The sequence below is a fragment of the Triturus cristatus genome, chromosome 1_2 (genome assembly GCF_964204655.1).
Source record: "Triturus cristatus chromosome 1_2, aTriCri1.1, whole genome shotgun sequence".
NCBI lineage: Eukaryota > Metazoa > Chordata > Amphibia > Caudata > Salamandridae > Triturus > Triturus cristatus.
Window position 1 is genome coordinate 194,643,765 of NC_140580.1, and position 144,179 is coordinate 194,787,943.

A 144,179-nucleotide genomic window follows, 5' to 3' on the forward strand; every position below is an offset into this window, starting at 1 on the left:
TTCTTCCAGAAAAATTTGTGGGCGATACATAAAGACTTTTTCTTCTGTCTGCAACCGGGAGCCAGTGCAGGGTTTTTAGAGCGGGCCTTGCAGAGTGGCTGTTGGGAGTCAAAAAAAAAACCGTGCTGCACAATTCTGGATGACTTGTAGTTTATTTGTGGTAGCACTAGGAGCTCCTAAATACAGAGCATTTCCATAGTTGAGGCGAGAGACAATTAAAAACTGGTCCATGAGTCTTCTTGCTGAAGGAGCGGAAGGACTTTACGGAGCATCCGCAGGATGCCATAGCACGATGCTGCCAGTTTAGTTGCCTGATGATCAAAAGTGAGTGGCTGATCTAGCCACATGCCTTGACTTTTGATCTGATTTTTGGGTGTAGGTGGAGGGCTGAGAGAGCTTGGCCAAGCTAGGCCGATGCCAGAGATGGGTGAGTTGCCCAGCATCATCAGCTCTGTTTTATCTCCATTTAGTTTGAGGAAGGGGAGTTCTATCGATTTGGCGACTCTCTCCAGGCAGGGGTCTAGAGTGGACGAGGTGGTTCCTGGGTGGTTTAGGGCCACCACTAACTGGGTGTCATCGACGTATGTAACAGTGTCTATCCCGAAGGGGAGGACAATATGTGCCAGTGGGCTCATGTAGACTTTGAACAACGTCAAGCTCAGGGATGAGCCCTAAGGGATGCCGCTGCCAAGGTGGATTTGATCTGATGAGTTATCCACTTCAAATACTTGAAAGCTCCTGTCCTTGAGGATGGACTGTAGCCAGTTGATGACACTACCTGATAGACCAACATTCCTCATCTATGGATCAGGATGTCGTAGTTAACAGTGTCGAAGGCAGCACTAAGGTCCAAGAGGATGATGGCTGTCGATCCACCTTTGTCTAGGATCATTTTGGCCTTTTCAACCACTGATGACGGGTGTTACCTCAAAACCGGTCCCAAGATGCTTGTTTCCGGTCCAGGGATGACATGGTTTAGCAGTTCGGGCTGGACTGTTCCCATGAGGCACAGAGTAAAGACTGATTTGCATATGGCTTTGTCTGAACTGGGGTGGTGAAGTGAGCTAAAGAATGATATTGGATTCAACCCTGATCTGTGACTGGGGGTGAGTGTTTGAAAAGTTTCCGCACTCTGTCCATCATCTCCTCGTGTTTGCATCACCACATTGTCAACATATATTTATTCAGTGTATAACAGCATTTTATATGCATTTAATATCATTAGAATCTCATCTCCATGCTTCAAATTGGTCGAAGTCAGATGAGGTCGATTTTACAATTAAGTTGAACATTGCACATTTTGAAATCAAATTGAATGCCATGGCATTATTTGAATGCAACTGGACTGTTTTTGCCTTATAATGTGACACATATACAGAAAGTCAAAGCGAGGAAGGAATCGACATGCATGATGCTTAAAATAGAATGGTTAGAAACCTTGCCTTTTACTGTAGCTGAAATTCCATAAGCCATGTGGCTGATTCACAAGTTAGTTTTTTGTAAGTTACTTTATTGTCATTTCAAGGTGCAAAAACAAAATCAACCATGAGCATCATCAAAGGAACATTACACGACAGTGCCATTTTACATCTTGAAGACATACTGTGAAGCATTAACTGTTCACTCACTCATGCTCCCCCCTCGTACTGCAGGCTCAATATCCCTCTCACGGTGACAACATTTAGTCAAAAAACAAGAGTGTTAGAGGCCTAAAATCCCAGGAAAATGCAGAATCTTCTTATTTATAAAGAACCAGAGAAATCAAATGTTTATCCTTTAATACCCATCAACAAACATACCCCCTACCCTTCTCCACTCCCTCTTCTGTTCACCTACTAAACTGTATATATTGCGACATTCATGTTTCTCTGTATATCGTGAGAAGGTCACACTGGCTCTGTATGTCCATCCGGTTGTGCCTCTGAGCTGCTCTACTTGCCTGTCCCAACTATCTCCGCATTGTCTTGGTCTTTTGCCTGCAGCAGAGCCTCTCCAGCAGCCGCGGCCGATGGAGGGAGTTCCGTGGGGCGGTAAGGCGGGAGAGGGGCAGGGTGGGGGGTTCTAAAATCCGGAATATGGATAATTACAGGTAAGTAAACAATCAAATAAACAAAACGAATTTCGTAGCGTGCGCTGCATAGCAAAATGCGATGCAGCGCGCGCTACGAAAATAGGTTGGGTTAGCCTGATCCAGCTCTACTGGAGAGACTTTCTACATGTTGGATTTTGGGAGAATGGTGCTTTCCTGGACAAGAATATGCAACACTTTGGAGGAGTGGTCATACACCTGGTTGGCATCTTGCATCCCATTGCTCAGGTGTGCCGCTGTGACGCCTAGGAACACTGGATAAATATGGAAGAGATGCATAGCTCCTCAGAACTGCTGACTGAAACTACAAGGAGAAGAAGGACTGACCTGCTGAAATCTGGATCCGCACCAAGAGGACTACAGTCTCTAGGACTGCGCCTGCTGTACAATCTGGTACTACAGCCCTAAGGACTTTGCCTTGCTTTCATAAGGATTAAGGAGTGGACTCCCTGCAAGCTACGGGTTAACAGAGCCCACCTGCATCATCTCCACCAAGAGTCTCTGTCCTGCCAGCTACCAAGGGTTGAGCAAGGGAATAATTTATTGAGACCTTGATTGACCATTTAATTGTGCTTCTGGACTTATTATTAGTGGTACGGCACTAATTATCCCTACTAATAAACCACTCCACAACAATCATATTGTTTATGCATTATACAGAGCACATAGCCATATGTTAGCACTGAGTTTCAACAGGACTCAAATAGAGTACTACTCTGTGTGGAAGATGCTCGTCTGGGTGTGACATAATTCCCTCGGCTTCTAGATTTTTGATGCAAAAAAATGAGTACAGAATTCAATATGTGTGCATCCTCGTGCTCAAATTTTCATTCGAATTGTCACTCATATGAACATTGAAGTTAGAAAGGATACATGTATTCCTTCTCAGTAGCCTTCTCAGTAGTAAAAGAAAATGCATAATGTAATGCTAAATTATAATATTGCCAAATATAAACTTTTATCCTTAGTTTATGTTAATGATATTTATATATTTTTGTTCATTACATCTGTCTCTATTTTTCTAAATTGCCTTGGCTCTTTGAGTGTGTTGTGCTCTTTATTTGAAAATTGTTGGCACTGCATGAACTTAACGTACATTTCTCTGAGGATTGTCTGCTGCTTGTGCCATAACTATCAGATGCTGACCAGTGATTCTCTCAGAACTGTGTTCTGCCCCAACCTGAGAAGATGTATTGAGTAGTTAAGGATGCCCCCTTTAGGATTAATAACCTCATTCCAGACAATGGGCAATTCAAAATGACATCAACAACTCAATGAAAGATATTATTTCATCTATCTTATATTTTTGAACCTGTTCACAACATTATAGAAACATGGACTGCCAACTGTTTTACAACAGCCGTGGCAGTAGCAGCTGTTGCAGGTTGGAATAACAATTTGTTTCATTCATGTCTTTCTAGAAGATATAAACAGACATGTGACTTGAATATTCTTTATTTAACCCAACTGTGTTGAGATATGGTATCCCAAAGAATTACGAGCCAGATGCATCAACAAACCATTTTGTGATTTCCTAATTGCAAATCCTTGCGATTCGCAATTAGAAAAATGCAAAACGGAATGCATGAAAGTGTTTTTAACACTTTCTGCAATTCCTAGGGGATCGCAAATGACCTACCTCATGGATATTAATGAGGTAGGTCGCAATTTGCAACCCCAAGGAATCGCAAAAAACACAGGGTGATGGCCTGCTGGTCCGTGATTGCTTTTAAATAAAGTAATCTTTTTTTTTGTAAAGCATCCCGTTTTCCTTTAAGGAAAACAGGATGCTTTACAAAAGAGAAAATGAAAACTTTCCCTTTGGGACCACTGCCTTCTCTTAGAAAATGCATTTACAGACATTCACAAAGGGGAAGGGGTCCATATTTGTGAATTGGTTGCCACCTACTTGAAGTAGGTGGTAAAATGCAAATGTTTTGCGACTGTATTTCGGTCGCAAAACATTCATGCATACTGATGCGATTCGGTATTAGGAAAAGACACCCTGAACATGCCCCTTCCTAATAGGGAATCACAAACCCGTTTTGCGATTCCGTAATAATCGCAAAATAGGGTTTGCTGCATCAGAAGAGCATTTTTGTGTGTTCGCAAATGGCCGATTCTGCGAATCCGCCATTTGCGAAGGCAAGAAATGCTTGATGCATCTGGCCCTTAGTGCCTTATTATGACATTGGCAGTCTCAGAGCAGGGCCACCACAATGTAACCCCGCTCCGAGACCACGATAGCCAATAAAGACCGCCCGCCAGAGTACACTTTATTTTTACTCTGCCAGGTGGGTCTTTGGTGATCCTACTGTGGTGGCTTTGAAAAAGGCACCGCAATGGGGGCATCAAAGTCAGTTCTTGTAGGACATGGACTGTCAAGTCCATGCCCTGCAGGAACTGGGGGGTCCATGCACAAAGGGCACAGAGCCAACAGGGGTCCTGTAGGGCCCCCTTTGTTTCCTCACTGCCACACTTTTCATGTCGGTCACATTGCAGTGAGGAAATTTCAAATACGGATGGCTGTGCCGCAAAGACACTATCAGCATATTAGGGGCCACAGGCCACTGCACCACCACCAAGGATCGTTGATCCCTGGCAGCAGCAGCTGTCTTGTGGTAGTACAGCTACCGCAGTCCTAATGTGGTAGACGGACAGCTAAGGTAACAGTCCACGGACCACCACCAAGGGTTCAGCGGTCCATTCAGGGGCGTAACACAGGCCACCCCAACCCCAAGCTCCAGGGGGCCCCCTCGGCACTGCACTCTGGCCAGAGAGCTCCTGATTGAGCCTCTTCATACCGTGCAGGGAGGCCCTCTCAATTTTCGTTATGCCAGTGGGTCCATTGGACCACCAAACTCGCAATAAGGTCATATGCTATCTCTTTCAATTTTTAAGTGTAACTACACGCCTCAGAGGAAGAAGCGTTATTTGAGTATCTCGTTGTATCTTTCATTAGTCAACTTTTTTGATGGCCAGGCTTTATATTTATCAATACCAGAGATCCATGCAGGCTAATTTTTTTCACTGAGCTCATTGAAACCCAACCCTATAACTATGCCCCTGACAAAGAAAGAATGGTTCTAATTTGACCCAGAGATGTTAAGACAGATATTGTCTGCCTCCACTTAGAAAAAAACAAAACACTGCTCTCCATGCTCACTTTCCAAAAGCAGGATACCACTTACCATGTCAATCATAACGTCCAGGGTTGATTATTGGAACTGTTCTACTATGTTCTGATCTTTTGCCAAGATACAGTGGCTACACAACAGACAAGAGGGATGTCTTTAAACTACAGGAATATGACCATATCTCTTCTACTGCCTGTTAATGTTTGCCTTTAGTTCAAGGTACTTAAAGAAGGTGGCCGTTGGTATGGCACCAGTTTCCCACTGTCGGAATATTGTCTCACATAAATTGTGTGCCCTACATATTGTCAAAAAAACATTTCTCCCATTGGAAATAATACTAGAAAGTGCACATCTGATGAGATGATATTTTGCAAGTGCTTTTAGAGCACAATATTTATGTCACATGCCATTTCTACATGTGATACTGTGTCATAGAACCTCGGCTAGAGGTCCGAGGAAAGGGCACCATCTTTCTAAAATAGATCTGTGTCCTCAGTACGCCTTATATGAAGATATCTGTTCCCAGAGTGGTTGAAATTGTAGGTGAATACCAAGTGTGATAAATTTGCATCCCCCCAAAACATTTTGGCAGTTCAAAGCTGAAGGAAAATCACAGGGTACAATGTTCCGTAAATATCAAGACATTCAGATTTTTGGTACAGAAAGCGCCAATATCTGCCTGTTATTCCCTTTTAAAAGTGGAAGCTTGTAATAGCTCTTATTTATCACACCTGTTCAATCCCAAACCAGAATAAATATCACCAAGCCTTCCAGGGCACTTGTAATCAAGAAAGACCTTAGCGGGAACAATAGGTCAAAATTTGTTAAGCAACTGTCCATTTAAGTCCAAATACATAAAAGGAATAAGTTCGACTTGATCATGAGTATAAATCATCACCCCCATTACACTAATTCATTGATACGTTAATGGTGGACAAAAAAGTTAGTGAATTGTCGAACAAAAATGTACTTAATTGCCCACCTAATGAATAAATATTTACTTGAGTCAATAGGAACATGAACTGGAAAGTCAGGTATATTCGACAAATCACCTCTGTGTGTTGCAGAGATACAATGAAACACTGTACGTAAGAGAAGCATATATAAATGCCTCAGAATAACAACACATATTTTACAAAAGAAGCTAACAAAATGCAAAAGAGAAACTCACCTGGTTGAATAATTAACACAGCTATATCCTACTACTTTCGCTGTTGCCAGCTATTGGATTTCCCAAGCCTGAAAACAATAACATATTTAGAGATGAGAGTAATAGGAAATTTAATTACTGGAGGAAATGATAAATTCTGAAGATAATCTCATGCGCTATTTCGTCCACCATAGTGATAATGTTATGGAGTAAATACCCCTGGTGGATTTCACTAGATTTAGATGGATTTTCTGTTTCCAGGAAACTATAAAGCAGGCCCTAAGTTTGCATCTTTCTTTTTCTGTCTCTTCCCTTTTATCTTTTTCTTCTATGTTCACTATTGTTTTTTATATTTCTTTGATTCCGAAATGACCAAACTATTCCTCAGTGTCATAAATTAGATTAGCATCGTATCCTCTTTTATTTACTAAATAAAAAATGAGAGGTTCCTGGCCTGCTTTCCATGTCAACATGGAATATCATATTTTGCGTTAGAAAGAGAAAAACACATACAAACCTATTCTTTTTAGCCTAGTTAATAGTACAAGGCAACCCAAACTATTTCTTCCGAGATATATGCTTGTTCTATTAGACTAGAATTTAAAACTCTTTTTAAAATCGAAAGATCCCATTCATTCCCTTGAAATGTTAAGCTTCATCCATAGAAGCTAAAAATGTTCATCTTTTACTTGTTGAGCTCCTTGCAGCTGATGACTTGTGTCTAGATTTGAACATTTATGCATAGGGATTTAAAATTCCTTGCAGGGACCAAAATATATTCCTCTCTGTGAAGTACAATGGACACAAATGCATTATTTGGCACAAGGTGAAGCCCTGCTCTGTTTTATGAGAGATAAAACTATGTATTCCCTCCTTCATCCTGCGACTATGATGATAACCTACAACTGACATTGCCTCCTCTTTGATGATCCATTTAAAGCTACGCTTTTTATAGTTCAAAACGCATACTTTCGAATGGAGACCACCATCAGCTAATATATCTTTTTTAACACCTGTTTGTGACAGTAATATATCATGGTTCTGTTATGAAAATTGGATTTGACTGATTAATGTTTCTGCTTGCATAGTTAACAATTTTATGATAATTTTCAACTCTATCTTAGCTTCCCCATTTTTGTCAGCTATTTGGCACACAGTGCATATTGTTTTTCTCTATTGAAGGCAGTATGAACTACTGCCTCTTGTAATCATACATTTTCAGAGTTGTATTTGTTGTTTTAGCCAGGAAGTCTTTAATTGTTGTGTTCCATTTCCCCTGGCAGTATGCCAACACTTAATCTATTCATCCCATCTCTGTGGCTAAATGTATATTTATTTATTTAGTTTCATGAGTTGGGAGTTGTTCTCACCTCCAATTGGTGGATCCTATCTTGAAAAAATGAACTGCCAAGTCTTGCCTTCTCCATGTACTTTGTGTTATGCAAAAGAGCTTCATTTAGTAACAAAGAATCTGACAAAAATAAACAGTTGCCCTGTTTCTCAAATTGTCAGTTTCCTAACCCTAGTAGGAAGGAGGGGAATTGTGATGTTTTTATCGTCAGAAACGCCTTTTCTGACTTTGGAACACCAGTGACATGGTGTCAGAGGGCATATTGAGGGTAGGACTTTCTGAAACCACGTTTGACCTTTCTTTGCTTGCCCGCAACACCCATGCTATGTGGCGCTATTGGACAGAAAAAAGAAACAATATTTCCCTTCCTCCCACATGCACACACACTTCCCATTTGTGAACACATTACCGCCTCCTTTAAGATGTCGATAAAATGATAATGTTTGTGACTCCATTTTGGTTGCAAAACATTATTACATACCACTACAGTTTGGTTTTTGAAAGGACTCCCTAAAACCTCCACAGCCAAATACCAAATCCAAAATCCAAATTGGGATTCCTTGGAATTGCAGTTTAGTGTTTATTGTGTTAATTGAACAGAGCAGATTTTTCAAACTTTCCATGAGCTGCAAGATCCCATCAGTTTACAATACTTGGGTAGTTGTGAATAATGTAGATGTTTCTCAATGAAGGGGTCTAGGTGACATAAATAAAACAACAAGAGCAAAACTCAAATTGTCTATAATGACAAAAAGACCCTCAAGGTGAAAAATAAAGTTACACATCCACAGTTTTACATCATGTATGCACACTTTCTTGAACACATTTTACATATTTATTTTTATTACATTTAGTTTCTTTTGATAGGTTTTTCAGCCAGGCCTCTCCCACAAAAAAATCAACCAATGCATGGTCCATAAAGAGCCATTTCTTTTAATGTTCCCTCTCCAATATAGGTAGGTAGTGATGGGACAGTATTAAAGGACGTCTGTGCATCCCAATACCCCGTTCACTCTGGGTGGCATTAGGCTCTTCTTTGAGATAGGGGTCCTACTTCCTTGCCACAAAAAATAGAGTGAAAGTCAGTGAGGGAATACTCATTGGGAGGAACAGAAAGTGCTAAAGGACTGAGGGGAGCAATTCCACCTAAACCTGGGAACTAATCAGTGTTCACATCTTGCTTTTTTGCATAATTTATGCCACACACTACGCCTGAAAGGGTATTGTCTTGACTGATAATAGGGGCTCCCTTGTGTCTGAAAAAAAGCTATATGTCTCTGAGAAACTCTAACTAGAGCAAAACACATTTGTCAGGGATTGCTTTTATTCATTCCAGGTTCGCTTGGATGATATTTTACCACTCCAAAGCTAGCTGTAATACTGTGTCTGGAGTGGTAAAAAGAATGTGTCATTTTTTTCATCTTGGCTTGGATGGCACTTGCTAATGCTATGCTTAGAGGCTTTTCAATAAAAATGGCACAAAGCTTTTTCACTCTCTAGCTTGGTATAGATTGCACTATACTGACCCTGTGCTTAAAAAATCTACTAGAGAAACAGACATTTAAGGTGAGCAGATTCAGAGATTTTGTGATGTTGTAGAGTGCTCCATTTAAGTAGCTACTCTCCACCTAAACTTGGGACCTACCAAGAGTTCCCTGCTTCCTTTTTTGTATAATTTATATGACACTTTAGCACACTAAGCCTGAATAGGTATATATAGACATATACCTATATGTAAAAAAAAAAATATATATTACCTACTGGCGGTCGCCAGTAGGTAGTTATAGTTAGGACCACGTTTCCATAGGAAATCTGCAACATTCTATTTTGAATAACTTTGGCGCCGGTTGATGAATCCTCGCGAATTTTTCAAAATAGGTGGGGCGCTACGCTCCGCTCCCACCCTGAAAGTCTCGGGGGGATTCGTCAAGCGGGGGCTGAGATAAAAGGGGGGTCCCAAAACGCGTTTTTCCCATGCATTTTTCCATAGGACCTTTAGACACAGCTACAGCCCGAACGGCTGAACAGAATTACTTGAAATTTGGCAGAGAGGTAGTCCTCAGGTCAAGGAAGTGCCTTTTGTAGGTTTGGTGTAAATCTGTTCAGTAGATCCTGAGAAAATAGCATTTAAAAGCATATATATATGTGGGCGGAGCCTAACCACACATCTCATCCTGAGATCTGATTGGCTGTCAGCACTTCATCCAAGAAGTGTTGGCAGCCATCTTGGGACCAATATACATGATAGCACCTCATTAAAAAGCATTGCAGTTAATAAAAGGTTTTAAGACTTTAGTTACATTATAAATCATTTGTTGATGGTACCATACTCATTTTAGGAATTGTGGTATGTTCTAAGGTGATTTCACCATGTGAAAAAGCCTTCTGCTGGGATATCATGATTGAGAGAAAAATATTTTCTCATGCTTTTACCACAGAGGTTTGGAAGGTGATCTATAGGCTAAACTGAGAGCTTATTTTCTGTAAATTCACATTATCTTTCTCAGTCATGTGAGAATGAAGTCTGACATTCTCAGTAAAACATGTACATCCAACAAGGGCAGAGACTGTCAGTTGATTCCTTTGTGTTCTACTGCAGCTTCCCAGAGTGTTCCAAAGTACTACTAGAGCGCTAACAGTCCTACTTATGATAAACGTATGGCACACCTGAAGCCATCTTGCTTGGATTAAAGTGGTAACTCTTAAAACATTTAATTTAAAAAGGAACAAAATGAGGGGGTTCATTTTTCAATAAAAAGTATGATTAGTGCTGCAGAAAGAAAAATTAGGGCACATTTTGAGTGACTTCTCAAATCCTCTTCTATTTCATTAAAAAATTCTGACATGCAGACTGAAACATGCACTTTCAATACCAGCAGCAGTTTTCCCTGGTGAGCAGTAGCTTTACTACAGTGATCTAATGAGCAAAAAGAGTGCTAACATTCTGAATTTATGGCAAATGTGTGACACATCTGAATGCCTTCTTGATGGAATCAAAGTAAAAAACTGAAAGTATTTCCTACTGAGGAGACTGCAGTAAATGAGGAAATTAGGAAACTTCATAACAAATAAGTCTCCCAAGATGGCCACCAGAGACAAAAGAGCCCAAATGTAGCCCAAATATCACCCAGATGTAGCCCAAGTATAGCCCAATGACAGAATGTCCCAGAATGTTCTTAAAAACAACTAGAGCGCTTACTGTCTTCTTTATGACAAAAGTATGGCACACCTGAAGCCATCTTGATTGGAATAAACTGGTAACACTTAAAACATTTAATTTAAAAAGGAACTCAATGAGGAGGTTCATTTTGCCATAGAAATTATGATTAATGCTGAAGAAAGAAAATGAGGGCACATTTTGAGTGACTTCTCAAATCCTCTTCTATTTCATTAAAAAATTCTGACATGCAGACTGAAACATGCACTTTTAATACCAGGAGCAGACTTCCATGGTGCAGTAGTTTTACTACAGTGATCTAATGAGCAACTAGAGTGCTAACATTCAGAATTTATGGCAAATGTGTGACATATCTGAATACCTTCATGATGGAATCAAAGTAAAAAACTGAAAGCATTTCCTACTGAGGAGACTGCAGTACATGAGGAAATTAGGAAACTTCATAACAAATAAATCTCCCAAGATGGCCACCGGAGACAAAAGAGCCCAAATGTAGCCCAAAATCACCCAGATGTAGCCCAAATATAGCCCAATGACAGAAGTGTGCAAAACACTTATTATTTTGTGTTTTTGCAGTGTTATATAGTGCAGACTTGTCAGGTATTGGAGTGCTTTACATGAGCATTGGTTACATCACACAAGAACACATTCATTTTGGTTGTAGACATGGGGAGACTAAGTGAGTTGACCAGAATCACAGAATGTCGAGCTGAAGCAGAAACTTCAACCTGGTTCCCCAGTTGCAAAGTCTGCAGTTCTGGAAGTAACACCACATCATCTCCCCTAAGTGCAACATTTAATCAAGTGGTCAACTGGATAAAAAAACATAAAGATAACAAATAATTTAAAAGTGCTTTGTCGCTATTTGAAAACTCAGAAAATATGTCCTTATTTTAGCCTTTTAGAGCACTAACCATAATTTTGATGCCAATAAGACCCTCTCATATATGTAATTTCTAAAGGAAATGCTCTAGGTATTACAGTTTTGATTACATCAAGATGATGTCAGGCGTTCCACACTTTTGTAATAAATATAGAATGTTAGCAATCTAGTTGTTCATTAGGATACTGTTGAGAGGCAGAGGCCAGGGGCACGGACTCTGAAAATTAAAGGCAGGTAGGAGGGTGCAAAGGCAACAATTTAACCACACTGAGCAGGCAGGAAGGGCCGTGGAAGCACAACAGACTATGGAGGGCAGTGGAAAGGGGGGCAGGGGCAACAAACCAACAATACAGGACTTGCAAGAGAGGCTGTTGGAGGCAAGATCTATTACGGGTCAAGGAAGCTAGGGGCGGTCCCCAGATCCCCGGGAGCCACCACAGAACTGAGCAGGAGAGTGAGTCAGGGACAAAAGGGGCACCTTAATTTGAGCCGGGGTGCCTAGGAACGCTTGCTCCAAAAATGAAGAAAACAGACATATGAGACATGGAACTGGAGGCAGAATACAATGGCAGTTTAATGAGAAGATGCAACTTGAAAGAAACCGCAGAATAGAGACATAAAGTACAAAATACAGAATCCAGATAATCATACAGCTGTCATGATATTCTCTGTATCTCAATTAATGTACTGACAGAGAGAGAGAGAGAAAACACATCTATAAATGCATCATGAGAAACAAGTTACACCAAGGAAAATGTTACCTAGGAACACTCACGTTTACTCTTAGAGCAAGCATTCCTGCAATTACAATACAAAATCTTTTAAATGCAAAAGTAAAGAGAACAATGGTTAAACATAACATGACATTTCATATAGGTAAAATATAATAAGATACTTCAAGCAAAGCAGAGCAAGACATTTTAAGCAAAGGAAGACAAGAGCTCCCAGCTCTTGGGGAAAACCTGCACTGCCTGTTAACCTACATACAGACGGCGAGGTAGTCCGTCGATATCTGTGGGTGCTCCCTTTTTATATCATTTTGTGGGCTCCTTTGCACGCTACATCTACCTACGTATGCTACCCAAAAGCTTCGTCTGCAGATTTTACCAGACATTTCGTAATTTACCCACTTAATGCTGACAATGGACTGGGTGAAAAGGTCAGTCTCTCAGGCCAATCGCTTATCGTAAGTTCCATAGAGCAAGCAGAAAATAATGGGTATTGTACGGGAATTCAATATATTCATGTATAAAATCTCATCAGTTCTCCTAACTTGACGCTCTGCGGTTGCCACTTCCTTAAAAGCGGGAAACCTGCCCAGGAAGCAAGTACCAGTCCAGGATGCAGCCTACTGTATGTCGACAGCTTCAGGGGGATGTTGAACTTTGATACCGAGCACGGAGCACTCGGGTAGGGTGGGGGCTACTGGTTTGGAGCAGAAGGCCTCGCAGACCTGCCTTCAGACTGCTATACACTAAAATTGCAGAGCTATGGTCAATTTAACAAAGAGGCCTACATATTGAACAGAAGGGCCTACACAGGGGTTTTATACTGGCTGAGTGGTAAGGATGTCTCAGGATAATTATATAGCAACACAGGACCCGCTGGTCAATTTAATACGGCCTACAAATGCAGCTGGCAGGGCAAGGACAAGGGTCTCATACTTCAGGTGTGGACAGAACGGGCCAGGGGCCCCCTGTGATACAAAATCTACCCTCCTTCAAGCCTGTGGCAATGTAATAGACCATTGTGGGCAGAAGGAAGTGGCAATGGTAGTACAACCATACATGCCAACAGACCCGATTCAGCCAGGAAACGTCCAATGTTTTTAAGCTCAAATGGGCTTTATTTGATCTGTCTCCTGTCTACAATATCCTCTTTTTCAATGTAACTCAAAGAGGAAAATCAATACCCCAGTTTTTTTCAAAATCTCCCTCTTACCAAGTTCAAAATGTTCGCAAGTATGGTACATTGGATCATGGAAGGAAATGGGATAGGGACATGGACTTGGATAACAGAGGACAGGAGGGACATGGAGAGGTGCACCAAACTGACCCTGCAGGGCAGGCATCAGGGTTTGCAGCAGCACAATACACCACACAGGGCATGCAGGACGGGAGTGCAGCACAACAATCCATAGAAAGCAAGAGGGAGGGGACAGGACCATGCACATGGACAACAGAGAACAGAGGGGCAAGAGGCAATGGTAGCTAGCTGACCATAATGGACAGACAGGAGAGAAAGCTGCAGCATAACAGACCATAAAGGGCAGGAGGGACGGATCAGGGGCATTACAATGGAACAGACAAGCCAGGAGGGAGGGAGTAGGGTTGGGGGCAAGGGGGCAGGGCAGGAGCAGCAAGATAGCCATGGAGGTCAGGCAGGATGGGCACTAGAAGCAAGACACACCATGAAGAGCAACAGTGAGACTGTGATGGCATACACACAGACCATGGAGGGAAGGTGGGAGGGGGTCAGGGGCAGCTAACTGACCACACTGGGAAGGTGGGAGGGGCCATGGCAGCACAGAAGACCATGCATGGCAAGTGGGAGGGTTAGTGGCAGCACAATGGCTATGATGGGCAAGAAGGAGGGTGGAGGGGCATGCACAAAGGACGATGGAGGATAGAAGGGAGGGTCAGGACCTGTGCACAGACAAGAAAGTTCAGGGGAAGGGACCTCACAACAGACCACACGGGGCAGGCAGGAGGAGCAGCTGCAGCACAACAGACCAGGGAGGGCAGAAGGGTGTGGCAGTACAATGGACCATGTAGGACAGGAGGAAGAGGATAGGGGCATGGCATGTGGACAGGCAGGGTGGAGGTGGCAGGGACAGGTTACAGTCATCTGACAATGCTAGGCAGGTGGGAGGGGAGTGGCAGCTCAACAGAACACTCAGAGTAGATAGGAGTGGCAGGTCCATGGGACATGGTGGGCAAAAAGGATGGAGCAGGGGCATGCACAAAGACATCGGAGGGCAGGGGGAAGGAGAATAGGGGCAGCAAGCTAAGCACAGAGTTTAAGCAGGAGGTCAATGATGGGGCATAGAATTGGGCAATGGAGGGCAGGAGGAGTGGACTGGTACATCATACTGAGGGCAGTGGCAGCACATCAGACCATGCATGGCAGGAGGGAGGAGGCTAGTCCATGGATTCACACAACAGAGGATAGGGAGGAAGGGGATGGGGCAGCAAGCTAACTGTTCAGAGAAGGCGGGTATTAGGAACTTTATTGTTTTTAAAACATTGTGTCTGTGCGAACTACTTAAAATATGAACAAGTATGCAGCATAATCTCACTTTTATTCAGGAAGAAGAGGACGTTTGTGACCGTGACTCCGGGCTCACTTGGCAGAAACACCCCCTGACCCTCCACCCCCTATCGCAAAATGTAATGCCCGTGAAAAGGGTAGGTGAACACAGTGTTATATAGAACATAGTCCTGAGAGCAAGATTGAAAATGAAAACTAGATATAGTGTATGGTATATACTATGCACCAAAAAGTGTGATATAAGATGAACCGGGCGTGAAATATAATATGCAATACATTGTGCGCAATGACAGATTCATTGAGATAGCACAGGCACTAGCGCGTGCTATGCGATATGCGCCTTGGAGTGTAATATGCACAGGGCAGTGTTGTGTAACCTAACTAGTCTCTAAAGTTGTAATATAAAATATGTGCTGGGGAGTGTAAGGTTGCATATGCACTGTGACAAAGATATGGATCCCAGATTGTAATATGTATGGCATAGCACTGTGCGTTATAACATAGGCATCGAGAAAGGCACGTTAGATGGGGCAATATAACCCGTGCGAAGACAAGTGTGGCATGACATATTCACGGGGTGGTGTTACAGTGCACATGGGCTAGAGAGTGTCATAGCATATGCACTAGCTAGTGGAATACAACACAGAGGTGTGTGGCACACGGCAGGCAATGGTGGGTGTAACACAGCATTGGGCTCTGTCAGGAGCGCGCTGTGACTCTCAAGTGATGTTCGTCCCCTTTCCAGAGAGTAAAATAAAAAGTATTACACATCCGGCAGTGGATGTGTGTTTTATTAACCGTGAGGGGGGTTTCTTGCATAGTTTTGGTCGAATTTTTGTCGAATCCCCTTTGAATGGCTTGGTGTGCATGTGTATTAAATGTGCCCGTCAATAGCTACCCATGTTTGTATAAATAAACGACAAGGGTGTCTACCGGGATTAGGCACGGTAGGGCATCAGACATGTCAGAGCTTCACTAGTGGTGTAAATACATTCCACGTGGATTCATTGCATGCATAGTCGCCTTTTAATGAATATCACGCAAATCGTCATGGTGATAGGTACGTACGGTTTGTCCAGCATGTCCTAGGTGTGTCTATAAATATATATTTTTTAAAAATAATAAAAAACAGTGGCCGGCCCTGGGGATTGGGGTCAAAAAAATATAATTAGGAGACTGGCCCTGGGGGATGGGGTCATCAGGGCCAATAAATTAGAATAAGAAGGGGAACCAAACAGCCCCCCTTCTTAAAAAACTAAAATAAATAAAAGACTGGCATCGTGCCGGAGGCCATGCCCCCTCCGTGCAGCACTCTGCAAACGCGCCCCCAACAGGTATCTCCAGTATGCGCCAGGGAGCTGCGCTGCAGCCAGGTGTTCTGAGGCCAAGCCCCTTTTTACACCTCTCTGCAACGCAGCTCTGTGGCGCTTACTGGAGGTACCTAGTGGTCTAGTTTGACCCTAGGGACCCTTAGGATTCAAGGGGACTTAATCTCTCAACTTAGAACAGCCACAGGGCGCGTTTACACAGTGGTGAAGGGAGGGGACGGGGCCTGAGGTGACGTGTGCAAACACGCACTATGGCACGTTTTAAATTGGGGATATAATTTCCCTTCAATACTGAGGGCCCCTGGGGGCTAACTAGCCCACCAAGTGCTTCCAGTAAGCGCCACTGAGCTGCATTGTAGAGAGGAGGTCCAGGCCGTGCCACTTTTTACACCTCTCTGCAACGCAGCTCTGTGGCACTTACTGGAGGTACCTAGTGGGCTAGTTGGACCCCAGGGACCCTCAGGATTCAAATGAACTTAATCTCCCAACTAAAAATGGACACAGGGCGTGTTTACACAGTGGTGAAGGGAGGGGACGGGGCCTGAGTTAACGTGTGCAAAAACGCCCTGTGGCCTGTTTTAAGAGGTAGTTTTAATCCCCATGCCCTCTTATATACTAGGGGCTTACAGAGGAGGTCATGCTAATCACAGGGGGACCCCAACGCATAATGTTCCCTAGTGTATGTAGGTGTTTTCACTGTATTCTAAGTGTCTTTTAACATAGCACTGGCTCTAGGACTGGTTAGTCAGGCTCAGTTACCACCAGTATCCGTCTGAAAAAGTTGAGGGTACAGGATGATTTTGCAACAAGGCTTCTTTCTGCTCTTCTTTTTGTTCTTTCTGCAAGTTATCCTTCTTCCTGCACTTATCTTCGTATTTGAGGACTTCTGTTGCTTCTTTCTGCACTTCTTTTGTTTCTTTCTGTGCATTTTTTCTTCTTTCTTCACATGTCCTATCTCTGTAGGCATAGTTAGAAATTACGACATCATTATACGTGAAGCCGACAAGGGTGGGAACATGGTAATCATGCGAAGTATAGACTACAACAACGAGATATACTCACAATTAGCTGATATAGAATGTTACGAACCCATACAGACCAACCCTATTTGGAGCCTTACGGAACACATTAACACACATCTAAAACGCTGGCATGGACAGGGCCTACTTGATGAAAATGAATTGACATTTTTAAAGGTAGACAGGCCAAGATTCCCATGCCTGTACACACTACCAAAAATTCACAAGAATGCAGCATTCCCCCCAGGAAGACCCATTATATCGGGAATTGGGGGTCCAACTGAGCGTATGTCTGAGTACGTGGACACTTTTCTCAAACCCATGGTGGTGAACCTCCCATCTTATATAAGAGACACCAAGCACATCCTCAGCACCCTAGCCGATTTCAACTGGGAAGAGGGTATGACATTGGTGACCCTTGATGTCACAGCTTTGTACACCAGCATCAAGAGGGAGGCAGGGATGATGGCCGTCAGAAGAATGCTTAATAATAGGGCAGCAAACACCTGGGAACACACTGAAATGTTAATGGAGATGGTGGCAATACTTCTGGACAACAATGTATTTCTATTTCAAGACAGATGGTACAGACAAAAGCAGGGTGTGGCTATGGGTTCCAGATTTTCTCCCTCGTATGCCAATCTCTTCATGGGGTGGTTCGAGGCGACGAGGATCTGGGGCCCATCGGGTACACAATGGAATGACTCAATACTATACTGGGGAAGGTATATAGATGACTGTCTTATGATTTGGACAGGATCCCAGACCAAACTCAGTGATTTTATCAAACACCTCAACTCAAACGATCATAATATTCACTTCACAACCGAACAAAGCAAAGATAAGATCTCATTTTTAGACATAGAGTTCTACGTAGAAAACAAATGTTTACAAAGTAGACTGTTCAGAAAGCAGACAGCCTGCAACTCCCTATTACACGCATCCAGCTCACATCCACCCCATCAAATCAGGTCCATCCCTTATGGTGAACTGATAAGGGTGAGACGCAATTGCAGCACAGACACTGATTTTGAACAACACAAAAAGAAAACCATAAGCAGATTCAGGAGCAGAGGCTATGACCATGAAACCCTAAGGAGGGCAGAGAAGAGGATTGAGACAGTCAAAAGAATAGATACTTTGAAAGATCGATCTACACAAGAAAAAGATGAGGACAAGATACGTTTGGTCACAAGTTTTAATAGTTGGTCAGGGATCCTCAAGAAAAGCCTTAATAAACATTGGCATCTACTAAGGGCAGACAAAACCTTAGATGAAGTAATTGCCAACAGACCAGATATCACCTACAGACGAGGCTTTACACTTAGAAATATCCTGAGCCCCAGCTACCCAATACCGACACAAGTTGACAACTGGTTGTCACAACACACGATTGGTTTTTATGGCTGCGGCCGTTGCATGGCATGCAAATGGGCGCTTCCAAGGATCACTGAATTTCAAGGACCAGGTGGGAAGATATTCAAAATCAGACACAATATCACATGTCTGACCAAATTTGTGATCTATGCCATTGAATGTAAATGTGGGAAGAGATATATTGGAAGCACTATCAGACCTTTAAGAAACAGAATTGGGGAACATATACGAGCAGTAAAAAGTAGTGACATGAGATATCCCATAGCGGCACACACATCCATCTGCTCAGAACAAACATTGAATAAGAGCTTTGAATTTTATGGCATTGACCATATACCTAAACACCCGAGGGGTGGGAACCGAGAACTAACACTGAGACGCAAGGAAGCATTGTGGATTTTAAAATTGAGGAGCACAGAATGTGGCTTGAATATTGACCAGGAGCTTCATTACTTTTTGGGCAGGTAACATGCACACCCTCTCATGTGGATTTCCCTATGTTTCTTATGTAGACATGAAGTTTCAGCTACTAGGCCGAAATGATGACAACAACAATGTATATTGATGGACGTAATGATCACGATTTGGTTCAATATTATATGAAGCAAGCATAACAATCACTTTCAATCTGTCTTATAATGTCTATGTCTTAATGAATGTACAACCTTTCGAATTACAACTCGTTTCACTTTTTTGAAACAATTTACACCTTGTTGTAAGACCTTAACTAATGGAGAGAATGAGGGAGACACAAATGATATTGGAATCGAAACTTAACGGCTCAAATAGGAAGATTTCACCTTATTTACACAACTGACTCGGCAATTCATGCATGGCGCCGGTTTTCTGAACTATAGATACATGTAAGGACAAGTAGCATGCTGTCCTTCATACACCGAATATGACTTGGCAATGATACACTTGTAGATATACCGAATTGGGAGGCTTTGAATTGTGCTTGGTGATAAGTTAGATCGACATTGGCAATAGGAGATAGGGCGTTGAATTTAGAAGCTCTCTCTTAAATTCCAAATGAGATGGGATTATCCAGGCTCAATAATAATGAGTATAATCTAAAGAATTTTAATATTTGGGGAACGCATATATCCCGTTTTAAGTGGTAACGTAGGTGCAGTCACTTGGTCCGCTTTACTCGGCGAAGTCTTGTTTCTATCTTTACTGTTAAGACGCGAGACGTTTACGTGACCCGGAAATATATTGACCAGGGTTCACTCGCCATTTCGGAGAAATCGAAATCCACGGACAGCTGCACTCGGCTCGCCGGACACTTTGGATGGGAATTGAATAGACAACACGAAACCGACTTACTAGTTGGGTAAGATTATACTAAGTGAGAGGATGTGTTCATAGATAATGTTAGGAATTGGAGACCTTGAGTTTATTTGGCGAGTATCGTAACAGGGAAAACTTGATAGTTAGCAAAAATCCGGGCGGGATGTTTCCTTTGAACCAATACAATGGAATACGCTGAATCATGTCGGGACCGGGTGACTGCAGACATCATTTGAGGATAGATATCTGGGAGCCTAGTGTGATATATTTGATATTTAACTATAACATAACAATATTAGATGGTGAGATACATTTGAGCACATACTCATAGCCAAAACAGCACTAATCGGCGCATTAACTCTTTACAGCTCAGCGCAATATTGACGCTTTACTGACTAAGGAACCTAGAAATTTCGAATGTTCCAGTCGTGGATTTGACCCCTATGTGGTCTGGAATTTTAACCACATATTAAGTAGGTTCTATTTATAGACACTTACCTAAGATATTATTACTATATAGTTTACGTACTGGACCACTAACGTACTTGCGCTTCGATTATGTTTCCCTATAATAGAGATACCATTTGAATAGAAAATAGGTAACTATTCTTGACTTATGTCCTTGTTAGGAGTGGACTCACTATTATGGGCATGCGGTGTTGCTCAACACCTTGTCACTTTCACGGAAATCACAATTAGTACCCGAGCAACTGTATTTCTCACCAGGCGGGACCGGATCACGTTCTTGTCGACACATAGATAGCAATTCTACTCAGTCACTTTCACGTGAGACACGACCAACACCACAGTAATCGATTCTACTATTAGACGAAAGCTGCTCACGTCGTTTTCTGCACGCCCTTCCGTTTCTCTCCATTTTCTTTTGGTCGCAAGCTCTATTGGACACCTAATTTCAAATAATTTTTCCGATCACTTTACTGGAGTATACTTCTTTCAATGTGTTTACCTATATGTATCCAACTTTTGCGTCTATTAACTCCGGATTTTACAATAGATTCCTGTTCTTGTAATTCTGTAGAACTGGTTCACTGCATGGGAATCCTCTGTGTAACAACTTAAGAGGTAATGCACAATGCCACCTTATATGACCTATCTTACAGAAGTTGATAATACCTTATGGTATGTATTGTCTTTTAATTCACACAGCCTTGAGGAAGTCGTGGGTTAATGCCCCTATACGACGAAACACGTGTTGGCTGTGACTAAGATGTCCCATTGAAAAATAAAGAACAAGGAAGACTAAATCTCGCACAAGAATTTTATTGCTACTGTTGTTTCTGACTTACACGTCATAACTGTTTTGAAACTTTGAATAATACGAGTGCTGGGGATTTGTTGAATAGTTAGAAATTAGCATTTAAAAAACCTTTGAAATTCACAGAAAAAACCATAGGTTTCAGGCACGTTATAGTTAGGAATTAGCATTTAAAAAACCTCAGAAATTCACTGAAAAAACCATAGGTTTCAGGGGTGTTATAGTTAGCTGGACTTTTCACTTGTACAAAACCATTGAAATTCCCCCGTTATAGTTAGTTCAGCTAACTATAACTCGGGCGCCCGCAATGCACTGCTGATGACGTCACATATTACATCACTCATGACATGGTCAGTGACATCACTCATGACATCACTGATGACATCTCAAATGACATCACTGATGACATCACTGATGACATCATCCTTGTGATAGAGTGGCAGACCTCCTCTCACCCTAATATAACCTTTGATACACACATTCAAAAATAGAGACTAAAATTTTCAAAACAATGGACATACCAATACCAGTTACAACAACCTCTTCAGTAATTCTAAGATCCACATACACATCCACTCATTCACCAACAGTCCTATACAGTCACTCATACATGTACTCACTCATCATATGTACTCATACACCTATACATCCTGTTACACAATGCCACTCATCCATAGAGTTACTCACACACATAGTCACTCATGCTAATAAAGAATCAAACATACATTTACTTGCATATACAGTTATACACACACCACCATACTTACTTCTACGGAAACTTACACATACTTAGTCTTTTAAACAATCACTTATAGAAACACAGGAACTCTTTCAATCTCTCACTCTCACATATACTCACATATATACACCAATAGTCACATATACTAGTTTAAAACATATGTAGTTACTCATAAAGACACTATTGAGACAGTCATTCACTCACTAACACACCCATACACACACTCATCCACCCATACAGTCCTGCACACATGCTGTGTTCAACACATACAAACAGTGAGTCACTCATTCATGCACCTATGCACTACGTAATACCCCCACCGAACCATGCAGACACTCAGACTGATACTGAAAAAACCAACTAATAACCTATATAGACACCCATGTAGCTACTCACCAACCCATGCAGCCACTTATACACAAAGTGAGAGACTGATACAGATATTTACATATTTAAACATTACTCACTAAGCCATGTATTCACTATGATACACTTAATCAGTCAGTTACACAATCAATTTTTCAAAAACAAATCATCCATTTAGACACTTATATACCCATTTATTCTTCCATCGACCTTGAGATATACATATATAAAACATATTTAATTTTCAGAAAAACACACATTCACTGGATGATGTCATCAGTGATGTCATCAGTGATGTCATTTGAGATGTCATCAGTGATGTCATGAGTGATGTCACTGACCATGTCATGAGTGATGTAATATGTGACGTCATCAGCAGTGCATTGCGGGCGCCCGAGTTATAATTAGCTGAACTAACTATAACGGGGGAATTTCAATGGTTTTGTACAAGTGAAAAGTCCAGCTAACTATAACACCCCTGAAACCTATGGTTTTTTCAGTGAATTTCTGAGGTTTTTTAAATGCTAATTCCTAACTATAACGTGCCTGAAACCTATGGTTTTTTCTGTGAATATATATATACACACACACACACACACACACACTCTCTCATATATATATACACACACAGACACACAGATGCATATGTATACATATAATATATATATATATATTCACTGAAAAAACAAAGGTTACACGGATGTTATAGTTAGGAAATAGAATAAAAAAAACCTTAGAAATACACAAAAAAAAGGTTGTAGAGATGTTATAGTTAGGCTCAGATTTCACTCATACAAAACCATAGAAGCTCAGCTCTTATAGTTACGTGAGCTAGCTATAAATTAGGCCCCCGCAATACACAGCTTATGACCACACATATTACATCACTCATGACATGGTCAGTGACATCACTGATGACATCAATGATGACATATTCCTTTTTTCTTTCTCTCACACACATACTATGACTAATGTGTGAGACCTGATATGGCCCATACACCTTTAAAAGTCTCACCATATTTTGCACAGTGAATAGTAATTGTTACACCCCTTTGAGTTGCCCGCACCAGGTGACTCTAAGTATTGCAGATTTTTATCTTCTCATGAGATGTGACTGTTGCTATCATATCTCGGTTCTCCTGTCCAATTTTGCCACTACATGGCGGTTTGCCGCACCATAAGAGTACAGAGACACTGTGATATTGACATAGCCTCTGTAGCCATAACGTTTGCAGTGTATAAAAGAAATTATTTTCTCTTCTTGTTTTAATTTCTTTATATGACCACACTTGCCACTTAGACATATTACAACACCCATGTTATGGTTGTCTGTACACTGTCCTTGGAATGGTGTGTCCCTCCCCCTTTTTAATTTTAATTTAATTTCTTCTGTGTATACATACATATATGTTCTAAATGCTGGGAAATGTCTGATGGTGGCTGAGTGGAACCATGCCTAAACACTGATGGTAAGGTCAGGTTATATGCTCATTGGTATCACAGACATACTCAACATACGCTTTGCAGTGTTGGTGGTGGACACTGGTGTTGTACACTGAATATGAGGAACTGTGTCTGTTACTTTCTTTAAGTTTCTTTTTTATGTCTCTTACAGTGTCATTTGGACCATTTAAGATGATAGTGCCACGAGAACAGCTCTTGAGATGACTGTATGGCCTAATATTTATACTTTTTTATATATATATTCTACACAATACATATAGCAGAGTAACATTCATTCTCTGGTCCTTAGGAATGCCTTGAACTTTCCAGTCATACACGGCAGAAACATGTTGATGATAAAGTAAGGTAATATCTATATCCCTATTTCACTTCGCTTTTATATCCCTATCCACTGGGTCCACCAGAATAATGTTTTTTGCCAACCAGGAGATAGTTGTATTCGCTTTTTTCTTTGTACTCTGCCCCTCACTCCACCCATATAGGCAGTAGTACTTTAGGTGCTGTAGAACACCCCTACAGGAGAGTCGTAGCCCACACTGGGTGCCCTGCAGCCCCAGTGTGTGGAGGGGACCCTATGAAGAAGCTTGTCACCCTAGGGTGAGTGAGGGTTCTCGTGAAAACACATACAGTGTTCCTCATTTTCCTCTTTATGTCTTTACCCTGTACATGGTGTGTGTTTATTTCTCAATTATGACATCTCATGACATCACTGGTGACATCCCTGATGACATCATCCACTGATTGTAAGTGTTTTCTAAACGTTTCGGAGCGTTAAAGATATATATTAAGATACTACACACGTTAAATGAGTATAGGCTGTGTACTAATATTGAGTGATATTATTTATAACCCATATTATGTAAGTGGTTGTTGGACAGTGTACCAGGTATGAGTAGGTGTCTGAGTGGCTCTATGTGTGTGTGGTTGTGTGGGAGAGTGAGTGGGTGTATTAATGGTGTATGGTTGGGTGAGTGGGTATGTGAGAGGTTGTATAGGTGAGTGATGGGGTATGTGAGTGGCTGCATCAGTGGTGTATGGGTCATTGAGTGGATTTGTTAGTGACTGTATGGGTGGGAACATATATGTTAGAGTGGCTGTGTGGGTGAGTATTTGCTTGTGTCTGTGACTGTATAGGTGAGTGAGTACATGTGCTAGTATATGTTTCAGTAACTGTATGGGTTAGTGAGTGGTTGTATGAGTGAGCGTATGGGTGAGTAAGGTGTATGAGTAGCTGTATGGGTGACTAACTCAGTGTTTGAGTGGCTGTATGGATGTATGAGTGGGTTTATTAGTGTCTGTATGACTGAATGTTCAAGTAACTGGATTGATGAGTGAGTGGGTGCATGAGTGGCTGTATGAGTGAGTTAGTGGTGCACCTTCATTTAGAAACATCAGAACCAGAACCATCATTTTTGAAAAATGGGTACAGTTGCAAAGCATTTGAATTTGGAATTTGCTGCATTGCGTTTTGGCATTTGGTTAAAATAAAATCTAGGATTCTCCATGCTTTGCGAATCATTTGACCTGGAAGAACTGCCATCATTGGAACTTGTCTCTGCATGGGCACTTGCATTTGCTGTGTGGGCACATTTTGCATCTGTACTTTTCTTTACATATGCATATGCACATTTCCATTTGCATAATCAGCAGTATATCTGCATTCCCTCTTCCACTGACCAACCCTATGACAGACATGTCATGGAGCAATCTTTTTCATGGCAGCAACATATGTTCCTGAATCCAATTTAACTGGAACACCTCTTCCTCTACCCTGTGGCACACTACATCCTACTTGATTACCCTGCAAACCAACCTGTGAAACACCTTGCATATTTCCTTGATTTACTGTCAAAAAAGAATTCTGAAAACCTTTATGAGCCAACCTTGTCTGTGCCAGCGTATATTTCTCTTTGATATTTTTCTACTTCATTTCCATCTCATCACTGTAGTACTTTGCATATCTTAGAACATTGTCAAGCGATTTTTTTCAGCCAGCAGATCACGCTTTGAGTCATATGCAAACTGATCTCTGGTTTCAGCCCTAAAACAAACTGAGACACAAAAATCCCCATATCCTTTTCTTCAGGATATTCTCATCCACCATGCTACTGAAACACCTGTAACAACCTCTCATGGAACTCATGAACAGATTATTTTGGCTCCTGGGTCGTTTGATTAATCTTAACTCAATCCAAATCCTTTGGAGTCACTCTGCCCTTCAGAAACGTGATTACAGCTTTTTTATTTCTCCACAACCACTGGAGAGGGCGCTTTAGTCCTTGCATTACTTACTGGTTCATATTGCAGCCATTGTACAGCAGTCTTACAGTCACCCCACAAATCAGTTGGTACCACACTATCAAAGAATGTATACGAATCAGCCTGCAACACTTTCGAAATCTTTGTGAACCATTCTACCAGTGAATGCCACTGCACTGGTTCGTCTCTCAATTTTAAAAATTGTTCACAAATGCTGCTAGATCGCTTCTACACCAAGGCACATGTTTGGACATTCATCCTGTTATTTCCCCAAAGAGATAGGCTGTAGTCTCCCCCTCATTATCCTCATATGTCTTCCCTGTCACTTCAGCTTCTCTCTTTATCTTTTCATGCTTCTTTGCCCATTTAATTTCAAATTTTTCTCTCAATCTGTGAAAGTATTTCACTAATTTCATAATATGTAACTCCATTCCTGTTGGACGGATATTTTCAATTGCTACATCATCCAATTGTACCCTGTTACTTTTCTATAAATGCAAATGTTTAGATAGATCAAGCTTGTATTTACGGGCTAATTCTGTCAGCTTATCATGTATGACACCTGCTTATCTAGTATTTTCTATACACAGGCAAATTAATTATTTATTTTGACATTGCTCGAAACACCCTCTTAGTATCACCTCTAATTTCACTCTTAATTTGCAAATGTTCACAGGTCTTTCTCTTTCAGAATCTACATTCTCTCAAGACTGCACTTTCTGCCTTTCTAATCCCATTTGCTTTCTCCAAACAAGTTGAAACCTCCCTCTTCAATAGTATGTATGTCTCTGGTGGTCACAGAAGCTGTGAAAACCAGCGTCCCTCCATCTAAAAGTGATTGCACTGTTTGTGGTGGTCTCACAAAACAATGTGTGAATTCTGTGAAGTCAGAACAGATCTGGTCACAGGCATAATTCTTACTGCTCCTTGACCATCCAGCATCAAATTTACATTTTAAAGTCTGTACATTCACTGGTGGTACTGGTATTGCATTAGACACCACAGCTGTACTAGTCACTGTTAAAACTGCTACTTATGGTCGAGCCACAACTCATGGAACAATTTGTACTATTTGCATAAGTCTCTCAGTCTGTACTGTACTTATTTCTACAGCCCACTGTACTGTCGGTACTGGCACTTGATTCTCCCTGTTCAACTGATTTTGCATAAGGTGGAGGTCTTGTAGTCAAAATTTCTTCAGAAATGTCAATACCTGAATCGCTTTCCGTCTCCTCTTCTACCTCTTTCTTTTCTTCATCCTTCCCTATTGATTTCTTCTAATTTCCTTTTTCCGGAGCTTCTGTTGTAATGACTGGCTACAATCTAGTTCCCTCAACTACAGCTTTCCTCCATCTACGTTATCCTTACTCCCTTTGAGCATCTGCATAATTACGCACTGCTCCCTTTGTCCTTCTCTTATATTTTTCCTTCTCTCTATCTCGGGCAACTTTCTCCCATAAATTTAAAGCCTCATATTGTGCAGGTGTAGGAGGTGGCTTCATCTTGTATAACTTTCCTTTCAAATTGTCAAGAATTCGCATTTCAAAAGTTCCATAGCTCAGAATACTCAATGGACCTTCCCCCTCTGTGATTTTGCACCATTATTGAAGGCAAAAACAAGTGTATAACCCATGTTCTTTTGTCATTGTGTGTGCAGGCATTCCCTCAGGGGGTGCCTGTTCCCCCTTCCGTACTGAAATAGTAACAACCCTCTTACCAAACTCTTAGATTCTTTGAAACATTTAATGATTGCTAACATTTTGAACACAAACAGCTTCAATGCAATGTTTTGATTTTGTTCCGACTACGTCAAATTTCTTTTAGCCAATCCCGTGTCAGCTATTATTTTCCAAATCCAGTTAACAAATCTCAATGCAATATTCACTCAGCTTCCAACCAATCTCAGCATGGCACAGTTACACCAGCAACCAATCCCAGTGTGAAAGTACACCAACCAACCAATCACAGCAGGAACCCTATGATGTATGACTTTACTCCTCGCAGCAGTTCACCCTCCTTTACATTTTCTTTGTACTTACACAAACTTACAACTAATACAATAAACATCTAATTTCTAATAGAATTTCAATCCTTAAAAGAAACCACAAATTCAAATGAAATTTTGCCTGCGAAAAATGACTCTAATCAATGCTGCATCCCCTTTTTGCACAATCAGTTTCTGTGAACATCAATGAATGTTAATCAATCACAACAATATTTTTAGTATGCCTATCCTCTGTAGAAGTGATGATACCTCACACCCTACTTCCCAACCTGCAAACAAGAACATTCTCATTTTATGTCATTTATGTGTATCCCAGGATCTTAGACTACATTGAGTCTGAAACTCTGCAACTTCTTCACATTTAACAAAATACATAAAACCAAACCACAATTTATCACCACACTAATAACCAAAACACAATCATAATAAACAATACATCACCATATTAATACTCACACCTCCAAACAGCAACTGCCTTCGAATACTGCCTTGTCAGATATTCAGGTTCTGGGCATTCAATTTTCAGTTTCACTCATTTTTTTCTGACTTGGGAAAATATGTATGGTTCCACTCAAGGTGTGAACCATATTCTGCTACCAGAAAACTGATAACCCGGAAAGAGTCCAAATTTACTCTCCAATACAAGTTCAACCTTTTACTTACAAGAATGGACTTCAACTCCACTCTACAATTTCTTCTTCTTTGAGGCAACATATATTTGACACCGTATAAGAATGGAAACCAGCTCAAATCAAATCAATCATCAATATACTTTACAGTTTAAGGTAATTAAATGATGAGAGTTTTAAGAAATTAAAAAAAAACTTTATTTCTCATTATGAATTTTGTCAATTCTTTTTATTTGTCTTTTTATTCAAATGAGTAAATCAAATAATCTGTTTACAGAATTCATCAAGTACAAATATTGTTATAGTTAATCAATGATGCAAAATAATGACGTGTTCCATAAAAGAATTACGGCCTGATTACGAGTTTGATGCTGCGGGAGCGAGACAGCCACACCGCTGCCCTGCTCCTGCACCACCAAACCCAGGAGATTATGACTGTTTTAAAAACTGGTGGGCAATTTTTGGGCATTCCCGCAGTGCTGCCAATGAATAGACACCGCAATGGGAAATTCAAAGGCAGTATCTCCACAGCATGGACTGGTGCAGTCCATCCCGTGCAGGTACTGGGCTGCATGCACACAGTGGGGAACAACTTGTATGTTCCCCATGGCCCAGAGGCAACAGGGGGCCCTATAGTGCCCCCTTTATTTCCTCTCCACTACGGTTTTCATTGAGGAGGAACCACCATGAAAAAAGTGGCTGAGAGACAACTCGTAAAATACTGCAGCGGTCCCGCCAAACATAATTCACCCTCAAGAATGCCACGTCACCGCCAAGTATCTCTGATCCCTGGGGCTGTGGCAGTGCAACTGCGGTCCAACTGCCCAACTTGTAATGGGGTGGTCGGACCGCTGGTGCGGCCGTGGTGATCCGGTGTGACGGTGGCTGTATCACCACCACTGCGCCACCATGAGCCTGGCGGGCCGTGGACTGAAATACTCATAATCAGGCTCTTAGTCCCTATTCCATTTAAAAGGAACCTAACCTAACAGAACCCACAAACAGTTCCTGTAAAACATCAAGATCAAATGAGAGTCAATCAAATTCTAAATTAAGTCGAACTCCCCATAAAGAGTAGTTCTTGAATCTCAGCCAAGTGTCATCTCTCCATTAGCATTAATATACAGTCACAATAGCAACTGCACAAAGTAAATCTCAATCAGGTATAATAGGAAATCAGACACAGCAGTAGCTGCACCCATCAGGGCAAAAGGGTTAAAGAATGCTCACCTAAAAAGTGCTTGGCAACAGCAATCACCATCAGCAGTAGCTCACAGCAAGAGGGCAGGAGAATGCAAGTAAGAATGACGCCTGGGAGAATGGGTCAGGAATGGGTGCCAACTAGCTAGAAACATAAGAACATGTTATTACAAAGTTGCAGATCCTATTACTCCCACTCAATGAGAAGTCATCTTTGGACTGAAAGCAGCTTTGTTCTTCTTTTCCCACAAACATGTGAGACTCACAATCATTGAACTACACTATAGAGAGAAACATTTACTTGCAAATCTCCTGTTAGATAATGACATTCGCATTTCTTTTAAGCATATGTTTATTGTTTTCTGGATCATTTATTCAGTCTTACATGAATGTGATAAAAACAAAGTTTGATTTCAGTTCATCGTGAACATGTAGCTTAAGCCAGAAATGCATTTTATAAACTAGGCAGAATCTGTAGTAATACTAGGATCAAGCTATTGTATATGCTTTTGCATGGTTCAGCATATTCTAAAAGTATATATTTAATTGAAAGACGAGGCCTAACTAAGGCCTAGCAGTATAAATGAAAACCTGATGCTTTTCCGCACAATTTGTGGGTGTGTCTTTTCAAATGCATTTTCTGTGTTGAAGCTCAAGGCAAACCAACATCATTAACAGTTAGTTTTATATGCAAATCTTCTATTTGTACATGCGTATTTAGATTTTCATCATCACTCTGTACTCGTAGTGTGTCTTCATCAGGGCCGGACTGGGATCGCAAACCAGCCCTGGCAAGTACGTTGGGGGGGGAGAATGGGAGGGGTTGGTGTTAATACTGCTGCTGCGCTTTTGTTACAAGGGGCCGATTTTGCAGCACTGCTTCATAACGGGCCCCCAGTAACAAAACCAGACCCCACTGGTCCAAAACTGGCCCCCACCCCTCTGGCCCACCAGGGAAATGCCCGGTGCCCACTATGGCCAGTCTGGCCCTGGTCTTCAGATTACCGCATCAGCGAGTGATCATTAGTGCATGTTCAAATTTGAGCCATCAAAACTCATCCTCAATACATAGTTCAGTGATATTGCATGGTAACATTTGGTGCAATAGTTCCCATTCATCTGTTCTGCCTCTTTTCCAAATCTGATGCATGGGCACTAGGAGTGCACATGTCAGAGTGGGAGCAGAAGCAGGGTAGAGGGAAGACCTGCATGCCCCTCGTCCCCTTATTGCTGCTGATACTGGGCTTCTGTGTATGTCCATGAGCACAACAACCAGCCCTCACTCAGATGGGCACATCTGAGTAAGCACTCCGCCACGAGCGTCAATGGAGCTGCGCCTACAGCATCTCACACACTCACCTTCTCGGTCTCTGCTCTGTGTCCACAATATGTGTGCTTGGTAGTGTACTCTTGTAGAAGAGGAAGAATTAACAATTGTCTCATCTGACATTGCAAGGGCCATGCCTGGCACCCATTAATGTCCGGGGGAGGCTGAACATTTACCTCTTGCGCTGTAATATTATTATGTTCTAATTTCCTTAGACATGATGGGGCGCTGCAGCTGTCTCTGGTTGTCTTTAAATCCTGCCGCAGCACCAATGCATCACAGGGAAGGCATATTGGATGGTACAATGTTCCATCAAGTTCTCAACTGTACAGTTTTTCTGAAGGCCAATCAGAACCCCAGAAAATCTCTATCTTGCGCGTGAATTTAGAGAGAGACCCATTTGTTGTATTTGCATTTTACTGGCAGCAGAAGTGGCTCTCCAGCCAACTGGACAACAACATGGCAGGTACGTTCGTTTTGAATCAAATAGCTACACCAATTTATCGACGATGAAAATATTTGGAACACTTAGGTGCCGATCACGATCCGGTAAAAAATGTCCCCGTACGACTCGTATCGGGTCTTTTTACCGTACGAATCGTACAAGTGCCGTACGAACTGGCAATCACGATTCGCATGGTAAAAAGTCCATACGAACCGCACTGGGAATATTTCCCCACACGTCCTCGGGTCGGAAAATGTGTCCGACACGTCCTCGTACGATTCACCGTACAAACGTGAAAGGTGAACTCCGACCGGGGAATCACGATCCATCCCGGGCGTCCGAATGTACAACCGTATGGTGAAAAGACCGTCCGCACCGAACTCCCATAACAACCATGGAGACGTCCAAACAGGTGCCCGGTACGTGCCGTACCCCCCCCCAGCCCCCGTAGGTACGTGCCGACCCCCCCCCAGCCCCCGTAGGTACGTGCCGACCCCCCCCCCAGCCCCCGTAGGTACGCGCCGACCCCCCCCAGCCCCCGTAGGTACGCGCCGACCCCCCCCCAGCCCCCGTAGGTACGCGCCGACCCCCCCCAGCCCCCGTAGGTACGTGCCGACCCCCCCTGTGTGTACACCCGTGTACGGTGCGTACCCCCCCGTGTACGCTCGAGTCGAACCCCCCCGTGTACGCTCGAGTCGAACCCCCCCGTGTACGCTCGAGTCGGACCCCCCCGTGTACGCTCGAGTCGGACCCCCCCGTGTACGTTCGAGTCATACCCCCACCCATGTATGTACGGTGCGTACCCCCCCGTGTACGCTCGAGTCGTACCCCCACCCGTGTATGTACGGTGCGTACCCCCCCGTGTACGCTCGAGTCGTACCCCCACCCGTGTACGCTCGAGTCGAACCCCCCCGTGTACGCTCGAGTCGGACCCCCCCGTGTACGCTCGAGTCGGACCCCCCCGTGTACGCTCGAGTCGGACCCCCCCGTGTACGTTCGAGTCATACCCCCACCCGTGTATGTACGGTGCGTACCCCCACGGGGGGGGTTCGACTCGAGCGTACACGGGGGGGTACGCACCGTACATACACGGGTGGGGGTACGACTCGAGCGTACACGGGGGGGGGGTCCGACTCGAGCGTACACGGGGGGGTCCGACTCGAGCGTACACGGGGGGGTTCGACTCGAGCGTACACGGGGGGGTTCGACTCGAGCGTACACGGGGGGGTTCGACTCGAGCGTACACGGGGGGGTCCGACTCGAGCGTACACGGGGGGGTTCGACTCGAGCGTACACGGGGGGGTTCGACTCGAGCGTACACGGGGGGGTTCGACTCGAGCGTACACGGGGGGGTTCGACTCGAGCGTACACGGGGGGGGTACGCACCGTACATACACGGGTGGGGGTACGACTCGAGCGTACACGGGGGGTTCGACTCGAGCGTACACGGGGGGGTCCGACTCGAGCGTACACGGGGGGGTTCGACTCGAGCGTACACGGGGGGGTCCGACTCGAGCGTACACGGGGGGGTTCGACTCGAGCGTACATGGGGGGGTTCGACTCGAGCGTACACGGGGGGGTTCGACTCGAGCGTACACGGGGGGGTTCGACTCGAGCGTACACGGGGGGTACGCACCGTACATACACGGGTGGGGGTACGACTCGAGCGTACACGGGGGGTTCGACTCGAGCGTACACGGGGGGGTACGCACCGTACATACACGGGTGGGGGTACGACTCGAGCGTACACGGGGGGGTACGCACCGTACATACACGGGTGGGGGTACGACTCGAGCGTACACGGGGGGTTCAACTCGAGCGTACACGGGGGGGTACGCACCGTACATACACGGGTGGGGGTATGACTCAAACGTACACGGGGGGGTCCGACTCGAGCGTACATGGGGGGTCCGACTCGAGCGTACACGGGGGGGTTCGACTCGAGCGTACACGGGGGGGTTCGACTCGAGCGTACACGGGGGGGTACGCACCGTACATACACGGGTGGGGGTACGACTCGAGCGTACACGGGGGGGTACGCACCGTACATACACGGGTGGGGGTACGACTCGAGCGTACACGGGGGGTTCGACTCGAGCGTACACGGGGGGTCCGACTCGAGCGTACACGGGGGGGTTCGACTCGAGCGTACACGGGGGGGTTCGACTCGAGCGTACACGGGGGGTTCGACTCGAGCGTACACGGGGGGGTACGCACCGTACATACACGGGTGGGGGTACGACTCGAGCGTACACGGGGGGTTCGACTCGAGCGTACACGGGGGGGTACGCACCGTACATACACGGGTGGGGGTACGACTCGAGCGTACACGGGGGGTACGCACCGTACATACACGGGTGGGGGTACGACTCGAGCGTACACGGGGGGTTCGACTCGAGCGTACACGGGGGGGTACGCACCGTACATACACGGGTGGGGGTATGACTCGAACGTACACGGGGGGGTCCGACTCGAGCGTACACGGGGGGGTCCGACTCGAGCGTACACGGGGGGGTTCGACTCGAGCGTACACGGGGGGGTTCGACTCGAGCGTACACGGGGGGGTACGCACCGTACATACACAGGTGGGGGTACGACTCGAGCGTACACGGGGGGTACGCACCGTACATACACGGGTGGGGGTACGACTCGAGCGTACACGGGGGGTTCGACTCGAGCGTACACGGGGGGGTACGCACCGTACATACACGGGTGGGGGTATGACTCGAACGTACATGGGGGGTCCGACTCGAGCGTACACGGGGGGGTCCGACTCGAGCGTACACGGGGGGGTTCGACTCGAGCGTACACGGGGGGGTTCGACTCGAGCGTACACGGGGGGGTACGCACCGTACACAGGTGTACACACAGGGGGGGTCGGCGCGTACCTACGGGGGCTGGGGGGGGTCGGCGCGTACCTACGGGGGCTGGGGGGGGTCGGCGCGTACCTACGGGGGCTGGGGGGGGGTCGGCGCGTACCTACGGGGGCTGGGGGGGGTCGGCGCGTACCTACGGGGGCTGGGGGGGGGGCCAGCGCGTACCTACGGGGGCTGGGGGGGGTCGGCGCGTACCTACGGGGGCTGGGGGAGGGTCGGCGCGTACCTACGGGGGCTGGGGGGGGTCGGCGCGTACCTACGGGGGCTGGGGGGGGGGTCGGCGCGTACCTACGGGGGCTGGGGGGGTCGGCGCGTACCGGGCCACCTACTCTGGTCGATTCACGCCGTACTTCGCTTTTGCGGCACTTTTTGGGTGCCGTGAAAATATTGCCGTCCGGACTGCTGTCGGTTCGAATCGTAATTCCTGGTTCGTGAAACGCTGCCTGAAAGCGTCCCGACGTCACGTCGCAGCATTCCCGGATCACATTCGTATGTATATTTTCGTCGGTCGGTGTTTTTTACGATTCGTACGGAAATGGTGTTTCCGTGCGAATCGTAATTCCATGTTTGTAAAGTTTTACAACCGGGTACGAGTCGGACGGGGAATTCGCTCCGACCGACGGTTCGTACGCGGTTTTTACCGGATCGTGATCGGCACCAATGTCTAGCTGTGTGGGCTGCTCAAAACCCAACGAGTTTAGCCCTCTTAGATCATGATTAATTATTAAGCTAAGCACGAAGATATCTCATCACCAACTCACTGGCAGAAACAGGAGCAAAACATTTACACAGGTGACGTTTTCCACGCTTTTGGTCACTGTAGACCAGACCGCCACCCACTCACCTGGAAACAGAAGAGAATCTTGCAAGGAGTAGTTCGCAGGATAAAAACAACAGGATGTGCTACAGTAGGTCAGGGGTTATGAGCCACAGGATGTGGGAGTGGCCTGGAGGGTAGTGTAGGGATGGGATAAGGACGTTTTTTGCTTGGAAGTTTTGTGGGAGGAGCTACTGCTCATGCTTTAAGAACTGTGACAGGGAGGTCTGATGAGGAGGTAATGCTTCAGGAGCATGGAAACAGTTTAGAAAAGCGACCTAAGTATTTGTATGGATTGGGGGTCATTTAGGGTTTGGGGAGTGAGAGAATGGCCTTAAATTGGCCATTCTCATGCCGGTTAACCGTGCTGTTGCTCTGTCCCAATTAGAGGTGTGGTAAGTGTCTGGTTTGCACTAGCAGTACCCCAGCTGGCTACGTGGTGCAACTTTTTGCCCTAGTGTCCCTTCCAGCGCTGTACTGCTGGGTCATAGTAAATCTAGTTAGAGCTAGACAACCGTCACTAGAATTTTCAGCACATCACTATCATGCCAGGCAACGTATAGCTGTCGTGGCAGGGAAATCAATTAATGGCTCTGGCCCACAGACAGAAATTTCCCTGTTCATCTGTTTAATTCGTTTTTTCTGTCATAAGGAAAAAAACACTCTTACATTGAGGGTTTATTTCGAGGAATCAAAACACTTTCCTGAGCTGCACACATGCTGCTCAGTCTACAAAGTTTACAGCTTACAGTGCAACCGCTGCACCGGAAGTTAAAACAAATGCTGGCAGGCAGGGATCTCTCAGTATGGCAGGCGGACCTCTGCCAAGGTAGCAGAAGCCAACGACTCTGTTGACCTTGGACACCCACTTGTTCTAAATGAGCCCCATTCTCAGGAATAGTATTTCAAATATTTTGTCTAATCACTCCATGCCAGGCCCATATTACGAAAATGGCTGCTGCCCTGGTCTGCACTGCCACACCACCATACCTGGCTGTGTTGTGCAGCACAGACAAGAACACGGGGGGTTCGACTCGAGCGTACACGGGGGGGTCCGACTCGAGCGTACACGGGGGGGTTCGACTCGAGCGTACACGGGGGGGTCCGACTCGAGCGTACACGGGGGGGTTCGACTCGAGCGTACACGGGGGGGTTCGACTCGAGCGTACACGGGGGGGTTCGACTCGAGCGTACACGGGGGGGTTCGACTCGAGCGTACACGGGGGGGTACGCACCGTACATACACGGGTGGGGGTACGACTCGAGCGTACACGGGGGGTTCGACTCGAGCGTACACGGGGGGGTACGCACCGTACATACACGGGTGGGGGTACGACTCGAGCGTACACGGGGGGGTACGCACCGTACATACACGGGTGGGGGTACGACTCGAGCGTACACGGGGGGTTCAACTCGAGCGTACACGGGGGGGTACGCACCGTACATACACGGGTGGGGGTATGACTCAAACGTACACGGGGGGGTCCGACTCGAGCATACATGGGGGGGTCCGACTCGAGCGTACACGGGGGGGTTCGACTCGAGCGTACACGGGGGGGTTCGACTCGAGCGTACACGGGGGGGTACGCACCGTACATACACGGGTGGGGGTACGACTCGAGCGTACACGGGGGGGTACGCACCGTACATACACGGGTGGGGGTACGACTCGAGCGTACACGGGGGGTTCGACTCGGGCGTACACGGGGGGGTCCGACTCGAGCGTACACGGGGGGGTTCGACTCGAGCGTACACGGGGGGGTCCGACTCGAGCGTACACGGGGGGGTTCGACTCGAGCGTACACGGGGGGTTCGACTCGAGCGTACACGGGGGGGTTCGACTCGAGCGTACACGGGGGGGTTCGACTCGAGCGTACACGGGGGGGTACGCACCGTACATACACGGGTGGGGGTACGACTCGAGCGTACACGGGGGGTTCGACTCGAGCGTACACGGGGGGGTACGCACCGTACATACACGGGTGGGGGTACGACTCGAGCGTACACGGGGGGGTACGCACCGTACATACACGGGTGGGGGTACGACTCGAGCGTACACGGGGGGTTCGACTCGAGCGTACACGGGGGGGTACGCACCGTACATACACGGGTGGGGGTATGACTCGAACGTACACGGGGGGGTCCGACTCGAGCGTACACGGGGGGGTCCGACTCGAGCGTACACGGGGGGGTTCGACTCGAGCGTACACGGGGGGGGTTCGACTCGAGCGTACACGGGGGGGTACGCACCGTACATACACGGGTGGGGGTACGACTCGAGCGTACACGGGGGGTACGCACCGTACATACACGGGTGGGGGTACGACTCGAGCGTACACGGGGGGTTCGACTCGAGCGTACACGGGGGGGTACGCACCGTACATACACGGGTGGGGGTATGACTCGAACGTACATGGGGGGTCCGACTCGAGCGTACACGGGGGGGTCCGACTCGAGCGTACACGGGGGGGTTCGACTCGAGCGTACACGGGGGGGTTCGACTCGAGCGTACACGGGGGGGTACGCACCGTACATGGGTGTACACACAGGGGGGGTCGGCGCGTACCTACGGGGGCTGGGGGGGGGTCGGCGCGTACCTACGGGGGCTGGGGGGGGTCGGCGCGTACCTACGGGGGCTGGGGGGGGTCGGCGCGTACCTACGGGGGCTGGGGGGGGGGTCAGCGCGTACCTACGGGGGCTGGGGGGGGGGTCGGCGCATACCTACGGGGGCTGGGGGGGGTCGGCGCGTACCTACGGGGGCTGGGGGGGGTCGGCGCGTACCTACGGGGGCTGGGGGGGGGGGTCGGCGCGTACCTACGGGGGCTGGGGGGGGGTCGGCGCATACCGGGCCACCTACTCTGGTCGATTCACGCCGTACTTCGCTTTTGCGGCACTTTTTGGGTGCCGTGAAAATATTGCCGTCCGGACTGCTGTCGGTTCGAATCGTAATTCCTGGTTCGTGAAACGCTGCCTGAAAGCGTCCCGACGTCACGTCGCAGCATTCCCGGATCACATTCGTATGTATATTTTCGTCAGTCGGTGTTTTTTACGATTCGTACGGAAATGGTGTTTCCGTGCGAATCGTAATTCCATGTTTGTAAAGTTTTACAACCGGGTACGAGTCGGACGGGGAATTCGCTCCGACCGACGGTTCGTACGCGGTTTTTACCGGATCGTGATCGGCACCAATGTCTAGCTGTGTGGGCTGCTCAAAACCCAACGAGTTTAGCCCTCTTAGATCATGATTAATTATTAAGCTAAGCACGAAGATATCTCATCACCAACTCACTGGCAGAAACAGGAGCAAAACATTTACACAGGTGACGTTTTCCACGCTTTTGGTCACTGTAGACCAGACCGCCACCCACTCACCTGGAAACAGAAGAGAATCTTGCAAGGAGTAGTTCGCAGGATAAAAACAACAGGATGTGCTACAGTAGGTCAGGGGTTATGAGCCACAGGATGTGGGAGTGGCCTGGAGGGTAGTGTAGGGATGGGATAAGGACGTTTTTTGCTTGGAAGTTTTGTGGGAGGAGCTACTGCTCATGCTTTAAGAACTGTGACAGGGAGGTCTGATGAGGAGGTAATGCTTCAGGAGCATGGAAACAGTTTAGAAAAGCGACCTAAGTATTTGTATGGATTGGGGGTCATTTAGGGTTTGGGGAGTGAGAGAATGGCCTTAAATTGGCCATTCTCATGCCGGTTAACCGTGCTGTTGCTCTGTCCCAATTAGAGGTGTGGTAAGTGTCTGGTTTGCACTAGCAGTACCCCAGCTGGCTACGTGGTGCAACTTTTTGCCCTAGTGTCCCTTCCAGCGCTGTACTGCTGGGTCATAGTAAATCTAGTTAGAGCTAGACAACCGTCACTAGAATTTTCAGCACATCACTATCATGCCAGGCAACGTATAGCTGTCGTGGCAGGGAAATCAATTAATGGCTCTGGCCCACAGACAGAAATTTCCCTGTTCATCTGTTTAATTCGTTTTTTCTGTCATAAGGAAAAAAACACTCTTACATTGAGGGTTTATTTCGAGGAATCAAAACACTTTCCTGAGCTGCACACATGCTGCTCAGTCTACAAAGTTTACAGCTTACAGTGCAACCGCTGCACCGGAAGTTAAAACAAATGCTGGCAGGCAGGGATCTCTCAGTATGGCAGGCGGACCTCTGCCAAGGTAGCAGAAGCCAACGACTCTGTTGACCTTGGACACCCACTTGTTCTAAATGAGCCCCATTCTCAGGAATAGTATTTCAAATATTTTGTCTAATCACTCCATGCCAGGCCCATATTACGAAAATGGCTGCTGCCCTGGTCTGCACTGCCACACCACCATACCTGGCTGTGTTGTGCAGCACAGACAAGAACAGTACATCCTGTTACACTGAATGTGCTGTTCTATGTGCAGTCGCGAAAAGGAGTGGATCCCTCATGATTGCACTGTTGCAAAATGTGTAGAAGAGGCCACACAAGCTTAGGCGGACTCTTCTAGAACACCAGAGTGTCCCATAGGCAGGGTAAGATGGCCAAAGGTCACTTATAATAAAATAATACGGCCCAGTTCGTTGCAATGACATTTTGTTTTCAAATCCCACCCACATTAATTAAAATATATAATAGTTTACAAATAGTGCAATATATCCGTCTGCCAAGACTGAAGAAAGCAACAACACATACCTAGCCCAATAATTACAACTACTGATAGAAAATTGATTGTTCAACCAAGCTTTGGTAATGACACTAGTTTTATAAAAAGGTATTTTTTCCAACAGTAAAGTGGCATATTTGAGAAAGGATGCTTTACAAAAGTTATGGTAACAATGTCTGCATTAGGATATATTCGAAATGTTCACTTTCAAACCTCAGACAAGTAACGCAAAACCATACTAAAATAGTTGAGAAACTTTAGTCGTTCTGCGATATTTTGATTTTAAGTCTCAATACATGATATAATCAGCGAGTTTAATCAAATCTTATTGACTTATCTCCCCACACATCGTATTTATTGCATGATTGTTTCTTTTTTCTCAATAACCTTGCCAAAATAAGCAACCTTCAATTGATTTACTTGTAGTGGTTTCATTCTTTCATTTAAAAGCTTATCTTGTGCCCCAAAGAAAATTTTATAACCCTAAAAAATAATTTCATGGAATCATGTAGCTTCTATTTTTATTACTGCTTTTTCATAAGAAATAGATGAAATGTTAGACGCTGTTTCGGGCGTCTAGTGGTTTGCAATGTTATACAGTAAATTTATAAATACTTTTTCTTCCCCAGAATTTTGGGAAGTTCTCCATTCTGCATTCTATGGAATTGAAGGTATGTTTTTATTGCAATTACACCAACAGTGATGTATTTCCTCATCATCATTTTAGCATGCCAATTATCCTATCGTTTGAATTTGTTTCATCATTTACCTTTAGAGTGAAGGCCCATGCAATTGTAACCATAATGTTATTATAGAACTAAGGCACACAAAGGTGTACCCCACTGCTCTTTGTGCTAGCAGATTTTTAATGCAATCCCAATAATTGCCCTAAATATTTGTTTGTCAAAATCCTATTCGCAGAACTGTTTCTGAGCAGATTGATGATATTGGAGGAACTACTGGTGAGAGGTAACCTATCTGGTATTACAGTAATGCTTCAACATCTATATTAGCAATCATTTTCAATCATGTGTTTTTTTCTAGACTTAACTTGGCATCCTTGCTCCTTGACTAGGAGCCCGAGGCTTTGATTCTTTTTAGGCATTTTTTTCAAATTCCTTTGGAGGCTCACATTAGGTCTTACTTGACAGTGCAACTGTTACCAGACCTTATTAGAGCACCAAAACAAGAGCTTTAGGAAGCAATGCTAAGAGAGGGGCTTTGTCTCCTCCCACACTTTGTTCTTACTGCCTACAGAATTTGATTGGACAGAAGTTGTGTGCTTCTAATGAAAAACAGCTTGTATTGCACAGATTATGCTCAGTATGGTACATCTCCGCTGGTTGTTGGAGCAAGCCTAGTATTAAGGCTGTACTCCTTATAGATTCATTGGGAAAAGTTATGTCAGAGCTTCAAAATCTTTAACAAATACTATAGTAAGTAAAACATTTATTGTTTTTGATGAATTAAAACCATTACAAAGGTGCATTAAAATAAAACGTTTTGATAAAATGACTTTTCAGCACACGTGCGTAAGTTTAAGAAGCACAGAGTGTCCACAGTTAATTTTGCTTGGTGCCTGTGGGGAATTATACGCTGGTTGTAGTACCATGAGACAAAGCAACAGTATCTCACTGATGTCACTAAAGAGGATGGTTAAACATGTATGTACAATACATTACACGAAAAGAAGAAGGGAAACTCCGATTAGATTTTTGAAATGTGCACTTGGCATCATGTAATTAGGACCAAAATTAGAAGGGTATAGTTGTAACAGCAGTGTAGGCAAAAAATTGCGTGAACAACCCAAATTGGACTTGGTGATAAATTGTGTACGTGACACAAAAGGTGGCGACGCAAGTGACAATGTGTAATCAGCGAAAACGGCGCAAAGTACAGGTGTGAGCAAGTATGTACAGTGAATATTGTGGTTCAAGACAATAATTTAACATGTTTGAGATGGATAATGACAACAATTTCAGCTGAACCACAAAAGGAGGTGAGCCATCAGTTGCGCTGAAAAGTCGACGACGTTTCGATCCTATAACTCAGGATCATCTTCAGGACCGGGTTGCAAGTTTGACGGTGCTCTACATGGAGGGAATGGAGAAGGGTAAGGGAAGGAGAGAGGAAGGGGTAGGAGCGCGTAGCTATGAGGGCTATCTGAGGGACATGCTATCTGAGCTGCGTGGGAAACGTGATAGTTAACGTCCGTGATATCAGGAGGTAGAGCCTAAAGCGGCATGTGGCGCATAAGCATGAGCGCTAGTGGGTTGACTTATGAGCGGTGTAGTCTTTCGGTCAACGTATAACGTAGAGAATGGGAGGTAAGTTATGCGCGTGCCGGCATGCAAAGTGACTAATCAAATGGAGAATGACACAGCGATGTCTCCATCAATCGATCAGGGGGAGATATACAATCGGTAGTGGCGGTGTGTTGCGAGTCGCATGCGGGCAGTGAGAGGTAGAAGGCCAGAACTACCTGAAAGGGACACGGTCCGGTGTCCGTGAATTACAGGGAGAGGAAGCCGGAGGTGTATGGTTGGTAATGTACTCCAGCTGATTATGGAGGTCCTATGGGGAAAATTGAAGAACGTGAGCGAGGAGATGAGGGCTCACAAGGGGTGAAGTGAAACGCGATGAGAGCGAGAATTACCTTAATGCGTAACTTGTAGAAAGGACGGTTAAATGCGGGCACCGTGTCAGGGTAATGCATCAGCAGCGTGTAGGGAATTCAAGTATGAGACTCCGCTGTGTCTCACGGTATGGGTACTGATCGGGGAGACCTATGGAGAGAGTTGCAAGGGATAATAACAATCAGGGTGGAAAGTAGAGACGGGTGCTCGGCTATAATATCAACGGAGCTTACCTCAGGTGGCGGAATCAATCCGGCTAGGGGCGGCGCTACAGTCGGCCTGTGACCGCCTGGTTCGTGTGCGATTAGAGGAGCTTGGCAGCGGAAGCTGTTTAAATGAAGTTGTGGGTACTTCCGGGTGAAAAAACGTCACATGGTCATGTGAACGTGGTGGGGGCGTGTCTAAAGTGACGCTACGCACAAAGGGGTGGGGGTGGGGAACAGGGGAGAGAAAAAATATGTTTCGAGCGCTCACATGTGGCTTATCAATGACAAGCGATGCAACTAAACAAATGTAACATAATTAAACGGAGATGCATGAAGGTCATAAAATTACAATTGGAACACAGATTGCACAATTAAAATAAATTATAAAAAGGCAGGACTATAAGAATAGCCAAAGTGTACCATAAATGCAGACCTGGTGAACCATTTAGAAAAAGGTGGCAATTGCTTATGTGACTCTAGTGTAGACAAGCGTCAAATAGACGGTTTGACAAGAGGGGGACTATGTTGATAGCTGGGGTATCAGGATCGTGCAGACCTAGTGAGTTTAAGTCTGTGTGACACCAGAGGTACTGGGCCATGTTGGGCACAGTGGAGCATGTCTGGTGTGAAGATGTTACAGGGCATAACTAGTGGGGAAGAGCATGGTGTCTGGGGGTCAAAGTAGGATAGTACTGTTCCATTCATCAATTGTGTTCAAGCCAGTGTTAACTGAGTTACAAATGGTGATCCATTTACATTCACACTTATTGAGGAGGGATTTGATGTCACCGCCTCTGATGGGAAGTGTTGGTTGGTCTATCACCTGGTAGGTGATGTCTGTCTTGCAATGATTTTTCTCAAGGTAGTGGGAGACCAGTGGTGCAGTGAGGACTTTGCAGTGAATTCTGCTTTTGTGTTGAATTATCCTCTGTTTGACCATTTGGGTGGTGTAAATGAGGTCGCAGGGACAGCGAATGGCGTAAATGATATTTTGTGACCTGCAGTTGGTAAGGGTATTAAGTTTGTAGGATTTGTTGTTGGTTTTGAAATCTTTAGTATACAATGTGAGATCACAAACGGCACAGGCTTGACATTTGTAGTGTCCAATAGCAGGGGGTAAACCCCAGGTGGCAGTGATGGTGTTCTTGCCTGTGCTGTTTGTGGGCCATGTAATGACATGTACTAGATGTGTGGCTAGATTATTGCCACGTTGGTACGAAAAGAGAGGGGGTTCTCTGAATGTTTCAAAGGATCGTAGTAATGGCCAGTTGCGTTTGATGATCTTACTAACTTTATTGCTGCAGGGGCTGAATTTGGAGACAAATGGTATCCTGGTCATGGTTTTCTTGGGTTGGGGTGTGAGAAGATGTTCACGGTGGCAGTACCAGGCTCTTTTTCGTGCTCTTGTGACTAGACGCTTAGGATATCCCCTGTCAAGAAGTTTTTTAATGAGGATGTCCAATTCCAGGAAGTAATCTTTCCGCCATTTGCAGTTCCTTCAGATGCGCAAGAATTGGCCGTAAGGAAGGCCATCCCGGAGGCCTTGTGGGTGGTAGCTTGAGTACTGAAGAAGGGTGTTTCTTTCAGTTGGTTTACGGTAAAGGCAAGTCCCGATTTTGTCATCTTCTGCATGTATAATGACATCTAAAAATGGGAGGTCATTTGGTTTGGAGTCACAGGTAAATTTGAGGTGAATATGTGACTGATTGAGCCATTCGATGAATGGGTTGAGAGTCTGTGTGTTACCTTTCCATAGTAAAAGAATATCATCGATGTAACGACACCAAAGACAGATACGATTGAGAAAGGGATTTTCGGCGGTGAGTATGTGTGTCATCTTGTTGTAGTACCAAGCATCTTTTGCTTGGATGCTACTAGAAATAAGAACTTAACAAGCTTCCCATTTAATTGGGGATCCATTGGGTGGAAGCATGCGAGCACTGCTTGTCTCCGGGTACGTATTCCTCGTTCGTTAAAATGAGTTTTTAGCAGGCCGACCCTTTCCTCATTTAGCTTAATGCAAGAGCATATTATGTGTTCAATGTCCTCCTTTTCAACTCCGCAAAGCCTGCATGAGTTCCCGTAGTTCTTTCTCTGCCATGGTGGAAGATGAGGTATGGCTGGCAGGATTCCTAACCTGTGTTTTGGAAAGGCTTCTTTAGACTTCCTAGACTACCCTAGTTCAAAGTATGCCTGTGACCCAAACGATTTATAACTGGACAGAGTCATCCATGCATGGCTCCTGTGTGCAAAAGCGGCTTTGTCTTCTATGAGAGAAAGGTTTTTGATAACCTTATTTCTGACGAGTTTAAAGTGCAAGTGTGTTTTTGGAATTTCCCATAGGTCGACTAGTCCCGTTATGGTGAGATTCCTTCAAGTAGGCTTTAGCCGGTGAGGTGGATGTGCTGCACAATTCCTGCCAGAGCTGGTGGTTCAGTGTATTATTGGCGGAGTTTACAAATACTATAGTACGGGGGGGGGTCAACTCCTTGCCAAACACCATAGGCGATGGATATTTACATTGACAACCATCTTACAAATACAATAGGAAAATGTTTTATTTTGTGAGCCTTAATAAGTACAATAGTAAGAGACTGTCATGCTTGCCGGCTCCGATCCCGGCGAACTACAAAGATGGCCGGTCCCGCTACCGTGCATGCGTGGGAACTGGCAATAGAGCTTAAAATCTCTCTGACCCTGAGCTGAGACGCTTCGCGTTCCAGCTTTGGGATTCAGAGCATTCCTTTTCCGGCCTCCAGTTTGCCGAATCCCTCATCGGGTCTCCAGCGTCCTGCTTCCTTTGTCGTTGTCTCCAGCTCTGGCATCCTGCTTCCTTCTTCGTTGTCTCCAGCTTCGGCATCCTGCCTCCTCGAATATCCAGTCCACAGGGTCCTCCTCATCTTCCTGGGTCTCTTGGCAGCTTCTACTGCTCGCGACGTCCTGCTCTCTGTTTTGGCTCTCCTGGCTCCTATGTGACTACATATCTCTTGCAACTCCTATAAAGAAATAAGAAAACAAGAAAGCTGCATTAAATCTGTACGGTAATAGCGCTGAACATACTATTTATGTTTTATTTACATTAATCCTTATCTGATGTGGATCCCGTGTCCTTGGTGTTCTGTCTTTTTCCTGCCTTTTGATTCCGCAAAGAATATTCCTGAAAACAAAGACATTTTTATTAGATATACCTGATGCTAAGGTGGATTTTATTTAGTCTTATTAGATTTACATCTACCTTATGTTAACTTTACATTTAAATATAGTGTTTGGAGTTAGTATCCCAGTCATCATGGGTCCATAGGTGGGTATTAGTGCTCTTTTTCTATTTCTTTTTTTTCTGTTTTCCGAATTCTTCATTTATGCTCTTTTCTTTTTATTTGTTTTTCAGACCACAGGGGCACCCCCGACTCGAACAATCTTCCAGTAATAATGGAAAAAGGGAAATTTCCAGGCAGTTAGAATCCCACACATGTTCTTGTATAGGCTTATAGGACTAGTATTTGCCTATATACTTACATTCTCTATCTTTTACTCAACAGATATTTTTCCTGGCTGCTTGGTTCTGTCCTAGAGTGGGGTACGTTGTGGGACATATGTCATCTCCCTATTTTTCCCTTCTTCCCCTGGTCATTGTTGACACTTTGGCATTGTTGGGTGCGATACGTGATCAGGAGAGGTTGGGACCTTTCATCTTTTGCATAGCGTTCCTGCGAAAATGTGAGTACAGATTCTGACAGGGACCAAACCCAGTTGGGCAGTCAGACTGCCATGGGACCACTGCTGATGCCAGGGATCCATGTTTCCTGGTGGTCTTGCAGTGGTCAGAGGCCCCTTATATGCTGGAGGTGCCACTGAGGTACCACCAAGCATATTAAGAGTTTCTACACTGCCATAGTCTTCATGGCGTTAAGCCCAACATGAAAAGTGTGGTGGTGAGGAAACTAAGGGGGCCCTACAGGTCCCCCTGGTGCCTCAGCACCATGGGATGCATGCAGGGGGGCACATGGTGTGTACCCCTATCTGCGTGCACCCCAGTTCCTGCAGGACATTGACTTGGCAAGCAGAACGCAACCCCAGCAATACCCAGGAATGCCTATTCCTATTGTGCTGCATCACTCCTTACGCCTGCTTCAAGCAGGCATAAGGTTTTGACGCAGTGGCGTCGTAGAAGTAACTGCGTCACTTTTACGAGGCTTTCTTGCGTCAGGACCCCCACCCTGCATACATTATACCTGATGCAGGTATAATGTGACGCAGGGATTTACAACGTGACGCATCTCCCTAAAAGTGATGCAACGGCGGAGTAAAAGTGTTAGAAGGGGCTTTTAAATCAGCCCCATGGTTTACTCACCAAATTCTAGATTGCTGGTCACAGTGAATCTTAGTCAAACTGGAGGGAACCTGGTAAAACTGATAACCTAAGGAACTACTGCAACTTTTCTGCAGCTTCTTTAGATGCTGTAGGCACCGCTTTAAGATGAAGAGTGGAGGGTGGAAGGATCACAGAAACTCTGCAGCTCTCGAGGCTGCTGTGGCTACGAGGCAGTGAGGACTCCAGGAATAATGGATACATCAACATTGGTGGAGTGAAGTAAGGGGGGATGCGAGGGAGAAGGCATGGTAGTAGTGCAGTGGGGCAGCTCAGATTTCCCTCGCCCATGCTTCCTCCTGAGACCTTCCGTGACCTCCTGCAGCCTCACTGTTCCCAGACACTTGTTGCTTGCCTTTCTCTTCTTTTATCCTTCCCCCTGACCCCTCGCCTGCAAGGTCCCCAAGTTGCCCCTGCTGCCACTCACTCTCTCCAGCAATTTGTTTTGGATGTCCATCCATTTACTCACTCTGTTCAAGCAGTTCAGCTTGCAGCTGTAGGACGGGAGTAGAGATGATAGTTTCCTGTGTCTGCTGGTTGAGCCCCGAGTCACAGAAGCGGCCTGGCCAGGTCCTGGTGTGGCTTTTGTTCAGGCGTGATCCCATCCCTCTCAGACAGACCTTATAGCTTAAGCCACAGCAGGAGTGTGGCAGCAATGAAGCCAATAGGACGCACAAGTCAGTTGGCCAACAGTAAAACCATCATTGTTTTCGTGCAGCCCCTGGCCTTTGACACAAGCAACAATGAGACCTGCTAAGGAAGTGAGGCAGCGCTGGGAAGTCAGAGCCAAACATTTGGCTCCATGACCTTGTTGCAAGGAATCTGTAACCAAAAAAATAAAATAAACATACCAAGTAAAAGCAGGTGCATGTTTGCAGCTATTGTTAGTTGATAAGCAAAACAGTGTACAGCTAACAGCAATTAGCAAGGTGAACCAAAGGTGAATAAGTCAACAAAAGGAAAATAGAGAGGTAAAGAGTCAAAGATAAAGATAAAAGTCAAAGTCTTGACTTGAGGTTCCAGTTGCAGTGCACTTCAGCACCAAGGGTGCTGAGGACACCAACAAGTTAATTAAGCTAATAAGTTATGAAGGTGTGATAGCAGTTTAGTTACTGCGACCCATTGGGTTGAGCAGTGGGGTCAAGAGACTGCCTGGCTAGGTCCAGTTACTGTTTGCAGCCTTCATGTTTGCTCCCCCACCTTCAGGTTTGATAAATACGAAAGAAACAACATCACTCAACTCACTCCTCCTTTAAAGCAGTAAGGCCTGCATAATCCTGCTGCTATAAGAGCGTTTAACATCTTCAAAGCATTTGCGTTGCCATTGGAGTCAACAATGAGGTCTGGGACCTCTCATGGGACCACACTACAGTTAAACAAATAGAGAAGGACGAAAAAGATTAAAGCCCATAACAACACTTGAAGTTGTAGTCTCCTTATCAGCTCAAATTGCCCTTACTGCGGCATGACAGGGGCACGCACTGAAAGTTGCTTTGGGGGCTTCATTCAACAATAGGAGTAGTGATGTATAGAATAGGCGTATAGTGTAGTTCATATTTCCCTTATAGGCTCCGCGCACTGGAATAATATACACTATCGTTTTTGCATAGGACTAAGGTTGGTATGCACCTATCGAGTACATTAAACTTAATTACTTGTGTGTGCCAGCTAACTCAGAGGTCACTAGAAACTTCTTGAATGAACAAGAAGGGATTAGTTTCTGACAACCGCATAAACATGACCACTTTGTTTCCCTTAGAATCGGAATGCTTCTCAGAATCATGGAAACAATAGATAACAGTTTCACTCAGTCAATCGTGAATGCTTAGTTTCTTCAGAGTTTACACAGAAATAGATAGACGGGCGTTTCAATAAAAGGATTTATTGAACAGTCTTGCTTCTCGTGTAAGAGATATGAGCTGTTACAATCATTAGACAGTATGCAAATATAATACGCACAGCGTAAGCAGTAAGAAGAAATAATACTGCAATAGCATTGTTTTTTAGCTATGACAGATATTCATATATACATACATAAATAACACAGGCTAAAAATTGAATACTTGTCTGATGCTTCTAAATAATTCTAACCCAGTGTGCCTAACCTAAGTGTAGTACAAGGTAAGAGTAGGTGCTGTTTTCTATAGTATGGTATATACTAAGTTTGTATGCCAAGAGTCCCTCTAGGTTCTTGTCAACTCTATACCTTAGAATGAGAGAGATGGGAATCTCTTTCCTGGTCTCAAACTCTAGCACCCCGCAAAGGAAGTCAGAACACTGGAAGCTGGATTCTCTACAAGAAGGGATGACAGCGTCTGGTCAGTGCGTCAAACCGGGATATGGTCTCTTCCGAACTTGCCATGGCAAACCTTGCAGTCAAGTCGTGCCATCGAGCCGTGGTTTGCCGTGGTAAGGGAAGGCATATTTATATCTGGAAGGTGCTTAGGAATGCTAGCATTGACGTAAAGTCGGGCAGAGGAAGACGTCATGGATGTACCCCTAAGGAATAGTATTTCATGCATAATAGATGAGTTCTTTGAGAAATCAATAATCCTAGCCAGATGGCTTAAGGGTCTGGTTTCTAAGAACTCGTTGTGATATGGGAAAGACGGATGTAGGTGACCATGCCTGTATTTGGATAGCATGATAAATGCCTAAATAAGGACTGGGATTCTATGACTAAATAAGGGCAATGCGAATTGTGCCTATATAAGGACATGATTCAGGGGAACTTATGTACGGGTATCTAAATCGAAACACAACAGGCCATGCTGAAATTCGTCTCACATTTGGACTTCATAGCCAAACCTTAGTGAGACAAGCTGTTTTTTTTAAACAGCCTCCATGTATTGTTATCATCTGAAGCCAGCACCTTAGCAAATCTGTGTTGGCAGGAACTTAGTATTTCTCACTTCACAAATGAGATCTCATCTTTCTGAGAGCATTCACACCTTTGATTATAAACTATCTGGATCCAAAAAATTAATAGATCCAGTTTAGGAATCTTGTTAAAACGAGTAACAAAACAAGTATTTCTCACAGCGGATAAAGATGTCCTGGTGGGGAAATAGCATGCTTGGACTGTTATTAATACTTATGAAAAACATGAGGTCCATCCCTATTTAAGGTCCCGTTTTTCAGCTCATATGAAGGCCAGGTTTCTGAGGTTGAGATTTGGCTGGTACTTCACTAAGCATGGTATACCAAGGTAAATTCAACAATGGTGAACATCTTGCAGTGGACTATGTGGTTATGATAATGAATCCTTATCGCACATAATCTGTACTTGCCCATGATTATTACAGGCACAACAAATCCTGCTAAAACCATTATTTTTCATTGCAGCAGTAAGAACCAGACATGAAGCTGTCAAATTCTGTTTATCTGGCAGGACAATTTTGGTTTTTGACACTGGTTGAAAACATGTTGAATTCCATTTGAATTTTGGCCACCCCTGGATGAACTGTGTAATTCTGCGAAATCTGGTAGAATGAGTTTCATCCTTACTGGCACAATTTATATGCTTTATTTTGGTTATTATAATATTCAGTATTAAACTTGTGCTTATGAAAAATGTCTTCTTTGGCTATCATTATGACAGGTGAAATTAATAGATATAATACTAAAATGTTTAAATAGTGCCACCGCATGTTAGGACCTGAAGTCTCGCCCCTTGTCCTTTACTGGCCTACTAGTCACAGCGCCCAAGCTTCCAAAGGCCGGTCTGCCATAGTCTTAAAGGGAAGTACCTTAGTGGTGTTCTTGCAGGAGTCCTCGAACTCCTAAACCCTTGCTGATTCCTAACCACATAAAATATAAATGGGTTTAACATTGTGAAATCTCTAAAAATGACAATAAGAAGACTTTTGGTAAGGAGGTCCCTTTATATTTACCCACTGTAAATGTTTAGTGTTTCTCAAAGGGAGACTTTATGATCATGTCAATGTATTCATTGGGCTCTATTACAATGTTGAGCGGAGTTTCCTCTGCCTCAACATCATCTCGGTCATGGGACCGACTTACACCCTGTCGGCGGTCCTGATCGACTAATTAGGATGCGACCGAACACTGTTCGGTAGCATTACTCTACTTTACAACAGAAGCATGTATTCTGGCCAGAATGCATGCTCCCATTGAAAATTAGGAGGTGCAGTTCATCCTTGCACTCCGTGGCAGGCACCTTGAGGTGCCTGCCACGGGGTGCAAGGATTAACAGCTGTGAACCCAAGGGGGTCTTGCTGGGGGCCCACAAAGTCGAGTTCGGACTGTGTCAGAAAGGCTGGCACGGAAAGGCTGCCGAAACCCGCCGTCGTAATCTCAAAGGCAGAAAGAGCTGCCCTTGCGATTACTGGCCACATTCCGACTGCCAGACGGGCTCTCTGAGCCTATCCGAAGCCAGTCGGAATGACCATTCAGATTCCTTTCTGATCAACTCCATCGTGCTGAGGCGGTTGGAAAGGAATTTGACTGGCATATTACAATGCTGTCGGAAAGGCTCTGACCGATGGTCGGAGCCATTTCTGACCGCATCGTAATAGGGCCCTTTGTTTTCTGATTAACATGTTTGATGGACATTCTAATATGGGGACCACATTGTCATGTTTATGTTCGTGTTGAAGCCAAAAGGCCTAATTCATTGATTTTTAAATGTTGTAACAAAGGCAATATGCAAACTGAGAAGGAGAGCACTTTCAATATCTCAAAACAGCATATAATTTATCTTCTCTCATATCCAAATAATATGAAATCAAGATTCTCAGCCCAGCCTACTCGTTTTGTTTTGTCCTTCACAAGACATCTTCATCAGGGATAGAAATAACTGTCAATCAGTTCAAGTCTCCATCCAACAGTAACAGAATTACACATGATATCTTTCATTATTTAAGTAAAATATCAGCTTGTTCAGCATCCCTGTGGCATATGCATGAAAATGGATGAAACGCATTGGCTGGGCTGGGAGTCTATATTTGAGGAATTAAAATGGTTGGACTTAACACCACTGGCTCCTGTGAAGTGACGGACTGATAGAAGAGTCATCATTTCTATGCACTGTTGCATATTATTTGGATATGAGCAATGATAAACTATATGCTGTTTTTGTGATATTGGAAGCGCTCCCCTTGTCACTTTGTATATTCTTTAATTTTTGTTAAAGGTTTATGACAGTAGGACCATGAGGGTTGAAGCGCAACTCATCTATATTGTTTGGTTATTGTCACTTGTGCGATTCTGCTGGGCTATTACTGCTCTATTTTAGTCGTTTGTTACGAAGGTAGTTGGCCTCTCTTTTCAGATTGTGAAACACTTGACAAAGCTTGTAGACTTAACTGTGTTATTGTGAAGCAGGCCTCCAAACTGCTCCTCCGACAGGTTCTGACAATTTAGGGACTTGACAAAAAAAATCACAGACACCAACAGGATCAGGAAACAACACCAAACTCTGCAGCAAACAGCAAACACCTACACCAGCCAGCACAGAGAAAAAGACAGTAAGTGAAACTTAAAGAAACTTCACACTTCCAGGTTTGTAGCATAGCTGAGCCATTGCATCATTTCCTGTGTGGATGTGTCACATTTGTTTCCCATCTAAGCATCAATTTGCCTACTAAAGTGTTTTTTTCCCTGACACTTCCCTAGACAAATATCCAATTCGCTTGTTATACTTTGGCCAAAACATTGTTTTTGATGGTTTGCCTTTGATGAGCGGCTCCTGCCCAGCACTCTTTCCTCCCAAGCAGCACGTTTAGTGGTAAAACATCACATTTACTACAGAAGAGTCATCTTTCATACTATTGAGTCATCTTTACTACTCAAACGTCCCCGTTAGTGGTAAAGCATGACTTTCCATGCTAAAGAGTCACGTTTAGTACAGAAAAGTCACCTTTCAAACCATAGTGTCACGTGCAAGTAATCTATGATGACCTCCTCAAGACAGTCCCCAATGTTGCTAAATTTAATAGTCTGACCTTCGAGGAGACTACGACTCAGAGCCAATTAATTAGCTTTCTGACCTTTACACGAGAGAAAGTGAATAACCTCCACCTAACAACTAAATCAGGATCTCCCAACCATCCCTGCCCCCCCGCCACTCTACATCTGGTTTCAGAAAAGATCAGTTCTCATTTAGCTCCTCTCCTAAACAAAGTAGTCAAGTCAGGGACTCTCCCCTGTTCTTGGAAAAAGGCTTGTATCAGACCGGTTTTGAAAAAGCCCACCCTGGATTCTACTGAGGTTAAAAATTACCGACTGATATCATGCCTGCCAATAGCAGCACACATTCTTGAAAAATCAATAAACAGTGAGTTAATCCATCATCTTGACTCCAACAATCTTTTAGATCCCAGCCAGCATGGCTTCTGACCACGTCATTCCAAGGAGTCTGCCCTGGTAATGGCCAAGGAGGAGATTCGCAGACAGGTGGATGGGGGGGGGGGGTCAGAGCCGTCCATATCCTACTAGACCTATCAGCAGCATTTGACAGTGTGAATCACGCAATGTTGGTACGGCGACTGAAGGCAGTGGGGATTGGGGAGACGGCTCTGGACCTCCTCTCCTCCTTCCTAGTTTTTAGAGAGCAGAGGATACACTGGGATAATCTACAATGTGATATTTTCCATCTCCCGTGTGGGATACCGCTGGTATCGGCCTTATCACCAACCCTATCCAACATCTATGTCACTCCGGTTTCACTCTCATACGCGGATGACTCTCAGATTGTCATATCCGTATCAAGCCATCAGCTTCCATAATTGACTGTCTGGAATCATGAGCTGGATGAATCAAAGCTTTCTTAAAATTAACACCGATAAAACAGAGGTCAAGGAGTTTGGTAAGGGCCAAACCCTGTGGAATCAAACAAGGTGGCCAACAGAGGTGGGTGAGTGTCCCTGCCCTACAACTAAGGCTAGGAATCTATGAGTGATCTTCGATAATCAGCCAAACTTCGCAGGCCAGATCAAGCACCTAACGTCCTCATGTTTCTTTCTACTGAAGATCTTACTCAAGATCCTATCTTTCATCCCACAGGAACTCAGGAAAACTGTGATAGTAGCTCTTATCCTTTCCAAAATAGACTACTGCAATGCACTTTTCCTGGGCATTGACAAAGCACAGATGACTAAACTACAATCTTTACAAAACGACGCTGCGCGACTACTATTAGATATTCCTAAAGGCCACCCTACCTCCGCTAGTATTAGGTCACTACATTGGCTCCCCACCCAACAACGAGTGGAATTCAAGGCCCGCTGTCTGGTCCACAAGGCACTGTATGGAGGAGATGCAGTGGATATTCAGAAATAGTTTTTATGGTATTCACACATGAGATATCTTAGATCTACCAATGCAGGTCTTGTACAAATTCCCAAAATCTGCACAGCAAGATGGGGAGGCAGGAGTCTACCCTACTGTGCAGCTAAACTGTGGAACAGGATGCCGGCTGCTATGAGGCTGCAGCCAAACAGGCACCATTTCAGGACATTGCTCAAAACCTGGTTGTTTCCCTCCAACTAAGTGCAGGCTCCAACTGAGCAGCTCTCCCCACACCTCCCTAGTGCCAAGACGCCGTGGCAATCGAGCTCTTCATAAATCTACTTTACCTTTACCTTCTTACTCATACGTCACTTTTAGTGGTATGCTTTACTTTCCATGATAGACAAGTTTACTACAGAAAAGTCACCTTTCAAACCATAGTGTCACCTTTCTTACTTAAAAGTCACTTGTAGTGGTAATGCATGTTTTTCCATGTGATAGAGTCACATTTACTATAGAAAAGTGACCTTTCAAAACATAGTGTCACTTTTCTTAATCAAACGTCACTTTTAATGGTAATGTGTGACTTTCCATTCTAAAGAGTCATTTTTACTACAAAAAAAGTCACCTTTCAAACCATAGTGTCACCTTTTGCGATAGTGGGCAAGGCACAAGTGCCACACAACATAAGACAATTCAATGTGCATTATTTCTGGGGCTTTGACGTTGATGTCTGGCTTCCAACCTGATTGTAAACTTCTGAGGACTACTTCTAGTTGATGAAATGTGTGTACGTAGTCGTTCCCTGAGACTGTGACAGAAACGCAAAGACAATTAATGGTTTTTATCATTTACTCTCATGTTGCACCTTTATGTAATGTTATTGGTGAATTTTCCATTCCCAAACATGTGTATTACATAAAGAAATGTTGCACAATGTGTGTATGTTGGCAATTGCCTGCCACAATGTTTTGGATGTTCCCCGTCTGCATTCTTCTCTTCCTCCTCCTGCTCCATCGGGTCCTGCAGTTGTAGGTCCCCGTCCCAAGGGGCATTAGTATGTACACAAATATTGTGCTTTATGACAGACACCCAGATTATTTTGTGGCCCATAGAGGGGGGAGCAATTGAACCCCTGAAATGTCCACGTAGCGGAACATGGCCTATAGCAGTCTGAAGTTTCTCTCAACAATGATCCTGCTGAGACCCTGGTTGTAGGCTTCCACTTTGGGTGTGTGCACAGGGTGTCATAACCCACGGCTGAAACCCATATCCCTGGTCAGCTGAAAGTGAAGAGAAAGGACAATTGTCAATACTTTTGCAAACTGTTACAGATACATCACAGGCCATGTGTTATGTGTAGTTACATTGTCATACAGATTTCTAACATTGTTTTCACAATATGTGTTAGTATTACAGTTGTTGATAGGTTGCCACTTTTCTCTTCACCTACTCAATGTTATATCAAATGCTGAGCATGGACAGATACATTGCGCATTTCTACATCCTGATGTCATGTAGATCCTGTAGTTTTCTGTGATGTGTATTTGGAGATGCACCTGACCACTCTATGATATGTGCTCCCACTACATGTGTGAACTTGCTGATTGTGGAACTAATATTTGGGTAGTTGATCCTCCCTAGGAGACATTGGATACATGCCTTACTCTGACACATGTATAATTCCATGATAATCCCTTCGCTGCTAGGCCTTCCCCCCGTGCTAATCCTTTTTTGTGGCTATTTGGGGTAGTTCGCGCATACGCCCCTGTAACTTTTTGACCACATAAGGTATCCTAGCAAAATTTGCATCCTTTTCTTCCAACATCATCGGGATTCTAAAGGTACCCAGGGTTTGTGGATTCCCCTGGAGGAATCCCAGAAATTAGCCAAACTATAGCTACATTTAGTTTTTTGGGGGGAAAATGGGAAAAAGGGCTACAGATGAAAGTGTCTGTTTTTTTTCCCTGCAAATGATATCAACAAACGGGTTGTGGTGCTGAAATCACAATTTTCCCAGCTTTCAGGGACAAGCAGACTTTTGTCAGAAAACCAAAATTGTTTACACAGTTTTGGCATTTTTCTGGGACATAGCCTATTTTTGCTATTTTGTGTGCTTTCAACCTCCTTCCAGTTAATGTTGGAAATGGGTAAGAAAGCAATAATGGAAAGCTACACATTTTAGATAAGTAGACAAAAACCTTGAATTCAGTAAGGGGTCATTTGTGTAGATCCTTCAAGGTTTCTTTATAGAAACTAACAGTTGAATATAGGAAAAATTGAAAATTCTTTTTACAAAACTGCCATTTGTGTCAACGTTTTCACCTGTAAATTCATCTAATTATGACAGCTGTTTGAAAGCAATATACCGTTACATCCGCTGGACCTTTCTGGTTGTGGGGATATATAGGATTTGTATGTGCACCAAGAACCCGACGAACCCAGAGCCAATAACTGAGCAGTGTCTTGCAATGCTCTTTTATTATGTACCGGGTATATAGCAATTAATTTGGGAAAATATATACATGGAAAAATCGATATGAGAGACACCTATGTATTTCTGAAATTGGAACAAAATATAGAGTTTGGAAACAGTAGAAATGACTTCTTTTGTACAAATTGTCTTTCATTGGAAGGCAGAAATGCATCGAAAGTCAATAGGTAATAACAGTTGCTCTAGAATTCGGTGTTACCCTAAGTTTACTGATAAAAAAGGTACCTCACTTGTGTAGGTAGGCCTAGTGCCCACAACAGGAAACAGCTCAAAACGCAACGTGGACACACTTTGGAGCAGATTTATGTTAGACTTGCGCCACTTTTACGCTGGCGTTGTGTCACTTTTGTGACGCAGCGGCTGCGTAAACCCTGCGCCACGTTGCGCCCTATTTATATCGTGACGCATCTATGGAGATGCGTCACGGTGTAAAGCCCTGCGCCACATTAAACCTGCGTCAGGTTTAATGTATGCAGGGTGGCTGTTCCAGCGGAAAAAGCCTCGGAAAAGTGACGCAGTGAAATCTACAAGATTTCACTCAGTCACTTTTCCGACGCTGCTGCGTCAAAACCTTGCGCCTGCTTGAAGCAGGCGTAAGGCATGACGCAGCATGTTAGGTATGGGCAGCCCCTAAACATTGCTGGAGTTGCGTCGTGCTTGCGACGAAACCCAGCAATACGCCGACCTTACGCCATCAGATCCGTCACGCATCAGTTTATACTTGCGCCACGATGCGCTGCATTGTAAATGCGGCGCATCTGTGGTGTGCAAGGGTAAACTTGCGTGACGCATCTTTCCTGGCGCATCCCTGCTGATTTGCAGGGATGCGCCAGGAAACATAAATCTGCCCCTTTATTTTTACAGTGAAAACTGATCCTTTTTTTGCAAAGTGCCTAGCTGTAGATTTTGAACCCTAGCTCTGCCGGCACCTAGGGAAACCTAGCAAACCTATACATTTTTTTAAATTACATACCCAGGGCAATCCAGGATGGGGTGACTTGACTGGCTCTCAACAGGTTCTATTACCCAGAATCCCTTGCAAACCTAAACATTTGTAAAATAAAACACATTTTCCTCACATTCCTGTGGTGGAAAGTTCAGGAATCTGCATAGATCCACAAAATTCCACCCACCCGAGTTCCGGAAAGTCTTCTGAGAAAAATGGTACCTCACTTCTGTGGGTAGGCCTAGTGCCCGCAACAGGAAATGGCCCAAAACACAACGTGGACACACCACATTTTCACAGTGAACACTGACCCTTTTTTTGCAAAGTACCTAGCTGTAGGTTGTGAACCCTAACTCTGCCAGCACCTAGGGAAACCTAGCAAACCTATACATTTTTAAAAACTAGACACACAGGGAAATTCAGGATGGGGTTACTTGACTGGCTCTCCCTAGGTTCTGTTACCCAGAATCCCTTACAAACCTAAAATGTTGTAAAAAAAACCACATTTTCCGCACATTTCTGTGGTGGAAAGTTCTTGAATCTGCGTGGATCCACAATTCCCCAAAGTCTTCTGATAAAAATGGTACTTCACTTCTGTGGGTAGGACTAATGCCCGCAACAGGAAACAGCCCAAAACGCAATGTGGAAACACCACATTTTCAATGTGAAAACGGACCCTTTTTTTGTAAAGTGCCTAGCTGTAGATTTTGAACCCTAACTCTGCCAGCACCTAGTGAAACCTAGAAAACCTATAGATTTTTTAAAACTAGACAGCCAGGGGAATCCAGGATATGGAGACTTGACTGGCTCTCACCAGGGTCTGTTACCCAGAATCCCTTCCAAACCTAAAAACTTGCAAAACAAAACACATTTTCCTCATATTTCTGTTCCGGAAAGTTCTGGAAACTGCATGGATCCACAAAATTCTACCCACTCCGCATTCCCCAACGTCTTCCGAGAAAATGGTACCTCACTTGTGTGGGTAGGCCTAGTGCCCTCAAGAGGAAATGGCCCAAAACGCAACGTGGACACACCACATTTTCACAGTAAAAACTTTCCCTTTTTTTTGGAAAGTGAACGCTAACTCTGCCAGTACCTAGGGAAACCTAGCAAACCTATACATTTTTTAAAACTAGACACACAGGGGAATCCAGGACGGAGAGACTTGTCTGGCTCTCACCAGGTTCTGTTACCCAGAATCCCTTGCAAACCTCAAAATATGTAAAAGAAAACACATTTTCCTCACATTTCTGTTGTGGAAGTTCTGGAATCTGCATGGGTCCACAAAATTCCACCCACCCCGCGTTCCTCAAAGTCTTCTGAGAAAAATGGTACTTCACTTCTGTGGGTAGGCCTAGTGCCCGCGACAGGAAACGGCCCAAAACGCAACATGGACACACCACATTTTCACAGCGAAAACTGACCCTTTTTTGCAAAGTGCCTAGCTGTAGATTTTGAACCCTAACTCTGCCAGCACCTAGGGGAACCTAGAAAACCTAAAGATTTTTTTAAACTAGACAGCCAGTGGAATCCAGGATAGGGGGACTTGACTGGCTCTCACCAGGGTCTGTTACTCAGAATCCCTTGCACACCTAAAAATGTGTAAAACAAAACACATTTTCCTCATATTTCTATGGTGGAAAGGTCTGGAAACTGCGTGGATCCACAAAATTCTACCCACCCAGCGTTGCCCAACGTCTTCCGAGAAAAATGGTACCTCACTTGTGTGGGTAGGCCTAGTGCCCTCGAGAGGAAACGGCCCAAAACGCAACATGAACACACAACATTTTCACAGTGAAAACTGACACTTTTTTACAAAGTGCCTAGTTGTAGATTTTGAACCCTAAATCTGCGAGCACCTAGGGAAACCTAGCAAACCTATACATTTTTTAAAACTAGACACACAGGGAAATCCAGGATGGGGTGACTTGACTGGCTCTCATCAGGTTCTGTTACCCAGAATCCCTTGCAAACCTAAAAATGTGTCCCAAAAAACACATTTTCCTCACATTTCTGTGGTGGAAAGTTCTGGAATGTGTGTGGAGCCACAAAATTGCACCCACCCCGCGTTCCTCAAAGTCTTCCAAGAAAAATAGTATCTCTCTTCTGTGGGTAGGCCTAGTGTCCGTGACAGGAAATAGCCCAAAACACAGCGTGGACACACCACATTTTCACAGTGAAAACTGACCCTTTTTTTGAAAAGTGCCTAGCTGTAAATTTTGAACCCTAACTCTGCCAGCACTTAGGGAATCCTAGCAAACCTATACATTTTTAAAAACTAGACACCGAGGGTAATCCAGGATGGGGGGACTTGACCGGCTCTCACCAGGTTCTGTTACCCAGAATCCCTTGCAAACCTAACAATTTGAAAAAAACACATTTTACTCACATTTCTGTGGTGGAAAGTCCCAGAATCTGAGTGGAGCAACAAAATTTCACCCACCCCGAACTCCCCCAATTCTAAGGAGAAAAATGGTACCTCACTTCTGTGGGTAGGCCTAGTGCCCGTGACAGGAAATGGCCCAAAACGCAACGTGGACACACCACATTTTCACAGTGAAAACTGACCCTTTTTTTGCAAAGTACCTAGCTGTAGGTTTTGAACCCTAACTCTGCCAGCACCGAGGGAACCCTAGCAAACATATACATTTTTTAAAACTAGACATGCAGGGGAATCCAGGATGGGGTTACTTGACTGGCTCTCACCAGGTTCTGTTACCAAGAATCTCTTACAAACGTAAAAAGTTGTAAAAAAAAAACACATTTTCCTCACATTTCTGTGGTGGAAAGTTCTGGAATCTGCTTGGATCCACAAAATTCCACCCACCCCGCATTCCCCAAAGTCTTCTGATAAAAATGGTACTTCACTTCTGTGGGTAGGCCTAGTGCCCGTAACAGGAAACAGCCCAAAACGCAACATGGAAACACCACATTTTCAATGTGAAAACGGACGCTTTTTTGCAAAGTGCCTAGCTGTAGATTTTGAACCCTAACTCTGCCAGTTCCTAGAGAAACCTAGCAAACCTATACATTTTTAAAAACTAAACACCCAGGGGAATCCAGGATGGAGTGACTTGTCTGGCTCTCACCAGGTTCTGTTACCCAGAATCCCTTGCAAACCTCAAAATTTGTCCAAAAAAACAAATTTTCCTCACATTTCTGTGGTGGAATGTTCTGGAATCTGCGTGGGTCCACAAAATTCCAACCACCCTGCGTTCCTCAAAGTCTTCTGAGAAAAATGGTACTTCACTTCTGTGGGTAGGCCTAGTGCCCACGACAGGAAATGGCCCAAAACGCAACATGGACACACCACATTTTCACAGTGAAAACTGACCCTTTTTTTGAAAAGTGCCTAGCTGTAAATTTTGAACCCTAACTCTGCCAGCACTTAGGGAATCCTAGCAAACCCATACATTTTTAAAAACTAGACACCGAGGGTAATCCAGGATGGGGGGACTTGACCGGCTCTCACCAGGTTCTGTTACCCAGAATCCCTTGCAAACCTAACAATTTGAAAAAAACACATTTTACTCACATTTCTGTGGTGGAAAGTCCCAGAATCTGAGTGGAGCAACAAAATTTCACCCACCCCGAACTCCCCCAATTCTAAGGAGAAAAATGGTACCTCACTTCTGTGGGTAGGCCTAGTGCCCGTGACAGGAAATGGCCCAAAACGCAACGTGGACACACCACATTTTCACAGTGAAAACTGACCCTTTTTTTGCAAAGTACCTAGCTGTAGGTTTTGAACCCTAACTCTGCCAGCACCGAGGGAACCCTAGCAAACATATACATTTTTTAAAACTAGACATGCAGGGGAATCCAGGATGGGGTTACTTGACTGGCTCTCACCAGGTTCTGTTACCAAGAATCTCTTACAAACGTAAAAAGTTGTAAAAAAAAAACACATTTTCCTCACATTTCTGTGGTGGAAAGTTCTGGAATCTGCTTGGATCCACAAAATTCCACCCACCCCGCATTCCCCAAAGTCTTCTGATAAAAATGGTACTTCACTTCTGTGGGTAGGCCTAGTGCCCGTAACAGGAAACAGCCCAAAACGCAACATGGAAACACCACATTTTCAATGTGAAAACGGACGCTTTTTTGCAAAGTGCCTAGCTGTAGATTTTGAACCCTAACTCTGCCAGTTCCTAGAGAAACCTAGCAAACCTATACATTTTTAAAAACTAAACACCCAGGGGAATCCAGGATGGAGTGACTTGTCTGGCTCTCACCAGGTTCTGTTACCCAGAATCCCTTGCAAACCTCAAAATTTGTCCAAAAAAACAAATTTTCCTCACATTTCTGTGGTGGAATGTTCTGGAATCTGCGTGGGTCCACAAAATTCCAACCACCCTGCGTTCCTCAAAGTCTTCTGAGAAAAATGGTACTTCACTTCTGTGGGTAGGCCTAGTGCCCACGACAGGAAATGGCCCAAAACGCAACATGGACACACCACATTTTCACAGTGAAAACTGACCCTTTTTTTGAAAAGTGCCTAGCTGTAAATTTTGAACCCTAACTCTGCCAGCACTTAGGGAATCCTAGCAAACCCATACATTTTTAAAAACTAGACACCGAGGGTAATCCAGGATGGGGGGACTTGACCGGCTCTCACCAGGTTCTGTTACCCAGAATCCCTTGCAAACCTAACAATTTGAAAAAAACACATTTTACTCACATTTCTGTGGTGGAAAGTCCCAGAATCTGAGTGGAGCAACAAAATTTCACCCACCCCGAACTCCCCAAATTCTAAGGAGAAAAATGGTACCTCACTTCTGTGGGAAGGCCTAGTGCCCGTGACAGGAAATGGCCCAAAACGCAACGTGGACACACCACATTTTCACAGTGAAAACTGACCCTTTTTTTGCAAAGTACCTAGCTGTAGGTTTTGAACCCTAACTCTGCCAGCACCGAGGGAACCCTAGCAAACATATACATTTTTTAAAACTAGACATGCAGGGGAATCCAGGATGGGGTTACTTGACTGGCTCTCACCAGGTTCTGTTACCAAGAATCTCTTACAAACGTAAAAAGTTGTAAAAAAAAAAAACATTTTCCTCACATTTCTGTGGTGGAAAGTTCTGGAATCTGCGTGGATCCACAAAATTCCACCCACCCCGCATTCCCCAAAGTCTTCTGATTAAAATGGTACTTCACTTCTGTGGGTAGGCCTAGTGCCCGTAACAGGAAACAGCCCAAAACGCAACATGGAAACACCACATTTTCAATGTGAAAACGGACGCTTTTTGCAAAGTGCCTAGCTGTAGATTTTTAACCCTAACTCTGCCAGTTCCTAGAGAAACCTAGCAAACCTATACATTTTTAAAAACTAAACACCCAGGGGAATCCAGGATGGAGTGACTTGTCTAGCTCTCACCAGGGTCTGTTACCCAGAATCCCTTGCTAACCTAAAAATGTGTAAAACAAAACACATTTTCCTCACATTTCTAAGGTGGAAAGTTTTGGAAACTGCGTGGATTCACAACATTCTACCCCCTCCCCGTTCCCCAACATCTTCTGAGAAAAATGGTACCTCACTTGTGTGGGTAGGCCTAGTGCCCTCGAGAGGAAACAGCCCAAAACGCAATGTGGACACACAACATTTTCTCAGTGAAAACTAACCCTTTTTTTGCAAAGTGCCTAACGGTAGATTTTGAACCCTAACTCTGCCAGTTCCTAGAGAAACCTAGCAAACCTATACATTTTTAAAAACTAAACACCCAGGGGAATCCAGGATGAAGTGACTTGTCTGGCTCTCACCAGGTTCTGTTACCCAGAATCCCTTGCAAACCTAAAAATGTGTCCCAAAAAACACATTTTCCTCACATTTCTGTGGTGGAAAGTTCTGGAATCTGCGTGGGTCCACACAATTCCACCCACCCCACGTTCCTCAAAGTCTTCCGAGAAAAATGGTACCTCACTTGTTAAGTACCCGCAACAGGCAAGGGTCTAAAACATATTGAGGCGACACCAAAATTACCTATCACAAAACAAACTTCATCACAAAACATGAGTTTTTGGCCCCGGGGTCAGCGGCCATCTAGGGAAACCTACCAAACCCACACATTTCTGAAAACTAGACACCCGGGGAGTGCAGCAAGGTATGGCTTGAATGGATCCCCCAACATTTTCCTACCCAGAATCCCCTGCAAACTTCAAACTTAGCTGAAAAAATCACTTTTTTCTCAAATTTCTGTGTGGGAAAGTTCTGGAATTTGCATGGATCCATAACTTTCCTACCACCCAGCGTTCCCCCAGGTCTCCCAACAAAAATGGTACCTCACGCTTGTGGGTGGGTCAAGTATCCATGACAGGCAAGGGCCCAAATCCTATTGAGGTGACATCAGAATTACCTATCACAAAACAACCTGGCTTTGCAAGGAGGGGTCCCAAGAGTTTTTGGCCCCGGGCTCAGCAGCCATTAAGGCAAACCTACCAAACCCACACATTTCTGAAAACTAGACACATGGGGGAGTCCAGCAAGGTATGGCTTGCGTGGGTCCTCCAACATTTCCCTACCCAGTATCCCCTGCAAACTTCAATTTGTGTTGAAAAAATAATTTTTTTCTCACATTTCTGTGTGAGCAAAATGTAGGATCACCGGGCTGACACAAATTTCTTACCACCCAGCATTACCCCAGGTGCCCCGATAAATATGGTACCTCACATGTGTGGGTAGGCATAGTGGCTGCAACAGGAAATGGCCCAAATCATACTGTGGAGATTTTGAAATTACCTATAAGAAAACTACAAGGGTCAGTTTTCACTTTGAAAATGTGGTGTCCATGTTGCGTTTTGAGCTGTTTCATGTCACTGGGACTAGGCCTACCCACACAAGTGAGGGACCATTTTTATCGAGAGACTTTGGAGAATGCATGGTAGGTGGAATTTGTGGTCCCACACAGATTCCAGCATATTCCATCCAAAAAATGTGAGGAAAATGTGTTTTTTTACAAAGTTTGAGGTTTTCAAGGGATTCTGGGTAACAGAACCTGGTGGGAGCCAGACAAGTCAACCCATCCTGGGTTCCCCTGTGTGTCTAGTTTTCAAAATTGTATAGGTTTTCTAGGTTTCCCTAGGTGCCGGCAGAGCTAGGGTTCAAAACCTACAGCTAGGCACTTTGCAAAAAAAAGGATCAGCTTTCACTGTAAAAATGTGGTGTCCCCACATTGCGTTTTGGGCCGTTTCCTGTTGCGGGCACTAGGCCTACCCACACAAGTGAGGTACCATTTTTCTCTCAAGACTTTGGGGAATGCGTGGTGGGTGGAGGTTTGTGGGTCCATGCAGATCCCAGAACTTTCCATTACAGTAATGTGAGGAAAATGTGTTGTTTTTCACCTAAGTTCGAGATTTGCAAGGGATTCTTGGTAACAGAACCTAGTGAGAGCCACACAAGTCACCTCATCCTGGATTCCCCTCAGTGTTCAGTTTTAAAAAATATATATGTTTGCTATGTTTCCCTAGGTGCCGGCTGCACTAGGACCCAAAATCCACAGGTAGGCACATTCCGAAAAAAAGTCAGTGCCTAGTGGGCTTTCTGCCGCCCTGGGGAGGGGGTAAATCAGGGGCTATTTCCACGATATGCCCCCGAGGGGTTGAGAAAGACCGTGGCTATTCTTTTGGGGAGGTCAGAGGCATTGTGATGCCCACTCTGGTCAGCCCCACCCCATCATATATAAAAGCCAGCATAATCGCTGGCGTATAGTGGGCTTTCTGCCCCCCGGGGGGCAGATCAGGGGCTACTGCCCCATCTGCCTCCTGGGAGGGGAAGAATGACTGTGGCATCTTTTTGGGGGTGGGTGGGGGCATTGGCATGTCCATTCTTGGCTGCCCCCAACCCGAACTTTGGCAAAAACAATGCCTGGTGGCTAGTGGTCTTTCTGTCCCCCCGGGACTGCAGATAAGGTGCTATTGCCCTATCTGCCTCCCAGGGGGGCCAGAAAGACTGTAAAATTTTTTTGGGTGGGGGCATTGACATGCCCGTTCTGGGCAGACCCAACCCCTACCTATATAAAAAAAAATCTGAGGCACTTTTTGGGCTTTCTACCACCGCCCCGGGGGGCAGATCAGGGGCTATTGCCCCATCTGCCTCCTGGGGGGCAGAAAGTCTTTTGTTTTCTTTGGGGGGGTAGGGTGGGGGCATTTGCATGCCTATTTTAGGCAGCCCCCACCCGGGCCTATAAAAAAAAATCCCTGGCATCTAGGGTGCTCTCTGTCCCCCGGGGGGCACAACGACTGGAATTTTGTGGGGGGGGAGGGGTTGGGGCATTGGCATGGCCATCTTGGGCAACCCCTACCCCTTAATTTATCGGGGGGGAAAATCTGGTGTCTAGATGGCTTTCTGCCCCCTGGGGGGGGCAGATTTGGGGCTACTGTCCCGATCTGCCCCTCAGGGGGGCAGAAAGACTGTACTTTTGCGGCAGGGGTGGGGGCATTGGCATTGCCCTCCTGGTGCGATCCCCAAGCAGGGATCCACTAGGGAGGGGTACCATTGGAAAGGGGAGATTCAGGGGGATGAGATAGCCCCTGAGCACATAGAAAGTGAAACTGAAATGAGCCTCTTGGCTCATTTCAGTTTCGGTTTCACTGAAATGACGTCAGCGCGACGTGCGCACTGATCATCCTTTCAGGGAAACCAGGAGGGGGGCCTCGGGAGCTGGTAAAGCTCTTCCCCAGCTCCTGAGGCTCTTGGGGGGAAAGGGAATCCCTCTGGTGCCCCTACCAGAGGGATTCCCTGTGCCATGGCGTTGGATGTGCGGGAGCCGTCTGACGCACATGAGCACTGATGCGTCGGACAGCTCTCCCACGTCCGACGCATCCAAGGGGTTAAACCACAGATGTGGGTGGTGGGATATGACATGCCTGATGAACCATGGAAGTGGGATGTAGACACCCCCAAAATGGCCAGGGAATCCCTCCCTTATAGACATTGCCCTGCAATGCATTGCTCTGTATTCTTCCACTATTAAACAGAAGCAATAGTGGCTTTACGTGTCTTGACATTGGTAACTTGTGGGCTTACCTGACACATGTACTATGATGCATGGTGCATGTATGAGCCACACCTCACTTACTTAGGTTCCTATCTGCGTCAATAGACACAGTGATGGGTATTATGTCAATCATTTCTAACTGGTACTGGGTGTGTTAGGTATTTGAGTTTTGCTTGCCTACAAATAGGCCATTGCCATATTGTAAATTCTGAGAGCAGTTCATGGTGTAGTTCTGGTTGGTTCACTGACAAAATATTGAACCTGAAAATATTGCGATACAAAAATATCTTGACAAACATATCGATGTAAAAAATATTATCATCCTTTAGAGTATCATGTAAATAACAAAATAACTGAAAAAAATATTGTCATTACTATCGTTGTCTAAAATATTATTTCATAAAATATATATAAATTTAAATAGTAAACATTAAATATATTTAAAAATAACAATACTGTAATAAAAATGTATTATCTTTAATTGATTACAAATAAATAACAATTATACTTATTTTAAAAACTAAAACACACCTATATATTACATCTGACTAATTAAAAATATTATTACATGAATATTTTTAAATGTCTAGTATAATTTAATATTTTTTTAATGTCCTAATATAAAAAACAAATACATTTAATTACAAATAAGAAAGTAAACAACATAAAGAATTACAATTTACTAAAAATATAATCCATCTCAACATTACTAATTGTAAATATTATCATTTTAAATACACAAAAACATAATATTATAAACTTAAACTATATAAAGTAAACTATAACAATTTACTAATAATACATGAACCATTCCCACTCCAGTTTATAGAACAGTAGGCAAATTGTTGGACTCAGGATGGTTAAGACGCACTATACCCAATCCAGTCAGTGAAAGAGTAGGGAAAGTGTTGGATTGCAGATGGGTAAAATGTTCTATTCCCACTCCAGTCAGTACATCAGCAGGAAAAGTGTTGGCTTATGGCAGGGAAAAATTTACTATTTCTACTCCAGTCAGTGTAATAGTAGAGAAAGAGTTGGATTGTGAGAGGGTGAAATTTACTATTTCCTCTTCACTCACTGCATCAGTAGGGAATGTGTTGGATTGCAGAGGGGTAAAAGTTACTATTCCAACTCCAGTCAGTGCAACAGTAAGTTAAGTGGTGGACTGCACAGGGGGAAATATTTACTACTCCCACTCGAGTCAATGCAACAGTAGAGAAAGTGTTGTATTGGGGAGGGATAAAATGTACTATTCCCACTCCAGTCAGTGCAACAGGGCCACATGACTACTCCTGCTGCACCCTCTGCAACAATAGAAACAGACTAATTTACTTCAACAAAATAAACATCTAAAAAAAACATATTAAATAACAACAAATATAAATACTTAACTATGGAAAATCTAAATATAATAAAAAATAAAGAAACAAATTAAGTTTGTATTACTTTGTTTAATACATAACATAAATCACTACAAATATTATTATAATAAAAATACCGAACAATATTCTCAAAATTATAAGAACCAATTAATGCAATCTTATTTGCATTTAAAAAGCACAACACAATTAACACATAAAATAATAAATAGCTTAATTATACATAACTAACTATTTTTAAATTTGTTATTACCTAAAGAATACTCTACCCTATACTTCTACAAACAAATCAACAAACATCTAAAATTAATTCTTAAAATTATGTTATTTGCACATTTTACTGAAATAAGTACTTATTAAAATAGGAATAATTGACTGCTAGCAAATATTTTATATTTAATTAACTTCCCACCCTTTGTCCATACAAAACCAGCATCCCACACTTAATATATATATAAATTACAAACATATTTTTGCATAATTTTCATAATTACTTGTCAATCAAACAAATATTATTTATGATTAACTAATAATAAATTAATCATTTTTAATTCACTTTTCACCCTTTACCCCTACAAATGCAAAATCTCACACCTAATATAGAACTGAAAGAATATCTTAATTGCATGTTACCTAATTAATTATAATTTCAATATTTATTGTAAATCAACATTATGGGGCCGATTCCGATCCTGTAAAACCCGGGTACGAATGGGCGTACGGAGCGTATTCTCCATATGACTCGTACCCAGGAAATCCACCTTACAAACCGGCAAGTACGATTCGTACAGAAATACCATTTCCGTACGATTCGTACAAAACTACGTGTGGCGAAAAAATACCCACAATTCCGATCCGGGACATCGCGTATGTGACGTGCGGACAGCATTTTACGGACCAGCAAGTACGATTCGTGCCTACGTCACTCCACACGGCTAATATTTTACGGCAGCCAAAAACTACCGGGAAATTGAGGACGACGCGAAGAAGGAGCACCGGTATGCGACGGACAGCCATGGACCCCATCCTACGTGTCATCCCGGCCCTCCTAGCCTACGACCTGGTGCACCGAAACCGCCGCGCACGCCGCAGAAGGTCAGAACAACACCCAGGGGCAAAGGGGGGGGCGAGGGGCAGGAAACATAAACCCTACCCAATTAAAAAAAACTATATTCTGTACATACATTACCTCCAGGCTCTGGTCACTTCAGGGGGCGTGTCCACCAATCCCTGCGTACGGCCACAAAGGAAGTGGACGTCTAAGCGTACCCGTCACCACTACAATGGTGGGACGGACCGTACCCACGCTCTGAGGGCGTGGGTACGGGCCGTACCACCATTTTAGTGGTGATGTAGGGGTACGCATGGTACGGACCGTACCCACGCCCTCATGGCCAGGACAGCAGTGTACTGGTGGGTGGGTGGGTGGCTGCCTAGGATTCCCAGCAGTGGACAAAGACATGTGACGTGTGGGTGCAGAGGAATACCAGCAGTGGACAGAGACATGTGATGGGTGGGTGCAGAGGACTCCCAGCAGTGGACAGAGACATGGGGGTGGGTGCAGAGGACACCCAGCAGTGGACAGACATGTGAGGTGTGGGTGCAGAGGAATACCAGCAGTGGACAGAGACATGGGGGTGGGTGCAGAGGACTCCCAGCAGTGGACAGAGACATGGGGGTGGATGCAGAGTACTCCCATCAGTGTACAGAGACATGTGAGGGGTGGGTACCTATCACTCCCAGCAGTGGACAGAGACATGTGAGGGGTGGGTGCAGAGGACTCCCAGCAGTGGACAGAGACATGGGGGTGAGTGCAGAGGACTCCCAGCAGTGGACAGAGACATGGGGGGGATGCAGAGGACTCCCAGCAGTGGACAGAGACATGGGGGTGGATGCAGAGGACTCCCAGCAGTGGACAGAGACATGTGAGGGGTGGGTGCCTATCACTCCCAGCAGTGGACAGAGACATGGGGTGTGTACATCATTATCAGATGACCACAACTCCATGGTTGAATGTACGCATCCCTAATTTGCGACCATGTCGAAAGTGCCATAACAACACATCACTGACAGCAGTGTCCCACTCCCATGAGGATGTATGTCTTTCCCCCACTGCATGACACACCACATGTGGGTGTGAGGACAAATGACACATGCATACCCACCCCTGGCGGATGGAGCACAATACACACACAGAGATCTTGCCACAAGACTGTATAGTCATGTCAATGCCAACTAAACTAAGAGAGCCAAAGGGAACACACACTGTCACGCACATCCCAGGACTGATAGGAATGTACAGGTGCTGCGACAGCCACCAAGATGTTGTATCTCATGGAAGGAATAGGGTGGAGGTCCCACAGATACAATGGCCACAATTGTCAGTCAAGTGGCCAAATACCTGCAGAACAAGTACCATATGTGTGCTAGGCTGGGATTACACACATGCTGGGATTACACACATGCATAGTGCGGAAAAGGGAAAAAAACTCCCTGAAGGCATGGCAACATACTCAATACACAAGTACAGCGACTAGCAAGGATGGCACAGATGATGCAGCCGGAGACATTGCTGAGCAGGCATGGCCATAGTTAAAGGGATCCGTCACCAACAAAGGGAATGTATACACAGGTCAGCACAACAATTGTGCAACTCCCTGCAGGGAAGATGTCAGGTGCCACGGAGGAAGGGACACACCTTGGTACAATGTCTCAAAAACACAAATAACACACACAACCAAAGATCCTTTGCAGAGACCTTGTGATGGCATGCAGATCCCATGGCCCACCTCCTGACCATCAGACTCGAACCTTTGCCCGAAACATAACACATTACCACAACCCCAACTCCTGGAGCATCAGCACCAACATCAATACCTGAAATGCAATAGTGTGCAAAGTCAAAAGAAAATACTTTAATCAGCATAAGATCAAAATTGTATCAACAACACTATCTACAAAGACCAATGGCCAGTCCAGAATAGAAGTCCTTGGAGGGACACATGGGCACCTGTCTCCCCTAGCTTGCCTGCACATTAGAACCCTCAGGTTCGTCGACTGGGGGGGGGCATCATGTGGGGAAGGACCAGGCACCGCAGGGACAGGAGGTGGAAGGGTGGGTGTGGTGGGTGCAGGGCTGGACGCCTCCACCACAGGGGGTGGGGCAGCGCCAAAGGTGGAGGTGAGCATGGCGCTGCACACTTCTGCCAGGTCGTCCAGAGTATCCCCTGCACTGGAAGAAACCACAGGCACAAAGGAGGGGGTGGGGTCGGAGGGATGGGGTGCAGCGCAACTGGGGGAGGAGGTGGACAGGGTGGGGGATCAACTCCTCTAACCGGGGAACGCCTTGCCCGTTTGCGGGCTGGTGAGCCAGTGGGGCTGAGGCCCAGCACAGCCAAGTAGCTCTCCTTGTCTGACTGTGTGGCAGGGAAGCCAAGGGGAGTGTCTTTGGAGGGACTGGGGAGTGAGGCATGCGGACTCAGACTGTGGCTGCGTGTATGCCTGTGTGCCCCAGACCCAGTGGGTGTGCCTTTATCCCCCTGAGTGTGAGTGCCAGGAGGTGTGTGCTTGCCCTTACGTGTTTGTGTGCTGCCTGTGTCTGGTGGGGTGCGTGCTTGGGAATTTCTGGGTGTGCATGGGACAGGCATGGGAGTGGGAAGTGTGGATGGTGCAGGGGTAGGGGGGGACGAAGCGCTGCAGGAGACTCACTGCTGCCGTCAGTGAAGAGTCCATGGACCACAGCAACATCCGTTGGTCAGACATCACTGCTGACATGCCCTCCATGAACGACACCATCTGTGTCAGCAGTCTGGTGTGGCCATGGAGGACATTCAGCATCGATGTCTGGCCAACCTGCAACTGCCGCTGAATGTCCACAGACTCTGCAGTGAGGGCAGCAGGGGGGACAGGGGCAGGGGGTGCGGTGCCTGGCACGAAGTAGACACTGTGGTGCCCTGCACGGACAGAAGGGACCAGAGCAACTGGGAGGGCGGTGATGGGAATGGAGGAGGCGGTGACAGATGTTGTGCTGCTGCCAGGTGTTGTAGCAGCCTCCGCCCCCTCGAGGAGTTCAGCCTCAGACCCGTCAGCGTCGTAGTCGGTGTCGCCACCAGACAGGTCCTCCGCCTGACTCCCCTCGCCCTCCGTGCCACTTACCCCCGCAGACTTCCCAGCAGTGGTGGCACCGGTGCTGGATCCCTCCTCAAGGTCCATGCAGGTGTCTCCCTCTGTGTCCAATGATGTTGTGGGCAAGGGGAAGATACAGAAAATAATCAGTCACCTGTATACATCTGACACATGAGTCCAAACAAAATAGGTCACAGTGCATATCAGGAAAAGCATCATGAGTAACATTTACATTACTCCGCACATATGTAAGCCCTGCACTCCCCAGTTGGTTGACCCACCATGCCACTTGGAAACAAGGAAAATTAGGACACAACAGCAAATGACTTTATATCGAATTATACTTCTTGACTAACAACTTGAATCATGCCACCTGTCACATGGCCATCCGTACCATGATGACACAGTTGCCAACACATCTGACCCACTGTCTGTCATGTGGAGTGGCAAAAACGTCCAAACACAGGACAATGCATAAGATAATGGGCCTGCAATTGTGTAGGAATAAGGAGCACCTGCAGTGAGGAGACAAACTCATGGCAAGCAAGAATGTCCACACAGATGTAACCACACAAAGAACAAACTACGTAGCATCTGGACCACACACCGGTGCCAAAAATGGATAAGCAGGAATCATGTATTTTAACTTTTGTCACATGCAGCAATGCACTAAAATTAAACCCTGCACAACATGACTGGGTCACTGCATGTTGAGTGTCTGTCCAGACAATTATCACTCACAGGTCAGACCTGGCAAGGAGCCATAAGGTTTTGACATGTAGGCCTTGCCAGCACAAACCCCCCATACCTGACACAATGTGATTGAGACAGATCGAGAAGTTACACCTCCTAATCTGGGTTTACTGAAATGTGCATCAAGAAATCCGAAATGTACTCCACATCATCTCGTGAGGCTGCCAACACAGATTTGTGACAAACAACCATCAACAGATAGTTGTACATAGACACACAGGCACTGCCCAGTGTGAGGATGCACAAGCCAAATGGGGTCACCCTGTCCAGTGGACACATGTAGCACACTTTACATTAATACTAATGAGGCCAGGGAACAATGCCACAGAGGCCAACCTATGCTGAACACACAGAGAATGGGCACAGTGTTGGATGACACATGAATCAGAGGCAAGGGTGTAGTGGGCACACTGCTCCATGGTCCTGGAATGATCTGACTGTAACATGAGCAAACATCCCGGCACTATGCATATCTCCCACTCATGCACATCATGTCTGAGACCACAACATCGGTCCTGCATGCTGCAAGTCTGTTAATTTGAATCCTCACACTCCTATGTTGAGACTCAGCATCAGTGCCAACAAATATGGACCCCCAAATGACTGAACAGGACAGGGCACAGGCAAGGTACCAACACATGTCACAGACCACCCCCACACATGATGCAGAAAGCAATGTGCACGTGGATTAACTGGCAGCCTAGATCACTATGTGCAATAGTGTTTACACACAGACCAGGGAACACATGTCAAGGAGGGGAAGAGAGGAAGAACAGCACCGGTTGACGTGGGGAAAAAGGATATGCACTGCAGATATAAACCCTGGCAGTGTATCCAGGCGACTGAGCACTTCCAACAGCTGGTGACACACAACAAACACACATGTACTTACCCCCTTGCTGCTGCTGCTGTTTCTCCTGTAACCGCCCATTCATCTCAGGGAAGACCACTGCCAGGACACGCTTCATCTGGTGGGTCAGGCGTCGGCGCCCGCCGTGGCGGCGTGGAGGTGAGTCCTCCAGCAGGACCCGGGCGATCCTCCGGGTCCAGCACCGGATGTCCTGCCACCGTTTTCTCACTTGTGCTATGCACCGACTGCGACCCTCCACCGATCTCACGGCCCTGACAGCCTGCTTCCAGATCTCCCCCTTGGTGTAGGCAGTTACCTGTGAAGATGACAAAGTGAGACAACATCACTACACCTGCTCCATGTCAGAGAGACACACATTTGAACATCTTTGAAATGTTAAACAGGGCATAGGATGCTGCCAAGGAATTGCATCTTAGTCATATGGACATTGGCCTCTTTGGAAGCCCCAATGCACTACATGGCATGTAAAGTACACAGGTGGCATGAGGGGTGTGACACACTCCATGAACATGGCACACATTGTGCATCACAAGAGACACCAGGCTGATGGACAGTACCTCCAAGCAGTTACATGCCCCAGGCCACTGACGCAACCTCAGCAGAGTACACAGACACACAAAGGCACAGATCAATCACATGCCATTGGCAACAGCGGATGCAAACCTCACTCTGCACATGTGCCACTTGCCTGTGGGGTGTCACAGGTGTGGGGCTAGCTCAGCAAGTCAGACACACAGCACAGCTTACTTCTCACATCAGATGGGTAGAGCTGTTGCCTCCTCCATGCAGCTGTGGTGCAACACTTCACATAGACACTCACCAACATGACAAGGAACATTCACACACATCAATGTCCAGGGGGTGTACACATCACTTGGACACTCTCGCCACAGCGCCACTCAACTCACACACATTTGTGGGAACAGTCACCTGTCACACCAGGGAGACCACTGAATCACCTCAGGACAATAGACAAAAAATGCCACAAAGGATTAGCCAGGCTGAATGTGTCATGCACTATGCAGTGAATGTCACAGGATAAACCAAAACTGGGCTCTGGCTCAAAAACTCAGCTGGACTAAGCCAAATTAACCAAACCAACAAAACATCTTGTCCAAACTGAGACCTATTAGACAATAATCCCTTTTCAGCAAAAACCTATCATGAAGTGAAACAGGAAAGGAAGGCTTTACGAATTGCCCGTTACTCAGAAAAACATTTATTATTTATTTAACATTTTTCTTTTTTGTGTGATCCGCAATTATTCATTGCACATTTGCATTTTCCAAAAAACAATACAGTAAACATACAAATATATTCAAACACAGTGAAACCGAACTGTAAATACCCTAGGGGTTTTTTAAACTACATTCATTCAGGTTTTTGCTGAAAAGGGATTATTGCCTAATAGGTCTCAGTTTGGACAAGATGTTTTGTTGGTTTGGTGAATGTCACAGGAAGCACAATGCAAATGAGGAGTGCACACATGAACTACATCATGCTCTGCATGGGAGACATAAGCCATTCCCCCCCCTGGGACCCACTCTAAACAACATTGCATGTCTGTCACACCTGGACACAATGCCAGAAGTGACAGTCACAAAAAAGGTGCACAGTCAAAGCTAGTGAAGTCAGCACTCACCTGCTCCCCTGGTCTCCCATACAGGCTGGGGTACTGTGGGAGGATGACATCAAGCAATGCCTCATTCTCCTCCTGGGTGAATGGCTGGGTCCTCTCGGCTGTGTTGTCGACAGGAAACTTGTGCAGGCAAGTGCCCTCTCATGGGTTCTGGCTGACTTATATCTGTCTTGCTGAGGGGCATTCAGTTGGAGGAGTACATAGTGATTGGTCAGATTAATTCGCATCTTACGTTTACTCCAATCCCTTTCCACATACACCAGTGACAGCATTTACATCGTTCAAAATTTCTGAATCATGTCAAATCAACAACCACTTTGAAACATTGTATTTTGTGGCCAACTGAATTTTCCAGGCCACCTGATGGAAAATTTGAACAGAAAACTCTGTATCCATGACAACCAGCATGCATTTAGTGCCTAATACTTGTCCCTTAGGTGTCCCCTATGTAATTTTCAAATCCAAACACAGGTACGGTGCGTTTCACACGTACCCCTATGGCACCAGTTGCACAGTGCCTTTGACACGTACGTGTAGGCACTGGTAGTACACGTACGTGTAGGCACTGGTAGTACACATACCCGTACGTGTACTACCAGTGCCTACCTGTACGTGTACTCACAGTGCCTACACGTACGTGTCCGCAATGGTAGTACACATACCCGTACGTGTACTCACAGTGCCTACACATACGTGTAGGCACTGTGAGTACACATACGGGTACGTGTACTACCATTGCGGACATGTGCGTGTAGGCACTTTGAGTACAAGTACGGGTAGGCACTGTGAGTACATGTACGGGTACGTGTGCTACCATTGCGGACACGTACGTGTAGGCACTGTGAGTACACGTACGGGTACGTGTACTACCACATGTACTACCATTGCGGACACGTACGTGTAGGCACAGTGAGTACACGTACAGGTAGGCACTGTGAGTACACGTACGGGTACATGTACTACCATTGCGGACACGTACATGTAGGCACTGTGAGTACACGTACGGGTACGTGTACTAGGGTAGGGCACTGTGAGTACACGTAAGGGTAGGCACTGGTAGTACACGTACGTGTGTACGGTCCGTACCACGAGTGCTCCTACGGGCACACAACTCTAGTGATACGGACCATACACACGCCCTCAGAGCATGTGTACGGTGCGTTTCACACGCTTACACTGTTGATAGGATGCCCACACGAAAGGAATGGAGGTCTCAGACCCGCAGAAGGATGTACATCAAGTCATTGTCATTGCTGTCCTACATGTGCAGGGCCTAGGTGTGTCAGGCAGTGATATTGCACATGTCTCCTCATGTATTTGAACAATTGATGTGTGATGACCTGTGTACACATGTCATGTGTGATGGGGCACTATGTGGCACACTTCCCCTTCACACTTTGCACATGTGTGCATGTAGTACAAACGTGTCACGCACAGCATCACTGGTATGGCACAGTCACCACCACCCGCAACTGTCCCCTGATGCCAGGGACAGGGACACTGACAACTTACATTTAACGACCAGCGTGCACCGATGTGACTATGTCATGTGTGTGTCATGTGTTCCCATGAGCTTGCTGTTGGTGTCCCATCCACTGCATCTGGTGTTCCTGCATCCAACATGTGTCTGTGTCTAGATCGGCATGGCACACATCTACGCACACCATGCCACATGTGGATTTCCACATAACGTGTGTCTGTATGCATCTAACGTGATATTTTGACATGAGGACATATCTGCGTCATCTCAATGTCTGTGTTTTTTGTTTTCACGGTTACCCCTTCATCGCAATGTGTGTGATCTGTACATTTGACCTTCCATGTGATCTGTGCGTCTAGCTTGCCGTCAGCTGTCTGTATCAGATGACATCCTTAAAATGCTGAAATGTGGATGTATGTCACTCTTGTAATTTCTCTGGCTATTCACTGACACTGGCCCACAGCTCGTTTCAGGGCATGTCATGTACACTTGCCAATCAACGGGTGTAGCTGGCTTTTCGTAGGAGTATCACCTGGCTGGCATACGTGTCCTGGATGTATTGCACAGACCAGACTCTGTATTTAGCAGATGTGTATTAGCAGTTGAGCATGTGCTCAGTTCATTGACATTGATGTTGTTATGTTCTCACTCTTCGTTATTTATTCACAATTTCTGCAGGGCACTGCCTGTCCCCAGACCAATTCCAGACTTGGGTGCCATGAGGGAACGTGAATGCATACGCCGTTACAGATTCACCCAACAGTTGATTGAGGACCTGACAAACAGGCTGGCACCACACCTCCAACCGCGACACAGTTATCCTACTGCGCTGACCCCCAAGATGAAGGTGATGGCAGCCCTACATTTTTTTGCCACAGGTACGTTTCAATTTACCATAGCTGATGTTGGTGGCATGTCCCAGACGATGTTCAGCCGTGTCCTGCATGATGTTTTGGCAGCCATGTTGGAGCACCTGGATGAATTCATCCATTTTCCGACTCCTGAGGAGTTGACAGGTGTCAAGGGAGATTTCTATGCCCTGGGAGGGATGCCCCATGTCATTGGGTCCATTGTTGGGACACATGTGGCTTTTGTACCACCACAGGCACAGGAGGTCGCCTATCGCAACCGTAAACATTACCACTCTATAAATGCCCTTGTGGTGTGTCTTGCCAACATGCTGATTTCCCATGTCTGTGCACGTTTTCCAGGGTCAGCACACGATGCCTACATCATGAGGCGTAGCAGGGTGCCAGAAATGATGCTGCGGCTGCACAACAAATGAGCATGTCTTGTTGGTGGGTATTTGTCCTGTGTTTTGCGGTATCTTTGTATCTTACGGCATCTCCTGACCCACTTTTTTACATGATGTTTCCATGTAGGTGACTCTGGCTATCCCAACATGCCATGGCTGATGACGCCTCTCCACAACCCCAGTTCAGCAGCAGATCACCGTTACAACGATGCACATGGGCAGACGAGGCGAGTGATTGAGAGGACGTTTGGCCTCCTGAAGAGCCGATTCCGATGCCATCACAAGACAGGCGGGTCCCTCCCATATGCACCGGTGAAGGTCTGCAAAATCTTCCTCGTGTGCTGCATGCTGCACAACATGGCAGTGGAGAAGGCAGTGCCACTCATCCTGGAGCAGCATGAGCAGGAACATCCACCCGTGGAGGATGAAGGGCTTGGTCACGAGGCAAGTGAGGAGGAGGAGGAGGAGGAGGGGGAGGATATCCAGAGTCAGCTCATACGCAACTTCTTCTCATAATGGTCACTGGGTCTGAGTGTGCATGCTTGGAGCCTTGTGTGGTATGTGTTGCAATGTGTTTGTCCAGCTGACTGTATGCTAAGTGACTTAGATGTGTGTTCTGATGTGTCACTCGAGTGATGATGTCATTCCAAATCATTTTAGCTGTGACCCTAATTTTTATATTCGCATGGTGACAACATTATTCCTGTAGAGTAAATGACCATTTATGCGGATAACAATCTTTTAGCTGACTGCTTGTGTGTCTGTCATCCACAGGTTCTTGCGCATGTTGTCTGGTCGTGTCATCATTGGCCTCCTACTATTCCTCATGAGTATTGCAAGCCTGAGTAATAAAGCGGTTCTTCACCCTCCAAGGTGCTTCATCTCTGTCAATGCAGGTCTCTTGCCACTTTGCATGCGGCATCTCTGGCATAGTTGTCAAAGATTGTGCATATGAGTCTATGTGTAGTTTGGCTACATGCATGCAGGTCTTCATGGGTCAGAATCTCTATTGTGCATGAAGTCCATGGTTGTGTATGTATTTGGGCATGTTGGTACCCACGACGGGCCATCAACGCCTGCTGAGGGTGTGTCTCCTGTGCGCGGCTCGGCCTTCTGTTTCCTGATCCTGTGTCAGTCATCTTTGGTGATTGTGCATCAATTTTCTCTGGGTGTTCCATGGTAACCGGACACTCCTTCCTTTACTTACGCCTGTTGCATTTGTCCTTTCTGACATCCTTGTCTTTGTGTGCTACTTTTGGCATAGTTTCAAGGACATACCACCTGCTGCTGCGGCCCTTGCAGCAAGGGCCCACAAAGTGGCGGGATTCCACAACACACATGCCTCAAAGATGCTCCTCCCTGCCTACCTCCAGCCATTCATTTGGCTGTCATCACCTTGTCTGTGCCACTGTTGGGTACACGCGGTGCCAAAGGCAGGACCGTCAGCACATGCAACGTGCACATTGCATGACCCTCATGTCCTTGCATGACCCACATCACACTACAGTCTGAGGTTGTAGTCACCCTCCAAGCAATGTCTATCCGAAACTCAACCGCCTTCTCTCAGCCATACCCTAAACGCACACATGACACCTTTGCATGCTGAGTGTGCAACTCCAACTGCCTACACAGCGCTGCCTCTCCTTCCAGGCCCTGTCACACCCACCTGATCATGTCCCTCCTGCTCCACACCAGCTCCGTACACCAGCAAGGCCATGGGAGTGGGACTCAGGCCTTCAGCATGTGGTATAGTGCCGTCATCTGGCACATGGCCCAGGGCTCATCTCTCAGCGTGTCAATCTTCAATGTGTCCAGGACCCCTCTCTCCACCATCACATGCGCACACAACCTCATCATCATGTCGTATGCCATTGACACCCAGGTGCTCCTCACCATCACCAAAAACCCAGCCATTGCCAGTTCCAACGTTCAAGAAGGCATGAGGTCCGTGTATGAATGGCTGAACATCAGCCACCTGATGCTGAACTTGTACAGGACTGAGGTAAGCATCGGAGGATTGTCCCCTTACAGCTGGCTCAACTCCTTGTGTCCCACCCGCAGGGGCCCTACACAAGCACCCAGTGGCCACGCACACAAGATGTTGTGCATCATGGAATTGTCACTCACATTTGCCATGCAAATCACCATCATCTGTACCTCATGCTGCAGCACCCTCTGCATGATGCACATGATCCTCTGATAGATCCACTCCAAGGAAAGACAGACCATCCCCTAGGTCCACGACACCAGCCGTGTCAACTACTGCCCCGCCCTCTATGGAGCAAGTACATCCTAACTCACGGGAAAATTGTCCACATCCAGGGTGCATCTGCACAACTCAGCTTCAACATCCCGCGGCCCATCAACATCACCGTCCACCTGAAATAGCTGCAAGGGATCACTGTGTGCTGCAGGATGACCTTCACACTCCTCACACACACTCAGGAGGCAGTCAACAACCCCTGAGCCCAATACCAACCTTGTACATCTGTCATCCAAGACCCCGTTGGCCCTACTCAATGCATACGAACTTGGCCTGGCCACCATTCTTCACATCCACAACACTCCAGCATGAAGGAGATGGGTCTCCCACCTGGTCAAACATACCTGGGACTCACTCCCCGGGAACCTCCACATGAGCAATGACCTGTAGGCCTTCATCATCGTCTTCTTGATTGGTGTGTGCGCACAGTACTTCAAGCCCCCCCCTCAGCAGCTTGAGGTCATCACGGGTGAGTATTGGGCTCCCAGGCTGTATTGGATGATACATTGTGACCCATGTGTGTCCTGTACCGGACTCAGATCCCAGGGTATGGATGGCTGGAGTTGGTTCCACACTGAGGCATAGTTTGACCTTAACACACACGTATGTTGTGGACTAATGCAAAATGACGGCAACATCTCATGACAAAAAAATAGTTTTATTCTCGGTGGGGTGCGTGTTTTGGTAGATGACATAAGGTGCTCTAACGGGTGCATAGAATCCAAAGTTCACAGGGGGAGATGCTATCCTTGGCATTTGAAGGCATCAGAGTCAAGACCACAGTGCTGGTCATCATTGGTCAGACTGTGACCAGCAAGTCCATGTGGCAGAGATTGTCAGTGAATGATGTGCTGCTGTTGCGCATGAAGGCCAGGTGCCAGTCCAGGTGACCTGGGAGATGTGGATGGTCCGCTGTCTCTCACGGTCCTTTCCGTGGATGACCCACCTTCCTCCAGGGACCCTCAGATGCAGGCCTTGACGATGTTTGGGACGCGCCGTCGGACGAATCCTCCTCCTCCTCCTTCCTCCCTGTGGCTGGTGCTGGTCTGCGCCTGGTGTCACAGGGAGGGTTGCCCATGTTGTCGGCGATCCGACGGAATGAATGGCTTATGTCCCTTTGCACCGCCACGAGCTCAGCCAGTCTTGCCTCCATCCGTCCTTGGTGTTGTTGTTGACTGGCGTGTTGCTCGGCCTGGTGATTCTTAATGTCTGTGAAGGTCACCACTACCTGACTGATGGCCCTGGTGTCATGCCGGTATGCCTCCATGATGTTGCAGACGTGTGACATACCGGTCCCTTCAGCTGGCTAGTCTCGCCTCCGCCTGCCTCCACTCCCACCACCCCTGCCCACACAGGCCTGGCCTGCCGTTGTGGGCACATCGGGTCTACGGGACCCCTGAGGGATGGCAGTGTCAGTGTGGTCTGCCTCCTCCTGGGTGCCCGGCGAACCTTGTCCCTCCAGGTCAGACTGGCTCAGTTGTTCAGTGTGGGCAGGGCTCCTGGGTGTCTCCTGGGATGTGGCAGGAATGGTGGTGGTTGGCACAGATGTACCTGAAGCAGGTGCTGCAGGGGCTTGGACACCAGAGGGGCCAGGTGGGTTGGGGTCATCCGCAGAGTGTTGTGAGGTGTCGCTGCCGGTGGGATCAGGTTCCTCCCAAGCCTGGGCCTGCTGTTTTCCTCCCCATTGTTGTGGGGAGATCCATGACGTTGCCCTGTGTGTGAGAGAGACAATGTTAATGCTGTTTAATGCGACATCCATGTTTCACACATATTCTATTTGCCACAGTTCCTCAAGGTAGTTGTATGTGCCTAGCATTCACATCAATGTTCACTTTTGGATGGGTATGTTGCAGGGGACTGATTGAAATGTTCTCCACGGTGTTTGACATGTTGAATTTGGCCTTGTATGCTTCTTTGGCTGTGGCTTGATCTTGTTGTGTCACATGTCCATTGTGAGAGTGGGTAACTCCATTGGGTGTGTGCTTGTGTAAGGGGTGAGTGATCATCCCTCAGCCCGATGCTGTTCAACATCCACATGGCCCCCCTCACACAAGTGGCCCGCCCCCACCACCTCAAAACCATCTCCTACGCCGAGATCACCCAGCTCATCCTATCCCTCACCAAGGACCCTCACACCGCCAAAAAATACATTCACAAGGGCTGAGTTCCATCGCCGACTGGATGCGGAGCGGCCATCTGAAACCGAACTCGGACAAGACGGAGGTCCTCATCCTGAGACCCACACCCTCAGCCTGGGACGACTCCTGGTAGCCGATCGCTCTGGGGACAGCACCAACACCCACCCAGCACGCACGCAACCTAGGATTGATCCTCACATCCTCCCTCTCCATGTCCAAGCATGTCAACGCCGTCTCCTCCTCCTGCTACGACACCCTACGCATGCTCCGCCGGATCGACTGGTGGATCACGACCGAAACAAGTAGAACAGTGACACAGGCCCTCGTCAGCAGCTGACTGGACTACGGCAATGCACTCTACTCAGGACTCCCATCCAAACACCAACGGCGGATACAACGCTTCCAAAAAGCCTCCGCACGACTGATCAACAACGCCCCCCGCCACAGCCACATCACCCCCCTCCTGAGTGACCTGCACTGGCTCCACATCGACAAGAGGATCACCTTTAAGCTCCTCACCCACTCACACAAGGCACTCCACAATGCCGGACAAGCCTACCTGAACATCAGACTCAGCTTCTACAACCCCACCCGCCAGCTCCGCTCTGGCAGCCTCACCCTCGCAGCTATCCCCCGCATCCAACGTACGACCGCCTGTGGGAGATCCTTCTCCTACCTCGCGCCAAGACCTGGAACACCCTCCCAACCCATCTACGACTGACCCAAGACCTACTTGCCTTCAGATGACTCCTCAAGACCTGGCTCTTCGAGCAGTAGTGGAACCCCCCCCCCCCTCAGCACCTTGAGACCCTCACAGGTAAGTAGCGTGCCTTACAAGAACCCTTGATTGATTGTTGATTGATTGACGGTGCCTGCTGGTGGGTGCAGTGTGATTTGGCAGTGGGTCTCCCAGGTGATGTATCTGTCCCCCCATGGAGCATGCTGCCATGTCAGTGAGTGTGAGTTCCTGTCCTAGATATCTGAGCTAGTTGTGTTTGTGTTAGATTTTGGAGTTGTCACAGGAGGGCCTTGTGCTGGCTACAGCAGGGCCAAGTGTCAGCTACCTTGTCAGTACTTTGCCAGTCCCTGTGCATTGCGCATGGTGCATGGGTATGTACCTGGGCCATATGGGCTGAGGGCAATGGTGTCTGTTTCTGAGTTGTACAGTATGTTTGGTGATCCCCACCCTCCCAGCATCCTGGACATCCAGTCTTGGGTTTGTGGTTTGTGTAGGCTGGGACATGGCAAGGCCTTGCTTTGTGAATGGGGCATACACATGTTAGTGGCATGAGCGTTGTTTTTTAGTGTGGTTGTGTCCGGTGAGGGCTTGGGGGTAGGTGTGTGCATTTGTTGTAGTTGGGGTGTGGATACCAGTAGCCCCATGTTACGTACGTTGTTTGTGTACTCACCAGGCTCGGCAACTCCTTGTACTCCCATCGGCAGAAACAGGGCCATCACCTTCTCCTCCCAGGGATGGTAATGTACCGGTCTGCGGGGCAGCCCACCTCCTGTGATGTTACTCTGGGCGTAGTCCTCGTTCATTTTGCGCTTGACTGCCTTGCGCAGATCGTACCACCAGGCTTGGCATTCATTCCTGGTCCTTCTGATGGGCACAACAGCATTCACCCGATCGACGATCCTCTGCCACAGGCGTGATTTTTCAGCTATGCTGGTCTGTCTGACCAATGTTCCAAAGAGCTGTGGCTCGACTCTGATGACTTCGTTGACAAGGATGTCCAGCTCCTCCCTTGTGAAATTTTTATTCTTGTCTATGGGCATGGTGTGGGGTGTGGGTGTGGATGGGTGTGAGTGTGTGGGTGTGAATGTGTAGGTGTGTGTGTGAATGTGTAGAGGGGGTATGTGTGAAGGAGGTTGTGTGTTGGTGTGTAAGTTAAGGTGTATGGGTGCAGTTGTTTGTGTGTGGTGTCTGTCATTAGTGAGTCTGTTGCAAAGGCTCATGGTTTGTGAGTGTGGGCCCTTTTTATTGGTCCATTTGTGGGTGTGGCTGGGTTTGAAATTTCGGTGGGTGTGTTATAAGAGGTGGTTGTGAGTTTGGGCCTCTGTTTGCCTGTTTGGATGTGCCAGGTCAGCCTTTTAGATGGTTTTTAGTACTGTAGATGTGTTTTGTGGTGTTGTGCGATTCGAATTGACCCTCCTTGTGCTGTTTTGCAGTGTCCTGGTTCTGTACGAGTCGTTTTAGCGTATGTAACGTGCGTACATACGCGATGTTGTTGTACAGTGCTCACATATGCAATGTTGTTGTACGGTTCGTACATACAGGATGCTGGGGTATGGTGGTGGGGTATGGTGCGTCCAAGTACGCGGCTGCGTTAGGGTGCTGGGGTACGGTGGTGGGGTACAGTGCATCCAAGTACATGGCTGGGGTACGGTGGTGGGGTAAGGTGCGTACAAGTATTGGGCTGGGGGACGGTGTTGGGGTACGGTGCGTACAAGTAAGGGTCTGGGGTAGGGTGGTGGGGTACGGTGCGTACATGTACGGGGCTGGGGTACGGTGGTGGGGTACGGTGCCTCCAAGTACGCGGCTGGGGTACGGTGGCGGGGTACAGTGCGTACAAGTAAGGGGCTGGGGGACGGTGGTGGGGTACGGTGCGTACAAGTTAGGGGCTGGGGTAGGGTGGTGGGGTACGGTGCATACACGTACGGGGCTGGGGTACAGTGCGGACATGGGGGGTATGGTGCAGACATGTGGGGGGGAGAGGGGGGGCTGTACGACTAGTATCCTGGGCACAAGTTTACCCGGACACGAGTGGTATGGTGTTCGATCCGTACGGAGCCTTTCCCATGCGCTTGTGTTTTCGGATGGCTGGTACGGATCGTACTTGCACGCTCGGACTTCACTTTTACAATTTGTATGTAAAAATGTCCGGGGACGTGTCGTAGACTTTTCCCGAAGTCATTCGTATGGATTTTTCACGTACGAATCGTACTTTGCCGTTTGTACGGGACTTGTACGATTCGTACGTAAAAAAATACGGATGCGAGTCGGACGGTAATTTTTTTTGACGGATCGGAATCGGCACCTATGTATTAAATATTATAATTAACTTACACAAATAACAACACACACCGAAACAAGAAAAGACAATTAATATATTACACAATGTACATAATTAATTGCCAAATTAATTATTAATCTTAATAAAAACATATTCATTAATTAATTATAATTTACTCCCCACTCTATACCCCTAGAAAACCCACAAACCACACCTGAAATTTAACTTTACAAAATTAACATAAATAATTATCAATTAAATAATTATTATTAATACAAAAATAATGAATTATAATAAATTTACTTCCCATCCTGTACCCCTATAAAACCCACAACCCACTATGGTACTAAAAATAACAAGCTATTTATAAAATAATATTTCAAAGCTACTGAAAATACTGAAAACTATATTACAGAAATATTCATATTCATTATACAAACAATTTAGAACATATACAATTAATTCTAAAATATATAAAAATAATAAAAAATATTATCAACAATGTTTTTATAAACGATATTTATGATTGCGATATTGTTAAAATTGATATCACATTAAATTCGATATTTTTGACAATGATATTCTTGCTCACGATATTTCTGTATGGCGATATCTCAAACTCGATATTTATGTATGACGGTATTTAATTTTTGATATTTTGTCTGAACACCGTTGTGGTTGCAACACAGTCCCATCCAGCTTCTCTTTATATAGCAAAGTCAATGCAGAATTTCCTGACCGTGGGCTTCACCGGCACAGGAATTTTGATGTTACCCGACTCTGGGCCAATGAAGCCACTGCTGCCTCACTTTTCTAAAAGTCGTTAATATCCATGCATCAGTTTTACTCAGAAAATTCCACTTAAACACCTCCCTTGCATATATGAATACTTACATGGCGCAGTCTGTGCCGACTCGGGTTTCTTTTGGCGCAGGAATCCTTTAAGATACGTCACCTTTTATTTATGGAGCGGTGATTGCGCTGCCAGTGCGTCAAAAATCTTGAAGCATTGACAGTGCAAGCTCCTTGTAAATAAGCCTCTTATTCTCTGGAATGGAAGTTGAAATACACCACCGGGGCAGATTTGAAGGTTGTATCCAGAGAAAACCTATCGAAGTCAGATTGCTATTGGATGAGGTCTGGCTGAAACCATTGGCTGTGGCAGGAAAGGTTCCAAGAGAATAAATTGAAATTTGATGGTTGCAGCAGTCCATTCATAAGGTGGATACTATTCACACCTTTGTTCAGCCAGCATTTCCGCCTTTGTACTTAATCTCTTTTTGGAGCTCAAATTTTATCTTTTGGGCAAGTCTGACACTGTATACAGTGAAGTCCTTTCTTGATTGGACACCTTTGCTGCTAGATCCTGCTGAAGTTTCAGGGGTTGAGACAGCATAAAAAGTTTCTACGCCTTAACTTTTCAGATTTTCTGATGAATACAGGGATGATGTTCAAGACCCTCAATGCATAGATTTTTGTGCCTTTATGCACTTCTTAGTTTGCAGTCTGATGGTGCCCTGACTGCAGCATTACCAAGATCTGACACAGATGGTGAGCTTTTCAGCAAGATAAGGGGGGGGTGCTGGCTGTGACAGCTTTGTAAATAATATAGCTGGTTTTGAAGATGACCTGGATCAGCAAGAGGAGCCAAGGGAGCTCTATCAGGATGAAGGTGATGTGATCATTTGTGTTTAGGCCCTGGATGAGATATGCTGCTGTGTGTATGATTCCCCTTAGGAGTGCCAGTGTGGATTCTGAGACGACAGGGAGTAGGGCATTAGCACAATCCAGATGTGAAAGTACAGGAGTTCAGAAGAGAGTGCTGGTACCATGCTGTCTTTGTTTTTCCTCCAATGTTGTCCTTGAGTGTTAGGTTGGAGTCCAAGGTGAATCTAAGCTCTTTGGCATTCAATTAACTTTGGGGATTTGAAGCCATCAGCATTTATGTCATTGAGACAGGTTTGTACAGTATGTTGTTATTGTTCTTGGCAAATAACAGGAAATCTGCCTTGGTTGGTTAACCTTCTGCCCTTGGAGGTGTCCCAAACAAGTACCTATTAGGGGAATAATCATCCCTCCCCACCACCCCCAAATATGCCAAACTGCTTCTGGAACCAGATCCCCCTCCTACTGTAATATTGCTATCTGGCTACTGTTGACCCTTGAATCAAAGGAATTCCTTTCCCCAGGTCTCAGTTTACATACACCTAAATATGAATGGGCATGCCTCGCCATGATTCCTTTCAAGTTAATTTCTCTAACCTTCCCCAATTGTCCTCCTTGAGCTGAGAGGAGCCACGCACAGGTTTTCCTACAAAAGGCCAAAACCAACTTCTTTGCTTCTGGAGAAACACACTGATAAGGGGCAGCTTCAAGCAGGCTAATGTTCATTAGTCTATTGAAGCTTCAGGTAGGCACAATACAGTTTTTTAAAAGTTAGTATTCCTTCATGTTCATCAAAAAATCCAACTTCACCATTCCATTGAAATAGATTTTTGATAAATATTAAAAACAGCGGTTGAGTGACTTTTGCAGCTTATCCCAAACCAAAGTTATCAAAAATAGAATTGTATTTGAACTTCAGCAATTTTTTTGCAAAAGATCAGCTACAGCCTTTTTGTAGTGAAAGCAGTTTTTGGAAGCTAGTCACTGTATGAACATGCAAACATAAAAGTCTTACATGTTCCACTTTTTAATACTCGGTATCCTTCCTATTTGTTTGCAGTTTTTTTATAAAGCACAAGCCTGGCCAAATGGCACTGGAGCACATTACATGAGCAGCAGGTTACCTTACACAAAGTCAGATTCATTATTTTAAGGCATGGGGAAATGAATGTGCCGAAAGATCACAGGATGTTAAGGTGCCACTTTAACTCAAACTTGTTTCCCCAGTTCCGAAGCAAGCTGCTCTGGCCATTCGGCCACAACTCCTACTCTTTGTCGGTGACAAGGTCTTGTTAAGGGGGACTTCTTTGATATTTGAAAATAGGGTTTCTTCTCATCAGATGGGTCAGTTTCATAGGTTTGCCTCCAGGTGTAATGTTTCACCTATCTGTGTACACATGAAGGCCTGAATCCATGTTTTCCTTTTGAGCCTACTGGGTGGAACAATACATTTTCCAGTCCACGGTGTATTTTCCTGCATCATTTTTCAATTGTCTTACTGAAACGATAAGTATAATAATTGGGTATTAGTCAATTTTACCATATTTTAGAGGCCAGAGCGCATACAACGAGAATTAGACAGCAGGCAGTGCCCCTTTGTGCAGAATTAAAAACTAGCAATACCCTTAAAACTACAGTGAACAATAAAAAAGTGGGATTTTCTCACACATGCATTTGATGTTGGATATAAAATACTCTTATAGGAGAAAAAAGAAAATGGGTGGTTTCTATATAAAATAATATGGCTTTATTGCGAGGTGGATTATGAGTTGAGCAAAGTGTTATATCCTCAAGGCATAATGTCCAACCGGGTTCAAAGTTGACCAGATGAGGATTCATACCGGGTAACAGCACTTTTGTTTCCACTCAAAAACTCCTCCTGCTAAGAGCAGAGGAAATTTCTATTCGAAAAGTGGCCCAAAATCAAGACAAAACATTTGAGAAACTGCCTGCTAATTCAAAGACATTTGTGTAAGACCCCATTCCTACACATGATCGTGTAGTTAAACAGAACAAGGTCAGAATACCAATCAGAAACTGTAAGGGCCTAATTACGAGTTTGGTGGAATTGCAGTGGTGGTCAAGGACCACTACAGCAGTGGTCCGACTACTGTATTACGAGTATGGCGGCCGGACCATGAGAGGACTACCACCAGGGATCTGTGATCCCGGGAGCTGGTGTGGCGGTTTTAAGCCCGCAATATGCTTTCCGGGGCCGCTGCAGCATTGCCAATCATATTACAAGTTTCCTCACTGCGACCATAACCATGGTGGTGAGACTGCATTGGAGAGGGTGGTGGTGAGGAAAGAAAGGGGCCCTACAGGGCCCTGTGGTGCCTCGGGTTCATATTAACCCTGGGCGAGACACTACGCTTCGCCCACGTAGTGTACGTAGCGCTGCCTGCTTCGCAGTTTTCGAAGTAGGCGAAGCAGAAAACCGGCGGACGGTCTTCCTGTCCGCCGGGGTTCCCCCCACCATCGTAATGTGGCGGGGAAGTCATGCGGGCGGTGACTTTTGGTGGGCGGATCGCCACCCGCTATCATAATAGACCCCTAAGTTGTGAACATGGTCACAGGGGGTATCAGAGCACTTTACCATATATAAGTTGCAAGCGGAATTAGGCGAAGGTAGTAAGGGACCGACAAAACCGTAATTCAGTCTTCATATATGTTATGTTATGTTATAGAGGGTTTTATACCGCGCTCCAATACTCAAGAGTGTCCTGGCACGTACAGTTACCAAAACCCAATGGAGAGGAAAGTATGAGTCGTCTAGTTGAAAATAAAAGTTTTAAGTTGTTTCTTAAAAAGTCTAAAATCCTGAATATGCCGCAGTTCTATTGGGAGAGAGTTCCAAGCCATAGCTGCTTTAACAGAGACGGACTGACCTCCTAACCATGACCTACAGAATCGAGGAATAATCATTAGACGTTGGGAGGCTGAGCGCAAAGATCTTCTGGGGACATAGAAGGCAAATCGCTTCCTAATGTGCATTGGCCCCAGACCATGCAGGGCTCTGTGAGCCAACGTGAGAGCTTTAAATTGCACTCTCTGGGCCACAGGAAGCCAGTGCAGGTCTCGTAGATGCTGTCTTACGCTAGATCTTCCAGAGATGTTAAACAGAAGTCTAGCCGCGTCATTTTCTTAGCAAATATCCCGGAATACCAATGTAGAGCGCATTGGCATAATCAATGCGAGAAAGGATGAGTGCGCGGGCAACCATTTCTTTGGCCGGCCTGGGAAGCAAGGGGAATAACCTTCTAAGTGACTTAAGGGTGCTGAAACAGACTCCGGTGAGTTTCTTAATTTGCACCGAAAGCCGAAGGTCTTCACCAAACCAGATCCCCAAATTCTTTGCAGAAACGCCCCCTGAGTTAGGTTGAGGAAAGTCTGGCGGCCACAAGGTTTCTCTCAAGGTAGGAGGGAATAAGCCATACAGAAGGACCTCTGACTTACCCTCGTTGCACTTCAGTTGGGCACAAGCAAGCCACTGAAACACAGACGAGAGACAGTTCTAAGCAGAAATTGTCGACAGGTCGGAGTCCTTCCAGGTAAATAGGAGCTGGGTATCATCGGCATAAGCAATTATTTTTTCCCCCAGCTCCTCTGCCAGAAAAATTAGGGGCGTCAAATAGATATTAAAGAGCAAAGGGCTCAGGGTAGAGCCCTGAGGGACTCCCGTGGACACTTTCCTGGCGGCCGAAGAAAAAGGTGGTAACCAGACCTGCTGAGAGTGTTCTTCCAGAAGAGATTTCAACCAATCCCAGGCAGGGCCAGCAATACCAATATTTGAGAGACGAGTAAGAAGAAGTTGGTGGGACACCGTATCGAAGGCGGCAGAGAGGTCAAGCAAAATCAGGGCCGCCCTGCTGCCTGTGTCCAGGCATTCCCTAATTGCCTCTGCCATTTCCACTAGTGCAGTCTCGGTGCTGTGAGATGTCCTAAATCCGGACTGCGCCGGATGGAGGGAACCAGATGCTTCAATGAAGGTATCAAGCTGTGCCCCATGTGTGCATGCACCCCCCCCTTTTGTACACAGCATGGACTTCACAGTCCATGCCATGCAGGAACAGGTTTTGACATTTCGATTGTGATGCCTTTTTGAAAGGCACCACTGTGGGAATGCCTAATGACCGCCTGCCAGTCTACGAGGAAACTCATAATCTGGGAGGCAGGCGGTGGTCGAGTTTGGCAGTGTGGGAGCGGGCGGTGGCATGCCACCCCACTCCCGCACTGCCAAACTTGTAATCAGCCTCTAATTCTAGCCACCTTCCTTGCCTCTTGGATTGAGTAATAATGGGGACCTACATATTCTGTATTCTTTAAATTCGGATCAGTAATTCTAATGTTGGTCAGCGCAGCATCATGGACCTGTTTCTACTGTCAAAATTGGAGGGCTTCCAGTCTTCTGATTTTTGCCTTCTGGCACATAAAAGGAAGACGACCATTTCGTTCAGCAATTGAATCTATTGTAGTCCTGGTGTCAATTCACATGTAGTTCTTCAATTTATACAGCAGCTAATTGAATTACTGCTTTATTTTGTGTGATGCTCATTTTTGGTAGTAATGTAACTAATTTTGCACTTGCTGTAGGTTGCTATAGTCATCCACTGTTTTCAGGTGCGGGCTGTACTGATGACAGTAATTGCCACTTGGGATACTTTCAGTGTCTATTATTTTTTCACACCGAAAATTACTGCCTTTGTTGGAGTATTTACAAAATATTTTTGGCTACCATTGTCTTTCATAACTGCAGCATTTGCCCCTCCTCGAAGGCTGGCGGCTCACCTCATGTTTTTAATGATGGTGTTCACCATATTTGCATATGATTTTCATGATTAGTTCTCTTCCACTTCCCCGGGATCGCCAAGAGACATAAAATATTGTATTTCTATATCTACCCTGTTGTTAAAACATCGGCAACCTACGCTTGTGTACCTTTTACAAAACACAGCGTGTTTTCACGCGATTAAAGAAGCTTTGATATAAAGTAGAATGGAGCATTAGATATTTCTCTAACCATTCTAATCTAAATTAGTGTTCATGATATCACCGGAGTGCAGACACAATCTGTCGGCTTGATCATGAGGTCACCGTTACTTAACTGCACTATTTAGTTAACTTCCTGTGAAAAGTGTACATGCATAATGGTGTGATGCCTGAATGCTTGATACTATTATTTCAGACACATTACAGAGTTGAACAGTTATTCAGCTGTATCCACATTTCAATTTTAAACAAAACACCAGGTTATTAGAATACCTATTACAGAATGCTATAAAACCCTGCCAGCATTGCAAGGTCTTTATAATCAAAAAGGCAGCAGATTGTTAACCTCCACTGTATCCAAGCGACGATCAATAATTTCAGCAACAGACGGAACATCAAGCACATAAAAATGTGTAATCCAGGCTGAACATGTTTATATTGAACGTGGGCTCCAAGAGGGTCACCGCAATTGTTTGATAATGTTCCCAGAAATGCTCATAAGTTTATTCTCTGCCTCTCATATAAAAGTTCCAGTCTGCGTCTCGACAATCACTTTAGGTGCAGATCTGGTGAGGCCCTTGTGCAAGAGCAGTTCATTGTTCATTGTTCAAAAGCTTCTTTTCTAACAATTGGCGAAGATCATTTTCGGGCTGGGCATAAATGGGGAGAGTGCAATTGCTATAAAAAGGTAGTTTTTCATTGCATTAAGAAATCTATTTTATACAATTATTTGGTGTGTTTTTTTAAATTCTACTATTGTTTTCCACAAATTGTTACAGTAGTTCTCCTTTCTATATGTACATTTGTTTCTCACACAAACATGTCTACAAAGTCGACTGGACTCACTGTCAGAAAAATGTGGTGAGAAACATTCACTATACATATACAATTTGCTTCGAATCTGCCCCCAGGGGTTAAAATAGTTCACTAGATTTTACAATGGCCAAAAAGATATGGTGGGGTGGCCCACTTGGCATCGGGTTATGCCATTGTGCCCCTGAAGGGGCAATACATTCTTTCTGCCCCTCCCCTGTTGATAGGCAGAATGGGGGGTTTGCCTCTAATTGAGCATCAAAAAAGTATGGTGGTGGCCCACACTGGTATTGGGCCATACCGTGACCCCAGAAAGAGCAATAAAGTATTGTGTCCCCAGGGCAAAAAGGAGGTTTGCTCCTCATCTTCCTCGTTGGGCGGTATAAAGTCCTCTAGACACCAGGAATTCACAATGGGACAAAAAAGGGCTGGGGAATCTCACCCTGGCATTGGGTCTTATCCCACCCTCAAATAGGACAATGTAGTCCTTCTGCCCCTGGGAGGAAGACTGGGTCAAACCTAAGTGGGGCAGAAATCCTACTGGACGCCAGGCAAATCATGATAGAAAAGCAAAGAGGTGAGAGTGACCCACCCTGGCATAGGGCAACTCCCAAGACTGAAAAGGGCAAAATGCAGTTGTTCTACTCCATGGGGAGCAGATAGGTTTGTCTTTTTGGGGGCTTTGCACTCAATTGGCTCCTCAGGGGTGCAGAAAGCCCACTAAGTAGCAGGGATTTCAAAATGGACCAAAACGAACAAAAGGATGACAGCATCCCACTCTTGTATCAGGCCAGACCCCCACCCTAGAAGGGCTGTAGGCTCATTTTGCCCACTGGGGGGGCAGTTAGGAGGTTTGCCCCACTGGTGGTTTGCCAGTAATCTGCCTTTTGAAGTGGTTGAAAGACAACAGGGACAACATAGATTTTACATTAGGCCATGCCCCACCACAAAAGGGGCAACCCTGTCTTACTGCCCCTGTGAGCAAATAGGAGATTTGCCTCAATTTGCCCAATGGAGGGGGGGGGGGGCTGGCAGAAAACCCACTGGATGCCAAGAATAGCTTTGTAATAAAATTATGCGTTGGAGTCCCACCTATTATGACAACAGGTCCTCTACTCCTAAAGCCTCAACACGCTTTCTGCTCCATTGGGGACTAAAGAATCCTCATCCCTATGGCAAGTGAGAGGAAATTTCAAATATCCCCGGTTCCCTCTATCAGAATACACCAATAGCAAATTTGTCATGGGTAAATTTTGACAAAAAATGTTAGAGTGGTTCAAGCGATTACTACCTCAAAGTCAAAAGATCTGAGCACAGTGTGGGAGAAAAGCTTAGCAGCCAAGTAATTATAATGACCACATGGTGGACTCGTTGGTTTGTGTTTGGTGTCAATAATGGAGAACCATATGAAAAACAAGAAATGCTTGCTATCTGATATGATAAGGCCATTTCAAATCAAGACAGGAAAGGACACAAGAGAAACTACAGGTGGTAATAGACCTCACTCAAAGTGGATAGAAAGTGTGTATGAGGTGTTATTGAATACTAGGGGGGACGTGTTGGCTGCTAACCTGGAAGTGTGAGGCTGTTTATAAGCCTTCGGTAAGCATCTAGTTGTGCCTGGCAACATTTAAGATCGTTTTATGGCTTCCCAGTTTGAGAATACATCACTGTTTTAAATCCATGCATCATTATTGTGTTTACCCTGTACAATACTCTTGTGAAGTGGGGACAGGCAGGGTAGTTCCCTTATCTGTTACTTACCATTTTTAGTATTTACACATGCTTTGGCATCCTTGGGTTTGTCAACCTTACCATCCTCGTTAATAAATACTTCAATGATGACATTAATGATTTCAAAAGGCCCATATCAATTTTTTGCTACTAGACTTCATGACATCTGGATGCTTAATGGATGAACAATTTCAATGGCAGTCCCAAGTTCAAATAAGAAAGAAAAAGAACACATCTTGAAACAATGTGACTAAGTTACTCAATACTACAATTGATTGAGTTCTTCCATTTCTTATATTCACCTCCAACTACTATTTAAAGGAATGTTATCTGAGGAAACCTATTAAAGAGAATCAAAAGTTGAGATGCTTGACAATGCTTGTGAATGTGACCCTCAAGTAGGAGAAGCAACTAGTGATTTTTCAGATCTTCCTGATGCTTGTAAAGGCTTGACATATTTAGTAAAATTTTAGCCTAAAACATCCCTTCTCATAGACAATAGATTGCGTGAGAGATGTGGTCCCTTAGTATCAATTCTTCCTGGTTGAATCTATCCTGTAAGAGGATGATATTCTGACAATACTTATAAAAAAAATTGAAAAAAGGGTTTTAATACATTCTTTGTCACTAGCAGGAGCCCCCACCTTTCCTCTTTTCAAGTCTTTTTGGGAATATCGGTCATGTTATAACTATAGAGAATTGAACAAGAACACTATAAATATTGTTATCCTTCCTCTCTCATTACAGTGCTCACGGACCAGATTAAAATGGCCAAATTTTAACTAATCTCAGTCTTTGAGGAGCTCATAATCTGGTTCACATCTGTGAGAGCAATGACAGGAAGATGGCATTCACTGCTAAATTTGATCATTAAAATTGCCTGGTCTTGTAATGTGGCCTTTGTAATGCTTCTTTGGCATCCCGGCATTTCCTTTATAAGACACCTTTATCATTGCGTATTTGGATTACATTCTGATTTTCTAAAAACACTAGAACAACACTGTCAACATGTCACAGAGGATGGTAAGGTTGACAAAACATTTCCTGTATGCAAAAAGTGAAGAAATGTATGTTTGAAGCATCAGAAATTACCTACCTGAGTTTTAAGGCATCTGGCGAAGGCATCAGCTTGCACACAAATAACATCAAAGCAGTTCTTGCATGGTCTCAACTCTCCAATATCGATGACATTCAATGATTCATTGGCTACCCAAATTTTCAAAGACTTTTCATATAGCACTTTTTATCAGGAGTTGCTCCCATCATAAAACTGATGGAGAAAGAACAACCTTTTAATTGCGGTCAGGAATAAGAATTGTCTTTCAACACTCTTAAAACACAATTCACTTAAGCCCTTATTTAAAGACATGCCAACATGCAGTTACCATTTACTGTAGAGATAGATGTATTTTCCGAAGCCATAGGAGCTTTGCGCCCAATGGCATTTTATTCCATGTCCTCATTGAATACAGAACAAAACTACACACTTTACGACTGTGAAATACTTGCCATGAAGGAAGCTTCCTCACATTGGCACCATTATTTTCAATGAGTAATCCATCAGTCTGCAAGAACCTGCTTTTTGTCCCAGTCTTGTATGTGCCAATGTGAGACATGTGAGATGGCCTCTGTTTTTTTCTCATTATCAGTGTTTGATAAGACACCATCCAGGAAACCATCATTGGAAATCAGATGCTTTATCTTGATCCGTAAATGATTAGCAAACTATTGGAATATTTTGGTGGTTCCCTATAGGGCTGAGCAGGAGTTCGATACATTCATTGTCAAGATTGACTAGACCTTTCAAGAATTTAGTTGGTCAAGATGCCTGGCTGCAACATAATACAAGTGGAAGACATAGAATGAAAAATCTGCTATTTCAATTCAACTAAATTGGCTTTATTCAACTCATAAAAACAAACCATAAATGCACAAACTGATAGTACTTTAGAAACAGTAAAAACAAGAAAGTTCCTATGATATGATTAAAACGATGCAGTGTCATATAGATCATCAAAAAGGTGCATATTACAATAAAATCATAACTGCAGAAATTGTGCACATCGAACAATGCCCTCATCAGTTAAAAAAAGAATCCACATGCATTCCTAATCACACTCATGGGTCATAAAAAATGGGGTTCTACAATTGATTAAAACAATAGAGTGCCTGTGTCGTAGTGCTAGCTTAAAGAAAGTGGCCACAGCTGCACAAATCTCAGATGTGGGAATCGACTGCAAGTCTAAAACTGCAGTAATATGACAGAAATTAGGGGTCTTCCTTACAAGTAAGCCTGGGTGGAGTTCACTGCCCGGAACTCCGTGAAGTGCAAAAAAATCTCCGCCGCACTACGCATAGCTCCGCAAACAGCGGAGTGCGTAAAATAAATGCCGTTTGCCGTGCTTTTCAGTGCCAGGTGCTTGTCTGCACTGTGCAATCATCACGAACGGCACCATGCACAGCCCAAGCGGGTGCTGCTTCCTTTCTGCAGCTCGATTAGATTTGTATTCCAGGGGCAGCTTTCTCAACGTGAATGGACGGTTTCTCAATGTGAGTGGTCGCGAGCATACGCAACCACTTGCAATGAGAAATCTGACCGCCCGCGTTGAGAAATCTCACAGGGAGGTTGATTTTCCATGCTCGCCAACCTGGTATTGACAATCGCCAATGAGGAAAAATATCGCCGGGAGGTGGATTTTCCTCGCTCGCCAACTTGACATTGACGAACGTGAGCGAGGAAAAAAACTGTGCTCTGCTATGCGAAGCAGATTTTTTCGGAACTCCTCCAGCTCCGCGTAAGTCAGAGTGCGGAAAACCACGCATACTCCGCGAGCGGAGCAGTGTTCACCACCCAGACTTACTTAAAAGCGGAATTAAAAACTTCCTGATATAAATACCAGACAACCCGTGAAAAAACACTAAGTTTACCAAGGTTTGCAATGAGCACTCATCACATACACATAACAAAATTTCTTTCGGGTCAAATTGGCCCAGTGGGAATGAAAGCTGACATCATATCTGACCCAGCCTAAAACTAGTTAGGATGACCCTGTCTCTGGCTTTCAGGGTCAAGGCCAAATAGGACTCCAGCCCGGGTGTTGTTTGTACCTGTATATAATTTCAAACAGCAGGCTTCCTCAACTCAGAAAGCTCTCTTTTCTGTCTCCTATAGTTATGAAATGGAAATTTGAGCCGACTCATCCCTTGTGGTGATGTCACCAAATGATGAAAAAATATTGGGTCATCCCAAATTAGCACACATAACCTTAATGTACCCGAACTAAGGGATATGAAGGCCCTTATCTCATTATTTCTCTGTTCATGGAGGCAAATCTTTGTATGTTCCTCCGAATTAAATATAACAAGACATTTTGAGGTAGTGTAGTTTATCTCTGTTATTTGAGAAAGAGGATCCAGGTGAAAGAAATAAGAACTGGTTGACAGATTCTTTTGGTGGGCACGGATAAGTACATATATTCACAATTTCATTCACCAATGAAGCGTCTGTGCTCAAGCTTAGAGGTCTCATCTGAAACATGTAGGATTTTTGTAACCATTGCCTACTCTCCCCTTATGAAAATTACATACATCTCCAGAATTTTCCATCATCTCCTTTAAAACATGTTCAGGTCCACATGGTGCCTGGCACAAAGTGCATAGATGCTTGAAAACACCTTTAACTATTGCAGATTGTGCTACGGCCTTTTTCTGGCTGGGTGCACAAGCTGCAAGAGTGAATGGCATGTTTCCAACCGCCGTGCTGGCGGTCGCTTTGTAATTCGGTGAGTGGGACCTCCGTCTCCTTGTTGGGTGGTCCCATTCCTGCTACGATGTCAGTTGGACACTCATACGACCGACATCATAATGAGGCCCAAGGTGTTTTATTTCATGGCCCATTTCTGGAAAAAAAAACATGAAACAAGTAGGAATTGTGTAGTACAAATCACATAGATGGACAAAGAGATTAAATTAGTCCATCGAATAATATCTGAGATGTTTCCTGATGAATCACCTTGTTGAATGGAGTAAATTGATTGACTTGGCTGAATTTGCTTGTAATAAGTCTCTGCGTTCTTCAGTGGACACATTACCATTTTACTGTATCACCCTCACATGCTTCTCCATTCCATTGCCTCTTCCTTTATATCCTGAGTATACAATGTGTTACAAGACTTCAAGCACCTCCGAAGACCTGTATATCAACATGTGAAGATTCTACAACAGCTTAGAAGAAATATTCACAGAGAGGCAGACTTCTCATCAAGTGTGAGATCGAGTGTGGTTGCTCACAAAATTTCTCTCACTACCGGGCACAGATGTAAAGTTTGCACAGTTTGTGGGGCCCTGTCAGGTAACTCAGCTAGCAGGCGAACTGGCCGTAAAAATAAAATTTTCAGAAAGGGTAGGATTTCACCCGGTAGTTCCGGTTTTAAGGGTCAGACCCGCTGGGTCAATCACAGAAAGTCTCTCACAGTGGTAGAAGGACCCCAGAGGATGAGGAAAACGTTTAGTAGCTTCATGATTTAGACATAGTCAACTACAGTATTTGGTATCATGGTAGGGATATGATATCTCTAATCAGTCCTGGATTCATACTAGAAAACCTGAAAAGATTGTGCCTCCAAATACATAACAGGGGTGGCAGTGGATTATCAAGGGGAAGGGGGTGATTTGCCCCGGGTGTCGCACGAGTTTTGGGGGTGGTGGCCTCCACCACGCTCTTACCTGTTGCCATTGTGGTGCATCCAAGGCAGGAATCACCAGCACCCCACTCTTACGTACAGCTGCCACAGGGTTGCCCCAACAGGGACGGCCACGTGCGGCAAACGGTTTAGCTACACCACTGAGTGTGGGGCTTTAGTTTGCCACATTGGAGTGCAATCAGGATTAGGATAAAGGATGACTTGGATGATCAGTTTGAAGGTCGTAAGGGCTGTGCGGTAGAGAAGAGGAAACAACAGAAACTACAAATCCCAAGCTTCACTCAAGGGAGTTGAAAAGTGTGAAGAGCAGGTTGTTGGAGAGTTTAGGGAAAGTCTAGACCACTACCCCTGACGTTTACTCACTGCTGGGTACTGCTAAGCAGGGCTTTGTAGGCAGAGGCATTCATAAGACTCAGGTGAGCATGCAGTAGCAGCCGGGCAACATTTTGGGAAATGTTATGGCTTCTAGGGATGTGTAAAATTAGCATAATTTGCTTTGTCGTAGTAACAGAAAATTTCTACAAAATTAAGTGAAATCACGCATAATTACAAAAAGTGCAAATCCATCATTGAGTACTATATTTTAGCATGAAATGCATCCTTCTGTCAATTTTTTATGTAAGAATGCATTTCTTGCTATAAACATAATGGGAAAACAAAAGCATCATAAAAAACATTTGATCGTGTTCCTTTGTTCCCATGCGTTTTTGCTAATTTTTTACAAAGAAGGGTGGGTAATTCCACAAGGTGGTGCAATGGTGTCATTTTGGGAATGCCACAAAACAAGCACAAAATGCCCAGAATTACGTGAATTGCGCCAGCATACTTAAAACTTTGGCTAGTCCAAATTTATTCCCTTTTCAAGAGCTTGTCACAATCATCGATCCCTACACCTTTATTTTGTCCCCCATGTACAATTTTCCTCATGAAGTGGGGCTATGCAGGATAATTCTTGTCACATGTTTTAGTATTTACAGACTCTGTGGCATCCTGGATTAGACATGTGTATCTCAGTTGGTGTTATTCTAAAGCACCATCCTCCAGAGAATTTGACAGACCCTTCTGTGTTGTGAAGTGATTCTATTAGTTTTCTGTACCCAGGACTCTGTCATATTCACATACATGTTTATTTACTCTGATTCAGTTCCTACTGCATCACATACCTATGCATCCCCTTCCCAGAGATCAGAAGTACACAAGAGTTACTTTTGTTTCTCTTTCTCACTCCCTTACCCCTTTTCCTCACTGACTCTGTATGATCTAAGGGGCTTATTACAATGGCGGAACGATTGCCACTGCTGGCTTGGCGGTGGCGATTGTTCGGCCATCACATTGAGATTTACCCACCACCATATTAGGATGGTGGTGGGTATTTTGGCAGACGCAAAGTCTGTCTGCCGCTTTTCCACCAGTGGAAATCGCACTGATTGACAGGCAGGGCCACTAATATTGTGGCAGTGCCTAGCAGGCACCGTCCGCCATATTAGGATGTGTGCAGCCAGGTGCCTTTGATGGCGGCGATGCTGCCATGGAAAGGCAGGTGGGGATTGGGTTTGGGGGCCTGTTGTGGGCCCCCCTTGTGGGCAGGGGGTGTTGCTGCACTGGGGGGTACCCATGGTACCCCCTACATTTCCATGTACAAGGTGGCAGGCATTGAGTGGTGCCTGCCACGTTGTGCATGAAAATGCACAACATGCGTTTTTCAACACCGCGGCCGTGCTGCAACCAGCAGCACCATCCGCAATGTTAAAATGCTGGATATGGCGGCCACGGTGGCGGTCGCATACTGATTTGGAGTGCGGGACCGCTACCTTACAGGCGGGTGGTCCCGTTACCACTAGGATGGCGGGTGGACTCAAGTCTGCCCGCCATCCTAATGATCCCATAAGTTCCACAGTTTCAATAATCAGAGAAGAAGTGGTAGAGGAGGACTATCATTTCACTAGGCCTGGGTGTGAAATTCCGCTTGCTTGTGGAGTTTCTTCTACTGCACACTCTGCGTAGTGAGCAGAGTTCTGAAAAACTCTGTTGAGCAACAATTTTTTTCTCGCTCTCTCTTGCCAACATTAAGTTGGTGAGCGCAAGTGAGGAAAATCTTACTCCAGACCTCCTCCTGGTAACATTTCTCAATGTGGGCAGTCGCAGATGGCCGCTAACGCTGACCTTGAGACTCCTTCAATTCACGTTGGAAAGCCCGCTCAAGTAGAACACCTACTCAAGTGACAGAAAGAAGCAGCACCCTCTTGCACTACTCATGGTGCCATTTGCACTGATTTTACAGCGCAGGACAAACATCAGGCTCTAAAAATCAGGGTAAATGGTGCACTGTAATGCACTTCACCGCTTCCGGAACTCCAAATAGAGCAGCTCCCTCTACCCAAAAGCAATGCTGGTTCCCGCAGGAGGTGGGGAGCAGGCAGGAACTGCGGGCCTTTGAGGCTCCCTCCGCAGTCCCCAACATCCTGGACATGCCCTGGGGACGGGATAACCGCGAAAGTATTGGCCCGGTAGGGGGTCCTCGCAGACTCCCTACCCTGTTTTATTTTTTTAATAGAAAAAAAAGGATAAGGCTGGGCCCGGGGGAGGGGATCCCTGGGGCAATAATTGGCCTCAGGAGGGGGGCAACACAGCCCACTTCCATAAAAATTAGGAAATAAAGAAAAAAATGGCAAGGCCCCAGGGGATGGGGTCCCTGGCCCAAAATTGGCCTAGAGAAGTGGGGGAGTTAAATATTTTTATTCTCACGTGGTTAGAGTTGCAAACCTATCGCGGCACTCAGCGCGGCCCCCCAGTGTAACATCGCTGTGGAAATGCAGATCTACCCTAAATAAATAATGAAATACTATACAATTCCAGAGGTAGTGTTACAGTTGTGAACTTTTTGATAGAGGTAGTTTGATTGAACTTCATAATCACATTAAAATTAACAGAGTTAGAAAAAATATTAAAAATATTAATTAAAAAAGTAAAAGTTGATTTCATGCTTTTGTTTAGCGGATTCACGATGGGTTCGCGAATCCATGAAATATTTATGAAGAGTATATATGTTTAAAAATATATATCTTTCACTGTTAGGTTATATTCATAATGACTTTGTTCCAGCTACATGTGAGTCTGAATGCACAGCTTAAGGTTGTTGAGAAACACTCTGTTCCCTTCATCTGTGAAGTGGACTCCATCACTTCTGTAAATGCTATGCAGTCAAAATGTAGATTGTTGTTATAGATAGAGCCCATGTTATGGTCTCTGAGGTAAGCAGAAACAGCTTTATTAACATGCTTCCTAACTGTGTCAATCTGCAGACAGAATTGATTTGACTACTTCAATTTCTCTCTTTGGCACATATTAGAGTATACAAAGACCGTGTGAGAGACATTAGTTGTGCAATATGCCTAGGTCATTGCCACCAGTGCACAATCAGGAGGTCAGGGGGCTAGAGATGCAAAAAGAATTTAATCAAAGGCATAAATTGGTGCCACTTTAATCCTCTTTGCGCAAACCATCTAATAACCACATTTTGCAAACCTAAGTCTTTGTCAATACCTCTGTGTTCAGCATAGCTTTTGCCTCAGAAAAAATAGCTGTGTTTTACAATCCAAACTGTTAGCATTTTTAAGGGATGTGTGGAAGGCATTGAAAATGTATGTAGCTGAGTAAGTCAGTTGGTACAATGTGAGGTATCCAAAATGGTGGAGAAGATGCTGTTATAGAAAAAGCAGATACATGATTGGCTGTTCATAAACATTGTGTACTAGGATGCATGTTGCTTTGCAGAAAAAGCATTTCTCTGATTGGTTATAGAAAAAACTTTGAAAGGTACAGTAGACAGCATAAGCTAATATTTGCGAGACTCAACCACACCTAATACTTGCATTTGTAAGCTAATGTGCTGAGTTTGAAACTATGGTGAACTTATGGCCTGATGGTACAGTTGAATGTTGCAGAAACTGTTAATATGGAAAATAGGATTACCCAGAATGGGGGAAAGGTTTAAAGTTAACTGTGGTTTTAAAATATGAAATGGTAAGTTATAAATATGTGATATGCTTCTAAAGTACGTTTTCCCAAATCAGTACTATGTTTAGAAGTGGTATGTTCCTAAAAAATAGAACTACTGTTGTTAGAAATAGGATTTGAACTCCCGTAAGAGTATGCGACTCCATTGCACACAACACTGCGGCACCACGGTGGAGTCATGACTCCAGTAACTCGCAGAACCAGATTGGGCACTTTTACAAGAGCATAATAAAGGGTTAATATGTGTATCTAATAGAAATGGGTTTTAGAATTTGAAAAAATTAAGAGAGCATTTTGATTTGTTACTTACATTCATTTGGGTGCAGAAAAAGAGGGAAAGTTTGCCATTACTGGTGTTACCTTGTTAAGAGTGGTGCATCACATGTATTGTGTGGAAAGAAAATCTTTTAGGAGTTTCTGATATTTTCATATTCTGCAAAAGTATTTGAGAGGTGAGTTACAAATGTGTAAGGTGTGCTATGTTTTGTGTAGGAGTGCTTCAATGTTTTAAATGATATTTGTAACTTTGTAATGTAATGCAATAATTATAAAGCTTGCAAAGCATTAGGGAAATGTGATGTTTGAAATATGGTACCAAATGTCGGAACTTCTATTGTAGTCTGTTTTATTGGACTGAAATGAAGATTGAAATAGGTTGTGCATACTAATATGTGCGCTTCCTGAGTCTGTAATGAAAGTAGTGGGGAAAACTGAGGTTTAAAAAATGTTGGCAGATATATTAAACTGTATCCCAGTCTATATAAATATGTGTGCTTGAAACATCCATTACTACGCAGGCGTTACAACGATAAATGTGTTGAAATGGCTTGTATTGTAATAGTATGCATTCTAATGGAAACTGCATTGTAAAAATCATGAGGTAAAAGGATGTGTTATAATAGTTTGCTTTGTAACATCCTATATACTTGAAATACGTTTAAAAGTATTAGACTTATAATTGTGACATCAGAAGAGTTGGTCTTTCAAATAAACCTGGGCCTTAGTTTGTGAGGTGTCATGAATAGTGAAGCTGCAAGAGAAAAGTGAGGTTTAAAACATGTTGGCAGATGGATTAAAGATTATGCTACTTCACATGAGTCTCTGGAAAAGTACACTTGAAGTAGGCCGCATAAATGTAGGTGTCTGATTGAAATTGGAAGTGCACTCTGTCAAGTTTAAATGTCTACGTGCTCTCATGACTGAGTTATGTGTGTACTTCTAAATGTATTCTGACACGTGTTGTGCATGAGAAGATGCTAGCTTAAACACCTGGTAGCTTCTCATACAGGTGCACAAGTCTTCTCAGTTCTGCTTCATCATTCGGTCGCAGAGGCAGACGTGTTATCTATGTAGGTGTCAGACAACCCCTCAAATAGACAGTTCAATACCAATGTGCCCTGTATTATGAGCAGAAAGGAATACATGCACCTTCTTCTACACAAATTTAGTGAGCATGTGGTCTAAAACACAGGTATTCTCCTATCTGTAGGTTTCTTTTTAGGAATCATATCACTAGAAAAAGACACAGACGCACATTGATGCCTTTAGAAACATGGTAAGACTTACAACAGTGTCATGAGAAGAGTTGCTGTTTTATATTTGGCTAGGCCCAACATTCTGAGGAGTTGGTAAATAGTGAAGCTGCAAGAGAAAAGAGAGGTTTAAAAGATGTTGGCAGTTGGATTAGTGATTATCCTACCTTTTCCAGAGACCTATGGGTCTCTGGAAAAGTACACTTGAAGTAGGCCGTATAATTTTAGGTTTCTGCTTGAAGTGGGAAGTGCACTCTGTCAAGTTTAAATGTGTGTGTGGTTTCATGACTGAGGTATGTGTGTGCTTCTAAATGTATTCTGGCAGGTGGTGTGCAGATGCTAGCTTAAACACCTAGTAGATTCTTATACAGGTGCACAAATCTTAGTCCTACTACAGCATTCAGTCATTAAAGTCTAGATCATTTAGCTAGGTAGCAATCATAGAACCAGTAGAACATACAGTTAAAAATGTGTAATGAGGTAATGCATACTTCTTCTTGTACTTAAATTTAGAAAATAAAAGTGTGCAGTAATTTATTAAAGTTTTCTTTCATACTTACAATCGTTTACAGCTTTACGAATGTGCATATTTTGGTATCCAACATATTTATTTGTTATGGAGAGAAGGCCAATGTAATTGTAAGCAACTGCTTATAGATTATTATGAATATTAATATATACTTAATTTAAAATTATTAATTAATGTAACAAACTAGTGAAACTGTTTTTTTTTTTAGATATTTGTTGTATTTGGAACACAAATTAAAGATGGCAAGAAAACATGAAAGAGAAGAGAAATAAGAAAACAACACTACTTAAAGAAGACTGAAAAGATGAAATTAGATGATGTGTAGAAGGTTATACAAGAAAAAATCCCTTATGGTAAGAGAACTAAACAGTTTCTTATAACAGTTTTACAGAGACTGAAAAATGTTGAAAATGTTGAAAAGAAAAAGAAAAGCTTTACAACAAATCAGAAGCAAAACGAAAATTGTCATGGTAAAACAACATCATTTTATGGAAAATCAGGATATACAAAGAAGAATTTTTTGCAATAGAGTAATTAAAAATGTATTAAAATTGTAAAAAATAAAATAAAATAAGATCAGCATTTTATAGGATAAAGCAACAGATTAAAAGTGTAGGAGATACAGCTTTTGAACTGAAACAAAAAATATTTATTTTAATATTGGAGAGAATGACAACATTGGATAAAACAATGATGTTTATGAAGGAGAAAAGCTGAAGAAAAAGACTTGTTAATAGAGGTAACTTTTGTAAAGCGTTTACTTGTGAATGGAAGCACACTTCCAGTACTGAGCATTTATTGAAGAAATCTATTTTCAAGAGAACACATTAGAACATGCAGTTGATACTAGTGGTCCATGTTATGAGGTGAAAGATGGCTCTGCCATTCAAAAGGAAAAAATTGTTTCTTGGAATGTAGAAGAAGTATAGCTGAAGAAGTTCAAGGTAAGCTTACACAAGCTCCTGTATATAAGTGGGATTGCAGCAGTATTTGCAGTATTCGACAGGAGTCTTTTGACATTTTATGATTTATTCGTACTACAATATCCCAAAAAAGTGTTAAACAGAAGATTAAGATGTTGCAAGGACTAGATCCATGTAATATAACAAAATATACCAAGTTGCAGGGTCATTCTCGGGCTTGTCTTTCAAGAAAAGTGTGCCAAAGTACTTTTCATCATATAAGAATGTTAGCTGTACACCACTCTCAAATGCGGAAGTTAGTAAGGAGCCTTCAGAATGTAAAAACTCCTGCATTATGTTTCAGTGAGATGAATACAGCTCTTTTGCACGGTTCTATATCAGAGGTACAGAAAGTTTGTGATGATGTACAATTTCTTTTTTTGGTTCTGAAGAGGAGTGTAGAAAAACTGAGGGGCATATTTATAAGCCCCTGGCGATAGGGGCATTGCCTTATTTACAAGTCAGTGTTAAGCCACTTAACGTGGTTTAACGCTGCCTTGTAAATAAGGCCCCCTTTAGAGCTATGCTTAGCGTGAAAGGGGAGGGCAATGGGTGTTGTTGTGGGCGTTCCACCGCAACACACATTGATTCCGACGCTGCCTACTATTTACAATGGAGTTATAAATAGGAGTCAGCACCAGACTTAAGACCAGGAAAAACCTGGTTTTACCCTGGCGCAATGAGGAGAAATGTTTCATTTGTCCTCGTTTTTGCAGTTTTCATATATGCTGTGTTGAGCAGCTCACATGAAAACAGCAAAAGGCTAATGGTTCTTTATGTGCAGGAAGGTCCCCCTTCAATTATTTTTAAAAAATGCAGATTTGCAACTTCTGTGTGTGCTACATTAGGCAACACACATAGAAGTTACAAAACAGCATTTTAAGATCGTTTATGTGCAGGAAGAGGGACCTTCCTGCATATAAAAAATCTTCCCCTGCACACAAACACCCTTTCACTATTGCGCTTTGGCACTAGGCTGCTAAGTGTAGCACCAGGGCAGGGGGTAACTCAGGGCTGCTAACGTCTCACTCTGCCACTTCCCTTGTACATATGCCCCGGAGAGTTTGATAAGTGTAGGTGTTGAAGAACAGGAGAAAGGGATTAGTATTGATGATTTTTCAGAAGAAATTACAAAGTTTATCACAGTTTCATCTGAAAAACCAAACTATGGGGTCTATTAGGATGGTGGCCACCCTAGTGGTGCTGGGACCGGCCGCCAGTGGTGCGGCGGTCCCACTGTGCCAATTAGGATGCGACTGCCACCATGGCGGTCGCATCCTGTTTATTTAACATTGTGGTGGGCGGTGCTTTATCCAGCACCCGCCACAATGTTAAAAGGGCATGTTGTGCATTTGCATGCACAACGTGACAGGCACTGCGTGGTGCCTGCCATCTTGTGCATGCAAATGTCGGGGGGTACCATGGGTACCCCCAAGTGCAGCCACCCACCTCCCCAACCCCCTGTGGGCCCACAATGGGCCCCCAAAGCCATTCTCTGCATGCCTTTCCATGGCGGAGTCTCCACTATGGAAATGCATGAGACCGCCATCATCATTATATAGATGGCGGTGCCTGGAAGGCACCGCCACCATATTGCAGGTCTTTTCCTCCTGGTAGGCAAATGTGCGGATTGCCTACTGGTGGAAAACTGGCAGACAGAATGTCCCCACCGCCATTGTAATATGGCAGGGGGGAAAAGTTAGGTGGGCGGACGGAAATGGCGGATGGATCGCCACCGCCATACGGGCAGTGGCGATCCTCCCGCCATCCTAATAGACCCCTATATTTGTATTTGTTGTTGACGTACTCACTATAGAAGTCAAAAAGAAATGTTGATTTATATTTAAAAAGTGAATAAGAAAACAATAAGTGGCACAACTTTGTCTTTATTTGTTTGTAGAAGGTCAGTTTGAGTTGGCTAGTGATCAAGTTATTTGTACGTACTGTTACAACAAATTAGAAGAAAACAAAATGCTACCTAGAGCAGTACATAACAACTTAGAGTTGGTACCTATTCCTCAGGAACTGGCGTATTTAAATATATATGAGTCTATTCTTATTCAAACTGTACACACATTTCAGGCCATAGTTCGTATGGAGCCTAAAAAAGGCAAGCTGCCACCAACAGATTTGTAAAAAGGTCAAAAAGGAAGAGTTATGCACTTATTTTTAGATTGTAAATAAAACATTGACACTGTTGGTGTAAAGAGAGAGGAGAATGAGCCAGTAGTTAATCTAGTAAATGGTGTACCAGCAACGAGTAGAAAGATTTGGCAGGAGTTTGTAGATGTTAATAAACATCAAATGGCTACATTATACCTGGTACAGAATTATATTTATTATAAGAATGTACATAATGATGAACAAGTAATATGCTTACAAGATGAAGCACTAATCTTAAGTGGCCAAATTGGACAAGTCCAGGAATGAAGAGATTTATGAACATTATACAATACATCCTCTGCATTTGAAAGAAATCATAGGAAACAGTACTGAATTATTTAAAATGAAAGAAGCAAAGGGAACCCCCATGAGTGTATAGGAATTTTTTTTAGAAGCTTGTTGTTTTCCACAGCTTTTTCCCACTGGAGAAGGTGGGCAATTTGATGAGCAATCAGTAAGGATTCCAGTTTCAGGGTAATGATCAACAAGAATGTATTGTGAAGATCGACGATTTCGGCAGTGCATTACATATATATTTAGTCTTCTGTTTGAAAGTGATTTGTCTGCACTTTCAAATGCAGTGATCCATATATTAAAAACAGGAGTTCATCTTTAACATGATTCTGCAAAAGAGTTCATGGACAAAGTTGAACAAAGAGAAGAAAGCTTAGAATTTCTGTTAATTAATTTGATGGTGTGGAAACGTGGCACCAATAAATATTGGTATTGTCTTCATGGTGAACTTAAATACATGCAGGTACACTGATATAGTTTGTAACACTTAGCAGTGCTGAATATGCTTGGGATGATTTACTTGAATTCCCACAAGAAACAAATTCAAATGTTAAAAACATTAAATTGAAGACAGCTGGAGAACTCTGTTCCTTGGATACTGTATATGTCTGCAGGTATTTTAACCACAGGTATCAAGCCATGATGTAATTTATCTGCAATAAAAACATTCCACCTCTTGTAAAGGTAACTGATTTATTTTGGTGAAAAGAGCACCAAGCAAGAGGTGCTCCTCATATACACATGCTATTATGGATAAACAATGCACCACCATTTGGAACAGATAGTGATGAAACAGTTTTGTCTTTCATTGAACATAATGTTACATGTGCCATTCCAAGAGATGGAGGAGGAAAGATCTTGAGGCAACAAGTTTTACGCTTTGAAAGTCATAGATGTGGGAAATACTGCCAACAAAAATATAAATGTAAAGGAAAATTTTACACAAAATGTCATTTTGAATTACCATGCCCTATAATTTCTAAAGGAAGAGTAAATAGTTTTTTTTTCAGCAGCAAAACATACAATAACTTGAAAATCTCACAAGAATACATACAACTTAAAAGAACAGAAGCTTTAAAGTACATTAATGACTATAATCTAGTTATTTTGCAAATGTGGGATGCAGACATGGATATTCTGTATGCTGCAGATAATTCAATTAATGTTGCAAATGTTGCTCGTTATGTTACATCATATATTACAAAATCTGAAAAATCAGAGATGAAAGAAATGTGGGAAGAATTTTCGGCAGAAAAGAGCCTTAGCAATAAATTGTACAGCTTCAGCTTGAAAATGCTTTCCTATAGAGAGACCGATCCTATGAATGTTCAGATCACTTATCTCAGCCAGTTTATATTCAAAACCAAAAGGAATCATTTGGATAAGTCTAGCTCTTGCCTCCACAGGACAGGACTCCACAGGACTTCCTTTACGCATACATAAGTTTTAGATGTCTGTGTCTGTGACTTAATGCTCTAGTAGAACTTGTAAAATTTGTACAGCTGTATGATAAGCTGCATAGTTTTGAAGTTAGTGTCTTCAGATGGACAGCATGTGTCAGAATGCATGTAGAAGTGCACACATACCTCAGCCATGATAGCACAAACATATTCAAACTTGACAGAGTGCACATTCCATTTAAAGCAGACACCTAAATTAATGTGGCCTACTTTAAGTGAACCATTCCAGGCACTCACATGAAAGTTAGGATTTTGTCTTAAGTCAGGATTTTGTTAGGATTTTTGTCTTTAAGGCAAAATCCTAACTTAAGACAAAATACTTACTTAAGACAAAATCCTAACTTAAGACAAAATACTAACTTAAGACAAAATACTAACTGTACTACTACTAAATGCCTTCTGTGAATACCAAAAGTAGTACATTTAGGATTTTGTCTCAGATTAGATCAGTGAATCGGCCCCTGATGCACTGCCCGTGCACTCATCTATTCACCCAGGTACTACCCATGTACTCATCCATACACTCATGCACTACCTTTGCACTAAACCATTCACTCAGGTACTACCCTTGCACTCAAGCATTCACTCTGGCACTGTGCATACACTCATGCATTCCCTCAGGCATTACTCTTGCATTCATGTAAATACAAAGGCACTACCCTGGACTTCATGTATTCACTCAGGCATTACCTTTGCACTCATCCATTCACCAAGGTACCACCCATGCACTCATCCAGTCACTCAGGCACTACCCATGCACTCATCCAAGCATTCAGACACTATCCGTGCACCCAACTATTCACTCAGGCACTATGCATACACTCATATGTTCTCCCAGGTACTACCCATGTGCTCATCCAATGACCAAGGAACTACCCATGCACTCATCCAATCACTCAGGCACTACTCTTGCACTCAATCATTCACTCAGGCACTACCCATGCACTCATCCAATCACTCAGGCACTACCCATGCACTGATCCAATTACCCAGGCACTACCATGCACTCATTCTTTTAAAGAGGTACTACCCATTCACTCATGCATTCACTCAGCCTCTACCCATGCACTCATCCATTCACCTAGACACCACCCATGCACTCATACATTTACTCCGGCACTACCCTTGTACTCAACCATTCCCCCAGGCACTAACCTTGCACTCTTCTAGTTACACAGGCACTACCCATGCAGTCATCCATTCACCCAGGCACTACCCATGCACACATCCAATTATGCAATCACTACCTATGCACTCTTACATCCACTCATGCAGTACCCATGCAGTCATCCATTAACCCATCTACTACCCATGCATTCATCCAATCACACATGCACTACTCATGCATTCATTCATACATACAGTACTTGTATCTTCATCAACCCACTGATACACAAATCATACACCTATTCAATCAGCCAGGAACTACTTATATACTCCTATAGCCACTCAAAAAATAGTGATTCATTCTTAAGTTACATTTTCATACAACATATACAACAGTTTGCCTTTCTTTAGTCAAATAGGTGGTTCTAAAAAGAACTATTTACAGAACAAAATGTATTTTACAAACTCATTTATTTATTTTTAGGTAAACAAACTGCAGTAAAGCAGTGAAAACATTTTGCAATTGGAACATAATTACAAAAACAACAAAAAACGAGCATTTGTGGCTTCTTGCACATTCAATAACTGCTCCCCAACAAAAGGTACTGTTTTGCACTTTAAGCACTGTTGTCCCAAACCAGCAATCTCGGGTACTGTCAATGGTGTGTCAGAACTTAAAATAGAACCCTCAGATGTACTGGGTCCAGCAAGTTCTGCATCCTGCTGCTCTCTTCGAAGATGGTTTAGATGGATGGTCTGGAGATGTTTCATCATAGAGGATGTCCCACATGAGTATTTTTTCTCGGAACCCTGAGATTGTACCTTCTCGCACAAAGTGCACGTCTCTATGCGCACGTTGACTTTCTTCTCCCAGGAGGATTGGAAAAAAAGGTCCAGACTATGCTCCCCTTTCTTTTCTTGATAGGCTCCTCCTGCTCCTCCACATCTTCAACCTCATCTGCAGGTGGATTTGCAGATGCCATTTCTAGTGAAGTTTAAAAACACCTAAAAATAATGACGGAGTAAGACAAATCACAACAGGTGTTTATCCTAAAGAAGCTCCAAAAAAGAAAGAACAAATTGGGTAGAGCCCTCAAAGTAGTAGAAAAGAAAGCTTCTTAACTAATAGAATTTTTGAAGTCACATGGGATTCGCGTACTGGCCGCATATTTCCCGCGCACCAGAAGCGACCCGGAGAAAATATGTGTAAACCATATTATATAGCTATTCCAATTACAAATATAATAGTTTTACAAATATGAAAGTAAATCACTAGGCATAATGTATAATATAAAATTATGTGTATATGTTTTTTAGAACTACATAATTTGCATTGGAGTCGCAAACCTATCACGCAAGAAATATGTGAGCAAGGGTATGCGGAAGGGTATTGGCTAACGTAATTTAATCAGAAGACCTCAAATATTCAAAATATTTATATTGATGTCAGTTTTGTAACACTTTCTATAAAACACACATGAGTGATTTAAAATTGATAAAGTATATATCTTTTATTTAAATTTTTAAAAAATGCAAAATTAGGGAGCCGCGCACCCATTGTGCACCCTACGTGGACATTACCATATGGATAAAAAAAAACACTGCAACTGGTACGCGATCAGTATGCGACTCCTACAGTTCCTTTGAAAAAAAAGTACACATATATGATAAAAACATTTAAACAATTATGTTAACTTTATAAATGTGAAAAAATTTGAACAAGCAATGTTAACACCTACTATAACTTGTAGCACCATTTCTGTTCCACTCTGAAAATTCAAGCACTAGTTAAAAAACCTTAGAAATTCACTCAACAGGATTCAAGGACATTATAGTTAGGAATTAGCATTTAAAAAGCCTTAGAAATTCACAGAAAAAATCAAAGGTTACAGAAAAGTTATAGTTAGGCTGGCATTTCCAGAGAAATTCAGCCGTTATAGTTAGCTGAGTTAACTATAACTTGCGCCCCCGTAATGCACTGCAGATGATGTCCCATATTACATCACTCATGACATGATCAGTAACATCACTGATGACATCCCCAATGACATCGCTTATGAAATCACTGATGGCATTACCCAGTGACTGTGAAAAGGTGCCATTTGCCAAATCCTAATGACATCGTGATTAATCGCGATGAGACAAGCTGAAAGAATTGTGATTGGCTGGCCGCAACCTGAAGAGGAAGTTGCAGCCGTTATTTTATGGATCAGGGAATGGTTCCTGGGGCTGAAACGTAGTGTAAAAGGTGATATAAAGGGTCAGGGTGGAGGTACTCTGACCCCATGTTTGACAAATGGGCATTAGTAACTTACGTGTCCAAAATAGATATTTTTGACCATGTGCTGTATTCGCGATGACACTGACTGCCTGCCAGTGTGGCCCCCGTCTAACTCCATGGGGACATCACAATTATCACAACTTCGCCACGAAGATTGGTGATAATGTAAAACAAATATATATATTCACACTCACGTCCTGACTTTTACTAAGACACTCCCACGCTCACTTACAGACAGTTAAGCACCCAGAGAAACACCCATCAGAAACATATACACCCACTCACATTTGCACACCAACACTGACACATCCACTTACATAGTCAAAGACTCACACACCCACTCATAGACCCAATTTAAAACTCGTGAACCCACTCATAGATGTATGCTGTCCCTCAGAAACCTACTAAGACACTGATGCACCCACTGACCCACTCACAGACTCACTCAGGCACTGACACACCCACTCAGAGACCCATTCAGACACTGATGGATCCACTCAGACACCCACTCCAAACCTGATGCACTCAGAGGCCCACTTAGACATTAAACAATTCACAAACTCACTCAGACACCGACACACCCACTCAGAGACCCACTCAGACTCTGATAGATCCACTCAGAGACCCACTGAGACTCCGATGAACCCACTCAGAGGCCCACTGGGATTCCCTTTCAGATATGTAGACACTCACTTAGAAGCCCACTCAGACACTAATGCACCCTCTGATAAATTCACTCAGTCACTGATGCACCCAGTGAGAGACCCACCCAGACAGTGAAGCACCCACTGAGAGACCTATTCAGACACTGGCGCACTGGTAACAGACCCACTCAGAGAACTCAAATACTCAGTTATAGACCTACTTAGACAATGATTCACTCACTGACAGACTCAAAGAGAGACTGACACACCCACTGACAGATCCACTCAGATGCTTAAACACCGAAGGATAGACTTACTGATACAGTGATCCACCAGGTGCCACAGATGGTCCCCTGACCCCCAGAAACACCAGCCAGCCCACCATCTCCAACTGGACACCGATCATGGCCAAAGACACCGCCACGACCATGAAAACCATCGGGGGCCCCCACTGACCCCTGCCCCCTCATGTTTTCCAGAGAGCTGACATCGCACCTGAACTACGATGCACTATCAACACCACCTTCAAAACAGGCACCTTCCCAGACAACTGGAAGCGCGCAGCAGTCAGACCTCTGCTCAAGCAGCCCACAGCTGACCCCACCAACCTCAAGAACTATCGGCCCATCTTGCTCCTCCCCTTCGCAGCCAAAGTTGCAGAGAAAACAGTCAACAGGAAACTGACACGATTCATTGAAGAGAACGCCATCCTTGACCCATCCCAATCTGGATTCTGAAGCAACCACAGCACAGAGACCGCCCTACTCGCCACCACAGATGACAGCCGCACCCTCCTGGATGAAGGCCACTCCGCAGCCCTCATCCTATGTGACCTATCAGCGGCCTTCGACACCGTCTCCCACCGCACACTAGTCGTCAGACTACACGACGCAGGCATACAAGGAACTGCCCTGGACTGGGTCCGATCATTCCTCACCGGAAGAAGCCAAAGGATCAGACTCCCACCCTTCCTCTCTGACCCCACGAAAATCACCTGCGGAGTCCCACAGGGTTCATCCCTGAGCCCCACCCTCTTCAACATCTACATGGCCCCCCTCGCAGCTATCGTCTCACAACACAGCCTCAACATCGTATCCTACGCGGAGGACACCCAGCTCATCTTCTCCCTGACCAAAGACCCCACCACTGCCAAACTCAACTTCCAGAAAGGAATGCAAGACGTCGCATTCTGGATGACCAACAGCTGCCTGAAGCTCAACGCCAAGAAGACAGAAGTTCTCGTCCTCTGTACCACCCCTTCTGCATGAGACAGCACCTGGTGGCCGACTGCCCTCCGAAGCCCACCTACCCCCTCAGACCACACCACGAACCTCGGCATTGTCCTTGACTCATCACTCACCATGAACAGACAGGTCAACGCCGTCACCTCCAGCTGCTTCAACACCCTCTGCGTCCTCCACAAGACCTTCAAGTGGATCCCCCCTTAGTCAAGGAAGACAGTCACCCACGCACTCATCACCAGCCTACTGGACTATGGAAATGCACTCTACGCTGGCATCAACAAGTCTCTACTCCACAAACTCCAGACAATACAGAACACCGCCGCCAGACTTGTCCCCGGCATCCCCTGACACAAACACATCAACCAACACTTATGAAGTCTCCACTGGCTCCCCGTGGAGAAAAGAGTCACTTTCAAAATCCTCACTCACACCTACAAAAGCCTACACAACAACGGACCCAAATACTTCAACGACAGAATCAACTTCCATGTACCCAAAAGAAACCTCTGATCTTCCAACCTCGCACTGGCTGAAACCCCACACATCCACAGAGCCAGAGCAGGCGGAAAATCCTTCTCTCACATTGCAGCCAAGACCTGGAATGAGCTACTTGCAGACATCAGATGTGCCCCCTCCCTGAACACCTTCCGGAAGACCCTCAAGACCTGGCTCTTCGGCTAAACAGATCTGCGGATCCCCCCTCAGCGCCTTGAGACCCTCACGGGTGAGTAGAATGCTTACAATTCCCTGATTGATTGATTGATTGATTAAGCGAGTTGCAGGTACCGGTGAAAGAGTTTTACATGCTTTCATACAATGATTGAGGGAGTAATACATTTTTGTTATTGAGTCATTTTGATAGTAATATATCTACTGTGATAGTAGAATCCATTTTATAGTCATACATTTTGAATGTGCTAGTGACTATTGAATTTCTGATTTTGTTTTGCGATTTTATGGCATATTTGCAATTGTTGTGGGTACTGACATCATTGTGACACCTGTCATCATCACGAAAACGGAATATAGGTTTTAAAGGTGTTTTTTATAGAAACTCAGGTGAAAAATCTGAGTTTATGCAGTGTACTAATAAACCCCCAGTGTCCAAAATGTTTTGAAAAGTGTGTATATATGGCTCGATAGTCGCGGTTAACGACATAACAGCGACTCCCGGCGTCACCTGGAAGACAGAAAATAGGTTTTATAAATGTTTTTTTTAGACACTCCCTAGAAAAACATGACTTTCATCATGATTATGATACCATTCTTGTGGTAGTGGAGTCTATACTCATTTAGTAATAAATCTAGTGTGATGATCAGAATTTAAAAAAAACCTGATACATTTTGATTGTGCTGTTGGCCATTGAATGTGTGCTTTTGTTTCGCAATTTTGCAATGTAATTGCGATCATTGCAACGTTGCTGCGATAATTTTCAAGTTCACAGCACATTCTACAAGGGCCATACTAGTTACAAATAAAGTACAGCAGGGGTGCTTTACTGTACATACTGTAAAGCAGAGAAACTGGAGAGACGCAGCGGCGATAAGTTACGTTTTATTAATATTTTTTTACATTACCCCCTTAACCCTGCCCCCTCACTGCCACCCCGATCCGTGCCAGCCACCACTGGAATTGTCTAATAGAGTTTTACTCCTTTATTCATACATATTAACACTAGTTTTCCAAGCTCTTAATACACTATAGCACCCATAATGCAACCCACATATATGTTTTCAAGGCATATAGCCTGTGTCACCCATTTAGAGAGCAAGAGACCCAGTTATACATTCACTAACATATTCACTAAGTAGTAATATATTTAGTGGTGTGAAATAGGTTTGCTCAGATATATATGCTTCTTTCAAATTCCTAGCACAACTCCTGATGTATTTATTCAGTTTTGTACATTCGCATTAAGTGAGATATAGAGGTAGTGAATCAAATACTCACAGAGTGGCACAATTTCATAAACATGTCAGGAGACTGCTACCTACCCTATACGGCAGGGTGTTATGTGCTTGATATGTTATGCTTGTACTGTTTATTTTCTGTGAGCTATATGAACTCCTACAGACCCATATGTCCAATTATACATCCTCCCTGCCACACAGACTCTCCTCTGTTGGCCCCCGTGTTTCCTCACCCCCACACCTTTCATGGCGGTCAGACCACCATGAAAAGTGTGGCAGTGAGGAAACTAGTAATATGCTTGGCAGGGCTGCAGCGTCCTGCCAAGCATATTGCAGCCTCAGGACTGCCGTTCAACCTCCAGGGAACAGCAGGTCCCTGGCAGTTGTGGCAGTGGTCCCAGAGCAACCTGACCCCCTAGTAGTAATAGGGTGTTTGGGAGCACGAAGCTGTGAGTCTAGTGGAGGCCCTTGGTCACACAGACGGGTATAACTGATATGTATCTTGCACTAAAAGAGGTAGTTACACACACAATTCAAAAACCCAGATACTCTATAACACAGCCAGAAGGCTACTCATGCAGCCCATTTGTTTCCCTTTTAGAAAGCCAGAGAGGTCGCAAACATAGGTACTCATTATCCCACAAAGTTACATGCATATGCAATCACAAGCCCAGATAGGGACAGAGACACTCATTTAGATATCAACTGAAGAAGTCAACATTATCTACTCTAACATGCAGAGAAGTTGACCTTTCCTCATGTTTGAGGCCTGCTACACTTGAGTCGGTGAATGGAGTTTTAAAGCTAGGCCAACCATCTGATTTAAAAGTCATAAAGAAGATATAAACTGCTTTTCTAGCAAGTACAAGTTATCACTGAGGTAGCCTACAACTACATTAAAGGGCATTCTGGTATGTGCTTTAAGGATACCACATGTACTCTGTATGTTCTCTGAGCTATATGAACTCCTAAAGACCCATATTCGCAATTTTAAATCCTTCCTGCCACCCAGACTTTAATCTGACATACCTAAGTACAAAAGGAGGAAGGCAGTTAAACATCCAGGAAAAATACTAACAGTAGTACGTAAACATTTAATCACACAGACAGGAACAACCAAGATGTATCTAGTGCAAAGGGAGGTCAATGCATACACACTTCAAAAACTCAATTCTCACTAAGACAACCAGTAGGCAAATCATGCTGCCCGTTTGTTTCCCTTTTAGAAGACCAGAGAGGTGTCAAACAAAGGAAGTCATTTACCCACAAACTTACATGCATATGCAATTACAAGTGCAGATGCGGACATAGATACTCATTTGGATATGGGCTAAAGAATGATCATTTTCTACCTTCATATGTAGACAACTTGCCTTAGAATCATTTTTGAGGCCTGCACCGCTTGAGGCTGTGCACAGACTTTTACAACTAGGCCAACTGTCTGATTTAAAGGTCCTACAGAAGGGATAAACAGGTCTTCTAGCACATATGTAAGTGACCACTTGAGGGTAGCCTGCAGTTAGGCTACAGGGAATGATGATATGTGCTTAAAAGCACTGTATGTTCTCTGAGCTATATGAACTCCTACAGACCCATGTGCCCAATCATACATTTACAGTGCCACCCAGACTTTAGTCTAACACACCTAAGTACAAAAGAATGCAAACAGTTAGATATCCAATAAAACACTGACAGAGGCACATAAACACTTAGTTGCACAGACAGGCACAACTGATATGTATCTAGCACTAGGAAAGGTAGCTGCATGTACAAACCCAAATACTCACTAACACGGACAGTAGGCAAACCATTCAGTCCATTTCTATCCCTTTTAGAAGACTAGAGAGGTCACAAACAGAGGTACTAATTTGCCCACAAGTTTACATGCATGTGCGCAGATAGGGACAGAGACCCTCATTTGGATATCAGCTGAAGAAATCACATTATCTACAGAATGGCAGTGTAGGTAAATGAATGTGTGTGAGTGGGTGTACGGGTGAGGGAGTGGGTTTATTTTTTAATAAAATACAGCCCTAGGGATGGGGTCCCTGGGGCTATGTGAGTGACCGTAAGGATGAGAGTGGGTGTTTGAGAGACTATGTGGGTGAGTGAGAGGGTATGTGAGAGGCAGTATGGGTGAGTGAGTGTGTGAGTGGGTATATGGGTGACTGAGTGGGTGTGTGAGTGGTAGTATGGGTAAGTGAGTATGTGAGTGACTGTATGGGCGAATGAGTGAGAGGGTGTATGAGTGGCAGTATGGGTGAGTGGGTAACTGTATGAGTGGCTGCATGGGTGAATGTGTTGATGTGTAAGTGACTGTATATATGAGTGATTAGCTGTGTGAGTGGGTGTGCAGGCATGTGAGTGATTATATGGGTAACTGAGTAGCTGTGAGAGTGGTTCCATGGGTGGGTGAGTGGGTGTGTTAATGGCTGTATGGCTAAATTAGTGGCTGTTTAAATGGATGTATTGGTAAGTGAATGTGTGTGAGTGAGTGGGTATTTTGCACAGTAAGGTTCTGTGTGACTGGCTGTATAGATGAGTAAGTGGGTGTGTGACTACTCACATGGATGTGTCAATGGGTATGTAAGTGGATAACTGGATTAGTGAGTGGCGGTGAAAGTATCTGTATGGGTGAGGGAGTGCTTGTGTGAGTGGCTGAGTAAGTGGTTGTATGAGTGACTGTATTTGTGAGTGAGTGGCTTTATAAGTGGCTCTATGGGTGAGTGAATGTTAATGTGAGTGGTTGTATGGGTGAGTGAGTGGGTATGTAAATGGTTGTATGGGTGGGTGATTTGGCTATGTTTGTGGCTGTATGAGTGACTAAGTGGGTGGTGTGAGTCTTTGAATGGGTTTGAGAATTGGTATGTGAGTGGTTATGTGGGTGTGTGAGAAGAAATATGAGAGGTTGGATAGGGGTGTAGTGGGTATGTGAGTGGTTCTGTGAATGATGTAATCAGTGATGTCATCAATGGTTTCATTTGAGATGTCATCGGTTATGTCACTTACCATGTCATTAGTGATGTAATATGTGAGGTTATAACCAGTGCATTGTGGGGGCATAACTTATAGTTAGTTCAGGTAACTATAACTGCTACATTTCAATGGTTTTGTAGAAGTGAAATCTGAACTTAAATATAATGTCCCTGTAACTTTTGTTTTTTTTTCAGTGGATTTCAAAGGTTTTATTTAATCCCATTTCCTAGTTAAAACGTCCCAGTTACCTTTGTTTTTTTCAGTGGATTTCTACACTTTTTTACTTTTTAATGCTAACTGTTGTCTGTCACCTTTGAGATTGGGTGTGTGAGTGGATGTGTGGGTCTGGGGGTACCTGCATGTGTGTGAGTATCTGTGTGTATCTGTGAGTGGGTGTGTGAGTGCCTGTCTGAGTGTGTGAGTGGGTGTATGATTGTCTGTGTGTGTCTGTGAGTGCCTGTGTGAGTTTCTGAGTGGGTATGTGAATTTCAGTAAGGGTCTGTGAGTGTGTCTGTGAGGGCCTGTGTTTTTCTGTGATTGAGTGTGTGAGTTGGGCAATGCATTTGGGGCATTTGTATACTTAGGGTATTTAAAACAGGCCTGGGCATAGTTCAAGGAGTTTCGCTACATGGAACTCCGCGAAGTGACAAAAAAACTCCACGGAGTTCCACAAGTGGCGGAGTGCAGTGCGAACTGCTGTTCGCAATGGTTTTCCTGCCGCTCGGGTAGAAATTCTACCTGAGCGGCAGCTTGCGCTTACGAACTTACCATTCGTGAGTGGAGAAAAAACTCCGCTGCATTACGCGGAGGGCAGTTTTCTGCACTTCGCGAGCTCCGCGGAGCGCGTAGTGCAGCAAACTCTGCAAACTCTGCAAACAGAGCGGATTTCACCGCCCAGGCCTAAAAGCAAGAACTATGGACTGTGCTCTCACCAGGAAATAACAAGAAAGAAACCACTCATCACAGTCACTACACAACAGATTCTGCTCCAATATATCAAAGATAAATTCATCTCTATTAAGCATTTCATATAATTTTTCAATGTAGAATACGGGAGGAAACACTTACTTTGCATTTGCCAACCCAAGATGTTAAGATAGTTTGTACTTTACTGAAGTGGAGCTTTAACTGGCGCACATGCTATGTTTATATTTATAAGTGCTCCCTGTAGAGGATTAATTTCTGTGAAATCAGCACCAGGACCAGAATTGAACCTCATTTTTTCCAAGAATATTCTCCAGTTTTGCTCTAAAGTAGCTATAACTTGCACCCTCGCAATGCACAGTTTTTTCATCAATAATTTTACTTAAAATGTTACAGTGATATTATCAATGATGTCTTAGAAGATGTCATGAGTTATGTAATATCTAGGGTAATTAGCTGTGCATGGCGAGGGTGCAAGGTTTAGTTACCTTAGGGCACAAGTTATTGTTACTTGAAATAACTCTATGATAGCTGAATTTCCATGATTTTGTGCGTGTAAAATTTGAAACTAAGTAAGTAATTAATTAAAAGCACTTCTAAAGCGCACAAATGCCAAGGCGTCTTGGCGCTGGGTGTAGCGAGGAAAGCGAGCAAAAATCGGCAAATAAAACATCATTCCTGTGAAGGGAATAACAAGGACTTAAGCATTTTCCCAAACAGAGGTCTGGTAAATTGAAGCTTAATGATGACAGGCAGCTCATTCCAGAGCTTCGATGCTCTATAGGAAAGGCTTCTACCTCCCCATCTAGCCTTACGGATTTTGGAGACCTATAACGTCCCTGTGGCCATTGCTTTTTTTGTCAAGTTATAAAAAAAATGTATTCAATCCCTAACTATAATGCCCGTGTAACCTATGTATTTTTCAGTGAATTTCTAGGTTTTTGTTTAAGGTTAAGTAAGATGCTTTTTGCAATGAGCTGTGGGAGTGGTTGGATGCATGGCCTGGGATGGGATTGTGCTGCCTCCACACAAGCTTGCTGCACCTGCCCCCCTGATTGCCATCCATTGCCCAAGTCCATTCCCCTGCTCCCTCATTACAGCCTAGTATAGCCATTGTTCTGCCACTGCCCTTTCCACCTACACTGAACAGTTAGCTTGCTGCACCAGCCCCATCCCTCCTGACCTGCATGGTCCGATGTGCTGCTACTGTCCTCCATTTAGCTTGATATCCCTGCCCACTCTTCTTGCCCTCTGTTGCCCAATTCTATGCCCCATCATTGTGATCCTGCTTAGCCTCTGTACTTAGCTTGCTGACCCTACCCTCCTTCCCTCTGCTCTCCAATGTGTGTGTGCATGCCCCTGCCCCCTCCTTTTTGCCCACCATGTTCCAGGGATCTGGCATTGCCCCACCTATCTACCCTGAGTGTTCTTTTGAGCTGCCACTGCCCCTCCTACCTGCCTAGCATTGTCATATGGCTGCCGCCTGTCACTGCCACCTCCCCCTTGCCTGTATGAGTTCCATGGCCCTAACCCCTCTCTTTTGTCCTCCTTGGTCCATTTTTCTGTCATTTCCTTCTGCCCTCAAGGCTCTGATGTGCTGCATGGTCTTTTATGAAGCCCCTTCTCCTTCCCTCTCTTGTCTGTGTCCAGCCTCTTCCCCTCCCTTTTGTCCTCCATGGTTCTTTGTGCATGTTGATACCCCCTCCCTCTGGCTCACCATGGCTGTTGTGCTGCCACTAACCCTGCTACTTGCCATTCTAGGTCTTCTGTGCTGCCACATCCCCTCCAAGCTCCCCTGTGTGGTCAGCTTGCTGCCCAGACCCCCTCTCACCTTTCCTCTGCTGTCTGTATGTATGCAATTATAGTCTCACTCTTGCTCTGTGTGCTGTGTTGTGCTTCCAGTGCCCATTCCGCCTGCCCTCCGTGGTCAGCTTGCTGCTCCTGCCCTGCCCCCTTGTCCCCTGCCCCCTGTTTTCCATGTGCAGTTCCCTATTCAATCCATCTTGTGTTGTCTGGTCCGTTGTCTTGCTGTCCTTGCCTCTTTCCTCTCTGCTCTCTGTCATCAATGTTTGTGACCCTGTCCCCTCCCTTTTGCTTTCCATGTTCCATTGTGCTGCACTGCCGTTCCACTTGGCTTGTGTTGTGTGTATTGTGCTGCTACAATCCATGACTTCTGCCCTGTAAGGTCAGTTTGGTGCCCATGCCCATCTACCTCCTGCCCTCTGTTATCTGAGTCCATGTCCCATCCCCATTCCTCCTGCCCTGCGTAATTTAATGTACCATGCATGCCAATATTTTAACTTGGTAAGAGATCGATTTTGAAAAAATACCTGGGAAATTGATTTTTCACATTGACTCACATTGACAAAGAGGAGATTTTAGACAGGAGACAGATAAAATAAAGCCCGTTGGGGTTTAAAAACATCAGCAGTCTCCTGCCTGTATTGGGTCTGTTGGCATGTATGCTTGTTCTTATTTTCCTTCTTTTGAGGAACATCTGTCAATTCGTTTGTAAGCTTATTTTAGGAACAGATTAGCCGTCTCTCGAAAATAGGATACTATTCTAAATAAGGAGTGTATAGACTTCTTAATCGATTGTACTCTCTCACTCAACTTGCATCAGCACTAAATGTCCTATCATCAAATCATCAAAATCAATCAAAAACAAACCAGACAATGTTCTAACTCATGACAATGCTACAAATGACATTCCTTCTTTAAATACAGTACTTCTAATATTAATAAAAGCTGTACCTGCACTTAAACTATGTGATTTATGGATAGTACAGCATGTGCTAGAGAGAGTGGGAACTGCTGCTGCCGGACATATAAGTCCTTTGCAAGCAAAAAATGTACAACACATTGGCCGATCTGCTAAACGCCATCAATCTGATCAAATTTTATAGCCAAATATTCAACCACATCTCTATAGAAAATTAAGTAAATCAATTTTCCTAGCCAGTTGGTAATTTTTTCCTCATTTCTGCTATTTGTTTTTTTTCCTTTTGCTTGCCCCCACTTGTTGTTATCTGTTTTCTGCATTGTGCCCATTGTGCCTCGTGCCCAGCCTGATTGTATTTTTGCATTATCCTCATTTTGCTATTGTTTTTTTTCCTTTTGCAGTGCCCCCATTTGCCCATTGTTGTTGTCACTTCTACTTCTGTTCTGTTCCATCCCCTACTGTTTTATATCTTTTTTCTCTCTCTTGTTGCCGTTCTCGCCTCTACCTCTACCTCTGCCCTGTGACCCCTACCCCTGACCGTCCCTGCTCCCACCTCCCAGTGCACGTCCCTCCCCTACTTAATGGCGGCCGCTGCGCGGTCATGCCGTTGGTGTGCCGAAGGCGTGCCTAAGGCAAGCCCATCTGCCCCCGACCGTGACCTGACCACGGCCCGCGCCAAGAACCCTGGATCAGCAAGCCCCACCACTACAACTCCTCCGTGCTCCACACACTCAACCACGGTAGAAACTATTACTGCCAAAGATCTACACCAAACACCACCCATGGTCAGTTCTCCTGTCGACACTGCCGACAATCCTTCATCGACAGCGCCCCCACGACCTACGAAGCCCCGCCGGATGCCTGCACTCCCGAAGCACTGGCATGCATCCTCCTCAATGTGCGTTCCCTACTCATACACACCGTAGAGGTCTGGGACCTGCTCGACACACTCTCACCCGACGTCCATTTCTTCACAGAAACCTGGACCAACACCACCTCCTCCCCTGATATTGCACCACCATCCCCGACGGATACAAGTTCCAAAGAAAGGACTGCCCCCATCGCCCAGGAGGAGGAGTCACCATCACACACAAGAGCTCCCTCCGTCTCTCAACCGCCAGCACGAACGACCCCCTCTCCAACACAGAACACCTCCACTTCCAGATCCAGTCCAGTCCCACGACTACACTGCACAGCACCCTCACCTACAGAACCCCCAGACCTCACGCCCTTTCTGCAACCACCATCACTGACCTCATCACACCCAACGCCATCACCTCAATGGACTACATCCTCATCAGAGACCTGAACTTCCACCTCGACTACCGCAGCGACCCCAACTCCACCGCCCTCCTCGACAACCTCACCAACCTCGGATTGAAGCAGCTCGTCACCACTCCCACACACAGAGTTGGACACACCCTCGACCCCATCTTTGCAGGAGGGACTAACACCCACTTCAGCCACACCATGCAGCCCCACTGGATAGAACACCACTGTGTACACCTTACTTTCAACACCAACACCGCACCCAAGCCCACCCCACGCCCACCACAAAGTAACTGGAGCAAGATCACAGAGGAACACCTCAATACCAACCTCCTCCATGACCCCCCCTCCACCACAACTGACGCCAACTCCGCAGCAAAACAACTTCACCACTGGATCTCCAGCTGCGCAGACAAGCTCGCTCCCCTCCGCCACCCCAGCAAGCAACGCCCCCTGAAGGCAGCTTGATTCACCACCGACCTCCAAGAAGCCAGGCGCTCCTGCAGACACCTTGAGAACATCTGGTGGAACAGAAAAACTACAGAGGACAAAAACAACTACAGGTACGCCCTGAAAGAATACCACCAGCCCATAAGAGCCACTAAGCGAACCATCATCAAGAACAAAATCCACACCAATGGAACTAACGCTAAAGAACTCTTCAATATCATACAGCAGCTCACCAAACCCCTAGCAAAGCCACGGATGTCACACCTTCCCAGGACCTCTGCAACAAGCTCAGCTTCTACTTCAACCCAAAAATCAAGGCCCTCTATGACAACTTCAACGAATAGACTTTGGACACCAGCCCCCTCCCCACTACCAACAACCAGCCGACCTTCACCACCTGGAATCCGACACCCACTGAAGACACCACTACAACCATGAAGAACACCCACTCAGGAGCCCCCACACACCCCTGCCCTCCCCACATCTACCACAGAGCCGCCGCCATGGCACCTGAACTAGGCCGCACCATTAATGCACTCCTTGGAATCCGGCATCTTTCCCGACAACTGGAAGCAGGCAGAAGTCAAACCCCTCCTCAAGAAGCCCACAACCGACCCGACGGACCTGAAAAACTACCAGCCAATCTCCCTTCTCCCCTTCACTGCCAAAGTCTCAGAGGGATTCATAAACACCCAGCTGGCCGCCTTCATCGAAGAGAACGCCATCCTGGACCCCTCCCTGTCTGGATTCCGCAACAACCACAGCACCGAGACCGCCCTCCTTGCTGCCAACGACGACATCCGCATGCTACACGACCAGGCCACACTGCGGCCCTCATCCTACTAGACTTCTCCACAGCCTTCGACACCATCTGACATCGCAGTCTCACAGCCAGACTCCATGACGCCGGGTTACGAGGAACCGTCCTCAACTGGATCGATCCTTCCTCTCTGGCAGAACCCAGAAGGTCAGACTCCCGCCCTTCCTCTCAAACCCACAGAGATCAACTGCGGAGCACCCCAAAGATCCTCGCTCAGCCCCATGCTTTTCAACATCTACATGGCCCTCCTAGCCGCCATGGTCAGACAGCATGGGCTCAGCATAGTTTCATACTTCAACGACACCCAGCTAATCCTCTTCCTCACGAAGAACCCCAGGAAAGAATGAAGGATGTCGCAGCCTGTATGAACAACAGCTGCCTGACGCTCAACTCGGAGAAGACAGAGGTGCTCGTCCTCGGACCTGGGACAACACCTGGTGGCCCTCTGCTCTCGGGAGCCCACCCACCCCATCAGACCACGCACGGATCCTCAGCATCATCCTGGACTCCTCCCTCACCATGACCCACGAGATGAACTCCGTTGCCTCCACCAGCTTCAACTGCCTCCCCATCCCCTGCAAGACTTTCAAATGGATACCCCCTGAATGCAGAAAGACCGTCACCCACACTCTCATAACTAGCAGGCTGGACTACGGCAATACCCTTTATGCCGGAATCAACAGAACCCTCCTACACAAGCTCCAAACCATCGTGAACACCACAGCCAGGCTCGTCCTCGGAACCCCACAGCACGAAGACATGACCCAACACCTACGAAAGCTCCAGCTCCCCGTCGAGAAGAGAGTAACCTTCAAGCTACTCACCCATGCTTACAAATCCCTCCACAACATCAGACCCAAATAACTCAACGAGAGAGTCTCTTTCAACGCACCTAAAAGGAAGCTCTGCTCCGCCAACCTTGCCCTGGCAGAAACCCCACGCATCCGCAAAAACAGAGCCTTCTACTAAGTCGCAGCAAAAGACTGGAACAAGCTACGGGTCAACATCAGATGCTCCCCTACCCTTCACATCTTCATGAAGAACCTCAAGACCTGGCTCTTCGACTGAACCGGAGCTGCACCCCCTCCACCTCTGTGCCTTGAGACCCTCACGGGTGAGTAACGCATTTTATAAAACCCTGATTGAGCATTACCTATCAGACCATTTACTAACCCTTCTTCAACACTTAAATTGCACCGCAAAATTACTTGACAGTTTGTTCACATGCATAAACACTTTTCTAAGTCTGCAGTCCTGGATACAGACTTCTCAAAATAATCCAATTGTGTTTGCACTTTTTCTGTGGGCAGTATTGTCACTCCCTGGTGTTCCATTTTATCGATAGCTATAATTTCTAAAATATCTTCTTTCTCCAGTTTCAGTGATTGTTCGTTGATGCTGGAGTGCTCTTGAAGTGTAGGCATTAAACAGACTGGATTTCTGTTCTTCAATGAAATTGTACATTAGTTCTGCTGCTGTAATCCTAGATGGAAATAGATTCTTGATATGTCACCTTTCTAAAGCACATTTTTCCTTTTTGGTAAGAATTCCTATTTTAATGTCCTTAAGAATATTTCCATATTCCACATCAGATGTTTGATATTTATTATTCACTAGTTCCTTGTATTCGAAGTTTAACCAAATAATGTTTTTGACAATACTCCCCAAAGGGTTTCTTTATGGACAAGTGTTTTGAAAACAGGTCATCCATTTACAGGGTAAGTTGTTGTAGGTCACTGAACACAATTAAATGCTCTCCTCCAAATACTACATCATAGTTTGCTCTTAAAATCTGCTGCGATTTTAAGTGTATGAAGGCAGGCATTACGTTCAACATCATTCTCACCTCAACAATGATTAAAAGTTCCAGAACTCAACTTTGCCTAGCTTTTGAATGTATTTATTTATATCTATACATTTTAAATTGGTATATAGATGATCGGTTTTTCTTATAATGAACTTTTATTCTTTTTGAAAGTTGTCTAAAGTGGATCCTTGTGGCTCGAATGTATTTAAATGTACTCTTTTAATGTGAAATGTGATTAATCATTGTGTATCTTTTATGGTTTAAATCAAAACCGAAATAAAGAATTGAATTGAATTAAAAGTTCCAGTTTCTTCAGTTATGTTGATACCTCATGACAAGCTTCACTGAATAATTTCTGGTATTCAATGCAATCCCTTTAATGTTATATGCAGCTAATGCTGTTGGTGCTGTTATTACACATGACAAATTTGATTCTCTAATCCTCTGTAGCTAAGCAGTGAGAACTTTAATTTGGAAGTGTTTTGCTAGCTTGACCACTAATGTATAGTAGTAGTGGCTTAAATGAAGAGCATTCACATCGTTTCTTCTTGTGAATAATTCACTCCCCACTCCCCAAGAGGATATTTACTCAGTGGTCTAGAACTTTGGCTGCTTTGTGAATTCTCTTTGGCTATCTTTCAGCAGTAATGTTTTCTTCCTGTTCAATCTCATTTTCAACATTTCCAAGTCCTCGACCTTCTGGTCTTGCTCCACGAGGGCAACTTCGCAAGGGTGAGGTGGGGAACTCAGGCCCAGAGAACTGAAAAGATTCCAGTTAACAGAGGAGTCCGCCAGGGTTGTGTATTGGCGCCCACCCTCTTCTCACTGTTCGTGAACGGAGTGGTGACATTTTTGCTAGATGTTCCAGCTGACGCTCCCACCCTGGCGGGCGAAAAAGTCCCCACTCTCCTTTTTGCGGACGACACCCTGCTGGTCTCTAAGACACCAGCAGGGTTACAGAAGCTCTTAGACAGATTCCATTTGTTCTGTTCACTGAGAGGTCTGGCTATCAATACATCAAAGACTAAGCTTCTTTCCTTAAAATCACATAAATCACCCAGCGTACCCATTATGTCCGATGGAATCCTCCTAGAATATGTCAAATTATTTGACTATCTAGGAATCAGAATCTCCGACACCTTAAGCTGGAGACCCCATATCAATAAGATGCTGCTTAATTACAAAAGAGCCACGGGAGTAATCGCAAAAGAACATCGCTCTTCAACGAGCAAGCCAATTACCCCCGCATTAGTGATCTACCAGGCTAAAGCAGTTGGTTCGGCCCTATATGGAGCCGAATTATGGGGTTATGACAATTTTGAAGAAATCACCTTGTCCGAGAACAAATTTCTGAGAGATTTAGTCTCAATGCCAAGGGGTACCCCTCTGAAACCACTTCTTAGTGATTTGGGCAGGCGCTCGATCAAAGACATCGCAAGGCTATGTCCTTTGCTATTTTGGGCCCGCCTATGGCGCACCCCTGAGCTAGCCAAATACACTGAGGGCCTGAGAGAAATCATGAATACTCCAGGCTCCCATAAAATAAGCTGGCTCCGCAACATTAAAAAATCCCTTAACCAGCTCGGACTAAATGATGCCTGGGAGCATGGAGCTCCAGTTAGCAAGGTGGATCTTAAAAGAGCATACTGGGCTTGGATTGACAATCAGGATCTCAGCAATCCCAATGTAGGCAGGATAACTGAAGCTTTTTATATTCATAAACAGTCTGTTAGCTTTGAGCCTGTTTTTGAGTTTGTACAAAAACCAAGGGATAGATCATTGTATCTCCAGTTCAGACTCGAGATTCTTCCAACTCGTGAGTTTACTAGTAAATGGAAGCCTCCCCACCAGACCCCCGATACTTGTCTGATTTGCGTGGAGAAAGTTGAAAGCACAGCGCACATTATGTTCGAATGCCCAGCGTACAGAAACCCGAGAAGAAGATGGTTAGGCCCCGCTTGCCGTCTCCTGGGCATCTCAAACTATCGTGTCGCTCTACGCATTTTACGATCTGACACAAGCTTGGTGCTAGTCTGTGCTGTGGCCAAATTTTGGGGGTGGTCTTGGACTATTAGAAGTAAACTCATCATTTCCATTAGATGATCTTGCACAATGTATTTTCTCTGCTTTTTTAACCACATTTTAAACAATTTTAAATATTTTATATCGAGTTTACTCAAATCAGCCATTAAGCTATTAGTTTCAGAGCGTTTCTACAATTACTGTGATTTGTTACAAATATCGCTCTCTTGATGAATTGTTTCTTCTTTTATGTTTGTATGTATATGCTTTTATGATAACTTTTTATCGAAATAAAGCTTTCTGACTGACTGACTGACATTTCCAAGTAGGTAGGAACGACTGAACACTCAGTGTTGTCTTTCACAGCTTTGAAAGAGTCTTCATAAGAGTCATAGTGTCCAGGTAATTTTTGTTAAACACGCCATGGCTTGTCCAACTGCAAAAGTGCACAATAGAAAAACTCTCTTTTCTCCGGAGTTTTGCAACTGAAATTTCTGTGGTTAATTATATTTCTTTTGGTGTGTCTCACCAAAACAGCCATGCCATAAAAGGGCTGCATATTTCCCATCTTGTATTTTTTCAGATTACTTCTATGTCTATAGTATTGAAGTACTTCATAGAGGCACATGTTTTTTAGATGTTAACTCCTTCTTGGATAGTATGTATCTAACAGATTAGATTCACAATGTCTCTAATTTCTGGATCAGATTCTGCTAGATACTGCATTTCTGGCAAAGATTTTAATACTCTATTTCACCTGCTTGCAAGGCCCAGACTTACCCATACAATTCTCCTTGACATTAAGAGCAAAATAGCCAGTGTGAGCACTCATATGATCCTATTACTCTGTGGGAAGGCATTTTCAAGCTGAAACTGTACAATTTCTTAATAAGACTCTTTTCTGCAGAAATCTCCTACTATATCTCTTTTATCTCTGTCTTCTCAATTTTGTTATATATCAAGTCACATAGCAACAGTGATGGAGTTGTCTGCAACAAACTGTATGTCCATGTTTGCATTCCATATTTTTAGAATGACATGATTATAGTTGTTAATAAACTTCACAGCCTTTTTTCGTCTCAGGTTGTATGTGTTTTTTGGTGATTTTCATGTCAGTGTATGTCTGGCTGCAGATTAAAAGCTGTTATCTTCCTTTTGAAATGACTGTTCGAAGGAATCCAAAACAACATCTTGTGCAAAATATTCTTTTGCATCTATATTTTTGTCAACAGTCCTTGCCACTTCTATAAGTTTGAAACTGCAAAACTTGTTCTGTCAGGACTTACTCACCACTGTTTTGTGGAATGGCTCATGCAACATGCTGTTCAATGAAACAGAGCCCAGACTCATCCATGTCTGTTCCAAATTTCGGTGCATCTTTTATCCGTGACAGCATGTGAATATGTGGAGCATCGCTAGCTTGGTACTCTTTATGCCAAAATAAATCTGTCATTTCTCCAAGAGAGGATTAGTTTTGTTGCAGATGAAAGACATCATGGCTTGAAACTTGTGGTTAAAATATCTGCAAACATTTGCACGATCAATGAGTAAAGTTCGCCAGCTGTCTTTACTTTGATGTCCTTTATGTTTGAATTTCTTCTCACTGGAAATCAAGCAGGTCATCCCACGCATACTCAGTACAACTGAGTGTTAGAAACCAAGTGGTTACACCTAAGTTTCTTAATGTGCATTTCAGCTCACCATGACGAAGATACCAATACTCGTTGGTTCCACATTGGCACTAGGCCTGAGTGGTAAACTACGCTCAGTTCGTGGAGTTTGCAGAGTTTCCTGAGTGGCAGGAAGATCAGTACGAACAGCAGTGTGCACTGCACTTCACCACTTACCGAACTGAGGGGAGTTTTATTGTCACTTCGCGGAGTTCCACGTAGCGAAACTTTGCAAACTACGCCCAAGCCTGTTTGGCATACCATCAAATAAACCAACTTGTATTCCAGGTTTTCATCTTTTACTTGAACTTTCTCAACAAATTATTTTGCTGAGAGAATTCGCAGATTCACTCCTGTCTTTAGAATGCGGTTCACTGTATAAGATAGTCCTGACAAGTCACTCTTAAATAGTACATAGAACATAGAATATATAGGGAATATGCTGGCGAAATCTAGGGTCCTCTGATTATATACTCCAGTTGATCTGTTCTCTGCTGTTGGTATTTGTACAGGCCGGTCATCATACCTACCACCTATTCCAGTAAGAAACAGATGTGGAAAATAGTAAGCATCTAAACTTTTCTCCTACAAACTCAATGGAGCAACTTTTGCTTCTTTCAATTGACATAGATCGATAGAATCACCAATAATCTCTTTATAATGCAGAGGATGGATACTGTAGTGTTCATAAATGTCTTCTGATCTGGATCAATCTGGCCTCTAGATGGTAATGTGTCATCCTCCATATGTATTACATCTTGAACAACATCTAAATTTTTATGATAAACATTATTTTGCACGAGATATATTGTTCCTTTTTTTTTTTTACTAAGATCTACTAATTCTTGCAATTTTTTGGTTCTTAGTATAGACACCATTGACTAGAATAATAAGTGGCTCTTCAAAATCTCTCTACACCCCTATTGTTGCAATTTTCAGTATGAAATCTAATGGCAAGTACAAAAATCTATCATTAAGACCTTTCTATAACTCTGTCAGAGGTATTTTTCCTATTTCTGGTTCCATATGAACTATAGCTTAGAATGGATGTATACATTTTATAAGAATTTAATTACTAAACAGTTTAATCTTGAAGTTCTTGTGGAATTGAAACTAGTTCTAACTTGTTATGCACTGCTGTAGCTGGCATTATATTATCCTCTAACTTAACATAACAGTACTTACATATAATTTGTTGTGAGGAAAAATCAAAGCGTTCCTCTACAAATAAATAGGCTGCAAATTTGTGCCACTCATCTCTGTTCTTTCTTTCGGTTTTGAAAACAGAACAACATAAGGAGTTTGACTTTTGTAGAGAGTATGTCGACAGCATATACAAAGACAGTTTGGTTTCTCAGAAGAAGCTGTGTTAAACTTTGTAATCTGTTTGCTAAAGCTATCAACAGTAATAACTGTGTTCTGTTCCTCTGCACCTACATATAGCAAGTCCTCATTTTCCCTGTGCTCCTGTTCAGGACCAAAAAAACTAAATATCACCACAAATATTTTCTACCTCTGCTACTGTACCATGTAAAATAATTCTTCTCATTTCTCCTAGACATATTGCAGGAGTTTTCACATAGTAAAGCCTACTAACAAAGTGCGCATTTTCAAGTGTTATACAGCTAACATTCTGAAATGATGAAACATGCTTTGGCACACTTTCTTTGATAGAAAAGCTAACAAGTGTCCATGTAAATTAGTATTCTTCATTAGTTTGCATGGATCTAATCCTTGCAACATACCTATTTTTAGTTTCAGACTTTTGTAGGGAACCAGACATAGGACATTTCTCAATATATCAATAGATTCCTGGTGAACACTATAAATATTGCTACAATTTGGTTTATATGAAGGAGCCTATTTACTCATCCCCTGTATCTCTTCAACTTTCACTTCCTCTACGATTTTAGGTACAGTGACCTCCTTTGGAATAGGACTACCATCCTTCATCTCATAACATCGTCCAGATTCTTTAACTAATGCGTTCTCTTGGAAGCAGCTTTCTTCATTAAAGAAAAGCTCAGTATTAGAAGTATGTCTCCATTCACTGCTGAGAATTTAGCAAAACTTATTTCTACTGACAAGTCTATTCTTTTGGCTTCTTTTCCTCATAGACACCACTCTTTTATACAGGGTCATCATTCTGTTTAGAATCAAAATAAATAGCTTCCTCTTGAGATCAAAGGCATAATTGACTACAGCCTCAACACGTTCCTTTTGTCTGACTGCTTGTCTACTCCTTTTATACTTCTTCATAGTTGTAATCAAATTCAAAAAATTTCTACTTCTGAACATTCTAAGTCTGATTTCCTTCAACTTACTCTGTCTTCTAATTAAAGTGTATGATTTATTGGACTATTGTTTTCTCTTCATTTCATGTAGTTTTCCTCCCTTTTAGTTGATTTGAGACTTTGTTTTTATTCACTTAGTTTTACCTACTTTTCAGATTTCCACATGCTATTTGTAAAAATGTCTTTGTTCTCTTATCAGCAGCTCTTTTGTTTTTCACTAATTTGCCCCTTTTGTTTATTCAGTTGTAAGGGGATAATATCCTTGCTTCTGTTTCTTTTTTCTCTCAGTTTTTGATGGCATTGTAACTGTCTGTACTTAATTGGAATATTAAATCTAGAAAGAAAACAAATAAGCACATTTAGCTTTTTATTAAGTACTATCAGAATGCATTTTTTTTTTAAATTTAACTACAAACGCAAACAGCTGTATCATTATATTATAGCTAACCTTACTTTATTTATTTTCATGTATCTCTGGGTCACTGTCTGTGTCGGTGTTTGCATTAGGTCTCCCTGAGTATACTACCATATCCATTACTGTATTCCTGTGTATCTAAATATATTTAAAGGACTATTTGTCTGGATGGGTGACTAGGGTATGTCAGTACTTAGTAATATATATGCATGAGTGTAGTAGTCCAGCTATCGGAGTACCATCAGATGTTTATGTATGTATGCCAGTATATCACTGTCTCTTTTAGTAGCTCTATGTCTCTATAAATGTGCATTTAAGTAGCTGAACGAATAGCCCAGTGCCTGTGTTGGTAAATACAGGCATATGTAAGTGTGTCTGCAACTGCCTTTGACACTGCTAGATACATAACTAGTTTCGGAGTATGTGAGTGAATATATAAGGGTCTCTGTCACTGTCTGACTGGATGAGAGAGATGCTCTATTCATTTAAAAACATTTATGTCATTTGTATTATCATTGGTACACTCTATTGCAGTGCAAGTGCACGAGTAACTTGATAAAACTCAAAAGGCCATCTCTTACCTTTTATGCACAAATCCCCATGCTTTCTGGCATACCAACAGCCTATCTCAGAGGTTAATTATGAGTACTTAAAGGTGGCTTTTTCATACCAAGTCAAGCTGACAGTAGAAGTGCACAGACAGGCTCTGCAGTAGTAGGTCTGACCTATTTTTAAAGGACTACTTGTCTGGATGGCTGACTAGGTTGTGTCAGTACTTGGCTTCATATCTGAGTGAGTGTAGGAGTCGAACTGTAGGAGTGCCATAAGATTTTTAAGTAAGTATGCCAGTATGTGATTGTCTCTTTTAGTAACTCCATGGCTCTATAAATGTATATGTAAGTAGCTGAACGAATAGCTCACTGCCTGTTTTGGTGAATGCAGGAGTATGTAAGTGTGTCTGCAACTGTCTTTGATACTGCTGTATACATAACTAGTTTCTGAGCACCTGGGTGAATGTATAAGTGCCTCTGTCACTGTGTCACTGGATGAGACAGAGGCTCTATGCGCTTGAAAAGATGTGTGTCACTTACATTACAGAAGGTATAGTGTGTGTAGTACTTGACATAGGGATCTGTGACTGCAAGAGCAACTTACTGAAATTGAAAGCACTTCTCTTACTTTTTAAACAAAAAGCACCATACATTGTAGCATACCTGCGGCCTATCTCGAAGGAGAGCTATGTGTATTAAAATGATAGTTTAAGGCATGGCAAGGGGCTTTTTTCCTGCCAATTCGAGCTGTCACTAAAAGTGCACAGAGAGGCTCTGCAGTAGTAGGCCTGACCCATATTTAAAGGACAACTTGTTTGGATGGGTGACTAGGTTATGTCAGTGCCTGGTTACATATCTGAGTAAGTATAAGCGTATGCCTCTAGGAGTGGCATCAGACGATTAAACAAGAATGCAGGTATATGACTGTCTCTTTTAATAACTCTATGGCGCTTTAAATGGGTATGAGTGGCTGAACGAATGGCGCAGTGCCTGTGTTGGTGAATGCAGGTTATGTAAGTGCATCTGCAACTGCCTTTGATACTGCTGGATACATAATTAGTTTCTAAGTATGTGAGTGAATGTATAAGTGCCTCTTTCGCTGTGTGACTGGGTGGGAGAGAGGATCTATGCTTTCGAAAACATGTATGACAGTTCCATTACTGGTGCTACACTCTATGTAGTATTTGGGATAGCAGTCTGCAAGTGCACAAGTAACCTAGTGAAACTCAAAGGGACATCTCTAACAATTTAAGCACAAAGCAATGTGCTTTGTGGCATACCTACACCAGAGTTGAGTTATGTGTTGTAAACATTGGGTTTAAGACTTGGCGAAGAGTTTTTCATGCCAAGTGGAGCTGGAAGTAAAAGTACAGAGACAGACCCTGCAATAGTAGGCCTAACCCATGTTTAAAGAAGTACTTGTCTGTATGGGTGACTAGCTTGTGTCAGTACTTGCTTTCATATCTGAGTGAGTGTAGGATTCCAACTGTAGGAAGACCATCAGATGTTTAAGCAAGCATGCCGGTATATGACTCTCTGTTTCAGTAAGTGTGTCTTCAACTGCTTTTGATAGTACTACATAAAGAGTATCTACTACATAGCTGGCAAATTTTATAGGTTAATGCATGATAATCTGTTGCACTGTAGTCTTTTTTTTATGAATTCTGGGACTTGTAGTATTCATTTATGATAGAATAAAGAGGTCAACAATTGCCACCATCCAAACTATGGTACATATACAGACCTACGTTAGAAGTAACTTATATGTAGGAGAAATGAAGTTTAAGGCTAAATAAGAACTTTTAAATACAGCTTGAGCTAGCAGTAAATGTGTACACACAGGCTCTGCTCTGCCAGGTGCATTGCATGTTTAAAGGGCTACTGTCTGCAGGGTGATTACAAGTGTGAGTACTTGAATACATATCTAAATATCAGAGTATCAGTCCCTTTCTAGGAGTGTCACTGAATATATAAATGACTTTCTAGGTATAGAACTAATTGTCAGTTCCTTGTACCATGGTATCTCATATACCCAGGGCCAGAAAATTAAATGCTACTGGTGGGTTTGCAGCACTGCTTGTGCCATGACTTTGTAGGTATAAAACTAATTGTCTTATTATCTGTTGGACTGGGCCCTTTTTGCAGGGTGATCCCAGATTGAGCCTACCTCTATATTTTTTCTGACCTGTTGTTGATGGTTTTAGATCTCTGGGCACTTAATCACTGCTGTTCAGTGCTAAAGTGCATTGGCTCTCTATGGTAAACTTGGTAAGACTGGTCTACACCGTTTGGCATTTTTAATTTACCTGTCAATCCCTTTTACTGTGGTATCTCATATACCCTGGACCAGTAAATTAAATGCTACTGGTGGGCTTGCAGCTCTGCTTGCGCCACCCACCAAAATAGCCTTTCAAACTTGTATCAGGCGTCTGCCACTGCAGGGCCTATCTATTCAGTTTACTGCCACTGTGACGTGGCACATAAAGTGGTTGCCACGTCTGTGACTCCCCTTTTACTACATATCAGTCATACCTGCATTGGGGATTCCCTGATATTTCCTGCAGTGGTAATTCCTGACATGAGAGGGGTAGCGTGAACAAGTTTGGTATGTTTGGAACTGTGTTGATAAATGCTGCATACTGGTGTTTGCGGATTTATTATCACTATTTTAGAAAGGCCACTTTTAGAAGTAGGCATTTCTGGGTGCTGTGTGTCTTTGTGCCTGCCTGTTGTGTATTGGCTGACTGGCCTTGGAGTGATGGGGACTGGGGAGTTGCAGTGGCTCCAGAGAGTCTGGATGAGTCAGTGCTAGGCTGAATAGGCCTGGTCTGCATTTGGAGTGGTGGGAGGAGTAGCAACTGCAACTGAATAGGGCTGTGCCTGCCTTCCACAATGATGGCTACGCCACCCGTAGTGTGTCTGTGGCCATGGCTTACACTTAAAATGGGGAGTATTGTGTACTTTTCAAGTGCCCCCAGAACTGGTTCAAACTGTGTCCAGGGCCCTGTATCAGGGCAGAACAAATACTTTGTGAACTATTAATATTGGGGCTGTGACCACATGTTTTGAAGCTTAATTGGTACTTCTTGAATTCAAACTGTAAGAGGCTGCATGGGACTAGGGGGATTGCTGTGCTGCCAGGGAACCGCCATCTGGACTTTGCTGGTAGGCTGGCCTGAGCGTGCCCCTTGCCCGGGGACCCCAGTCATTCCCCAGGGTGATGTGGCTTGCCCTGGGGGATTTATCCCAGTGTGTGGTGAGAGATTGGGTTTTTGCGCTTCCAAGTCTGTTGTGCAAGTGTGGGCTCCTGCTGCAGAACAGTGCAGGAGAGCGCTTCCCTCTTTGGCTGCCCCCCCACTTTTTGCAAAGAATTAAGCACATGTGTAGCACTTTCCTGGAGCCCAGGTGTGGGGAAAGTGCTCCCTAATTGGGGGAGCACACCTAACTGTGACCGGCAAGTGCTGGGGAGTCGCCTGTTCTTCGTGTCCCCAGGTGCTGTGTGTCGTCCCGAGAGGAGCTCTGTGCTCGAGGGAAGAGAGCACATAGCAGAAACTCCAAGGCCATGCAGGCAGATGCTTAATTTCCTAGTACAGCCCCCCATTTGGTGAAGGGGGGCCGCAACCTACACCATCAGGGGGATGGGGACGGCCAACAATATTGCCTAGCTCCTGGGATCAGTGATATCAGCTGCCAGGAATCCCGCTGACAGGGCCCACCTTGCTTTAAGAGAGGGGGAAGTCCAGCGTAGCCCTGCGCACTTAGGACAACGAAGGATCGGAAGGAGCTCCACCCCCGTCAGAGAGAAAAAAGCGAGTTCCCGGAGGCCGGCGAGGAGAAGCGAGGTTGATGCATGCTAGCCCACATGGACATGGGTAGCCGCCGGCTTTCTTCCTTGGTGCGGGAGATCTGGAAAAGCCACCCGCAGTCGTGAAGGTGTGGAAATGTGGATTTTCCTGATCAGTTATGTCCCCTATCTTGGACCCCAACGGTTCTATATGCATGTTACAAGTACATGTATGTTCCCTCCAGTTCCAGTTTCTAAGACGTAAACATATGTGTGTCTACCGTCAACATGTTCTCTGTCAGATCCGCCATCAATGGGCTGGATATTCGATTCCTAAGTATGAAAGGCCACCGACTTTATATGACTAAGTTACTCCATTTTTACAGTTCAGGCGAGTAGGCCCGATTCTGCCCTCAAAGCCTTTCCCTGCTCTCTGTCTCTGACAGCTTCAGCTTGAGCTCGCATCTGTATCCATGAACTTTGTCCTACTCCCTGTGCAGCTAACGGTGCCTGCCTCGGCCAGTTTTCGCCTGTCTGCCAAGAAGTTGTATTTCACCTTCGAATTATCTATTTTGCTCTCCAGCCGATGCATTCCTGTCCAGTGATTTAGGTAAACATTTCCTTTAGCTCACAAGCAAAGGACTCAGCCTTTCCGTCCTCCTGCAAGTGATTCATAGCCCTGTTGCCATGGAAAGTTTTCTGCCCCTCGCATCTCATATAGACACTTAGACGCTTGTACACGTACACAGTCAGTATAGAATAGATTCTGTCCGAGAGTCTCTTCCCTTGTGGATAACACAGTTCTTTAAACATAGGATGTTAGATATGATTTGGGATTAGGTTGACTTGACCCCAGACTTCTCGTCTCCACATGTAGAGTTAAATGTCAAGTCCCCTTCACCCCCTAGTTGCACGTCAATTACACGTCATGCTGCCGCGCGCGCATCTATGCCAAGTATTATCTTATAGATCCACCTATGTCTGATAATTCTAACCAATCATGTTTCTTTTATTCCTTATTACGCCTAGTTTCGATTATGTCACTGTTTTGTCACTTTTCTTATCAAATGTTACGCCTTCTACATTCGTTTCATTGTAATGTACTTATTATAAAAATACATGTCTGTTAATAAATTATTGTACTTCACTTCCTGAACCTTCGTGGTGACGGAACCTGAGGGCCGCGACTCGAGTCGGCCATTTTGAATGGAATAAAGCCCATTAGAAAACCTCTTATACCACGGATTCTGCCTCTTGTTATTTTGAGCTATTTTACTTTATTTTAAGATTCCGCATGAAATTCAGTCCGGTAATATTTATTTTATTTACCACATAATGGCGCCCGAATAGGGACACTTTCTCATCTCACGCGCCGGCGGTGCGTTGCAGGCCCGGTCTCCTGCCACAGCTGGACGGACCATAAACGCGTACCAGCAGGATTTCCTGTAAGCTCCCTCCGGTCAAGCGGGGGCGACTGAGGCTGCGATCAACCCAGACGAGGCGGTGAGAAGTGCGAAGTATCCCGACCAGAGCCTAGCTGAGAGAGCAAGATCCGAGGTATACAGAGGCCCACCAGGTTTTCCGAAATTCCGACGTCCAGAGGGTCCGATGTCCGCAGTCGTCGAGTCCAGTCCATTCTCTGAGGCCTTCCGTTTCAAGGAGCTACTCGGTGAGTACCATCGCCGGGGAGGCGTGTTGACGCGCACATAGGTTGTGCCGGTCAAGACGGATTTGGGTACACAAATCCGGTCTGCACTGTTTAGCAGTGTATATGTACTGTTTAGCAGTATATCAAGTATTCCGAAGTATTCAGTTATTGTCAAGAATTCAGCGTGGTGATTAGTTAAGCAGACTGTCATCATTGTCGATCATTGTTATAATGTTTAATGTTTAATGTTTAAAGTATTCAGAAATGTCTTGCATATTGTGGTATGAATGACTGTTCATTGTTCACTGTTCATTATTGTGTTTCTCGTATTAAGTAAGTTCAAGAGTAAGTATCAGGTCAGTTGTCAATATGCCGCTCTTCTCGAAGTTAAGACAGATTACTACCAGAAAAGGGGTGCTTGAAGAAGCAGTTCCTATTCCTCCTAGAGACACTCCAGGACATTTCATGTACCATAAACATGGCTTAGATGCCATATTGTTTCTTGATCTATGGGTAGATTATACCAAAGGATTACCGGAAAGTCAAAGGTGGCCCATAGCGGGAACCTGGGATGCAGAGTGCATCATGAAAGTGGAGGAAGAGTTATGGAAAAGAAAGGTCAGACAGTCACAGAAAGACGCTGTTGAGTTATGGCGTAAAGAATCTCATAGACGAACAGAAAAAGCACGTAGACAAGAAGAGAGGAGTAAAGAAAGTTCAAATAAAGTTCAAGAAAATCTATTAATTGAGGAAGGTATCCGAGTGAAATCAGAACAAGTGAATAGACAAAGAAATGCTCTTATGAATGGTATGTATCCCCTTCTAGCCGAAGGACTACCTAAGGCTGTTACGGAGGTGCCAAAAGACTTGCCACCCCCATTATTTCCAATTAAGGTACATCCAAAGGGGCATCCCAGAACCGCAGAAGATGTTTTTCTTTCCTCATATCTAGACGATGCAGCTCCCGAGTATGCTAACGCCACACCACATAGACCGTCTGGCGGAGGGGTTCAACGTCAGGATCAGGTATCTGTCCCCGTGCAACAGCAAGTTCCGACACAAGCATCGGCAAGCACATCTGTTTCCGCATCTGTCTCCGCAGTCGACTCTACAGAGGTATCAACACCCATAGTTGCTGTGTCACGTTCAACGAATCCATTCACACCCGACGCCCCAGATGGGGCCACGGGAGGTGCTAGCAGTACTTTCACACCACCTAGAATAAATAAACTTGTTTTTCAAGAGTCAACACATTCACGTACACCTAAATTCGTAAATGAACGTACGCTTAAGGAACTCCTTGTAAATTGTAGATATGACCCAGTGGTTGGTAAAGAGGACGAAATGGTCCTGGCATCATTACGTATCAGACGAGCCGCAGAGTATTTAGCAAGGTTACCAGGAATGACTACGCATCTGGATAACATATATCATTTTGTTCAAACAGGACGAGATCCAGGATGTATTAACAGAGCTATGGAATTCCAGAAAGTAGAGATACAGGGGGAACTGTTACGTTTCCTCATAAACTGTGTGATCAGAAATCAAGATCGTCCGGGGGTAGACCCGAATGCAATGCTTATTCTTACAAGATGGAGTCAGAATATATCAGAAGGGAGACACGATAAGCAAAATTGTATAATAGCCATGTGCCGAAAAATACGTAAAGAAATAGAGCGTATTCATGAAGAGAGATTGGGAACAGACGAGTTTGAGCAAGATGAAGTGTCCGAATCAGGGAACTCTGCAAGACAGTCAGAGACCATAGCCTATGTAGGCAGAGGAAGATCTTGTGAAAATACTAGATGTTTTTCTGATCCAATACACTCTGTATGTCCAAATAATAGCAGAACGTATCCGACGCCTGTAATAAATCTGAAATCTCCTGAACATTCGTTTCAAGCCGCAGATAAAATACTACGAGAACGAAGAGGTTACCACCTCCTCGATTCCATAGATGAGCAAGAATTAGCCAGATCAGCCGTTCACTGGATTGTTAGTCCTGAAAAATACGGTGATGAGACCGTAGCACACACGTTTCTCAACCTCAGTACAGATGAACAACGTTTAGCTGGAATCTATATGATTCAGCAACTCCTCATATTATATAAGAGCCAACATGCTGACCCTGGTCCTTTACCTGATATATTAACGGAACTACTCACGAACAGATGGAGAGGTTCTAGTAACAAGCTAATTAAAGAGATATTAGTGTCACGTAAGCAGTATGTCCTTTTTGTAAGTCCGGATTCTCTCTCCTTGCCCCCCAGAGAAAGAGCACCGTACTACATGGATAGACAAAATCCTTTACGGGAAGTGCACCCAATAAAAGGCGAAGACAATGAGTTTCACCGTGTATTTGTTTACACACCCATATCAAAAATGGAATTATTAGAAATGAAGAAAGTAGTACCTAGTCATGACAAAGACCCAGCGGGTTTCCACCGAGAAATTAAAGACATGTTACTGATGGGAGAGTACACCTTTCCTGATATTATGACGATATTAAAGGTGCTTTTGCCTGCTGGCATATATGAAAAACTGAAAGAAAAAGAGTGGGAAGTGGGAGACCAAAAGATAGACTGGACAGCATTAGCAGAGGAAGAAAGGGGCCGAGCTGCAGGTTCAGGGCTCGGGGATAAAGTTAAACTATTACCAGGTTTACTAGTACAGGTACTGCCACGTTTATTAACTACAAAAAAGGAAGATTGGGGTGCAATCACAGCCTGTAAACAAAAGCAAGATGAAGACACAAGCGATTATTATGCTCGATTTGAAAAATGTTTTGGTATAAATAGTGGTATAAAAGCAAGTAGTGACTCATATCCACATTTATTT